Source organism: Mustelus asterias, chromosome 3 (genome assembly GCF_964213995.1).
Source record: "Mustelus asterias chromosome 3, sMusAst1.hap1.1, whole genome shotgun sequence".
NCBI classification, from domain to species: domain Eukaryota; kingdom Metazoa; phylum Chordata; class Chondrichthyes; order Carcharhiniformes; family Triakidae; genus Mustelus; species Mustelus asterias.
In genome coordinates, this window is record NC_135803.1 from 53,130,581 (window position 1) to 53,274,759 (window position 144,179).

The 144,179-nt window shown below is 42.5% G+C and overlaps 2 protein-coding genes across 7 annotated transcripts; both read right to left on the reverse strand.

Annotated features, from left to right (window-relative positions):
* Nucleotides 1–206: 206 nt before the first annotated feature.
* On the reverse strand, nucleotides 207–37,416 carry LOC144491205 (AP-1 complex subunit sigma-3-like). 3 transcript variants are annotated; one of them, XM_078208892.1, is made up of 6 exons: nucleotides 37,312–37,402; nucleotides 20,452–20,565; nucleotides 16,940–17,118; nucleotides 7,562–7,670; nucleotides 4,118–4,255; nucleotides 213–1,750 (listed from the first exon to the last, which is right to left on the reverse strand). In XM_078208892.1, exons 2-6 carry the CDS (start codon nucleotides 20,452–20,454, stop codon nucleotides 1,715–1,717), a joined length of 465 nt encoding a protein of 154 aa, XP_078065018.1. In that variant the 5' UTR covers nucleotides 20,455–20,565; nucleotides 37,312–37,402; the 3' UTR covers nucleotides 213–1,714. The 3 variants fall into 3 exon arrangements, with proteins under 3 accessions (XP_078065012.1, XP_078065018.1, XP_078065025.1); XM_078208886.1 differs by lacking the exon at nucleotides 20,452–20,565 and having other exon boundaries at nucleotides 207–1,750; nucleotides 37,312–37,416; XM_078208899.1 differs by lacking the exons at nucleotides 20,452–20,565; nucleotides 37,312–37,402 and adding an exon at nucleotides 37,129–37,151.
* Nucleotides 37,417–49,690: 12,274 nt separating this feature from the next.
* Nucleotides 49,691–111,375, reverse strand: wdfy1 (WD repeat and FYVE domain containing 1). 4 transcript variants are annotated; one of them, XR_013497412.1, is made up of 13 exons: nucleotides 111,202–111,358; nucleotides 104,371–104,438; nucleotides 97,193–97,266; nucleotides 93,843–93,897; nucleotides 85,085–85,235; nucleotides 82,915–83,027; nucleotides 78,398–78,524; nucleotides 71,013–71,118; nucleotides 66,741–66,842; nucleotides 62,368–62,498; nucleotides 58,022–58,130; nucleotides 52,128–52,280; nucleotides 49,752–50,122 (listed from the first exon to the last, which is right to left on the reverse strand). XR_013497412.1 is itself a non-coding variant. In XM_078208919.1 (12 exons), exons 1-12 carry the CDS (start codon nucleotides 111,336–111,338, stop codon nucleotides 52,221–52,223), a joined length of 1,233 nt encoding a protein of 410 aa, XP_078065045.1. In that variant the 5' UTR covers nucleotides 111,339–111,375; the 3' UTR covers nucleotides 49,691–52,220. The 4 variants fall into 4 exon arrangements, 2 of the variants coding, with proteins under 2 accessions (XP_078065045.1, XP_078065037.1); XR_013497411.1 differs by having other exon boundaries at nucleotides 51,570–52,280; XM_078208919.1 differs by having other exon boundaries at nucleotides 49,691–52,280; nucleotides 111,202–111,375.
* Nucleotides 111,376–144,179: the final 32,804 nt, after the last annotated feature.

Genomic DNA, 144,179 nt, shown 5'->3' on the forward strand with positions numbered 1-144,179 from the left:
CATCTAGAGTGCTGCTTTGTTCCTAACTGCAATGTTTGTAAATGTTCTGTCTTTGATTGACAGTTTGGATCATGTACAAGGTGCCATGTCCTCTTTTCCAATCACGATGTTTACAAAGCACTTGAGATGCATTTAACCAGTTTAGCTCAGTTAGCTGGACAGCTTGTTTGGACTTGGTTAAAATAACTCACTGCATTAGCTGTGCAACTTTAATTAAAACACTTTAATTTTACATCCATGTTTAAACAATACAAGTAAATTATATACAACTATTATTGCAAAATTCTTCTTAGCCTCCTTGTAAAAATTTGACCTTCAATACATTTTGCAGGATGATTATGGAACCCACATATTTCTAAATTAAAGCAAACTTTTGAGAATAGGATCATTGTGAAAGAATTTAGAAAAATACATATATAATTGGTTGTTTCTTTCAGTGGGTTAAAGTAAAATAAAAATGGAGATTTTGATATTGAAAAGGGAAAAACCTTTAAAAATTTAAATAATCAATAATAAATCTTAGTTGGATATCAACAAAGATGGCTTATTGAAATCACAATGCTGATGAAAAAAGCATATTGCAACATGCTAATCCAGACTATTAAAAATAAATAAGATAAACTTATCATTTGCATTGGGCTCCTACTGTAGTTTCCACATAGACTAATGACCTCATTCTGTATTTCCAACAGATGATGGTAAAAATGGGTTTCACATTCAAATTCCATTGGCTCGAAAGGTGATTTTCCTAGTCCTCAATTGCCTATAGCTTGGTTCTTCTATTGAGCAGTGGTCACAGTTAGCCGTCAAGAGCATTGCACTGGTTCGTGTTTCAAACCAGAATTTAAATGGGTCTCAAGGACTCAGAAGGAGCCAGCATCTCAATTAGACACCAGATCAAACTGCTTTAGAAAGAAATAACAATTTCAGTTTTGTTTTGATGTAAAATAATCAGTTAATCTGTTTTGGTAATGTTGGCTGAAGATAATTTCCTAGCTCTTCTTCAAATAGTGTTATGAATCATTTATATCAATCTGAACTAACAGATGGAACCCATGTTGAAAGTCAGCACCTCTGAAAATTCAGTTCTCCCCCCATATGGTAGCGCCAGCCTCGACTATGTGCTCAATGTTTTTAAGTTTTTTATAGCTTCAACCTATTCCAAACATTTTAAAGTAATATTCTTTTGTCTTGAAAGATTATCAAAGAGAGAGAAGCCTAATGAAGGTGATAATTTTCAGAATAAATTAACTTATTGACAACAGTCCCCTACGTGAATTTGCTACATCACAAATTTCAGGACTAATGTTGTAATTAATAATATAATAATTTATTTAATTATAAATGATTAGAAACATGTTTTGCAGATTTTAGTTTAAAAAAGAATAATTTGAATGACAATAGAAGAACTACAATGTTATCTAGTTAGAGATTTGTAAGGCATGCATTTTTTTAAAGTATCGAAACATCATACCTCCTGCTTAACAGCAAACAAAAGCTTAGAATGAACAGTATATAAACAGTTATCCATATTAAAACATTATAAACAAGCTATGGTTGAACATTACACAATGCTAATTTCATTTTGGGTGATATCCTTCCACTTTCTTCTAGATTCAGCAGCAAAACGTATAGAGCTAACTTTATAAGTCACTGTAGGTTTATGTGCATAGTTTAGACATTCAGCTATTATCCAGTTCCTTAAAAGCCCAAGTTAGAATGTTGGCTTAGCCATGTATTCTTCCATGGTCTGGAACAAACAGATTACAGTATTAGTTAAATCAACTCAACGTTAAAGCTGTTTCATAATAGAATTGCTGATAAAATTACGCAAAGCATGTATTATGACACTGGTTTATTTATTTAGAATGATCCAAAAAAAATTTACAAGAAACTCTGAAAATCTGCAAATTCCTCACAGAAACTGACTTCAAAGCAAAGCAATTGTCCAAATGAAATGAGTGAATGTGACCAAGGGATCAACACAAGAGTTCAGAGACATTTAAATGGTGAAACCATTCAAAACAACCAGAAGTAATGTCTTCAGTACGAGGGCTTAGGCCTTTCAGAAATAATATATAGGTCTGGAAATTCAAATGTATTTGTACTTAGAGGCATGTGCTTCCTATGATGGTCAACCAGAGAATTCTCTGTGAATCTCCCAAAATAATAAACAAGTTTTGGATAATTTAAATAAATTCTTTGAAAATCCCAAAATGACATTATAATCTGAATGGAGCATGTTTAAAATAAATTGCTGTAAAGTTTTAATTGAACAGTAAAGAGATGGAGTTCAATCCTGATAAATGCGAAGTGATGCATTTTGGTAGAAATAATGTAGGGAGGAGCTATATGATAAATGGCAGAACCATAAAGGGTGTAGATACGCAGAGGGACCTGGGTGTGCAAGTCTACAGATCCTTGAAAGTGACGTCACAGGTGGAGAAGGTGGTGAAGAAGGCATATGGCATGCTTGCCTTTATAGGACGGGGCATAGAGTATAAAAGTTGGGGTCTGATGTTGCAGATGTATAGAACGTTGGTTCGGCCGCATCTGGAATACTGCGTCCAGTTCTGGTCGCCACACTACCAGAAGGACGTGGAGGCTTTGGAGAGAGTACAGAGGAGGTTTACCAGGATGTTACCTGGTATGGAGGGGCTTAGTTATGAGGAGAGATTGCGTAAACTGGGGTTGTTCTCCCTGGAAAGACAGAGGATGAGGGGAGACTTAATAGAGGTGTATAAAATTATGAAAGGCATAGATAGGGTGAACGGTGGGAAGCTTTTCCCCAGGTCGGTGGTGACGTTCACGAGGGGTCATAGGTTCAAGGTGAAGGGGGGGGAGGTTTAACACAGATATCAGACGGACATATTTTACACAGAGGGTGGTGGGGGCCTGGAATGCGCTGCCAGGCAAGGTGGTGGAGGCGGACACACTGGGAACGTTTAAGACTTATCTAGACAGCCATATGAACGGAGTGGGAATGGAGGGATACAAAAGAATGGTCTAGTTTGGACCAGGGAGCGGCGCGGGCTTGGAGGGCCGAAGGGCCTGTTCCTGTGCTGTATTGTTCTTTGTTCTTTGTATTTATTTGGTATATATTGAGTATTGGGATTTACCAATGAAAACAAGATTTCAAAACTGAATCTACTCCAATATAAGAACAAAGAACATTACGGCACAGGAACAGGCCCTTCGGCCCTCCAAGCCTGCACCGACCATGCTGCCCGACTGAACTAAAACCCCCTACCCTTCCGGAGACCATATCCCTCCATTCCCATCCTATTCATGTATTTGTCAAGACACCCCTTAAAAGTCACTATTGTATCCGGTTCCACTACCTCCCTCAGCAGTGAGTTCCAAGCACCCATCATCCTCTGTGTAAAAAACCGGCCTCGTACATCTCCTTTAAATCTTGCCCCTGCACCTTAAACCTACGCCCCCTTGTAATTGATTCTTCCAATATATAATAATGTTAAGGAAAAGAAAACTCATGTAACAACGAGGTAGTATTTTTAACCCAAGGCCAGAATGTACAAAGTAAATGTTTCAGTTTTCTGGCACTAAAAATATCCCACAAAGGCTCAAATGTACCTGAAAATTATGTTGCAAAGGAAAATACAATCTTTACTTTCATTTCCCCAACCCCAATTTGCATCCTTGCCAGAGCACAGTTTTACAGTACCAGTCAACCCCATTCTTCATGTGTGAACATGAGCAGTGAGTGCTGGCAGACTGCTTGACTGCAGAGAGACACCAGAGCTGAGCAGAATCTGTTGTCAGTCAACATCCATGCATATTTTACAAAAGGTACAACCAACCAGCCTGTTGGTTTGATTAAAAAGAAACCAATTGTGAACATTCCAATAGGGGTTGCTGGATAGTTAGAACTGTGGCTGTTTATCTAGCACCCTACACAAAGATTGGGAAATGAAACTTAGAACAACCCAATCTGCCCTGACCAACTGAATGATTAGGAGAGTTAAAGAAAAATACTTTGCACAAGGTACGTGATCTAATTATTTAAAAGAACTACATAGGCCATTTTTAACATGTTATGCAAACATTTGTTCAACGTGAGGCCTTTGCTTCAGATATCAGCAAGTTTATGCCTTACCTCTTGCAGCATATCTGCTTCTTCTATCGCTTTTGGTATACTTTGCTTTGAGGTGTCCTGCAATTCCCCTCCAATTAGAAATTCATCCAGTATGAAATAGGCCTTTTCAAAATTAAAGATGATGTCTAGTTCACAGACCTAAGAAAAAGCACCAAAATTACCAGTTTACTGAACCCATAGTGAAGGGTTGAAGTAATTTGTTAATATAAATAATTAAATAAATAGTTCTGTAGCTGTGCCTTCCTCAAAATATTCTAATTACATATTTGGTGCAGCTAAATGCTAAGTATTCTGGTTGCTATTGAATTATACAATATTTATCCCGAGTGATTTTTCTTTGTTAGCATTATATCTTCAGTTCTTTGAAGCACAACAGTACCAGGAATGATGTTTCATTTGCAAGCTTTTCATTTTACACTATTATTTTAGAATGAGCCAGAGGGTTAATTGGCAAAGCAGTTAGTATCTTTCCATTCTAGGATGGAAGTTTAAATCCAACCCAAACTAATTTGATAAAGTCTATCCACGCTCTCTCATTCCCAAGTGAAATTAATTCAGTCTCATCATGCATCTGGTGGTACAGACTAGCCAGTATTTATTCTTGATTGGGTATGGTCCAGTGCAGTTTGAGATGTGCTTTGAAATTATTGCTGAGGGACATTGATGGGATGTTTACTTTATCTTCATTTCTAATCCATAGCCTGCATATTCATGCAAAAATGAAACAAATGGACATCATCTTGATAACCACGAAATTCAGTTAAAAGAAATACAAATTCAGAATTAGAATTTGCATCCTTTAGAGGAAACTAAAAATTCAATGTCAAGAATATTCTCATAGCTTTGCACTTATAGATGCTGATTGGTCTGCTCAGTATTTTCATACAAATCTAGAATATGTGTGTGATGTACACTCTACACAAAGGCACCCCGAACTCTGTTCTTGGCTGATTTATGTTCTGGTGGTAGTTTACCATTGTCTGCCACTTATTATGGGGCATGGTGGCACAGTGGTTAGCACTGCTGCCTCGCAGCGCTATGGACCCGGGTTCGATTCCCGGCTTGGGTCACTGTCTGTGTGGAGTTTGCAGGTTCTCCCAGTGTCTGTGTGGGTTCCCTCCGGGTGCTCCAGTTTCCTCCCACAGTCCAAAGATGTGCGGGTTAGGTTGGTCGGCCATGCTAAATTGCTCCTTAATGTTAGGGGGACCAGCTAGAGTAAATGCATGGTGTAATAGGGATTGGGCCTGGCTAGGCTTGTGGTCAGTGCAGACTCGATGGGCCGAATGGCCTCCTTCTGCACTATGGGATTCTATGGCGAGGAGAAAGACCCCAGGCTGCCTCAGCCAGAACAAGAATCGTACCTCCGCTGTTGGCATAATCCTGAACCACAAGCTAGCCATCTATTCAGCTGAGCTATATGGCTCCCAAATCTAAAGTAACTTTGTAGAAAATAGTTTTTTGGATTGAACAGATAACAGTCTGCATAAAAAGAGCAGTGGTTTTTGAAGTCTCTTTCTCACAGTTCTAGTCACCTTATTAAAGAAAGGATAATATTAAACTAGAAAGAGTGCAGAGAAGATTTACTAGGATGCTACCAGGACTTGATGGTTTGAGTTATAAGGAGAGGCTGGATGGACTGGGACTATTTTTCCTGGAGCGTAAGGGGCTTGGGAATGATCTTATAAAGGTCTATAAAATAATGAGGGGCATAGATCAGCTAAATAGTCAACATCGTTTCCCAAATGTAGGGGAGCCTAAAACCAATGGACATGGGTTTAAGATGACAGGGGAGAGATACAGAAGGATCCAGAGGGGCAATTTTCTTCACACAGAGGGTGGTGAGTGTCTGGAACAAGCTGCCAGAGGTAGTAGTAGAGGCGAGTACAATTTTGTGTTTACAAAAGCATTTAGACAGTTACATGGGTAAGATGAGTATAGAGGGATATGGGCCAAACACGGACAATTGGGGCTAGCTTAGGGGTTTTTTAAAAAAGGGGCAGCATGGACAAGTTGGGCCGAAGGGCCTGTTTCCATGCTGTAAATCTCTATGACTCTATAAGTAAGAATACTATTAACTAATATGGCTATGCAGTTTTAGGTATATTAAATACCAACTCTCATAAACCGGATTGTTTCACAGAAGTAAAAAAACTAGTACTATAATTACATTAAAACAAGTCAATATTTATCAAACACACATGAACATCCTAAAGACAAATAACATTTTAAACAAGTGGTATTCGATAGAAGTTACTATTCCACAATGGAACAGCAAACTTGTAAAAGAATCTTGTGAAACATTTTCACAAATCTCTTACAGCACCCTATGTTTGCTATTCAACCCATTTAGAGGAGGAAAAGGCCATTTTTCACAAACCTGGCCAGCATCATGCTCTCTAAACAGGCTGTGATTCCCACACATTTCTGACCAGTATTCTGCCCAACACCCACGCATCCTTATCTCTCCTGAGAGTCTCCCATCAACTCTGCTGCCTCCCCAGATTTGTTATCACTGAGATCCAAGTTTCCCCGAAGGAAATGTGACCCATCAATGGGGTTTTACCACTTCAGTGAAACTCACCAGTTCCCTAACCCAGTGTACTAAAAAAAATTATATTTAATTTACTTATTATTCATAATTGCAACTGAGAAATCCATTAAAAAAAGGCCCCGATCCAAAATTTTCAATTGAAAGTAAAGTGGTGCAGGAATTGTGGAAAGAGATTTAAATTCTAAAGCTATTTATTTGGATCATGGTAAAATTTTTGAGCTTCACAATCAAATAATTTCCAAAGAAAGAAGGATTGATTTTCACCTTTGACAATTGAGATGATAGTACTACAACTGCATGCCACAAAATTGATTAGAAGAAATTCTAACCTAAATAGGTATAATTATCAGAAAGCTATATTGAATTGTGCTGTCTAATGTGGTGAAAACAATTGAAATAGCAACAATATTTAAAGATAACTTTTATGGCATATCATACCTGAAGACCGAATGGTTCAATTTGTTGTATGCTGTGCTTTCATTTTTAGACCTCGTGTTAAAAGCTTTTATGCTTATGTTATGTCTTTTTATGTTGACTGCAAAATGAGTTTGGGCAGTCCTAATCCAGTTCCTCCAACAGAACATTTCCCCCTAAGGCTACTACAAAAAAAAATTACCTGCTTCAGTTGGAGTGTCCTCAGAAGATTAGGGCTGGAATAAATTGTGGAGGCTGAGCTAAATGAGCTTTACACATTTTAGTAGCTAACCATGCTCTACCAGTAACTTGACCAAAAGGTTTTTATTCAATTTCAAAGCATTAATAAGCCTCACTTTGAGTCAATTTGTTTTTTACAAAAAGCAGAATTGAATCAAATAAACAATTTCACCAGCACAATGGGACTGTTCAATGATAAAATTAAGCATATTTAAATGCATTTACCGCAGAAAACATACATTTCCAAAATACCTATCCAGCAGTTCCACATAGCGATGGATGATTTCTAGAGTCAGAAGCTCATTGTCTTGTTCCTCTATTGCACAACAGAAATATAAACTAGCAAACCTAAGAGATGGACAAAAACAAAATCCCAGAAACATGATGTTATACGCAGCATCTGAGTTATTGACAGTGAAGTTCTGTTAGCTTTATAATACTGTTCCATTGATGTAATAATGTTTGGGATATTCCAAGGCACTGCTGATTTTTCTATTTGTGAACATTTCATAATCAGTTGTGAACTAGAGGCCTTTAATAAAATACAAGTCGTATACTCCTTTGAAATAACCTTACAATAACTGCGAAAAATCAAATAACAATTTTACTAATTGGGCATTGAATTGTAAATTTTAAAAAAACACAGAAATTTACTTTGATATTATTTACAACAAAATCTTAAGTTTGTATAGTTGTGATTGAAAAGAACTGTAGGAACCATTATTACAGTTGGAAACATGCCTCAAGATTATTACAGACTTGGATAGCCTATTCAAGTTAAAGCAAGCTGTATATTGTGAATGGAAAAGAAAACTCAACATGGGGCGGCACGGTGGCACAGTGGTTAGCACTGTTGCCTCACAGCGCCAGGGACCTGGGTTCAATTCTGGCCTTGGGTCACTGTCTGTGTGGAGTTTGCACACTCTCCCTGTGTCTGCATGGGTTTCCTCCAGGTGCTCCGGTTTCCTCCCACAGCCCAAAGATGTGCGAGTTTGGTCGATTGGTCATGATAAATTGCTCCTTAGTGTCAGGGGGATAAGCAGGGTAAATATGTGAGGATACGGGAATAAAGCCTGGGTAGGATTGTGGTCGGTACAGACTCGATGGGCCGAATGGCCTCCATCTGCAGTGTAGGGATGCTATGATTACAAGTAACTGCATGTTATGAATTACATTTTGGCACAGGACAATAATGTTGGGTTTCTTTTGAGTGGCTTGCATTTGAACACTGCAAGCTTTCAACACCACCTTGAAAAATTTCTCCTGTGCACCATTTCAGTGAAACTATAAACTTACTTACAATTTTTCTACAAAAGAAATTGGTAGGCAGAACATACATCCCATGAATAAACACTTTGCCTCACCTTTGTAGAGAGAGGGGAAAAAAAAACAGGAATCAATTTTAAAAAAGGCTCATCATTATCTTTCCTAAGGGCAAAAAATATCATTCTTCAAATCTCAGTTCTCCCTTTATAGGGCCCAAATCCTTTCCCAGATTCTGATTATGGCGATGCATTCTGCCCGACCTCTGACAGTTTTCCCTCAGGCTGAAGCTTCAGTTCGTTATCTTTGTCAAGCCATTCGAAAAGTAATTTTGCCATCACAGAATACTTCAATTTAATGGTTCTCCGACCAAATATAAAGCACTTAAGTGAAATGACACTCTAAACAGAGACTGTACACAAAATAAGTAAAATCTTGAACTGAGTGAGATATTGCCAGAATCTAAGTGCAATGTTCAAAATTGCTGCATGATATAATATCCACGTTTTCAGTAAGAACCCCTTAAATATAGCTGTTCTAGCATATAAATAGAAAATCAACACATGGAACATCTAGTAAAAATCAACAATGTAGAGAGAACTATTTTTCATTGAGATTCTAAATTTGAATCATTCATGAAAAAAGTGATCAGATTCACAGATAATACCAAATTGAGAGGCGAGAATGGCGATAGCTGAATCTAAAGAGGCACACAGATACATTACATAAATGGAAATAACAGTGGAAAATTAAATTTAATGTGAAAAAATGTGAGGGGAAATGGTGAGCGAGTAGGCAGCACAGTGGCACTGTGTTAGCACTGCCGCCTCACAGCACCAGGAACCCGGATTCGATTCCCGGCTTGGGTCACTGTCCATGTGGAGTTTGCACATTCTCTCCGTGTCTGCGTGGGTTTCCTCCAGGTGTTCCGATTTCCTCCCACAGTCTGAAAGACGTGCTGGTTAGGTGCATTGACCCGAACAGGCGCCAGAGTGTGGCGACTAGGGGAATTTCCCAGTAACTTCATTGCAGCGTTAATGTAAGCTTTACCTGTGACACTAATAAATAAACTTTAAACTACTTAAAGTATGTGAATGCTGTCAAAAATGGCAAAGATTAGGTCTGAAAGAGATCTAGGGGTGATAAGTGATGGACCAGGTCCTCAATGTGCCCAATGACCACATGGCGATGATAAAGAAAGCAAACAGAATAGTGAATATTTCAGCTAAAGCAGCTGAGTGCAAGTCTGAGAAATGTATGCTTAAATTGTTCAGGACTCTGAATGGCCATGTTACTGAAAGTGTGGTCAGTTCAAAGCACTGAGACCCAACAGGTTTAATGTTACACATTAAACTGTATGGTAAAGGCAAATCTCAACACCATAGTCAGAGAAAGAGGACATCAGGGCTCATTTTCAATGTATGCAATGGTTTAAAATGGGCAATAGCCAATCAGTAACTTGTTTTACATCTCAGTCACTTTTGATTTCAGTTGAACCCAAGCATTGGATGCTAATCATTGCCTAACAACTGAAAAATGGATGACATCACTCCAATTTAACTAATTAAATCTTTTGGACCAGTAAGTGGATGAGTCATTGCTAAAAACCAAATGACAGAAAAATGGGAGCGGCTCAGTGGAGCTGAGGCAGGCTCATTTCCTACCACTGAAATGATATGAGGAATAGGCAGAGGGATGAGAAAAGATCCAGCCACAAAGTCTGCAAATATAAATATCTCACTGGCATGGACTGGTTGGGCTGAATGGCCTGTTTCTCGACTGGATGTTCACATAATGCAGCAGAACATGAGAACATTTTCGAACAGGTTATCTGCTAGAGTTCAGTGGGTGGCACATAAGAACATAAGAAATAGGAGCAGGAGTAGGCCATCTAGCCCCTCGAGCCTGCCTCGCCATTCAATAAGATCATGGCTGATCTGAAGTGGATCAGTTCCACTTACCCACCTGATCCCTATAACCCCTAATTCCCTTACCGATCAGGAATCCATCTATCCGTGATTTAAACATATTCAACGAGGTAGCCACCACCACTTCAGTGGGCAGAGAATTCCAGAGATTCACCACCCTCTGAGAGAAGAAGTTCTGATCAGGGCCAGTGTGATCTCCTGGACTCGTTTCGATCGCCTCAGGGGGTCGGAGAGGAATTTCCCAGATTTTTTTTCCCCCATATTGGCCCTGGGGTTTTCACTCTGGGTTTTCACCTCTCCCTGGAGATCACATGGTCTGGAATGGGGGGGTGGGGGTGAGTTAATAGGTTGTGATGAACAAAGCATCGTAGCTGTGAGGGACAGCTCGGTGGATAGGATATTAGGATGTAGATAGGCTGGAAAATTGGGCGGGGATCCTGGATTCAGGATTCAATCCTGGACCGGGGAGCGGCGCGGGCTTGGAGGGCCGAAGGGCCTGTTCCTGTGCTGTATTGTTCTTTGTTCTTTGTTCTTTGTTTGTTCCTCCTCAACTCTGTCCTAAACCGTCCCCCCTTTAATTTGAGGCTGTGCCCTCTAGTTCTAGTTTCCTTTCTAAGTGGAAAGAATCTCTCCATCTCTACCCTATACAGCCCCTTCATTATCTTATAGGTCTCTATAAGATCCCCCCTCAGCCTTCTAAATTCCAACGAATACAAACCCAATCTGCTCAGTCTCTCCTCATAATCAACACCCCTCATCTCTGGTATCAACCTGGTGAACCTTCTCTGCACTCCCTCCAAGGCCAATATATCCTTCCGCAAATAAGGGGACCAATACTGCACACAGTATTCCAGCTGCGGCCTCACCAATGCCCTGTACAGATGCAGCAAGACATCTCTGCTTTTATATTCTATCCCCCTTGCGATATAGACCAACATCCCATTTGCCTTCTTGATCACCTGTTGCACCTGCAGACTGGGTTTTGCGTCTCATGCACAAGGACCCCCAGGTCCCTCTGCACAGCAGCATGTTGTAATTTCTTTCCATTTAGATAATAATCCAATTTGCTATTATTTCTTCCAAAGTGAATAACCTCGCACTTGTTAACGTTATACTCCATCTGCCAGATCCTCGCCCACTCACTCAGCCTGTCCAAATCTCTCTGCAGACCTTCTATGCCCTCCACACGATTCACTTTTCCACTTATCTTTGTGTCGTCTGCAAACTTTGTTACCCTACACTCAGTCCCCTCCTCCAGATCGTCTATATAACTGGTAAATAGTTGAGGCCCCAGTACCGATCCCTTCGGCACGCCACTAGTTACCATCCGCCAACCAGAAAAGCACCCATTTATTCTGACTCTCTGCTTCCTGTCGGATAGCCAATCCCCAATCCACGCTAACACCCAGCCCCAACTCCGTGTGACCCAATCTTCTTCAGCAACCTTTTGTGAGGCACCTTATGAAACGCCTTTTGGAAATCCAAAAACACCGCATCCACTGGTTCCCCTCCGTCAACCGCACTAGTCACATCTTCATAAAAATCCAACAAGTTCGTCAAGCACGACTTTCCCCTCATGAATCCATGCTGCGTCTGCTTAATCGAACCATTCTTATCCAGATGGCCTGCTATTTCTTCTTTAATGATGGATTCCAGCATTTTCCCAACTACAGGCGTTAAGCTAACCGGCCTGTAGTTACCAGCCTTTTGTCTATTTCCTTTTTTAAACAGCGGCGTATCTACAGCCCGAGTGATACGATTCGCTAGGGTCCAGATAAAAGCTGGAATAAAGACACTTTGCCTGGATGCATGAAGCATTCGGAACAAAGTTATGGGGAGAATGTGCAAACTCCACACAGACAGTGACCCAAGGCCGGAATTGAACCCAGGTCGCTGGCATTGTGAGGCAGCAATGCAAACCACAGTGTTACCGTGCCATCCGTGGGACAAGACGTTTGACACCACCCAGGACAAAGCAGCCAGCAGCCCACTTGACCTGCACTCTATTCGCAAACATTCACTCTCTCCACCACTGACTCATGATGGTAGCCATGTGTACCTTCGACAAGATGCACTGTAGGAACACACCAAGGCTCCTCATACAGGAACTACCAAACCCACAACCACTACCATCTAGAAAGACAAGGGCAGCAAACACATGGGAACACCACCACTTGGAAGTTCCTTTTTAAGCAACTCATCCTGACTTGGAAATGTATCACTGTTCCTTCACTGGCATTGGGTCAAAATCCCAGAACTCCTCCCCAACCATTACAATTACCTCAATTTGGGATTAGCTAGGAGCCCCTCTGCTTCAAAACCCATTACAGCCCTGGTCCAAACATGGACAAAAGAATAAAATTCCAGAGGTGAGGTCAATGACTGCCCTTGACATCAGCTGACATTTAACTGAGTTTGCTGTCAGGGATACCTGGTTAAGCTGAAAGATGGGTGTATATCTACACCTCAGCGACTATAGCAGTTCAAGAAGACAGCTCACCAAGGGCAACTACGATGGGTAAGAAATGCTGGCCAATTAGCACATCCACAGCTCGTATATGAATAAAAAGTTGGGTGATGATATGGAGATAGAAACTTCTTCTAGGACATTCTGAGCCGTACTTTCCCAGAAACATGGAATGCAGCATCCCTCAGAGAGTTCTGTCAAAGTGGAGTAGAGTGTGGGGGTGGGGGGATGCCAGGACATGCCCCTTTTTCTTTTAATGGCACGTTTAGGGGTCTGGTTTGAATATTGATGGATGGATAAGTGAATTGGTAAGGGCAGGTGATAGTCAGGTTGGGAGAGCTGTTATGTCATTAAGGGGTAGTCCAGGGGTTCAGTGCGAGTGATTATGTGGGGGTGGGGGTGGGTCTTTTCTGTAGTTGTCCATGAGTTAGACAAGGTTTTAATTTAACATTTCCTGGATAATCAAGTGAATTCGAACTGTCCAAAATTCTCCTACTCCAACTCAAGAGTCAAGACATTTGCAGAGGGTCCCAGGAAGCAGGGAAATTGCCCATCAGAAGTTGAAACTTCCAGGGCAATTCCCATGTAGTTGAGCATGTCAGAACTTTCATAGTGTCCTGACGTGCATCTGCTAATGGGCCAGAGACCGGACGATTTGGGCCAAGGTTTTGAGTTCAAGCCTGAAGATCAAAATGAAAGCTCCAGTGACGTATTGAGGGAGTGCTGCACTGACAGAGGTGAAGTCTTTTGGACGAGATGTTAAATTGAGGCCCTATCTGCCGACTCAGGTGGATGTAAAACAACCCATGGCATAATTTTGAAGAAGAGCAGGAAAGTTGTCCTCTGTCACGAAGCAAGTGTGGAATACAAGGAAAGTAGAAAGAAACTTAAGCAAGGAGTAAGGAGGGCTAAAAGGGGTCATGAAAAGTCATTGGCCAGCAGGGTTAAGAAAAATCCCAAGGCTTTTTATACATATATATAAAGAGCAAGAGGGTAGCCAGGGAGAGGGTTGACCCACTCAAGGACAGGGGAGGGAATCTGTGTGTGGAGCCAGAGGAAATGGGCAAGGTATTAAATGAGTACTTTGCGTCACTATTCACCAAAGAGAAGGACTTGGTGGATGATGAGTCTGGGAAAGGGTGTGTAGATAGCTTGAGTCATGTTGAGATCAAAAAGGAGGAGTTATTGGGGTTCTTGAGAAACATTAAGATAGACAAGCCACCAGGGCCTGATGGGGTATACCCCAGAATACTGAAAGAAGCAAGGGAGGAAATTGCTGGGGCCTTGAGAGAAATCTTTGTATCCTCACTGGCTCCAGGGGAGGTCCCAGAGGATTGGAGAATAGCCAATGTTGTTCCTTTGTTTAAGAATGGTAGCAAGAATAAGCCAGGTAATTACAGGCCGGTGAGCCTGACGTCAGTGGTAGGGAAATTATTGGAGAGAATTCTTCAAGACAGGATTTACTCCCACTTGGAAATAAGTGGACATATTAGCGAGAGGCAACATGGTTTTGTGAAGGGGAGGTCGTGCCTCACTAACTTGATCGAGTTTTTCGAGGAAGTGACGAAGATGATTGATGAGGATAGGGCAGTGGATGTTGTCTGCATGGACTTCAGTAAGGCCTTTGACAAGGTCTCTCATGGCAGACTGGTGCAGAAGGTGAAATTGCTTGGGATTAGAGGTGAGCTAGCAAGGTGGATACAGAACTGGCTCGATCATAAAAGACAGAGGGTAGCAGTGGAAGGATGCATTTCTGAAGGGAGCGTTGTGACAAGTGGCGATCCTCAGGGATCAGTGCTGGGACCTTTGCTGTTTGTAATATATATATAAATGATTTGGAGAAAAATGTAAATGGTTTGATTAGTAAGCTTGTGGACGACACAAAGGGTGGATTTGCGGATAGCGATGAGGACCATCAGAGGATATAGCAGAACATAGATCAGTTGGAGACTCGGGCGGAGAGATGGCAGATGGAGTTTAATCCGGACAAATGTGAGGTAATGCATTTTGGAAGGTCTAGTACAGATAGAAAATATACAGTAAATGGCAGAACCCGTAAGAGTATTGATAGGCAGAGGGATCTGGGTGTACAGGTGTACGGGTCATTGAAAGTGGTAACGCAGGTGGGGAAGGTAGTTAAGAAGGCATACGGCATGCTTGCCTTCATTGGCCGGGGCAGTGAATTTTAAAATTGGCAAATCATGTTGCAGCTTTATAGAACCTTAGTTCGGCCGCACTTGTGATATAGTGTTCAATTCTGGTCGCCACACTGCCAGAAGGATGTGGAGGCTTTGGAGAGACAGTATAGAAAAGATTTACCAGGATGTTGCCTGGTATGGAGGGCATTAGCTACGAGGAGGGGTTGGAGAAATTTGGTTTGTTCCCACTGGAACGACGGAGGTGGAGAGGCGACCTGATAGAAGTCTACAAGATTATGAGGGGCATAGGCAGAGTGGATAGTCAGAAGCTTTTTCCCAGGGTGGAAGAGTCAATTATTAGGGGGCATAGATTTAAGGTGCGAGGGGCAAGGTTTAAAGATGTACAAGGCAAGTTTTATTTACACAGAGGGTGGTGGGTGCCTGGAACTCACTGCTGGGGGAGGCAGTGGAAGCAGATACGATATTGACATTTAAGGGGCGTCTTGACAAATACATGAATAGGATGGGAATGGAGGGATACGGTCCCCAGAAGGGTAGGGGGTTTTAGTTCAGTTGGGCAGCATGGTCGGCGCAGGCTTGGAGGGCCGAAGGGCCTGTTCCTGTGCTGTAATTTTCTTTGTTCATACTATTTATCCTTCTCTGAATATGACAAAACAGCTGATCTGGTCACTATCTCAATGCTCCATGCAAAGTGACTGTCACATTTTCCACATTACAACAGTGACTACACTTTAGAAGGCACTTCAATGGCTCTAAGCATTTTAGGGTGGCCCGAGGCTGTGAAAGGTGCTATCTAAATACAATGGGAGGTGGTCTTTGTTTATATTTTGTGATTGATGATTAGAGATTAAAGTCTGATTTTTGTATAGAGGGAGGGTGTTGTTGGTTTGAGCTGCTGAAAATCCTAATCATGATTTGTCCTGAAGTAGGCTTTAAAATCATTCCTTTTCTTTTCCAATTCATCGAAAGGAGTGCAAGCAAAACACAGCAAATGAAAACTCACCGTTCATCTGGAATACTGGCATCGCAGAACAACAGATGGAAAGGCATACAATAAAAATTCAGTAAGATGCCATGGAAAATTATTGAAGGGAAGCAGGGACCCATAAACTCTATTTTGGAATAGTCATTCTGAACTAAAATATAAGAAAATAAAAGCAAAATACTGCAGACGCTGGAAACCCAAATAAAAACAGAAAATGCTGGAAAGACTCCACAGGCCTGGCAGTATCAATGGAGAGAGAAGCACAGTTAACATTTTGAGTCTGTATGATTCTACTGCAGAGCTTGAGTCACATGGGCTGGAATTCTCCAACCTCACCCAGAACTGGGATTATCCAGTCCCGCTGCTCTGAACGGAGATTTGACTGAGCGCCAAATTCTCCATTCTCGCTGGCAGCGGAGGCAGGGGTGTGCCAGACCGGAGAATTCCGGCCATGGTCTTGAAACATTAACTCTATTTCTTTCTCCCCCTCTCTCTCCACGGATGCTGCCAGACCTGCAGAGTCTTTCCAGCATTTGCTGCTTTTATTCTAAACTAAGTGGCTGCTAATAAAATTCAACGAAAATAGAAAAGGATGCTTCTTATTCTTTAAAGAATCAACAGCTCCGTGACTGTTGTGTCAGAAACAGCTGGTGCCAGTTCTTGCGCAGTCACCTGCTTTCAAACTGGTTGTTGTTTTCTATAATGCATCAGAAGTCACAGTTATATCAAGTTCAGTAAATATTCAATAGCTGGTTATTAATTAGAGAAGTAGTGAAATGCTGCACAAATCTGCATTACTAAAAGATAATTCAAACCTTTTATAAATAAGTTTGAGATCCCGCCATTCCACAAAACTACACATTCTGGGTTGTCGAGTCAGCACAATTTGAATAAGTTCCCGCGTAATCTTTTTCTTCTCTTTATCAGGCATTGTGGTATACCACTTCTGGAGCCTCAATTTGCCTTGGCGGCTGAAAAGCAGCATAAAGCGCATCTGTGAAAACAAATATTTATCCTTGAGTACTCAATAAAGTGGGGAGAGCTCTCATGGTACAGCGGGTAGAATCTGGGCGGTATGGTGGCACAGTGGTTAGCACTGCTGCCTCACAGCGCCAGGAACCTGGGTTCAATTCCCAGTTTGGGTCACTGTCTATATGGAGTATGCACATTCTCCCAGTGTCTGGGTGGGTTTCCTCCAAGTGCCCTGTTTTCCTCCCATAGTCTGAAAGACGAGCTGGTTAGGCACATTGACCCAAACCGGCGCCGGAGTGTGGTGACTAGGGGACTTTATTGCAGTGTTAATGTAAGCCTTACTTGTGACTAATAAATAAACTTTAGTAGACTTTAGTAGAAACCCTGCCTCTGACCCAGCAGCTCTAGTTCGAATCCCACTCTCAGCACTTTATGGCTGAGGAAGGGATGTTCATAATGCAGCCAAACAGCTTAATCGTCAGCCTGAAATTCCTTCCAGAACACATCAATGGCAGGCAGGCTGTAAGAGCAGCAGTGATTTCTATGCCTTGCAAAGAAAGTCAGAATCTCTCCATTCATTATCCATAGCTCCACACTACAACATGCAAGTAGAAGTGCACGTTGCCACAGCAACTCAGACTCAGTGATCCGTAACACACCGCCATCACTCTATATAGCACCTTGGCTTGTTCCTAATCCCAGAGTGCCAGTGCTTCCACCAGAGCTGGAGGCAGGATGATCAAAATACGGTGCAAAGTGGTTCAGTGTGACAAAAGCCAGGAATAATAAGAAATAAACTGCACATGTAGGAAGCAATGAAAGCACACATCACGTCAGTTAGAATCTGTGGAGAGAACAGGTAAATTAACACAACATTGTTCTAATGGAGGGCGGTGATTCTATCACTTTGCTGCAATCTATAAAAAACAGAACATGTTGGAGATATTCAGCAGGGCTGCGAGCATTTGTGGAGACAGAAATGAGAATTGAAATAAAACATTTCAGATCAGAGACTTTTCCCATGTTCCAGATTATGTGTAGTCAGGCTCAAAGGACAGGATTCTGAGTCAGGGTGGAGGAGCATAAAATTGCATGGAGAGGATTCTTCCCGGTATCCCGCCTGTCCCGATCCAGATGCAATTTCACACTTGGGCAGGCAAGGCCACTTCACTTCACAGCCATGTGTGGGCCTTTTCCCACCCAGCCTCAATATTTCGGCTAGTGGGAGTGGGCTTGTGTAGGATGGGAAACAGAGAAATAAACTTCTCTGCATCTGGCACAGGAAGTGGAGGAGGAGGGCTCAATCTGAATCCCCCCTCAGATTTGAGGCAGCCATCTCTCTGGGACCTTGGAGCTCTGTCCCTCTCTCCCCATGATGCCCGATTACCCCTCCACCCCTAGGACTTACCTTCAGAACAGTCCTGGGACCTTTGCTGTCCACTGCAACACTGTGCCTGGACAGGTTGGAAAGACAGCTCTCACAGACGGGGGTTCCATTCAAGGGCGAATGGAAGTTGCACTCACTGCCAATCAATGTTCAAGTGGGTGTTAAGTGACAATGGGCTTCCGAGAGTTGGAGGTTACATGTTACGTGCTGACCCTCAGGTTGGTGAGTGCCAACTGCTCACCATCCTTAAGATTCTACCCCAGCTTTCTCAGTGTTATTTTGGGCTGGCCACGTTGGTCGCCAGGGTGGTGAGGGTGTTAACGCAAGCACAGGGAGCCCCTACTAGAGGTCTGCAGAATAGCCGCACTGTGAAGTCAATCAGCATGCAAAAGATACCTGCACTGCCACATTGCAGCTCAATACTCCAGCCGATGTCCTCACACAGCTAAACATCCTTTCAACAGCAGGATCATATCGCCTGCACTTTCTAAAAGGGAGCATCCGCTACTTTCACATTAATTGCTAATTGATTTCTACCGACCTGGCTGAGTTTGTGGAACTGTTTGGTGGCTTCCAGAGGCTGACATCTAAAAAAGAACAGGTGTGGTACATGCTGCAGGAGTTTCTCCTGACACAGGATTCTGCAAAACCCACTTGTTCCCAGGCATGAGTGCAGAAGTATGTAGCCCCCTTGGACTGCTCCAAAATAAAGCAGGATAAGTTGCTGGAAGAGGGAGGAGGTGATTGCAGGAGACAAAGGCTCTTAGAAAGAGCCCATGTGTTCAGACAGCAACAGTCCTTCCTAAACCTCAGTGAGTAATAACCTATCCAATGTCTCCACTTCATTAACAAGGTGCTCACTGAACACTGCAGGCACATTTGAACCTCAAAGCAGGGTTCAAACAGCATTGCCGATGACTGTGAACATTACTATAATGTGGAGATGCTGGCGTTGGACTGGAGTAAGCACAATAAGAAGTCTCACAACACCAGGTTAAAGCCCAACAGGTTTATTTGGCAGCACAAGCTTTCGGAGTCTCAGGCTCCTTAAGTCTCACCTGAAGAAGGAGCCTGAGACTCTGAAAGCTTCTGCTGCCAAATAAACCTGTTGTCTTTAACCTGGTGTTGTGAGACTTCTTACTGAACATTACTATAGCCATGAATTTTATTCTAGTAGGCTCCATCTGAGCTACAGAAAGCAATATTTGCAAAGTCTCCCAGTTTGCAATCCATTGTTGCAAAAGCAAGGTCACGGAGCCTTTGTATTGCAAGACAACTCAATATATACTTCATTCTCTCTTGCCAGAGAGAAGCAGTTGGAGTAAGCATGCAGCTTTAAGATTATTATCTTTGTCATGATGCAGGGTGACATTGCATGACATGTTAATGTTAAGGTGTACGTAACTAAAAAGGGATTTCACTCCCTTGATTACTCACTATAAACATATGTACATAACTCACTGCATAAACAAGTATACTAAGATATGCATTTGATCCATTGTTACATTATAAACTTATTTAAAACACAGCAAATCAGCTCAGACCATATAAATATAGATTTACATTAGAATATACTTGAGTAAATATGATTCATACTACTTAATAGCAATTTAACTCTGGAAATTAACTCAAGTGCATATTTTAAGGCATGTTTTCTCATATTTAAGAAAATAACAAAGTATTATACAATAACATTGCTGAACCTGTTCAGCCTGTTTCCAGGTATTGCACTATCCTGTAGGGATTCTTTTCAAGCGTTTTGTAATATGAAAATACAAGCTACTTAACAAATATATCAAGTAGATACATCAATATCCATAATAGAAAGAGACGCACAGACTCCAATTCAAAGAACTAATAAAGTCACCTTTCCAGATATGTAAGGTGTTCACCTACTCACACAACCAGCCAGAATGCTATTGATTTTGAATGAACTTTACTACTAGAATGAAATTTCAATGTACCTACCATTCTGATTGTAGGTTCGAAATCTGTTTATATCTTACGTTCAGGAAATTGTACTTGCTTTCCCAGAGTTCCTCAAGGTAAAAGCTCCTCCCTATTTCACAATGTCTTCAGAACCTACATGCAAATTCATTTAATTTATAATCTTTGACTTCACATGCAAAAATAGTAACATCCATATTTTCTTTAATATTCACTTTCCCTTATTTTTCTTTACCTGCAGTTTCCTTTCTCCGCACAGCTTTATTTATTTTTGGAAGTTGATGATTCTACTGTTTGAAATGTGATAATTAACTCCAGTGAGAATAACTGATTACACCTCATTTACCACAAATACAGGACATGTTCATGTACAAGGTGACCTTGATGATACAACTCAAAATATGTTTGCCTCTAATTCTTTCATTTATTCGTCAATTGGTTCATAAGAAAATTCAATCCTACAGCTCAACTCACTAGCAATTCATAGGATAACATACTACATAAGGAGATATGACACAAAAATAAGCCATTCTGCCCAACTAGTCCATGCCAGCATTTTGTTCTCCGCTTGAGCCATTTCCCATCTTTTCACAACCATTTCCTGATCTATTCCCTTCATCTGCTTCGCTTGTTTCCCCTCAATTGCATCAATACAATTCACTTTAACCATACTCTTTGTTAATGAGATCCACCTTCTCACCAGACATTTCAACTGAATTTCTTGTTGGATTTTTGATAGCTATCGTATAGTAAAGGCCTCTTATTATATTCTTTCCCACGAGAAGAAACATTCTTTCCATAACCACTCGATCACTACCTTGAATAATTTTAAAGACCTTTATTATGTCATCCCTTAACATTTTCCCAAGAGGAAAGAGAGACCCAGCCTGTCAATAATTTCCTGATATGTACACATATGTATATCTGGTATCATTCTTGTCAATTTTCTCTGCACCCTCTCTGCTGCTCTTTATCCTTTTCATAATAATGGCAAGCAGAACGGCACACTGTACTCCAAGTTTGCTCTAACCAAGGTTCAATGCAGGTTTTGTGTAACTTCCCTCCTTTTCTCTCTCTCTCCAATCCTAGTACTTGGTTTGTTTTTATTTAAAGCCTTGTTAACCTGTAGCCCAGCTTTTAGTGATTGGTTACTTGTACTTCTCAGATCCCTCTGTTCCTCAACCTCTGCTTGACTTGTACCATCCAAGTAATAAGCAACCTCCCTATTCTTCCTACCAAAAGGTCTCACCCCACATTGATGAACCAAAATTTATTTGCCAATTATTTGTCCATTCTGCTATGTCCTCCTGCAATTTATTCAAGTCCTCCGAAGCAGTGACTATTCACCCCATTTTGTGTCATCTGCAAATTTAGAAAGTGTGCTTTGGATTCCAAAGTACAAATTGTTAATGTAAATTGCGAACAGCACTGATTCTTGTGGAACACCACTATCTACTTTCTGTCATTCTGCATAATTACCCCACTCCCTGCTTTCTATTTTGAAGCTAAATAGAAATCCATTCTGTCATTTATCCCCAGCTTTGCATTTGCTGACCTTATTCAATTATTGAGCACCTTATTGAAGGTCTTTTGGAAATCCAGCTAAATTACATTGCGTACATTACCATTATCTGCATTACTATTATCTACTCTGTTGCCTCCTAAATGAAGGTTGGTCAAGGAAGATTTCCCCCATTGAAATCCATGCTGACTATTCCTTATTGTGGGTATAAATTGTGAAGATTAAATTCAATAATACCTTCAATAAATTGTGGACAATTCATAGAAATCATAGAAACCCTACAGTGCAGAAGGAGGCCATTCGGCCCATCGAGTCTGCACCGACCACAATCCCACCGAGGCCCTACCCCCACATATTTACCCGCTAATCCCTCTAACCTACGCATCTTAGGACTCTAAGGGGCAATTTTTTTTTTTAACCTGGCCAATCAACCTAACCCGCACATCTTTGGACTGTGGGAGGAAACCGGAGCACCCGGAGGAAACCCACGCAGACACGAGGAGAATGTGCAAACTCCACACAGACAGTGACCCGAGCCGGGAATCGAAACCAGGACCCTGGAGCTGTGAAGCAGCAGTGCTAACCACTGCGCTACCGTGCCGCCCTATTTTTGTAATTTTACATCCATTTTGCCCTTTTTCCCCCCTGGTATTCCAAGCTGCTACATTATAATGGTGACTATACTTCAAAAGTACTTCCTTTGCTGTAAAACACTTTTTTTATTCATTTAAGGGACATAGACATCGCTGACTGGCCAGCATGTGTTGCTCAACCCCTGTTGCCCTTGAACTGAGTGGCTTGCTAGGCGATTACAGGGGGCAGAAGAGAGTCAAAAACATTGCTGTGGCTCTGGAGTCACACTTAGGCCAGACCAGTTAAGGACGGCAGATTTCCTTCCCTAAACGACATGAGTGAACCTGATGGGTTTTTACAACAATTGACAATGGTTTCATGGTCATCAGTAGATTCTCAATTGCAGATATTTTTATTCAATTCGAATTCCACCATTTGCTATGGCGGGATTTGAAGCTGGATCCTCAGAACATTAGCTGAGTATCTGGATTAATAGTCCAGTGATAATACAACTAGGTCATCGTCTCCCCTTACTTTGGCAAGCACTAAATCTTAAATGCACTCAACAAATTCAAATTCTCTCTTTCGTTCAATATAACAAAAGAGGGCACACAGGCAACTGTCAAACTCTTCTCCAACCAGATGAGTTGGCTACAAGATGACTCTTCGGTTGGTTTCAATGTGCTTGTTGGTTCCTCCAAACAGTTACACTGCTGAGATCTGGAACTGATGAAATGGAAAATCAAAAACGTCACTGGAGAACATGATTCTTTCCTGTTAGTGCCTGTGTTTGCTTTGCTTTATTTTTCCTTGAAATGTTGGTATAAGCCATAATCATCATAGGGAAAGACAGTTATATTCTATAGAACCCGATATAGGCAGGAAGAACATGACACAATATGACTTTCTGCCATTTTGACTTCATACACAAGTGAGAAACCAAGCATAATAAGGTTCAATATTACCATTTTGAAGTGCACAATAGAAATTTCCCAGACGATTTACAAAATGTTTTCTGATATGAAAATACATGAACAATTTTGTAATGACAGAATTTTGTGAAAAATTCTTGCAATAATCTTTGTTGGGCGCATTGTCCTCTTTATGCTGAACGTACAATTAGTAGTTTCACTGACAAAACTATGACACCAAAATGGTTCCAAATTTAAAATTAATTACACTTTACATTACACCTAAAAATTTAAATACTCTGAATTATTCAGTGCATTCATCCATATAATTCTTTTAAAAATATCAATAATATTTTATGGATAAGTAATATTGCAATTTTGAGTTTTATTAACTGGACTATTCCTGTTCCTATATCAGCACCTTAAACCTTTGACACTCATTCATAACCCAATAACATATGCTCTTCAACACATTAATCTTCATTTTGTCCCACTCAATACTGAAGAACGAACATGTGATAATCCTCAGGATTTACATGGAGAATCCTTAATTGATCTCCCTGTGGGACTTGTGGAATACGAGTTCCCATGGTAATAGGCGGTTACCTAGCCAGGTGGAATTTGTCACCCGAGCCCTTGATAAAGCAGACCCCTGAGCGAGTCTGGTGAACTATCGTAACACCACAGGATTGTGGCTTACCTACTGATTTAAGAATAAAACATCGTTCCTTTCCAGTCGGCTTCCTGAGTTATTGCAAAACATATTATCAACATGTGATGCCCATCAACGTTCATGAAGTATCCACTACCCAAGAATTCTTGAGAGCCATCAGATAACCTTGATAAATAATACAACTCATTGCATTAACAATTATTGTTCAAGCAGAGGCAAAATTTTGTTTTAAATCTTGATGATTTTTTGTGGACCCATGTTTTCTTTAAGTTTAAAGCTATAATGAATGAGTATGAAAATTGACCACAAATAGTAGAAAGATCTACAGAATGCAAGTCATTTTTCAAAGGAGTATGATGAATTATCTTGGCAATGGAACAAGTCAGAATTGCGAATGTCTCAAGTTTGACTATCTTTACAGGTCAGTGTGACACTTACCAGTGGACATTGCCTCTCTCAGCCAGCAGACTTTTTAAGTTTCATACTTGATCAAAATCAATTAACATTATGTCCAATCCAATCAATCAATTTTATTCAACTCCCTGTTCTGTTGGATCATTTTAGGTTTTTTTTACTGTCATAGGCAAGGGCAAAAGCATTTTTAAAAATTATAAAGCAAATTTTGTTACATCAGATTTTTTTTCCTACTTGTCAGTAAATTCCAAAGTACCAGCATTTTATTTCACCCTATGTCTATGATTATAAATAAGGATCATGGAAAGGTCAAGTGTTCTAATGATTTAAAAATCTGGTTGGTTTTCGGTTACAATTTTTTGGGAATTAAAAACATGAAAGAAAACAAGAAAGAAAAAAAAGACTCAAAAAGACTAATTAAATATCACTAAAATACAATAAATGAAGGAAGGGATTTAAATAAAGGTGCAGTCATACTAAGACAACCCAAAATCATGGGCGTTTCTCTAGATCCTCATTTAATCCCGAGATATTTTGTTATTTTATTAGAAATGATAAATGAAAAGAATGAACCAATGTTATTGTTGTAGCTCCTGCCACTTTGATGATGAAATAATTATTCTTGGGAGATTATACACAGAGGAACAAACATGTGTGATCTTGCAATAAGTAAACAATATTTTGTGTGTGATCCAAGGCAGCCTTTGACTTGCTAGTTGGCTTGTTCAAAACTACCTTTCTAAACCATAAATTTAGCAGCTGAAATGATTACTTCAAATAAAAGAATGAATTTACTACTGATTATGGGAACCAATCAAGCAGATCACACACTTCTCAAAGATGAAGCAGAAAATCTTATGCGGCACATGCCACAAAACTAATGTTTATAACAAACAGTTCCGAAATTTTACCTTTCACATTTCCTCAAGCAGTAAACTTAGTAATCTTCAAGGGTTTATCAAGGGCCTGGTTTATAGCAATTAATAGGTTAATTTTGCTTTTCGGGGGAATCACATTCTGCAAATCTGTCATGAAAAATATAACAGATCCATAATTCAAAACCAATGGTTAAGTGAGTAGGCAAAGATCTGGCAAATGGAATATAATGTGTGAAAATGTGAAATTGTCCATTCTGGCAGGGAGAATAAAAAGCATTTTATGTAAATAGTGAGAGAACTCAGATGCAGAGGGATCAGGGTGTTCCAGTGCATAAATCACAAAAGTTAATATGCAGGTGCAACAATCTATTAGGAAAGCTAACAGAATGCTATTGTGAGGGCAATTGAATACAAGAGAAGAGAGGTTATGGTTCAGTTATACAGGGCATTGGTGGGACCACATCTGGAGTACTATGTACAGTATTGGTCTCCTTATTTAAGGATGGATGTGAATGTGTTGGAAGCATTTCAATAGCTCAGATAGGAGGGTTGTCTTATGAGGAAAGGTAGGGCTAGGTTTGTATCCACTAAAGTTTAGAACAGTAAGAGGTAACGTGATTGAAACCTACAAGTTCCTGAGGAGTCTTAACACTGCATGTAGAAAGTGTTATGTTTGGTCTAATTATGAACTATCTAAAGACCATGAGGCAAGTAGGTAAGATTCAAACAAGGAATGGTTTATTGAACGTCTTAACTCGTGCACAATCAGTCTAAGGCTGACTCCCCCAAGCCCCACCCAGGGTGGAGCTTGTTCTCCTGGGTTACCTGACCCTTTCTCTTAAAAGGGATGTAACACCCCAACTACGCACACAAGAGAATGGATGCATTCTCTTGTGGGAAAATATAAAACTAGGGTCACCTTTAAAAATAAGGGCAGAGGCTGGTGAACGCTCTTCCTGAAAAGACAGTGGAAGGGAAGCAGAGTATTTGAATATTTTAAAATCAGAGCTAGATAGATTATTGATAAGCAAAGTGGAGTAGGCAGGAATGTGGAGCTCAGGTTACAATCAGATTAGCCACCGTCTTATTGATTGGTGGAGCAGGCTCTAAGGGCCAAGTGGCCTATTCCTGCTCCTAACTTGTGTGTTTGTATGAATTAAGATTAACTCATAATTACAAGCCAATTTCCCAGAGGTCCAATGTATAATTTTATTCAGGATGTAATAGAGGGATATGGTCCACGGAAGGGGAGGGGGTTTTAGTTCAGTCGGGCAGCATGGTCGGTGCAGGCTTGGAGGGCCGAAGGGCCTGTTCCTGCGCTGTAATTTTCTTTGCTCTTTGTTCTTTCTACTTCCTTCACACATACATTTATAATTAATAAATGGATAAAGGAACTCCATTATTCATTTAAAACAGTGTATTACTGCTGGGAGGATGGTGCTCTAAGATTTCACATCCTCAACGCACAAAAACATAATTGGGTCAGTCACAATCTTACTGAATGGTGCAGAGCAGCGTCGAGGGGCTGAGTGGCCCACTCCTGCTCCTAATTCATATGCTTTTTATCATAGAATCCCTGTAGTGCAGAAGGAGGCCATTCAGCCCATCGAGCCTGCACTGACAACAATCTCACCCAAGCTCTATCCCCGTAATCCCATGTATTTACCCAGCTACTCTCCCTGACACTAAGGGACAATTTAGCATGGTCAATCAACCTAACCTGCACATCTTTGGAGTGTGGGAGGAGACAAGAGCACTCAGAGGAAATTCAGGCAGACACGGGGAGAGTATGCAAACTCCTCATAGACAGTGACCCGAGGCCGGAATGGAACCCGGTCCCTGGCACTGTGAGGCAGTAGTGCTAACCACTGTGCCACCATGCCGCCCCAACCACTGCACCACCCATTGATTCTTATTGAAAGTATTTATGAACTTCAGTTCAAATTCTGTGCTAATTTGACCAACAAATTGATTGTTTTCCCGTTTTAAAAGTGAGAGATTCTACTTAGATCTGTAAGCTTTGAAAAATGCTGGAAGATATGGAGCAATATTTTCTTAGTGCTCAATTGCTGATTAATGCATGACTACTAATATTGTAAATCTACAAAGTAAGATTATTGCCTATCAACTTAATTGGACAGTCAACACATCCTGATACCCAACAATGGAAAATATGCCCTCCAAATGAAATATCAGACCAGACTTAATTCCAGTAGTCCTGAATAACACTTTGGTAATCTTGCTCATGGGTTTTTGAGATAAACTGAAGATGGAGAAGAATGAGAAGCACAACTTTGACCTTGATAACATTTAGTGATGCAGTCATGATGTGTCATGTTCAAATAGTACAAAGGTTTGGCAAACACTCCATAATCCCTGAAATGAAAAAGCAGCATGCCTCCATTATCAATACAGTGCAGCACAGCAAGTGGCACAATAGCCTTATTGTCAGGCTTGTCACTTCAACTGAGCTGAAAGGAGCTGACAGCAGGTGGCGTGCAAGTTTAACAGTGCTAAGGGATCATTAAAAACTGAGCACAGGTCATAAAGTCTCGCACTAGGAGTGTTGCAACTTTACTCCGTTTTAAAGCATGGGATGCATTGGTTGTTCAATTATTTGTAAAATACTTTCAGTAGCACATGATATATAGGCGGCAATCAAGTGGCCACGTTAACCACAGCTGTAAATCCCGTAACAGTCCACAGTGGTTAGCATTATTGCCTCACAGCGCCAGGGGTCTAGGTTCGATTCCCAGCTTGGGTCACTGCCTGTGTGGAGTTTTCACGTTCTCCCCGTGTCTGTGTGGGTTTCCTCCAGGTGCTCCGGTTTTCTCCCACAGTCCGAGAGATGTGCTGGTTTGGTGCATTGTCCATGCTAAATTCTCCCTCAATGTACCCAAACAGGTGCCGGAGTGTGACGACTCGGGGATTTTCACAGAAACTTCATTGCAGTGTTAATGTAAGCCTACTTGTGACACTAATAAATAAACTTTTTTTTTAAATCTCGTGAGAGGCCCAAATCAGGATATGCTCTGGCGAGACCTCAGAAGAAAAAGTTCCCAGCCAGCCTTCTGCCCCCAATGACACAATCAGAAAGGAAGCTACCCTGATTAGCATAAGGTAACATAAAATTAAATCTAATTAAAGGTCTTACTGTTACTACTTCCACCTTCTCCCACCCAGCTGACGTGAATCACTACTGGTTTTGAAAATTGAAAAAAAACAGTCGTGATGACCACGCTGGGACTACACGAGTAAGTATAGCCCCCTGGTGGTAAGAGACATGGCCACCTTGGCACTGCCCCCAGCACTGCCAACACCAACACAGCATTGCCAGGGGAGGGCCCTCTGGGGAGAGCACCCATGGGGGGGGGGGGCAGGTTCCCTTATATGGAGTGGGGGGGGGCGCAGTGTGGAAGGAAGTCTTGATACCTGTGAGGTTGGAGTTGGGGAGAGGGGGAAACAGGGCAGGGGAAGAGTTGTTGCCGGTGAAGAAAATGCTCTGATGCTTTTGTTGTCTGGCTGAGATTATTTGCAGCACAGATCGGGGCACCCTTTAAAGATGGCGCCCCTATCTTTGTGGAGCCGACCTTGCCAGCTCTATCAGTTTCCGCCCCACCAGAGTTATAGCGCAAACCAGTGCACTGAATGCCAGAAAATCTGGAATGAAAACTCGGCTGTGCACCTGGAGAGATACACGTCGGTTTTCCGTCTGAACCTGACACTCTGACAGATTTTGGGAAAATGCTACCCACTCTGTTCTGCGGAATGGAAGAATTCATTCCCACTGAGTTCACTAGATGGTGCCAGAGTGTTCTATTTATTTTTCTATTTCACATGACGCTGGGCCCAAATACAGATCAGTCACGATGGTTTGAGATGCTGAAGAACTAAGATTTTCTACTATTTCTCTGCAATTTCTGAAAGGCATCCAGGAAAATGGCAGATACTAATGTCCTGCAAAGATTGAGCATATATTGCTGCAAATCTGCACTCAAGTTAGGGAATATCTGTTGGACTGAAGGTCTGTCAAGCTTTGCTGCTGATTTAAGTGAATGCTACATTTAAGGTTTAAAGCTCCTTTCCTGGGAAGGAAACAATGCAGAGAGCACAGATTTAAACAAAGTTCGTCCAAAACATCTTTGCAATACAGTAACCATCTATTAATTTTGGGTGACTTATACACCATTTGTAATTGCAATGTATTTGGCCCAGATTGTTCTGGGGTTGGGGTGGGGGGGTTGGGGTTGGGGTTGGGGTGGGGTGGGGTGGGATGCTGACAACCAACCTAGGCAACTTTCACCATCATTACCCCTCTAAAGCTTACTGCAACTTCAGGATGTCAGGCCTGCGTAGATTGGCGAGGAAATGCTGAAGTTGTGGTTGGCCATTCAGGGCTCCCATACTGGTGCCAAAGTGAATTTACACATAGTTTAAAATGGATATGGAATAACATACCTCAAATCCAGAATAACTAGGACCAATAAACCAGTCATTACTTTGTCTTGGGTGACTAAAAAAATATCTACACCCATTGTGGTGAGGGAAAATTGTTGTCAAGAGGGCACAGAATGAAGGGTTTGCAGAAGTTACGTTGATAGGCCTGTTTGTGAATCATTGTCTGAGAAGGAGTCAGACACAGCTGGAACTTTACCACCACGCCCGCCCTGGAATTGGGGCAGGCGAGGCTTGCAGAATGGAATTCTCCATTGGCCCGGGTAGGATTTTATGAGCCTCGCCTAGCGAGGTCGTAAAATCCCAGCTTGAGTGGGTTTCTCTGGCACTCGCCCCAAAACCGGAGAATACTGCCCGAGGTTAATGGATCTTGGCGTGGTCCGTCCGCCCTCCCACCCGCTACAATTCCAGTGGCGGGCAGGATGGGAGAATTCCCCCCATTGTCTGTCTGCCCACTAAGGCCAGAATTAACGGAGTAAAGGTACACAAAGGGAGTGAATTTTCAAATAGAGGCAATAGTCCTTGGCCAAATCCTGGAAGATAAACGTTTAGGAGTTCAGTTTATAAACAAATGATGGGCTGAATCATCCAAGGTGTGGCAATAAAGGCAATAACTGTTGTTCTGCTCCCATTTAACTTATCTTGCACCAGAACTGAGCATTTCTCCACCAGTCTTCCAAACCGCACCTGCTCAAAAATGCAGAGTGTATTCAAATCTGGGAGCCTTTCCTTTACGGGCAGGATCGCTGGGGGAAGCCAAGCCCCAGCGATTTATAGCATTAGCTGTATTCCAGGAAGTAGAGAGTTTAAAGTTCCCAAAGCCACTTTGAAAAACTGCAGAGAATAGCTAAGTATGTAAGGTATGTGGGTGAGGGGTTTGGCTGATCATGTGGGGTAGTCCAGTGGGGAGTCAATGGGGCAGTAACATATTAACTAGGAAGTTCAAACTGGTTTTAATCCTTCTAACTTTTTCTGGGTAACTATTATGTTAAGTGAGTCAGAACCATCCAAAGTCTCCAACTTAAACTTAAGGGTATTGGAGGGTCCCGTTGCAGAATTGCCCATCGGAAGTCCAAATATCCCAGGCAATTCCTGCATAGTCAGTGTCAGACCTTTGCAGGGTCCTCCATCACATCTTGGATGGGTATCTCCTCAGTATAACCATCGGTGATCAGAAACGCTGAAATAATATTAAAGAAAGGCAATGCCAAAAGCAAGTAAGTCAGACCATGAAAGGAACCAGACGTGTGCATTATCATTCATCTATCCCCAAAATTAGTTATGAAGCAATTTTGAAGGCCACAAGACATCCCAAAGTGTTTTAAAGCGAATGAAGTTGTCATTGTTGGAAAAGCATAGGTGGAAATTTTTGACTTAACTCTGGCCTCTTCTCAAGTGTTTCAACCCATCTTCAAAAAGATTGGAGAAATGCAATGGAGAGCACTTGTGAATGACATGCCATCCAGTTTGAATCAAGAAGCGGTTTCCCTGGGTTAATTTTGCTTACAATTAGACATTCGGTATGACTGGCACAACTTTTAAAGCAAGGCATTCAGAGTATGCACAGGAGTAACTAGTATCACAATATTCAAAGGAATATCTATGGCATGCTTTCAACATGTAACATTTATAAACAACAGCACTAGTGGAAAAGAATAGAGGCTTGGCTTGAATAAGAGATCTTTACAGGAACTACAGAAATACATAGTTTCAGGCTTGAAGTCCACATTAGATCTTCCTGTATGTGCAAAGGTATTATTCAGAACCTCTGAATAACTAGTTTTTGATTCATGATGAAGATTGACAGGAAAAGAGCAAAGATCCTTTCCATGGCTCCATGCATGTTTACAACAGAAACATTGTTTATGACCTTCATGAGGATGTTCGGACAAGTGGATTTGTGATTTGATTGGGTGCTACAATTTCTGGTGTCATAATAATGTCACAATGTGTCAATGAAACCCATCTGGTTCACTAATGTCCTTTTAGGAAGGAAGTATGCCGCCCATACTTGGTCTGGCCTCCATGAGACTCCAGAGCCTCAGCAATGTGGTTGCCTTCTAAAATGGCCTGACGAGCCACTCAGTTCAAGGGCAACTAGGGATGGGCAACAAATGCTGGCCAGCCAACGACGACCATATCCCACAGAATAATTTTAAAAACCCGGTTTGCATTTCGAGACTGAGCTCAATTTTACATTTAAAACAAGTAACTCATAAACAAAATATGTAAATAAGCTGCCATTTAAAAGCAGAGCGGCAGTTTGTCAAACATCAAAGCCTTATATGACTAACATGTTTTGAAATCATTATAGTTTTAGCTACTATTAAAATAATACACATTAATTAAGCCCATGTTTTACCCCATTTTAATTCTCCCTCCCCTTTCTGACCTAAATTGAGATTGCTAAATAAAGATCAAATAGTGTTTGGTTCTAGTCTATTGAAGATTAGATAATGTCTTTTCATCCATGGATGTAGAAGAGCAGCTTTTTATATTGGCAGGCAATTTTGCTTCATGTAATACACTTTATATTCTTGTACATTGAGTTGTATATCATCAAGAAAGTTTTCTTTTACAAATTTCATTATTTCTTTACTGAACAAAGAACAAAGAAAATTACAGCACAGGAACAGGCCCTTCGGCCCTCCAAGCCTGCACCGACCATGCTGCCCGACTGAACTAAAACCCCCTACCCTTCCAGGGACCGTATCCATTTATTCCCATCCTATTCATGTATTTGTCAAAATGCCCCTTAAAAGTCTCTATCGTATCTGCTTCCACCGCCTCCCCCGGCAGCGAGTTCCACACACCCACCACCCTCTGTGTAAAAAACCTGCCTCATACATCTCCTTTAAACCTTACAAACCTTTAAATCACACCTTAAACCTATGCCCCCGAATAATTGACTCTTCCACCCAGGGAAAAAGCTTCTGACTATCCACTCTGTCCATGCCCCTCATAATCTTGTAGATTTCTATCAGGTCGCCCCCTCAACCTCCGTCATTCTAGTGAGAACAAACCTGTGACAGGTAATGCAGGAGAGACCAACTCACTAATGAGGGAAGAAGAAAGATTTGCATTTATTGGCACTTTTCATGACTTCAACTCATCAGCACTTCAGAACCAATGAAATATTTTTGAAATGTAGGGGGCGATTCTCCGACCTTGTCACGCTTGGCACAGATCGCACCAATCCAGGAGAATAAAAGTTTAATCGTGTCACAAGTAGGCTTGCATTAACACTGCAATAAAGTTTGTGTGAAAATCCCTGAGTTGTCACACTCCAGCGCCTGTTCAGGTACACAGAGAGAATTTAGTATGGCCAATGAACCTAACCAGCATGTCTTTCGGATTGTGGGAGGAAACCAGAGCACCTGGAAGAAATGGGGAGAACACGCAAACTCTTTATAGACAGTCAACCAAGCAAGGTCCCTGGTGCTGTGAGGCAGCAGTGCTAACCACTGTGCCAAGCGTGCAAGCCTAAAAATCTGTTTCGCACTCGGCGCCAAACAGTTTGCGTGTCTCTGCACCCCTTCCTAATGACATGAACCAGATCGTGTCCAGAAAGGGTGCGAGTCCGATTCGCACATTTAAAGTGGTATTTCAATATCCATAGCCGTTCAATCCTAGCGCATGGAATTCACCGCTCTTTGGGACACGGTGCAATAAAAACGAGAATCACTTCCTCAATAGTCACGCTGGGGGGGGGGGGGGGGGGAGCGTTCAGAGGGCATTAAAGCCCCTGGAGGGTGTCAGAATGTGGCTGGGCAGTGCCCATTGGGCAATTCCCACCTGGCAGGGGCAAACACCTCGGCGATGCACCAGGCACCCCTACAGTCCCAGTTGGGCACTGCCAGGTTGCCAGGGCAGTGCCAAGAGGGTGGGGCCCGAGTGGGGACTGTGAAGGCAGTTTTGATGGGGTGGTCATGCAGGAGTGGATCATGGGGGAGGGGGTCATGTCACGGGTCAGGCAGTGGAACCCATCAGGAGAGCCCCAATGCTATCGACCCATATTGGGTCGGGGTGGGGGAACATGTCGCTGATGAGGAGGGGTCCCAATGTCCATCAGGGGAGGGAGAGGGTCTCCCAGTGCACTGTGAGATTAGGGTGCCCTTGCGAAACAGCGCCCAGTGCTCTGAAGCTGAGCTCACTGTTGTGTTTAGGCCCTGCCCCCTCAGTACTGGCATGAAACTCCCAAATCTCCAACACAATGACTGAGTGTGGGACGGAGCACACCTGAGAGATCGGCGAGGATCACTCTATTATTCACACCATTATGATGCTTAAAAATCTTTTGGAAGAATATCCATAATCTTTGTTGTAATGGAAATGAGGCAGATGATTTGTACACAGCAAATTCCCAGAAACAACAAAATGATAATGACCAGATGGTCTATTTGAGCAACATTAATGGAGGGAAAAATATTGGCCAGGACACTGGGAATATCGAGGGTGCCAACACTTCTGGAATGGCCAAGAGTATCCTGGAATCAAAGAGAACAAAAGGACAAAGAAAATTGCAGCGCAGGAACAGGCCCTTCGGCCCTCCAAGCCTGCACCGACCACCAACATCGATTTTCCAGTGGGCAAGGCAATGAAAATTCTAGGAGATTTTAATACACTGTTTTAACCAAATCAGTCCCACCATTCAGACTTTTTTTGTTTGTGTCACAAATAGGCTTACATTAACACTGCAATGAAGTTACTGTGAAAATTCCCTAGTCGCCACACTCCAGCATCTGTTCGGGTACAATGATGGATATTTAGCATGGCCAATGCACCCAACTAGCACATTTTTTGGACTTTGGAAGGAAACCGGAGCACCCAGTGGAAACCCACACAGACAAGGCGAGAATTTCCAGACTCCGCGCACACAGTGACCCAAGCCAGGAATCAAACCTGGGTCCTTGGCACTGTGAGGCAGCAATGCTAACTACTGCACCACCGTGCCGCGCTTTCTGAGCCAAAGCTGGATCTAACACAATGCCACCCAATTGAATTCAACTCTTAAACTTGAATAAAGCCAGGACCACGACTGGCTGGGGCCTTTGGCATGCTGCAGTGGGATTGGTGGGGGTTTGAATTTCACTGCAGGATAATGCTATGCTTTGAGACTCAGTCTGCTGGGTCACACTTGATGCCACCCTGTATTCACAGGTTAGAAATACCCTTAAATTGAAAAGGAAATAACAGCCCCTCAAGAGGGAAGAGTTTTCACCTTTTAATGGGCAGTAAAATGTTTTAGTCTGATTAACTTCAGCATCTTTTAACAGTGATCGACACATGCAGAGAGAAATCCGTGTAGTGTTCTTGAATTTCAAAGGAGCAATAAGGACTAAATGTAACCAGTGAGTGAACCTGGCTGAGTGTAGCAGCGAGGGAAAGGGACAGCGAGTCGAAGATAGTGTGTTTATGCACTCATACAGTGGAATGAGTAGAGAAGTTACTGACGGCAGAGCTGTAATCGCTCTTAAATCCACCAGACATATCAGGAGAATGACAGTCCGCAGCAGGGTAGACGGTTTTGAATGCTGAACCGGACTCCCAAAGGGGAGTGGAGCAGCTGGGAGAGGACCAGCGGCTCCATTGCCCCGGCCCTGTTCCCAGTGGCACCAATTGAACGTTGCCAAGGAGCAGGGAGAGAGCCAGATCTATGATACCAGATTTCAGCAAGTGAGTCATCCCTTCCTGGGCACTGGCCAAGTACAAGTCCTGCTCCATTTCCATGGGCAGGAGCTGCTGCCCCATCACTGCCATCAGCAGCTGATGATCTCGGGGAGGAGGGACAGACAGGAGTCTGTGTCCGAACATTCTGGCTCCAGTTCAGAGAGTGGCACCGAACCACCGGGTGATAAAATGATAATCTGCTAAATTCTTTTTGTTTTTTTACCTAAAATTCTCGCTCTAAAATAATCCCAGTTTCACTCAAATCTTTCAGTGATGTCACTTCCACTGATAGTTTCCGGAATATGCCCAGCTGGAGTTCATCACCCTAAGAATATCCCTCTGCTCTCCCTCAAAATAGCGTCCTGGGATTTTCTACATCCCCGCAAGAGGGCTTTAATTTAACATCTAATGCAACAGACAGCATCTGTTGTGTGGATTTGCACATTCTCCCTGTGTCTGTGTGGGTTTCCTCCGGGTGCTCCAGTTTCCTCCTACAGTCCAAAGATGTGCGGGTTAAGTGGATTGGCAATGATAAATTGCCCCTTGTCAGGGGCACTAGCTAAGGTAAATGCATGGGGTTATGGGGATAGTGCCTGGGCGGGATTGTCATCAGTGCAGACTCGATGGGCCAAATGGCCTCTTCTGTACTGTAGAATTCTATGATCTCTGACAGTGCATCACACCCTCTCCACAACCCTGGAGCACAACAGCTTGGATTTTTGTGCTCAGTTTCCTGATGTGGCACACAAGTGCACAACCTTCTGATTCAGAGGAAATGGTGCTACCAACTGTGGCACAGTTGACCTGCGTGCAATAGGAGAATGTAGCAAACACTCAGGATTGTGGAAGTGTTGCGAATCCAGATTGCAAGCCTGGCTGACCAGGCATCTAAAAAATCCATGCAAGTACCAGGACTGTTCCTCAAATGGGTCTTCAAAAACAAATCAATGGATGTTTTACAAGGTGATTTCAGATTGAATCAATTTTCCACTCCGCATCAAACCAGCAACTCAGAAATCAAATGAAGGTGTGCAATTTGGAAGATGGTAAAGGATTCAATTGATGGGTGTTTGAGTGTTTTTACCCATTCAATATGTTTTTAGGAGTTTTAAAATGCTTTGCATTTTATACAAAATTCATTTAATACCGATTGCTGGTTTCGAAAAGATTTTCTTCCCCTCTTGTTTTGACCCTGGCTTTACATTTGGAATACCTGCCTCAGGTGCCATCAGACCTGCTGCCTATTCTCTGTTTCAGATTTCCCAGCATTTCCTATGTTTATTTAAAAAGCTGTAATACCTGAATCGTGGATTATATGCAATTGGGACAAAGCACAAAATCAGCCATAAATTTTATCAAGTACATTTACACATTACATTTTTCAAAAATCAGTATTTTTTTAGTAATGATTTTGATTCAAATAAGTTCAAAGAGATCCTCAATTCAGCAAGTCATATACATGATTGGTAGCTATAAGGTACCCACAGCTGTAATGGGGTATTGCAAAATAATAAATTTTAACACTTTTAACATGTAGCTTTTCTAAAAGTACCCGTAGTACAGCTCCTAACCTGTTTTTTTAAAAACACACCAAGTACTCACAATCACAGCAACAATGTCTTGATCTAATACTCTTTCTTTCAATGGAGGCCACCAGGTGTGTAATTGTATTTTCACCTGCACCACCAGGTAAAGGAACTGAAAACTGCGCTTGACTATATAACTTTGTACTTAGATCTCTTGACATGCTGCCAAGGAGTGAAATATGCTTTTTTAAAAACTTACCATTCTGCCTTAAAACAAAGGTGGAGGGGTTTAACCTCTCTCAGAATCTGAGCACAAAACATTTCCTGCAAAGCTTGTATTCAGGAACCCATGGCAGTTATCCCAGAATTCTTTGAGTTTAAGGCTCCTCCCTGCCTGTGGATTAGGCATTAACCTGCAGCAAAACAGCAGGGGAGGGCAACCCTTCATGTTTCATTAGCCTCATCCGTGGGCTTTTATTACCCTCGTCCTTAACATTTCATGTCTTGTACAGGTAGAATAGACAAAAGCTTGTCAATCTTCCAAATAAATGTTAATTAAGATTTTATTTACTGCTATTTCTGTGGCTGTGAATTTGACAAGCTTCAGAACGATAAAACTTTTTGAACACTATTGTTCATTAATGGTTTTTGGTGACCCAATGCCAGATGAATGCAAATTCTCCATACTATTCATATTTATGTTATTATAAAATATAATATTCATAGATCTTTTATTTATCCTAGTTGAGCAATGCCCTCAGTTTTGACATTTCATCTTTATTTTCAAATCGCTCCATGAACTCACCCTCCCCATCTCTGTGATCGCTTCCAGCCTCAGCTCCCATTCATTAATGGGATGTGGACATTGTTGGCTGGACCAGCATTTATTGCCCTTCTTAATTCTTTTCATAGAATCTTACAGTGCAGAAGGAGGCCATTCAGCCCATCGAACCTGTACTACAACAATTCCATATTTATCCTGTGCATGGTCAATCAACCTAACCCGCACGTCTTTGGACTGTGGGAGGAAACCGCAGCACCCAGAGGAAATGCATGCAGACATGGGAATAATATGCAAACTCCACACAGTTACCCGAGACCGGAATTGAACCAGAGTCCTTGGCGCTGTGAAGCAGCAGTACTCATAACAGTACTTGAATGAGTGGCTTGCTAGGCCATTTCAGATGGGATTTAAGAGTCAACCACATTACTGTGGATCTGGAGTCACATGTATGCTAGACCATATAAGGGTGGCAGATTTCCATCCCTAAAGGATGTTAGTGAGCCGGATGGGTTTTGACCGTTTCAAGGTCATCATTAAATTTTTATTTTCAGATTTTTCTTTCTATTAAATTCAAATTTCACTATCTGCTGTGGTGGGATTCAAACACACGTTCCCAGAGCATCCCCTGGATCGCTGGATCACTAGTCCAGTGATAATACCACTACACCACCGCCTCATCAAATTCTGGCCTCATGAGCCCATTCTGATTTTAATTGGTTCACCATGAGTGCCTATGCCTCAGTTGCCAAGGCCACAAACTCAAGAAATTTCCTCCTAAAACCCTCCTCCTGTACATTTCTTCCTCCCTCATGACACTCCTTTAAAATTAGAGGGGGATGCGATTCTCCCAGCCTGCTGCACTCCTTTTGTAGTGCAGCGGGCCAGGAGAGTCGAGCGGAGGCCGAGTCGCGGGTTCCCCATTGGGCACCATGGCCTCTGCGATTCTCCGGGCGCCGGATTTCCGGCACCATCAGCTCTGAGCCAGAAATCGGCATGGAGCTGCATAATTTATGTTAATAATTATTTACATATACTTTAAATAACATTAGCTGGACCAGGACTGACGTCTCCAGGCCTTCTAGCCTCCCCTTGCCTGCCAGTGGGGGGGTGTTTAGCAGGGAGCTGGTGACTCAACCCCACTGAAGGGGAGGCTGTCGAGGCCCCCCAAAGGGCTGGGGTGTGGTGCCCCCTGGGCATTACCAGCCTGGCACTGCCCAAGGGGCAAAGTGCCAAAGCCCAGGAGGCATCTTGGCACTGCCCCCAGGCATCGGGCAGGGCCAAGGGGGCAGGGCCTAATGGGAGGGTGGGGCTTGATGGGGGCAGATTGGTGGGGGTTCCTGCTATCAGTCTGCAGTCAGCGGTGATAGAGGGAGGGAGGCCAGCGATCAGGGCTGCGTGATATGAGGGGGGGGAGTAGAGGGGGGAAATCAAGGCTGGCCCAGACATAATTGAGGGAGCCAACGATTGGGCCGTGGGGGTGGTCACACAGCCAGTGATGCAGGGTCGCATAGCTGGCCAGTGATTGAGCTAAGCCAGCGATCGGGAGGCCAGCAGTGTGGGGCTACTGCGCAGGCGCCGGTGTAGGCGCTGACAGATAGACGCATGCGCAGTGGCCCACTCAGCACTATGCTGCCAGCCTCTTCAGTGGGAATAGACCCTGCCCGCTGAATTTCAGTGTGATTCACGCTGAGGCATTCTGCAGTGCACAGAGTGTGGGAGATTCATTTTGAAACTCCTGCTGAAAATACCAGTGGGATGTATTCCAGTTTTCACGCAAAACCTACACTTAGGATTTTTTGGGGGGAGAATCGCCCTATCAAGCTTTCAGTGCAATGTGCTCTCACTTAAAGTCTGCAGATTCTTACAGTATCCAAATTACAAGAACTTATCCATTCAAGGAAGCCCATGTTAACAGGATGAAAAATACCACAGAGATCTTCCACTGACCTCTGCCCTCTTATCCACAAGATGGAGGAACCTCGTGCGGTCCTGGAGGGGGAATAGCACAGTGGAAGTTGGAGATAGTAAAATAGGAGGGCAACTACTGTGAGTACAAGACATTATTTGCATGTTGCAGTTCTGCTAGTTCCAACTAAGCTGGACATTGAAAGAGTAAAATCTCCTCTTTCTTCGCTTGGTGAAGGGAGCGTGCATGGCAACATGGTTATAACCTATGAATCCTCCGATCCTGTGGAATCCTACTACACTTGGAAAATGGGCCACAAAATACTTTTTCCAGAGGCTATATTCTACATAGTTTGCTCCGTGTTCCCAGTTAGATGTTGAGAATTAATTACTACCATTGACATGGACCCAAAAATGCTTAATAAACTTGTACTACATTCAGTTTAATTTTGACCGAAATCTTGGCAAAAATATAGAACCGGATTTGGTATTCCTGTAGCATTTTGATTAGGTCAAAAACCTGTATTTCACCAATCCTGTATGGCTCCCAATTGAAACATCAACCTGTTTTTTTTTAAACCTGTTTTCAGACGTCAATGTTCTGGCTGTGTATCTTGAGCAGTTCTTATTTCAAATTTCCAGTTTCTGCACTTTTTGTTGGTCAGATACCAGATTTCTCTTCTGCAAATGTGCAACAATTTATGACCAAATTAGACAAATGTCACATTATCCTTTGGTTTTAGTCTTCTTTTGAAAATGAGAAAGCCGAGAACTATTTGTCTAGCAATGAAAATAACCAATTAATGATGAAGAGTATAAGATATTAGAGTTTTGTTACATTTAACTGTCTATTGTTCGTGACTACCCTTCACTCTCAACATACTTTGTTTAACCCATTTGATCTCCAAAGGATAGATTAAGTGGACTTGGGGTTACTGGACTGTTTTGATTACCATTTAGGAACTGCACGTGATTGTCCGATCTCTTACGTGGTTTTTTTGCTAAAAAATGATTTTTTTAAATTCCCTTGCGGAAATCTTATCTGTATAGAAATATATTCTGGTTATTAGATTTTCCTGCTAGTTCTTTTGATTACTGTGGGGTTACTTATTGACTATCAAACCACTTTGTACATTCTGTTTTCTCCGGAAGGTATTTGTCAATATTACTCCCTTTTCCTGATTGATTTAAATGTTATTACAAAAAATTTGTCTGGCAAGCCTCTCCAATTCCTGCATATCCCATGAATATTCTTGCAAGTTATTAAAGTGAGTTAGTAATCGTATTACTATATTCTAGCATTTTAGATGTGGCAAATAAAATCTGGAGTCCTTGTCCCACTTTTGAAACCATTGGTGACACTTCCTGGGACTATTTATGTTCCCATTTCTGTGTTATGCACCCAATTTCATTTTCCTACCTAAACCCACCATTACATGGGTTATAGGGGCAGCTGGGATAATCTGCAATTAAAAAATGCACTGCATTTGTGAGTACATCTGTACTAATGTTTTACTTATGGGTTTCTTTTGGGTCATATAAAGCACCGATCTCAAAACATTTATAACCTAAAATTTTGTTTCTAAAATAAGATTTCAAAGTACATCAGATTGAAACTATTTCCACATCTCCCACCCCCTCCACCCCACCATCTGATCATATTTGGTCCCCTATCTTAATATCTCAATATCACTTTCAGTCTTGTTGATTTCCATGAAGGAGGTGAATCCCAGAAGTGACTTCAAATCGCAAGAGTAGAACAGAGACCACACTTTCAAACTGGTAAACACAAGACTTAGAATCAAAAAGAAATTCTTCTGTCCCAGGAAATCAAATTGGTGGTTGCTTTCTAAAACCACAGGCAACTGTGAGGAAGAACACAAGGAAAAGCAACTTGCATTTTTTAAACCAACCTTCCAGAATCCTGACCTCATTACATCTCAAAACATTTTACTCTTAAGTGTAATTACTGTTGCAATGTAGGCTAATAGTAATATATCACGTCAGCATTTCATTGTCCTGGGTCATTGATTACTGCCCAAATTGGACTGAAAATCCACTCAAAAGAAACAAAATCATTTATTTTGTAGTCTTCAATTAATCTTATCGGTTGTCACATTCATAATCGAACCAGTCATAAAGCCTATTAACGTATGTTAGATTCTTTTCTAAACCTGTTACCAGGGAGACAATAACAAGAAACTTTGTAACAGATAGTACAGGGCGATTGAAGGTGCTACACCAGTATATTGTACCTTTTCGAAAGGGACTAAAACCAGACATTGTCACACATTATATATATATATATGTCCATTATAATGGAGTTATAGTCAGACCTCTACCATGGCTCACCATGTGTGAAATCAGTCGTCTTTTTGCAGCATTGTAACATCATCAATGGAGTGGTTCCATTTGCTTTGATGTCGCAGGCATATTCTTTTAGGGTCTTCCATAGATGGGACTGTTTATGTAATCAATGGAACAAATAAGGTACCATCAATAAGAACTTGAACTACAACAACAATTGGATAAAGTGGCTTTCCTGTCTCAACCACTGTCTGCAAACTGCCGGCCAATGCCTTCCTCTTCCGGGTGGTCTGTGGCAATATTTTTTATTGTAAAATGACATTGAAGTTTCTGGCCATCTGTAATATTCCCTCCTTATCTATCTAGGCATCAGAGCAGTTGCCTCTGCTTCTCTACTGTTCTTTTGATTTGGACTTTGGCAGCTGAGTACAATATCTTGTAGCTTTAATGTGCTGGTCACTGTCAGAATAGCAAGAATCATAGGTTGGAATTGTTTCAAGAGGTAAGAGGTCCCACCTCCAGGACCAAAAGCAGGATCTGACCCATGTGTGCAGATAGAACCTAGATGGCATTTCACCAGTGGTAACCAATTCAGAGGCCACAACAAGATCTTAGTCCCATTGAAGATGGCAGCTCGCATTTCAACTTGGCAGCCTTGGCCTCCTTGCTGAGGTAAGTTTTTTGATTTACCATATTGGAGCTTCTCAGGTGGACCCTGGCATTCGAGAGGGGTGCCACTGTGAGGAAGGAAGCTATGGTCAAGTTACTCAGTTAATGGTAGGGCATTGGGGAGAGTTATAGAACAAAAAGAGATCTAGGGATACAGATTCATATCCCCTTGAAAGTGGAGTCACAGATGGACAGAGTGGTGAAGAAAACATTTGGCATGCTTGGTTTCATTGGTCAGAACATTGAATACAGGAGTTGGGACGTCTTGTTGAAGTTGTACAAGACATTGGTAAGGCCACACTCGGAATACTGTGTACACTTCTGGTCACCCTATTATAGAACATGGACAATTGGGACTAGCTTAGGGGCTTAAAAAAAAGGGGCGGCATGAACAAGTTGGGCTGAAGGGCCTGTTTCCATGCTGTAAACCTCAATGACTCTATGACCTCTATGACTCTAAGTTGAAGTGGAACATCCACTGCCACTTCAGGAAGACAAAGTATCTTTAAGGGAGCAGAAGAACTGCAAGAACCAGTGTGAACATTTTCCATTTAGGCCTTCACTGAAGTCTTCATATTGTGCGTGGTTAGAACCCGAGGAATAGGAGAGGTGACCACGCCTGCACCTTCTCATCCAATTATGAGATCACTGACTTTCCACCACTGCCTTTGGGGCTATGACAACACCTCTGCTGCCACTCCCCAAGTTAGTGATGTCAGTAGAGGAAATTAAGATTGAGGAAATCAGCAGGATTGCCACACACTCTTTGTCATGAACAGGTTGGGGAAGGAATGTCCTCTTCCAACCAACAGGGAAGATGGTGGAGGGGAAGGGTTTGGAAGGAAAATCAAGGGGAATGGCTAGTTAGTTTGTTTCACTGCGCATTTTTACTTTGCTACATTTCATGGTATAGAGGAGCAAAACCTAGCACAAGATTGTGACATCTTTAGTACTTTATGGCAGATAAGGGTGAGAGCAGCGAATACTACAATTGTACTTGCCCAGTGTCTTTATAGTGGTGCTTTGTACGGCAAGTTGTTGTCAGAGAGACATTCAAACAGAGAAGGATGGAATCTTGGTGCTTGCAAACAAAGAAAGATTAGAAACAATGATGGTGAAGGTTCCCTTTTGCTGTAGCTACCAGGTCAAGAAGATATCCTTACCTAGGTACGGTAAGAATGCTGACTGTTTGGAGATCTATGTACCGAATATGGGAAACTTGTCTCGCTTATAACATTTGACAGCCATAAAGTAACTAGTGTTCTAATAAAGGAATTTAAGGTATTCCCAAAAAGGCCAAACTGTTAACACAGACAGAGAGGATGAAGTAACCTTGTGGCCCCTGTGTAGTCAAGATAACACAAAGTTAACACAAGGGTATGAGTTTAACGACCGGGAAACAGGAAAAAGAGAGGTGTTCAACGTTTTCTGATAGTAAGCTATTTTGGATCTGGTATTGTGTAACGAGGTGTGTATTTTGGATCTGGTATTGTGTAACGAGGTGGGTAGAATTAAGGATCTTATTGTGAAGGACCCTCTTGGGTCTAGTGACCACAATATGGTCGAATTTCTGATTCAGATGGAAGAGGAGAAAGTTTGGTCCCAAACCAGTGTCCTCTGTTTGAACAGAGGGAAATATGATAGGATGAGGGATGAATTGGCTAAGGTAGACTGGGAGAGCAGGCTGGCAGGTAGGATAGCTGAGGAACAGTGGAGGATTTTTAAGGAGATCCTTTTCAGTTCTCAGCAAAAATATATTCCAGCAAAAAACAAGGATTGTAAGAAAAGGGAGAACCAGCCGTGGATAACGAAGGAAATAAAGGAGAGTATTAAAATAAAAACAGCTGCGTACAGAGTGGCCAAAAATAGTGGAGAAACAAGTGATTGGGAAAAATTTAAGAAACAACAAAGAGAGACTAAGAAAGCGATAAAGAAAGGAAGGATAGACTATGAAGCTAGGCTAGCAATTAATATAAAAAATGATAGTAAAAGTTTTTATAAATATATAAAAAGGAATAGAGTGGCTAGAGTGAATGTTGGACCCTTGGAGGACGAGAGGGGGGAGTTAATAGTGGGAAATGAGGATATGGCTGAGTCTTTAAATACGTTTTTTGTGTCGGTCTTCATGGTGGAGGACACAAATAGTTTGCCAAATATTAACGATAGAGGGTTGGCAGCAGGAGAAATACTTAATACATTTAATGTTACCAGAGAGGCAGTGCTGGGTAGACTAATGGGACTGAAGGTGGACAAGTCCCCGGGTCCGGATGGAATGCATCCCAGGGTATTGAAAGAAATGTCAGAGGTAATAGTGGATGCTTTAGTGATTATTTATCAAAACTCGTTGCATTCTGGGGTAGTGCCGATTGATTGGAAAACGGCTAATGTTACGCCGCTGTTTAAAAAAGGAAGGAGACAAAAGGCGGGTAACTATAGGCCGGTCAGCTTAACGTCTGTAGTAGGGAAAATGCTGGAATCCATTATTAAAGAGGAGATAGCAGGGCATCTGGATAGAAATGGTTCGATCAATCAGACGCAGCATGGATTCATGAGGGGAAAGTCGTGCTTGATGAACATGTTGGATTTTTATGAAGATGTGACTAGGGCGGTTGATGGAGGAGAACCGGTGGATGCGGTGTTTTTGGATTTCCAAAAGGCGTTTGATAAGGTGCCCCATAAAAGGCTGCTGAAGAAGATTAGGGCACACGGAGTTGGGGGTAGTGTGTTAAAGTGGATTGGGGACTGGCTATCCGACAGGAAGCAAAGAGTCGGAATAAATGGGTGTTTTTCCGGTTGGAGGAAGGTAACTAGTGGCGTGCCGCAGGGATCGGTACTCGGGCCGCAACTATTTACCATTTATATAGATGATCTGGAGGAGGGGACGGAGTGTAGGGTAACGAAGTTTGCAGACGACACAAAGATAAGTGGAAAAGTGAATCGTGTGGAGGACGGAGAAGATCTGCAGAGAGATTTGGACAGGCTGAGTGAGTGGGCGAGGATATGGCAAATGGAGTATAACGTTGAGAAATGCGAGGTTATACACTTTGGAGGAAATAATAACAAATGGGATTACTATCTCAATGGAAACAAATTAAAACATGCTACCGTGCAAAGGGACCTGGGGGTCCTTGTGCATGAGACGCAAAAGCCCGGTCTGCAGGTACAACAGGTGATCAAGAAGGCAAATGGGATGTTGGCCTATATTGCGAGGGGGATAGAATATAAAAGCAGGGATGTCTTGATGCACCTGTACAGGGCATTGGTGAGGCCGCAGCTGGAATACTGTGTGCAGTATTGGTCCCCTTATATGAGGAAGGATATATTGGCATTGGAGGGAGTGCAGAGAAGGTTCACCAGGTTGATACCGGAGATGAGGGGTTTGGATTATGAGGAGAGGCTGAGGAGATTGGGTTTGTACTCGTTGGAGTTTAGAAGGATGAGGGGGGATCTTATGGAGACTTATAAGATAATGCGGGGGCTGGATAGGGTGGAGGCGGAGAGATTCTTTCCACTTAGTAAGGAAGTTAAAACTAGAGGTCACAGCCTCAAAATAAAGGGGGGTCGGTTTAGGACAGAGTTGAGGAGGAACTTCTTCTCCCAGAGGGTGGTGAATCTCTGGAATTCTCTGCCCACTGAGGTGGTGGAGGCTACCTCGCTGAATACGTTTAAAGCGCGGATGGATGGATTCCTGATCGGTAAGGGAATTAAGGGTTATGGGGATCAGGCGGGTAAGTGGTACTGATCCACGTCAGATCAGCCATGATCTTATTGAATGGCGGGGCAGGCTCGAGGGGCTAGATGGCCTACTCCTGCTCCTATTTCTTATGTTCTTATGTTCTAAGATGCGTGGGTAAATATGTGGGAGTAGGGCCTGGGTGGGACTGTGGTCGGTGCAGACTCGATGGGCCGAATGGCCTCCTTCTGCACTGTAGGGTTTCTATGATTCTAAGCCCAAGTCTGGTCTCTCCGGAAAGTTAGTGAATTCTCAGAAGAGCCAGAGGTTCACCTCAAACTGCCTACAAAGCCAGAATTGATCAATCACTCCATTGTGAGAGAACCAGGTTGTATTATTTGTATGGTATTTAATGTACACCTGTTCTACAGTATTATAACAACAACTTTTTAGTCAATCTGCATATTCAGGCTTGCCATTTGAAACCAGTTCAGACAGAATCACACGAAATTTTGATGCAGGACTAATAACCTTTTGTTGTGACAGTAACTGCAGTAAAACATTCAACAGCTTTCACACACTATTTCCACAGTTAAAACTGCCTATTTAATTTCAAATCTTACTGAAGTTATAGGCGCAAGTCTCCACCTAGTGGAGGAAAGATGTCAGACTTCAGTTGGATCCTGCCATGGCTGTTGTTAACCTGGTGTTGTGAGACTTCTTACGTTGTAAAAATCAAGCATGGGGGCAATTTTCAGCACACATTCGCCGCCATCGAGAATAGCGATGCAGGATGAAAATCCAGAGAGAATCAGGAAATGCGATTCTCTCTGGAGTGGTCGCAGGCTATGATTTCTCCCATCCCTCACCAGTGATGTCGCGTGGTTCACGCCCACAAAGCATTTCAATGTATTTGCATGAATTTTACTTTAAAAATCAGCCCCCACCCCCGCCATATTTTCCCCCATTGGTAAGGTCTACAACAGGTTCATTCAGATGTGCGTCAAGTCCCAGGGGAGAGGAACAAGCTAAGGTTCCGAGTGACCTGCCCTTTAAAAATGGGTGGAGATGGGCTTTTCCGGCTTCTTTAGGACCCACCTCTCACATGCCGGGTTAGAGTCAGATCCTGACACTTTGGCATCTTTTGCTAAGATTTCACCCTGTGTGTACTACCAATGTAAAGTACTTCATAATCACTTGAACTAATAGTAGATAAAAGTATGGGATAAGAAGTTATACTTCCTCCACCTTCTCCTACCCATTAATGGAGTACACACATTTCCCTCAGTATAAGTAGTTAGTGACCTTTCATCAGTCATGTGATTTAAGACATAAGTAAATTCTCTATTATATTGATGGTTTATCCATAATCATATTTAGATGGAGGAAAGAGGGAAAAAACACATGTGACTATGCAACAACTCTTACTATAGTGGTATACAGTGGCACAGTGGTTAGCACGGCTGCCTCAGTGCCAGGAACCCGGGTTCGAGTCCCAGCGTGGGTTACTGTCTGTGTGGAGTTTTCACGTTCTCCCCATGTCTGCATGGGTTTCCTCTGGGTGCTCCAGTTTCCCCTCTCAGTCTGAAAGTTGTACTGGTTAGATGCATTGACCCGAACAGGCGCCGGTTTGTGGCGACTAGGGGAATTTCACAGTAACTTCATTGCAGTATTAATGTAAGCCTTGTGACTAATAATTTAAAAATGCAGCTATCAGGATGAAACAAGATGAAGCGAACTCATACCCATTTGGTCAAATGAACAGCAATAGCAACCGTCATGCGTCTAGCATCTTTAATGTAGCAGACCATCCCAAAATGCTTAACTGTACCCTCTGCCCAGAATTTCACATAGGAAATAGCCCACAGAACACTAACACAAGAAACAAGGAGAAAATAGGAAAAATGTTTTCATTTGTTTTTATTCTTTCATGTGATGTGAACATCGCTGGCAAGGCCAGCATTTGCTGCTGCCCAACCCTAATTGTCCCTCAGAAGGTGGTGGTGAACTGCCTTCTTGAACTTCCACAGTCCATGTGATGGACATATACCCACAGTGCTATTCGGAAGGGAGATCTAGAATTTTGACTCAGGTGACAGTGAAGACATGACTGTATATTTCCAAGTTAGGATGGTGCGACTTGGTGGAGAATTTGCAGATGGTGGTGTTCCCATGCACCTGCAGCCTTTGTCCTTCCAGGTGGTAAAGGTATGGATTTGGAAGGTACTGTTGGAGGATCCTTCTTGATACAATGAATCTTAAAATTCAGGCCATTGTAATGACGTGAAATGGTCAGATTTCACCTCTCCTCTGAAACTGACACCTGGATTCCAAACATGCATGGTTACAAGCGAAATCCCAAAGTTGCTGTCAGTGATTTTATGCTTTGCCGCTATGGATATGCTGAAGTGCCCCAGACCATAATCGATTACAAATGACTGAATTGATGAGAACTTCCCTTTTACCTCAATAATGCTGTCAAAAACACCTAAAGTGTTGCACCTCATTCATCAGGTGTAACTCGGTTTGTACACAGTGTATCAAATCACAACGACTGCTGAAGACATCTCTGGCACTAGGAAAATAAATCATGATTGTGTAACGTTGCTTCTATTCTGAAAAATTCCAAGTTTCGACAGTTTTTTAAAATTTTGATATTTCAGATTCTAATACACTGGTCTCAAATTTATTGTGCTTTCTGTAAAAATGGTAGGGTTTCACTTGGCTTGCTTGCTCTGAGAATACTTCAATGTGATTGGCAGCTTACCCTGCTTGATAACATCAATTTTGTTGGACACCTGGCGGTTCCCTTTGATTGTCAAACTAACATCGATCGCTAGATCTCTGTGGATTACTAGATCTCTGAATAGCTTTCATTAAGGTTAGAGATAAGGGCTACAATTCACCAGAGCTCAAAGTCTGGACCAAAAACACCAGCTAATGGATAGTTCATTGAAAATTTACTAAAATTTATCATTTTAAACTGAGGTTGTGCAAAAATGAACACTTACTTGTAACTGCATATAGATAAGCAGTCAGTTACTGGCAAACAATTATTCAATTATATATTTAAGAAAGAAGCAGGTGGCATTATGGAAAAATTTTACAACAATGAAAAGCTCTTGAATGTGATTGAACCTAGAAGGGTCGAGAAGAAGTTTTTAAAAAATCACTTTTCAAATTAAAAGTTCCATACACTAGGAAATTACATTGAAGGCGAATGGAAAGAACTCACAGGAATTGCATCGTTTCATTACTCTGCGCTTGGAACATTCAAATCAAGCATTCAGACTAAAATCACAATGATACATGTGACATTTATTCCACTCAGAACAGCAACATACTCAAGAAATTCATGTTTAGGAAGCTAGTTTATTTCATGGCAGCAAGTTGCTTACAATTTTGATATATAGCATATAAACAGAGTCTGAAATTCAGCAGCATCAGCATAAAGGAATTGATGATTTCGATATGAAATACCAAGCCCATTAAGCAGTGGTACTAATCTATACAATATCTATGAATAACTACAGGAAGATCTTTGCAGAAAATATTCAAATATATTGTTGAAAAACAGACTGGTAATAAACGTTCTTTCAACAGTAAAATGCCTGTCAATGCCATTTACACACAGCTTTCAACAATGCCGTTCCATATTTTTTTATTCTTTGCAAAAGGTACATTTTCCAAGCTTCAGACAGTAAGACATTTTCAACATGGTATCTGACGGGGCTGGAGGAAAAATTTCAAGAATTAGGTTATTCTGCAAAGTAGAACTTTTGAGTGTTGGGGGGGGAGAGGGAGGGAAAATCATCTGCACTCAATATTGACAAGTTCAAATACACCCATTAGTAAATACAAAAATGAACATCTGGAGGATGAGTGAACTTGCTTATTTTAATATTTAACGAAACAACATATTTTCAATTTTCCTTCCATCTCCCAACACACCATTTGAAACGAAACACTTAAAAAAAACATAGGGGATTTTTTTTTTAAAACCTCTAGGAATTGCGTCCAATTGAAAATAAAAGTCAAACCAATCAATCAAAACATTACCATTTGTATACTCCAGCTACCCAAAACGGGGGGGATTGTTAAACAATTGAAGGACAGCAGCAAATCTCACTTTGGACAAATATGCAAATTTAAGCAGACCCCTGTTATTATTTAGTTACTCGGGATGATTTATAGGTGCACTTTAGCATTTTTGAAGTGGTTTAACATCACTGATCCTATCCCCTGCCATAAAGGGAAGTGATTGAATGACTATTAGAAGCAGAGAACATAATGTAGTGCAAAGTTTGCAATGCATCATTCACATTTTTAAAAAAAATTATACATTGATTATTCTCAAGGGTGCACACTTTCCACCATTCTTCCATTACTGTGAATTGTTCACTGTAGAACTTGGATCACGTGAATCAGCTCTACTGAGCCTGGGAATTAACTAACACAATTGTAATAAACATCTGAAATCATAAAGCAGTAACTCACAGGTTATTGTAATCAAAATTCTAACTGTATTGTTTGAGGTAAAAGATGTATGTGCTTTTACTGGAACTATAACCTGCGTAAAATGAATGCTGACTGCTTCTGTGATCCTGACGTTAACTAAACATACCTGAACAGAGTTTGTAATTCAACCTGCAGTGAGTGATTTCTTAATTTCAAAATGTTTTCTGCCAAATTGCAACAAGTCCTCGAAAGGTTCATAGAATCATAGAAACCCTACAGTGCAGAAAGAGGCCATTTGGCCCATCGAGTCTGCACCGGCCACAATCCCACCCAGGCCCTACCCCCATATCCCGACATATTTACCCACTAATCCCTCTAACCTATGCATCTCAGGACACTAAGGGGCAATTTTAGCATGGCCAATCAACCTAACCCGCACATCTTTGGACTGTGGGAGGAAACCGGAGCACCCGGAGGAAACCCACGCAGACACGAGGAGAATGTGCAAACAGACAGTGACCCAAGCCGAGAATCGAACCCAGGTCCCTGGAGCTGTGAAGCAGCAGTGCTAACCACTGTGCTACCGTGCCGCCCCGTTCATGATAGTGCTGAAGAACATGACTATATGGCACATTCAAAAGAATGATGATTAAACCCAAATTCTTTCATCCTTCTGTGTCAGATGATGCGCTCCACCGCAAAAGGAAGTGTACTCACTTACCCAGGCATGAAAGGAAAGCTCTGCTTCTGGCTCATCACCATTGGAAAAAAGTAAAATAGGAATGAGTTTTTCTTTTGTAAACCTATTATCGGTGTCATTTTAAAAATGCAGCTCATGTTCCCCGTAAAGTGCCCCTGTTTATCCATACCTGGTCACAAACTGCATAGGACAGGAATTTGCAGTGTACAACTAAAGCAAACACTGAAAACCATCGTACTGTAAACAGACCAGGAATCACTATAATCTACAATATCTAAATTGTATTATAACCAGGAAACAAAAATCACACTTTTTGTATCTAAAAGTTATCTTGCAGTTTTTCTTCATTATAGACATTAAATCATGTTAGGCTATGCACAGAATAAATATAGAACAAATATAGAGTATATGTAATATTGGTGCTATTTTACAATTTTAGTCAGAAAAGGTAGATGTTTTTATATCTTTTGTAGAGTTTTTCTGTGCTTATAGATTCGGGCACCCATTGTATTTACTCAGTGAATATTTATTCAGTCCTTTGGGCAAAGTGGAAGCTTATCACCTGAATCTCTACTCAACTTTAATAGCACTGTCTCCATGGTAACATGTAGGCGGGACTGCTGCTGCTGAGCGGTGTAGGTGAAAGGTGCATTGCTCTCAGGAGGTTGGAGGTCAACGGGAAGAAAAACCTGTTGCCAGACTGCAGCCAACAACTGGCGTCATGTCCCAGACCTGCAGAGAAACCAAAACAAAAGGTAAAAAAAGTTACAGCAGAGAGGCATTTTTACATACCCCAAACACATATACTAAATTCCCAGTTATAGGTTACAGTATTATGGTTGCCAATGTTCACTTTTACAACCCTTGTTCATTCCTTTATATTGTATTCATTTCAGTAACTTCCCTGGCTCTTACAACAAGATCAGTTCTCCAATTTAAAATGGCAAACTAGTAGCAGGAATTCTTCCTGTGGCCCAGTGGTGGATACATTCCACTAAGCTAGGAGACAAGCAAGGAGCCTCAGAGAAGACAGTGTGCCAGGCACTGGACCCATTCAGGACAAGACAATATATAACATTGACTGTCCGGTCAGCAGATACCAGCTGCTCTGTTCAGCCCCGAACTGTGTGTCAGGGCCTGTTCATCCCCAGAGGCTCAGGAAATCCAATCCTCAGTAGCCTTTACATGCCGTGCTCTCTCTGCCATGCACAACCACATTCCAGACTAGACAAATAATCTTGTTGCACAGGATACGAAAACTCCAGCGGCCAGCCAATGTTTGCCATTTTGAAACGGAGAACACTGGGGCTCATGCAAGTTCTGGCACAGCAGAAACCACTGCATTCTTTAGAGTTGGCTAAAACCAGTTATGCTATTTTAGCAGGTACCACACAAATGGGGCAGTGGACAAGTAAAACAGCTACCCACTCAACTGTTTACAGTAGTGCAACTTTGTGTACTTTAGCATTTCCCCAGTAATTCCACCGATGAGATACTGGGCATAGTTGGAGTTTAAGTCATGTCAAGTTCACCAATTTGTATGCCATGGATTTTAATTTTTGAGGAAAATATTAAGTTGAATTAAGGCATCCAGATTCATAAGAACATAAGAAATAGGAGCAGGAGTAGGCCATCCAGCCCCTCGAGCCTGCCCCGCCATTCAATAAGATCATGGCTGATCTGAAGTGGATCAGTTCCACTTACCCGCCTGATCCCCATAACCCCCAATTCCCTTGCCGATCAGGAATCCATCTATCCGTGATTTAAACATATTCAACGAGGTAGCCTCCACCACTTCAGTGTCGGGACAACACATTAAAGAATCTAATGTAATAAATATTGTCAGCGGTTTATGCACAGATTGTATTGGGGCCAGAGAATCGCAGGGGAGGGGTAGTCGCGTTTAGTGCCAGGGAGAACGCACTTTGGGATTCTTCCCTCCCCCCACGCCCTGACATAATCCGGCTCCTGCCCAGCGAGGGTGGCAGTCAGGTTAGCAAATTTATATATGTATTCAAATATACTTTGTCTGTTTCAAGCCAGATTGTCTCTGCTCCCAGGATTCTCTGACACTTGAACACAGCAGGAACCACTACTGCTCTGTACAAGCAGAAACTAGGCATGAAGCCTTTGGGTGGTTGGGAACAGGGCTGGACAGTTCCCTGGCACTGCCAGGGACAGAGCAGAGATTTATGGCCAGCGATTTATGTTCGGGGGGGGCGGAGATATTCCAATGTCTGTGGGGGAACGGAGGTGGTCTTCAGTTTCCCTTTGAGATTGAGGTTCCATTTTAAAAAGTCTCTATGAAACAAGGCTTGCTGGTGTGTTCAGACCCCACCACCACTCTGAATCGGTGCAAAACTCGTCCCCCTCCCAAAAAATGACTTAGTGCGGGAAGATCATGATCCAATTTGTGTTGGACATGCCAGCATGAATCGCACCGGTTTTCTTGGCCGAAACAACACTCAAGGCTGTGATTCTCCTAAATTGGAACTAAGCCCACACCAGCGGGAAACGAGAATAATTCCCATTTGCACTGGCAGCATCTGTCAGGTTGATCAGATGGGATTCACCCACCTGAAAGATGCAAATGAGCTCATCTTGGGGAACTCACCAGGCAGCCCCATTGTTCAGAATCATGGCTCCATTTTTAAGTGTTTTAGAATGAATGGTTTAACTTCTTTTGCAGACCACTTATTCCCTTTGAAGAAACCACAGCTGTCAATCAGACTTAATAGTAAACAGAAAGGTCAGCAATAATGGCCACATTAAAGCATGAAGGGAAATGTAAAATTCTGAATTTACATTCACAGCCAACTAGAAATCCACTGAGCTGTCAATGGAAGCCTCATTCAAAGCACTGCACTTTGAAATTGACAGAGATCAAAGGATTCCAATGGAATAAAGAGGGTTTCAAAGGTTTCAACTTGCTAGGAAGGCTTGGAGACTTCAAAGCAAAGCTCTGTGAATACATTTGGGGCTGAGTGCACAGCTGTGGAGAATGGACACACACCCCACCCCCCTCGGTGAAATTCTCATCTCTCTGTCAGAAAATTTCAAAGGGGTCTGCTCACACCTGCAGCTTCTGACAGGGAGAACAGGGGAAATCTCTGCTGCAGAATGCAGTGCTGCAATGATAAATCCTGCTAGGTGACCAGGGAGTATGGAGGTTAAAGTGACCTGGCAACTTCAGAATTTTCCACAGTTGACAGGCAGGAATGAAGATATTGATCACATGGCTGCCTGAAATCACTATAAGAAGTCTCACAACACCAGGTTAAAGTCCAACAGGTTTATTTGATAGCACAAGCCACTAGCTTTCGGAGCACTGCCCCTTCATCAGGTGAGTGGGATCACCATTCCAGGGGTGATCTTCAGGTCTGCCAGGGCTAGAAGGGCAGAATGGCAAAGTCAACTCATTGCCCCCAGCCTATACCCACCCAACCCCCAGGTCCTGGAGGGGCCTTTCCTCTGAAGCCTGGTAGTTGCAGGGGGAAAATGGCCACTGGATTTACATCGTTGACCCCCCTCAGGGCCTAAGGTGCCAGGCCAGGGTATCAGTGCTGGGATACAAGGGGGGCAATGCAACATTGGCACTGTCAAGGCGCATGGCCTAAAGGGGGTCCTGAGTGAGAAAGGGGGTCAGATTGGGTCACCCTCATTGCATGGTGTGTGGTGGGGATGACCCCTTATTTGAATGCTGGGAATGATGGATGCCACGGGTTGGTGGTGCTCCCCTGGACCCTCATGGTCCAACACACCAGGCCAAAGCCCACCTGGTGCAGTTCTCGCCAGGGGGCCAGGTGGGAGGGTGGTGGGTAAGGGCAGTGAATGGGCCATCAAACTCGCTAATTGTATTACAATTAGTGGGTTTGTATTTTATTAAGTTGCTGCTCTGGGCAGGAATCCAATCAGGGCCAGTGGAGCAGGTCGAGTGAATCCTGATAGCCCTCACACCTGGCAGAAATCCTGATTTTTAGCCCGGCATCTGATTCATTGGGCAATCAAGATTCCCACCATTGGTGAACGGGACCGGTGAATCCTCCCCTTAGTCATTTTTTGGAGAAACTGAATTGAACTTATTCAGTTGCCGGGAAGCATTGATGTTAGCCATGGGCCTTTCGATTGGGTTGTTTTTCACACTTGTGTTGTTGTTGCATCTTCTTCTTTTCCATCTGTGTTTGTAACTCCAAAAGGAGATCCGAAAGCAGGCATTTTTTCTGAGTGCCAGGACCAAAGTCCTTCCAGCTGAATGGGTGTGAAATTGTCAATTTCTTTGGCAGGCTAGACTTTGAGGAAACAACCTGATTTGTCTTTTAAACTAATGGATGAATACATTGTGGGAAAATGGTCAAGAAATCCTGAAATAGGACTTCTCCATATAACTAACTATACGGCACTTTGAGATACATACAGTGACCAGTATTTCTGCATGACACTTAATCTAATTGGCTATTAATCATTTAGACAAGATAGTGATTGCATGCTTCCAGTGAGGAGTGATGGTTGCTGACAGCATGTTTCAGGAAACAACAGATTTTAAATGGGTACAGGATCTGTAATTTCCTGCGATAAACTCAGTGACAGCAACTTTTAACACTTTATTTCTTCTAGCAATTTGAAACTAAACAACCTAACAACATCTCCTCGTTCCTCAAAATCTTCCATTCAGTTTCTGAAAGGAGAAAAACTGGGCCAGACTTTTTTGTCAAACAGCTTGCGAGGCGAATGACGCTTGCTGTTATTTATGTGTAAATGCAATAGCAGCTTCAGGCGACGGCAGAGGCACAGTTAAATGTGAATATCCAAAGATTACTGTCTGAGTTGCACTGCTGCACCTTTAATTTGATGCACCAAAACGCTATTTCACTATCATTCTCACCATTGACATGCATTATATGTCGTTAATGGCAGATGGAGTTTAATTTAGATAAATGTGAGGTGATGCATTTTGGTAGATTGAACCAGGACAGGACTTACTCAGTTAATGGTGGGGCGTTGGGGAGAGTTACAGAACAAAGAGAGTTAGGGGTACAGGTTCATAGCTCCTTGAAAGTGGAGTCACAGGTGAACAGAGTGGTGAAGGCGGCATTCAGCATGCTTGGTTTCATTAGTCAGAACATTGATACAGGAATTGGGACGTCTTGTTGAAGTTGTATAAGACATTGGTAAGGCCACACTTGGAATATTGTGTACAGTTCTGGTCACCCTATTATAGAAAGGATATTATTAAACTAGAAAGAGTGCAGAAAAGATTCACTAGGATGCTACCAGGACTTGATGGTTTGAGTTTATAAGGGGGCTGGATAGACTGGGACCTTTTTCTCTGGAGCGTAGAAAGCTGAGGGTGATCTTCTAGAGGTCTATAAAATAATGAGGGGCATAGATCAGCTAGGTAGTCAATATCTTTTCCCACAGGTAGGGGAGTCTAAAACTACAGGGCATAGGTTTAAGGTGAGAGGGGAGAGATACAAAAGTGTCCAGAGGGGCAATTTTTTCACAGAGGGTGGAGAGTGGCTGGAACAAGCTGCCAGAGATAGTAGTAGAGGCGGGTACAATTTTGTCTTTTAAAAAGCATTTAGACAGTTACATGGGTAAGATGGGTATAGAAGGATATGGGCCAAATGCAGGCAATTGGGACCAGCTTTGGGGTTTAAAAAAAGGGGTGACATGGACAAGTTGGGCTGAAGGGCCTGCTTCCATGCTGTAAACCTCTATGACTAAGTTGCTGTATTTGCACAGTATGTAAATTAAATAGGAGTGCAAGTAAAGTTTTGAACAATTCCTGCATGGCAGTGCACAAACTGGCTTTAAGTTACTACACGTGTGGCCACCCCAAAAAATTAAAGGGAGCTGCCACTGTAGGAAATCACCCATGCATTCAAAAGAAAAATGAGAAGCTGTCCAAGTACAGCTGATATGATTCATGTTAATTACTGACAATGATAGGTTAACTAGTTCAAGAGTAGAATCCCACTCCTCAGGTTATGAATTATTTGTGTTTCCCTTCTATCTCAATTTTCTTACTTAATCCAACCTTTCTTCCTTTTTCTTTCTGTATCTGATTTGACATCGAATTCAAACCCTTAAATTCATCCTCCTCCTCAGTCTTTTCTCTTTTTATTTCCCAATCTGTAAAGCTGATTTATTACTGGTTAACTTGGGTCCAAGATGCTGCTTCTCTCAGTGCATCCGAATCAATGCGCACTTCTAGAATCTTACTGTGCAATTTTTTTTTGAGCGGATGGGTTTGGGGTACATCTAAATAATGGCAGATTAAATAAATACCCTGCTCCATGCACGTCTGGCCCATTATTTCTGCATGTTTTACATCTTCACGCAGGACACCGAATACAACTTTCTCATCAGTAACTTACTTTACACATAATGTATAAAGTAGGGCAAGTGTGTTAAACAAACTCCCACAAAGAAATCAAACTGAACAGGCATCTGAGATTTAGAAAGAAAAATACCTTCACAATGCGATCACTTCCACAGGTTACCATCAGTCCTCTTGTGTTATCCAGATTCATGTCTGCAATATTATGTTTGCCTTCATGAAACGTTGCCAAAGAAATCCGACTGTAATATTAAGTGTGTGATAAGCACCCTTCAGTGTCAGCAATGAAACCGTCCATTGACAAAATATTTTGCATTGTAACAAATTGCTACTAATATTATTTGCAGATAATAAATAGCACTTGGAATTATTTATCTTATTTGCCATTTTGAGAAGCATTTAAACAAATGTCACCCAAATTGCACTGGGCCCAATAGATTTTGCTCCAGGAATAGACATATATTGATACATACAGTGGAGGCATTATCACAATATATTTCTGTGGGCAGAAAAACTGAAACTGTTTCCACTGGTGGTGGAGTCCAGAAAAAAGGGAAATCATCCTAAAAGTAGAACTAAACTACTGGGATGAAGCGAGGGAGCACACCTTCATGCAAAGGGCCCTCGAACACTGTCTCCCAAAAATCTGCAGAATCTGGAATCAAGAATCCCTGCAGTGCAGAAGGAGGCTATTCAGCCCATGGAGTCTGCACAGACTACAATCCCACCCAGGCCCTATCCCTGTAACCCCACATATTTACCCTGCTAGTCCCCCTGACACGAGGGTCAATTTAGCATGGCCAATCAACCTAACCCGCACATCTTTGGACTGTGGGAGGAAACCGGATCACCCGGAGGAAACCCATGCAGACACGGGAAGAATGTGCAAACTCCACATAGACAGCGACCCAAGGCCGGAATTAAACTTAGGTTCCTGGCACTACGAGGCAGCAGTGCTAACCACTGTGACACCATTGACAGAATCTTTTTGATTAGTTTATTACGTGGTGGGGGGTTTTAGAACAAAGGGTCACAGTCTCAGGATAAGTGGTAGGCCATTTAAGACTGAGCCGAGTAGGAATGTCTTCATTCAGAGGGCAGTGAGCCAGTGGAATTCTCTACCACAGAAAGCTGTGGAGACCAAATCACTGAATATATTGAAGGAGGAAATAGATAGATTTCTAGACTCTGAAGTTGTTGAGGGGCATAGGAGAATGCAGGAGTATGGTGTTGAGATACAAGATTGGCCATGATCATAGTGAATGGTAAAGCAAGTTCAAGGGCCAAATGGCTTATTCCTGCTCCTATTTTCCAGGTGTCTATGTTTATTTTGCATGTTCTTTTTGCTTTTTGGCATGTATGTAGTCTTGTGTTGTAGCTTCACCAGGTTGACACCTCATTTGGGTATGCTTGTTGCTGCTCTTGGCATGCCTTCCTGCACTCTTCACTGAAACAAAGCTTGATGGTAATAGTAGAGTGGGGGAAATCTACTTTCCTACATATGGCTAACCGATCAAGCCTTTATACTGTGACCCCAGATAAGAAATTATTTTCTACAACAGCATTTCAAGCATTACCAGTGATAAAAATGATACCTTATCTGCATTCATTGAGTTTTACATTTAAGAATAAATTCCAGAGGTGTACAGCAATATACATAATTTTATTATTCTGGGTAATGATTTACAAGCTGTCCTCCAGCATCATTGCTCCTTGAATTTGATTCAAAAAATTATTTAGATTAGCCAGATGAGCACAGTAAACAATTCAGCCCATGGGACATCATGTCAGAATCATAACAACACAAGAGGTCTCTGTAGAGCAATCTAGCCAGTCCAATCTAGTCTATCACTGTAACCATATATGTCTATTGGACCACTGAAAAATGAACATTACATCAGTGAAAATGTCACATCTACACCCTACAGAGGATAAGGGATTATTTAAGCCCATAGAAATCAACATTTTTTTTGGATTATATTTTCCATGTTTTTTTCCTCCCTCTCCCACTTATTGTCGCTAAGCAATCTACAACCAATATCACACATACCCACTCGTTGAAAATTCTTAGGATCAACCCAGGATAATCCAGCCTGGAATCTTTCTTTCCTTCCTTTCCAAAATGATGGCACAGTTAAGAGCACCATCTCATCCACAGGAAAACATAGTTGCGAGCACAGACCTTGGAATTACTTTTGTACACTTTGGCACTAATCTACTACAATCTTCAGCAGAACAGTATTCCAATGCTCAAATTTCAGCCCTTATAAAATGGGACAAATGAAAAGTGAGGAATTTAGGGAAAATACTTTTAACAATGAAGAGGTTTCTGACTCAAAGCAAAAGCCACGTTTAACATGGAGATTGTGTTCCATTCAAATGAATTTTCCTTCTTCCCTAAAATCAACCTAATGCAGAGATGTGATGGAGTGACCCTCCCTGAATTTAGAAAGTATTGAATCAGATATAAAAACAAATGTATATTGTGTACACCATGGAAGTTATTCTTAAATGCAAAGCTCAAGGATTGTAGATACCATTTTTATCACTGGTAATGCTCGAAATGCTATTGTAAAAATTAAATTTCTTATCTGGGGTCATAGAATAAAGACTCAGTCAGTTAGCCATGCATAAGAATGTAGAATTCCCCCGCTCTACCATTACCATCAAGCTTTGTTTCAATGACGAATGCAGGAAGGCATGCCAGGAGCAGCACCAGGTATATCTAAAAATGAGGCATCAATCTGGTGAAGCTGCTACACAGAATTACAGACATTTCAAACAGCAAAAGCCCAGATTTTGGATTTTGCTGGTTTATGAAAAGAAAATAAGAACCTTAATTCAGTGAATAGATTGGGTTACGCGGATCGAGCTGAGCGAGGTTGGGTGGGGTCAACGATTACTTGGACCACTCAGAGTGTGGAAAATACAGGAGCATGAAGCCAGTAACTATCGGCACACTACTGTGTGAATGTATCACCTCGCCAAACAAGTCAGTAAGTTATTTTACTCATTTAAAAAAAGAATTGCTGAAAAAGGAGAGACATGTTGAAACTATCATGCAGTAGCAACACGAGTGGTATTCGTCACTAACAGGATGCTGCCATCAAGCCAAAAAGGTATTCTATCCATCACACAAAAGGAGTAATGTGGCATATGAATTTCAATGCCAGTGTGATGCGAGCCATTTGCTGACTTATCTCTCAGGGCAATGCCTTGGCCAATCAGGATCAAACTGCCAGGTTTAAATTTCAAACAAGCAATGCTTGACAATTAACTGTCAATCACCTAGGACATTCTCCATGGCATTGCCCCTGCCAGAGTCTACTTTCCAACTAATCAGTGCTTTCTTCTCATACAGTATAAATTGAGGTTTTCCCCGTGTATCTGTATTATTGTAAAGTGTGATGAGTGCAGGATAAAAAGTTTTGACATGTCCATATTTTTCAGCAATGCTCAAGTTCTGCATTAAATGATATTTTACATTTTATAAGAATTGAAATTCGTACATGGCAGCTTAAAAGTGCCTGGTTTTCAAACATAGCCAGTTTTTGGATAGCCTGGTTTGAGACCACTGTTTCTGTAATCCTTATTAAAACCAGCAACATTAATCCATTAAGATCCAGGAACAAGCCACATGCACTCTAACCATAATTGTGAGGAAGGGAATGATCCAAACAGAGCTGTGAATATCTTATAAAAATTTAATTTATTGCAGTGCTGCCTCTCTTCTGAATAAGATGCAATTACTTTTTATTTATTTCACCCAGGAGATGTAGTCTGAACAGCACAGAATCATAGAATCCTACCGTGCAGAAGGAGGCCATTTGGCCCATCGAGTCTGCACCAATCACAATCGCACCCAGACCCTGTCCCCATAACCCCATGCTAGCTATCCTAGCTTGTTCTCCTGACACTAAGGGGCAATTTATCATGGCCAATTCACCTAACCCCGCACATCTTTGGACTGTGGGAGGAAACCGGAGCACCTGGAGGAAACCCATGCAGACACTGGGGAGAATGTGAAAACTCCACACAGACTGTGACCCGAGGCCGGGAATTGAACCCGGGTCCCTGGCGCTACGAGGCAGCAGTGCTAACCACTGTGCCACCCAGAAGGAGACCATTCGGCCCATCGAGCCTGCACCAACTCTCTGAAAGAGCATCTTACCCAGGCCCACCCCTCCCAGCTCCTGGCATTCCTGTAACCCCGTGCATCTACCATGGCTAATCCACCTAACCTACACATCTTTGGACACTAAGGGGCAATTTAGCATGGCCAATCCACCTAAACCGCAGATCTTTGGAGTGTGGGAGGAAATTGGAGCACCTGGAGGAAACATACACAGACATGACGAGAATGTGCAAACTCTACACACACACAGTCACCCCATGCCAGAATTGAACCAGAGTCCCTGGCACTGTGATGCAGGAGTGCTAACCACTGTGCCACCGTGCTGCAGAATGGACAATACTCACTCTTCATCCTTGACTGTGTCGAAGCAGTCATTGCAGACTCGTACTGGAAACTCAAAGCCCATCACAGGGTATGTAGTGCGCTTAGTGCTGCATTTCCCACATATAGCTTTCCCACACTTTCTGCAGTGATGCTAAATAGAAAAGTGTAAAAGAAAGGTTTGAAGAAAATATTAAAATTTTATCTCCTATACAGCGTGAGAACATTTTTCAAACAGTCACAGAATTTCTAATGAACTTCGAATTAATCACCAGACTCTTTAGATTTAGTTCAATAAGTTTCTGTGGAATTACTGAACAAAAGGAATCAGAGTTATATAGCATGGAAACAGGCCCTTCGGTCTATCATGTCTATACTGACCATCAAATACCAATTTATACTAATCCCTTTTACCAGCAATTGGACTACAGCTTACTATGTCTTGGCGATTTAAGTGCCGATCCAGCTACTTCTCAAATGTTGCAAGAGTACCTGCCTCCACCACCCTCTCAGGCAGGATGTTCCATATTTCTACCACCCTCTGGGTGAAAAAAATATTTCCTCCGACCTGCCTCTTAACCACTTACTCCTCACTTTAAATCTATGCCCTCTGGTCTTTGACACCTCTGCCATGGGGAAAAGATTTTACGATTTACCCTATCTATGCCTCTCATAATTTTGTATACCTCTATCAGATGCCTCCTCTACTCCAGGGAAAATAAACCCAGCCTATCCAGTGTCTCCTCATAGCTGAAACTTTCCATCCCACACAATATCCTATTGAATCTCCTCGGCACCTCTCCAGTGCAATCATGTTGTTCCCTTCTGATAGTGTGGCAACCAGAACTGCGCACAATACTCCATCTGTGGCCTAACCAATGTTTATAAAGTTGGACCAAGATCTCTGTGCTCCTATATTCTATGCCGTGACCAATCAAAGCAAGTATTCCAAATGCCTTTATCACCATCTACCTGTGCTGCCACCTTCTGGAATCTATGGACTTGTACACCAAGGTCCCTTTGTTCCTCAATACTCCCTAAAGACCTACTGCTCATTGTGTATTTCCTATCCTTATTATGTGTCCTAAAATGCACCAGTAGCAAAAGCTGATATCCAGCTTCACTGAATTAACTTCGAGAAAGTTAAAAATTTGCAATTTACTGCTGCAAAATAGTTATTTTCCCAACACTATATGAATTTATTGCCAGCATAGTCTAGTGGTTTTATCCAAAGTGAAAGTCAGTTATATGGAACTGGAAGTGATTAGATTGGCCATTTGAGGAAACTTGGGAATAGATCCTTCATCTTAAGGATGCATTATTCGAGGTGTGTTCCTGTTGAAATGCCCAACAGTGCAATGGCTATGAGTAGGGGGGGCATTAGACATGGTGAGGTGGAAGGGTCGAGGGGAAGGGGATAGAAATCCTGGCATGTCACAAAGAGTGCCAGAAAGCCTTGCACGCCATCAAGGTGTTAAGTCTTGCCCTTTCAGCAATCAAGCTGGGCAACTATTCTGTAGGTTAGCCATTATTATCCAAGTCATTACCTGATGTGGTTGTGATTGTTGACTGAGTTAATGTAATGTTTGGATCCAATCAGTGCTACTGGCATTATACCACAGGTTACATATCATTGAGGATTTATAAGATTTTCAACTGAGTGACCATTAATCTGAATATTTGATTTGAGGAGGCCTCGTACCTTTCCATTCTTAAAGAATCAATGAACATGTTTTTTTTCAGCCATTTCCTACTTGCCCCATTATAACACCAAAGAATTTGCCTGTGGTGCCATTGGCCATTTCTTAAGCTTGAAGCCATGGGGTGCGTGTATTTTTTGCATTTCCCATCCCATGTCTTTTGAAATGCCAAGTTGATGTCTTTCTACCCGACCATGACATCTACAACTGCCACCTCTTGCTCTCCTGAAAATTATGTTAGATTTCCAGTGTTGGTCTGGTGTTTTGATTCTGGCTCTAGGTGAGAGATCCATCAGTACATGGACATTTATATCTTTAGTTTTGCCAAGATCTTCCAATGCTGCTTGATGGTGCATTTGTGACAGATAGGCACCCTCCTGATGAACTAAGTATCTATGGGGATTGTCTCTTTAAGCGCAACATGACAGAGCAAGAGTCACATGGCCTGTGTTGTTCTTAAGGGACAATCGCGATAGTATCTCACATCTTCCACATATTTTTAAATCATGTTTTCTCAGTCATATGCAACATTGCCTGGGTACGGTAAAGGTTACACCTTCGTACCGTTCCCTTTATGAACTGGGATTGTTTCATTCAGTGTCAGAGTTGGCTGATCTGTCATTGTGGTAATGCTCGATGCTGGAACCATGGCATTGGCGCTTTGCCCATCTCAAGAACTCCCATGGTCCTCATTCTGGATATCTATTTTCCAGGTTTAACACTCTCATTGGGCTGACTGGAGAATTCTGCTCACATATCAAGTTCCTCCTCCTATCTTCTTGTGGGTCATTACCTTTAAGTAGCTATTGACTTCCCCCCAAGGCTTCCAGGTTCCTAAATCTTTCAATATTAATTAATCTTTTCCCATGGTATTGGAATGATGCATCAGTGACAGAATCATTGGAAATCTCCGGGTATTTATATTTCTTGGTGATTGTTGTAATAACTCCATGGAGGCGAAAGTCCCATCACCAAGTTACTTTATTTACACCATACACCTGTATACACAGCCAGCTCTCCGGTTGCTCCCTGCTGAATGCAAGCTGGGAGACTGACACACCTGCTTTAAATAGGGAGCATGAGACTCCCTGATTTGACGATCAATTAAGACCCATCAGGCATTTCTTTCAACACCAACCAAATAAACCAACTTAAATTAACTTAGGGACAAATTAAAAGGGGCAGCTCCCCAAAAGGAGGGAGCCGACCCAAAATCAAATCACAAAGGAAACTTAAAACATTAAATCAAAATGTGATTTTCAGGATTTATAATACACCCCAGCCCCTGCGATGCCCAGTAGGTGCAGAAGGCAAGACTCATCAGGCAGTTCATACTCTAGCAAGCCAACCTCATTAGCCTGGCTGAAGTCATCACAATTGCAAAAGGGTCTTTGTTCCTTGGATGTCATAGTCCATTAACAATGTTATGAAATTGATCTTTTAATTAACCTAGATCAGAAGATAATAAATTCTCGGGATTGTGTGGATTTTTAAGGTCTCAAACCTTTGGGCATGTTTCAGCTTGATCTCGAGGACATTGACCCTTGAACTGAGCTGTGCTGACCATTCAACTTCTGTGACTCTAACCCATGGATCTATCTTGATGACCAGATTTCTTCCTCAGATTATCTGGGGGATGCAGCTCATGAGATTCCTGTTCATCAACCAGTTGTCCTTTTGCTTGTTAACTGGAAGCCTGCCATTTTCTTTGTCATTTGATTATGATTGAGTTTCTCGTGCATCCAGGTATAGAAGTTGTTCAGCATTGTGCACAAAAGCATGCAATGTGCAGTCAATGGACCTGTAATTTAGTTTCATCGGTACCCCATATTGTCAGTCCAAGCCTGAACGTTGCCCATATCTTGTTGCAGAAAGACACAGACTATGTCAACCTTGGAGAGGTTAAGTTTGGAACCATTACCAATCACCACCAAAAAGCCTCTCTTCTGGTTTTAAGTTGGAGAGAAGGCCACTGATGTAGCGGCTGAAGACAGCTGGGCCTTGGGTACTGCCCTTGGAAACTGCAACAGCAATATCCTGGTCTCCAACAACCGCAATTATCATCCTTTGTGCAATGTGTATGATTCCTGACTCCAGCCACTGAACAGCTCCTCCCCATCCCTTCTCAATTTATATGTCCCAAGGCTTGAATTGTATATTTTTTGAGTTGGGATGATGAGTTGCTTTCTCAGGCTTGTGACCATTCACCTACAATTTTTTCACTGTGGTCGCCTATTGGTTTCCTATTTCCAGTGATGGAGGCCTCTCTTCAGCTGTAAGTACTTAAGTCTTCCAAGATCACAGGATGAATGCCACCTCACCACAGTAGGGAATATTGCAAGAAAAATGTCAATGATCTTACCAACTCAGCCAAGGTTGGAGAACCCACTATAACTTTGCACTGGTGCAATGTGACAGGCAATCAAAACTACCTCCCCTTTGTACTGTGATCAATAATTTACTGTAAATGGTTATATGAGTGTGCAACATCCAAACAGCATCTTGATACTTTCTAACACGCACATACACATATTCCTTCAGCCTTATTGCACATCATCCTCACACTTACTAGCCCATTTTACACTTCTTTAGAAGATGACAATCCAAAACAACCACGAGTGATCAGGAAGTTACGATGTTACGCATCTGATTAAGCTGTCGAATATTTTCAATTGATGAAGAGCTACACTACACACCTGTCGCAAACCAAGGCTCTTTGTATCCCACATCTGTTTTAAGTTCCAGAAGAACGGCTGTTTACAGTTTTGACACGAATCACTCTCCTGCCATTGTGGAGCCTATGAAGCAACAATCAAATGTTAAAAAGAAAACTGCAGCAGACAAATGGATGCTGTCATTTTTCCATTTGTTTCATAACATTGCATCCTCAGTTTAATGAATTGGTTGTGGGTTTTATATTTATATTCACTGGATGAATTGGAGGTTGGGGGGGGGGGGGGGTGGGGAGGTTACAAAAGGCATGAGGGAGTACAGTAGAATCTTGTGACAGAAAACCAGCAGAGATGGCTCCTGCCCCATTTTCCTCTTTCAAAAAGTTGCTTCCTCCAATGATGCACTGAAATAACACTGAAAACAGAAAGAACGTTCCTCCACTATTCTCTCAGCTGTAGGGAGCATGCTCATTCAATTTCATCTCATCAACCATTTACCTTAAATTTGAATCATTCTCAATACTCAATCAATATATCCACTTTTTAAATTACATATACCAGCATTGGCTAATCCTTTTATTTAGACCAGTGATGGGCAACCTTGGCCAGTAAATGGGCCAGATGAGTGGCCCTCCTTCATCTCAGTGGGCCACAAGATTGAAATTAGATTTGTTCATTAAGTATGACCCCATGAATAAAATTAAGTACATTTAATACACACCAAATATTTCACTATTATAATAAAAGCTTGATTATTTATATATTAATTGAACTATCAACTTCAAATGATAAAAGCAAAATAACTATTTACACTTTGGATGCAGAGGGAGCACATGGCTCTCACAGTTAATGCTGTGTGCAGTCAGCATGCACCTCACTTCACTTGCCCTTGCTTTACGTGAGTATCGCTTCAGTTATACTGATAGGAAAAAAAACTACGCGGATGGAAATCAGCAGAATGTGGCTACACTGCGCATGAGCAAGTCAACAAGATGTCTCATGGGCCACACTCAGATGGGTTACATATGGTCCCTGGGCTGCAGCTTGCCCATCACGGATTTAGAAATTGCCAGTGGGTTTCCTCCGGGTGCTCTGGTTTCCTCCCACAGTCCGAAAGACGTGCTGATTAGGTGTATTGGCCATGCTAAATACTCCCTCAGTGTACCCGAACAGGCTGGAGTGTGGCAACATTGTAGTGTTAATGTAAGCCTACTTGTGACACTAATAAATAGACTTTAAACAGTGATGTGCATCATTATATAAAGAATATTTATTGTCCCATTAACCAAGTTTTGATAAACTGAACTACATGGAATGGGTTAAATATGCAGTGCCAAGTTAAGTTCTCAAGGTAGTTGAAGTTAATGTGACTGAAAATCAAGGACATCATCGATGTAGTGGACTCATGTAAGATTATAACAAGGGCATTGTTGATCAGAATTTTAAACATTTTCATTTTGATACATGGAGAACAAGCATATTTCCATAAAATATGTAATTAACTCATGAAAATAATGAACTGTTGAAACATAGCGAGCAAACAACCTTGAGAATGGTTAAAAACAAAGATCGGGAAGAATGACGTCAACAAGCAAATGGATTCTTGACGTTTGAAGAAGGTAGTGTCATTGGACAAGAGAAACCAGTAGCAAACCAGAAACATCAAAACAGATTACTGGTCAGCCCTAGAGTAAGCCATTGTTTGGGTGCAGGCTTACACTCTCCATGGGAAGGGTAATGTTAAACTTTTCTTAAAAATAATGCTGTTATGAACAGCAAATTGAAGAAACAGTCAATAAACTAAAAACAGGTTTAAACTAAGTATGTTTGTTTTCTGCATTCCTCTGCTCCAAAATTGAACAAACTTGGTAATGCAGAGATAGATACACAGGTAAAGCAGTAACCAGGACAGCAACAGCCAGAAGTCAAGTGGAGTTCTAATTAACCCAGTTAAAATGGGATATACCAGTGCGGAATTCTTTATTATTCCCAGGTCCCTTTCTTCATTTTACTGTGCTAATTTTTTTTCATTCTATGATAAAAAACTGACAGAGGGAGACATGATACAATAATTAAATAGTGGTAGGCTATAGGTATATTGCAGTAGATGGGTTATATAAATTGGATAAGAAGAGCACAAGACTGGACAACATTAACACAAAATGCATAAGTCTTGATAGAAAATAATTTTCTGCACCCACAAGATATTGCACATTTGGAATATGCTCCCAGAGAATCTGGGTGCTTGGGCTGGGCGGGTGATCAATTGATTTATTGCAGAAATGGGTCAAATTGCCAGCTGTTAAGAAGGGAGTTAAGAATTAAAGAAAAACTAATTCTAAGGAAGGTAGGAAAGGGTGTTTAATGTTCTGTATAATAGGAGGTGCTGGGGTCATGGAGAGTAAAGGAGCCATCACCAGAGTCACTGTTTGAGGATTCTGGATGAATAAATCAGAGATGTCACTGACCTTTAACAGAAATGGTTTCTCTCTCCACAGATGCTGCCTGCCTTGCATTTAAAAAAATTATTGAATGATCTTTTTTGCCTTGATTTTATACAAGTATCCTGAGACGTATCTTTAGTTTCTACTACCTTTTCTATCTTAATAGCGAAATTTATTTTTGGTATCTGGGTCATTTATGTGAATAACGAAAAGCAGAGATCCAAGCACAGATTCCCGTGGGATGCCCCTCAACGGCTCCTTGTAGTCAGATGTTACATCTCTCACTAGACTCTGATTCCTATAATTTAAATAATTTCACTTCATTTTCATGGCCACCAACTTAATTAGAATTTGATTATATGAAAGAGGTAGAATTCCTTCTGAATGTTCAAAAATCAAATTAAAGGGAATTCACTGCCCACTTCAGAGGGCACAGCACAGATTCACAACAATATTGCTCGGGATGAGAATATATAAACACTTGGCTTTGAAAAATAGGGCTTTTTTTTTAAGAAAAACAGACAAAAGTTACAGGGAGATTCGATAGAGATGTTTAAAATAATGAAGGGATGGGATTGTGTTATTTAATAGCAACAAATTATTTTCAGCAAGAAAGGTCTAAAACTGGATAATGTATATATAAGATTAAATGCAAGTGATTCAGGACTGAGGCCAGGAGAAATGCTTGTTAAGCAGAGGATGGAGGGGCTGTGGAATACACTACTGGAGTTAATGATGGAAGCAGGCACAAGGCTAATATTTATAAGTAGGTTAGAAAGGCGAATGAATGAAAAGGGAATAACGCAATATGGGAATTGTATGAGTGCACGGGTATAGGATGAGCTGGAACATGAACACTAAGATGACCTAGTTTAGCCTGGCCTGTTTGAATGCCAAAATTTCTTTGTCAGTCATCTCCTATGCCAACAAGGACGTTGAGGGCATTTGGGAAGTATGGTCATCACTTTTTAAATCAAAATCCATGGTCTCTTGTTTAATAGGCTAGAGAAATACATGTATAATTATCCAACAGCACGATTTCCATTATTTGGTCTAGTATTAGTTAGTGCAATAAGTTAATTGTTGCCCAGCTCAGATTTTCAAACGGCTGACACTTCTAAGTATCTATTTGCTTCCAACGTGACAATGTAGCAACACTAACAGTCATAAAGATTAGCAATTCTTCAGCTATTTATTCCCTCACCAACTTCAATGTTCCAAGATATATGAAATTAGGCATAAGGGATAGACTTTAAACTTGCCCAGTATATTTGTCACGGTTCCCCCAAGTAGAAGAACTGGATCTAACTGTTGTCAACATACATTTGTTTCATTAAGGATTATCAGCACAAGAGGAAATTTTGTTGTTTCCTCACTATGTCATACGCTGGCACGAAGAGATGAAACTGCTTGCACCCAAATTATCCCATTGTTAAAATTGCAAGTCTATTTTAACCCCAGACATGAATACTTTCATTAGTGAGCCATGGAGCTGTTGTGGACATTGTCCCATATTACCATAAAATTACAATGAATATATGAATGGATCATCACTTTTTCTGTAACTGTTACATGCTAGGCTAGTTACACCAATACAATACTGAGCACCATAGACAAACAATAAAATATCATAGAAGTCCCACATATCAATTACAATTTAAGGATATATTCTGGGGAATCATTTCGGAACATTTAGCTACCACTGTGACCCAAGTGGATGAATGAATGAACTGATCACATTTAGTCCACCTCTGGGTAAGTCATGGTCAACATCGGCTCATTTTAAATGAATATAATTTTGAAAAAGTGACAAGGTGCGATACTATATCCATGTTTGAAGAAAGTTCATTACCTCTTCTCTCTGGATATCCATGTTCCAAACTACAATACCTCCATCAGCAGCACAGGAAATCAGCTGCCGTGTTAGCTGCAAGTAGCACAGAGATTGTACCTTGTCGCTGTAAACAAATCAGAAATCTGTTAATCACGGAGACTCATTACTACAACATACATGTGTTGAATCCCATTAGAGTATTTACTGTTAAAGCAGTCTTTGGCAGTCACAATTAGACACTGGACTACAGTGAACTACAGTCAGCACTTATGATTACACATTTCCCTTTCTGCAATATGTGAAGGTCTCTTTAGTCACGATCATCAGTCAGACCAAAGAATTTCCACCAAAACACCTTATTTCTTCTAGTTAAGTGTTAATCCCTTTTACCTCTTATTTAGCAACAATTTCTGTAAACAGACTTTTACACCTATGATCCAAAGGCTGCACCATTTCAACAACAACCTCTGCTTAGAGGGATAGCAATCAACCTATTAGTTAATTAGATGAAACAGTCTGTTCAATAGGTTAAATATCATACATAAAATCAATTATTTTCCATGTTAAAACTTCAAAATTAATTTAGTCAATTAGAAAACCAGCTTCCCATCTACACTTCCCGCTGCCTCGGCAAAGGAGTCAGCATAATCAAGGGCCCCACGCACTCCAGACACTCTCTCTTCCACCTTCTTCCGTTGGGAAAAAAATACAAAAGTCTGAGGTCACGTACCAACCGACACAAGAACAGCTTCTTCCATCAGACTGATGGAATCATACTTTTGAATGGACCTACCCTACATTAAGTTGATCTTTCTCTACACCCTAGCTGCAACTGTAACACTACATTCTGCACTCTCTCATTTCCTTCTCTCTGAATGGTATGCTTTGTCTGTATAATGTGCAAGAAACAATGCTTTTCACTGATACTAATACATGTAACAATAAATCAAATCAAAATACAAAGATAATTCAGAAACTGTTGAGGATAACATCAAAATGAATACAAGCAAGATTTTCAGTAACTTGTCCTGAAGAAACAAAACCAGTTTTACAAAAACAAAAGTCCTCATATCAAGAAAAATTAATTATTTTATCTCACAGGATTGGAATTAAAATTTAAATAGGATATACATAGCATAATCTCAAGGTGCATAAGCCTCCACCTGAAAAGATACAAAATTCAAAGGGGCGAATTTTATTGCTTCCCCTGCTTTGAAGGCAGGGGACACACAAAATAAAGTAGCGGCCAGCCCAACATCTTCCAGCCCAGCCCCCCTCCATATTATGGATGTACGCAAGAGTCAGGTATCAGCCAGCCTGTCTGTCTGCCCCAAGTCTACTGATACCCTTAAACAACTAATTGATAGTCACTTACAGATCATATTCTATCTCCATCACAATAGTATGTACAGCTGAGGAAGGTGGAAGAAAGATGGTTAGCACAACAGGTTTCATTGCATGGGTAAAAGGGAGAAGGGGAGATAGTTCCTTTGATGGGATCCCTTGCATCCAAGAATGTTTACCTCTCCACTCTCTTTGTACCTCCCTTCACACCACGACCCCCCCCCCCCCCCCACCTCCCCAGGCTGGGGTGTCTGATCCCTCCCTGACTAAAATGCCTGGACTTACCTTCAAATACATTATCCTCCTACTGGGGGACTGCCTGTATTCGAAGCAGCAGCCATACTGGTTTCTGGTGACGCTGGGACAATGGACTGGCCGGACAATCTTGGGGCGGGATATCCTGTGCCTGAATTGCACATTGGGGGAGAAATTTGACTTACAGGCATACATGTCAAATTAATTGCCAGGAGTTGAACGTTGGGAGGGGACATCGGCTACCATGCTGAAGGTCTACCTCATGTCACGCTTCGGTGGGCCTGAAAATGAGCAAGCAGCCGGTCTGAAATAAGGCTGCGTTATGAGTATCTTACACCTGTTGTAGAACTCCAATGCAATAATCAGACCTTGTCCTTAAAAGGGACCATTGGAGGATACTCAAGAATTACCAATTAACATTTTCAAAAATATACTTGTAAGTAGCCAGCGGCAGAAGCTTTCAAGTTCGTAGGCTGGTCTGAACAAAGGTGGAGGTGATGTGAAGATTAACCTATAAAGTTCAAGAATACTCATCTGCCTCTTTATAAAGTATTCACCAATCTATACACTTTATAATAGTTCTCAGTGGTTTTAACCAGTGAGCCTGCACACACCAGTGGGAGAGAGACTGCAGCCGGAGTGAGTTTCAGCCAGAGTGAGGGCATCGGGAATTTTGAGCTGAGTGGGAATTCGGTGCTGAGGGGAAAAAAGTGCTCATCTTCGGGAGAAGTGGACCTGCGAGGGACACTTGAGGGCAAGTGAGAGATGAAAGGGAATTGAACCGTGGCCTCACAGCCAGCAGTTAAGTGATTGGTTGGTGATTGTTAAGTAGTTTTTTCTTTTCTTTTTACTCTTGGCATTGTAGTTGTACACTATAATAGTGTTTCCGTGCAAGTTCTGTAGTTTATAGTTTGTAAAGGTTATATTTAGTAGTAACGAAGAGCAGGAAAGAAGGGTCCGAGTGAATTGGATATAATCTGAAATAAAACATCTTTCAAAAGTTTAATTAAAAAGGGGTAAGACATGACAGGAGAGCTCCAAGCCATGGTTTGCTCCTCTTGCTCCATGTGGCAGGCTGGGGACAGTTCCAGTCCCCTGGGTCAGCATGTGTGCAGGAAGTGTCTCCAGCTGCAGCTCCTGGAAGCTCGAGTTTCAGAGCTGGAGTGATGGCTGGAGACACTGGAGCATCCGCGAGTCAGAGAGCATCGTGGATAGCATGTATAGAGATGTGGTCACTCCGCAGGCTCAGACTCCGCAGGCAGGAAGGGAATTGGTGACCACCAGACAGAGCAAGAGAGATAGGCAGGTAGTGCAGGAATCTCCTGTGGCCATTCCCCTGCAAAACAGATATACGGCTTGGGATACTGTTCGGGAGAATGACCTTTCAGGGAAAGCAACATCAGCCAAACGTGTTGCACCACGGTTGGTTCTGTTGCAGAGGGGAGGGGTACAAAGTGTGCCAGTGTAATAGTTATAGGGGACTTAATGGGCTGCACACCCAAACTTACCGGCACGTCCCCCTTTACCACCGCATTCACCCGTCCAGATTCGACACGAAACAGACATGGTCTGCAAAGGTCCAGCTTCTGAGCAGATAAGTTCTGAACTTCCGGCAACTCTCTGACACAGATCAGTGGGGGCAGGGGAGGTGGGTCCGATGGCTCTCTGGTGGGGGCAGGGGAGGATTTCTCTATCTTTTCTTTCTCTGCACACGCAGTTGGAGGCGCCAATCGGAGTTGCAGTGTTTCGGGTGTGAAGCCCCGCCCACAGGCTTATGCAGCACGGTTCGGAATCGCTGATATTTTTGCAGGCAGAGTGCGTATGGCGACGCCTCAGAACAGGTCAAATGTCGGATCTGAAACATTCCCAGTTTCAAGTCCGCCCAGCACTTGGATATAAAATGGTGAAATAGAGCCCCACAGCTACGATCAGCACCAACTGCACATACGCAGAAAAAAAAGAGAAACGCTCCCCTGCCACATCGCTCCTGGGCTGGATAATACCCATCCCCCCGGCCCCCACAGACATTGCCCCACCCCCGCAACATAACCTATCCCCTTATCCTCCCACCCTCTGCCACCCAGACCGATCGCGGGCCCCTCCCCCCTCACCAATCACATGCAGAGTGGCAGCGGAATCCCCTTCCCCCCCCCCCACTGATCACATGTAGAGTGGAAGCGGAACCCCTTACCAATCACACGCAGAGTGGCAGAGGACCCCCCCTTCCCCCCATCAAACTCATGCAGAGTGGCAGCGGATCCTTCCCTGCCTCCTATCCTCCCAATCTGAGTCAGAGAACCATCTGACCCACCTCCCCCCCCCGCAACCAGAGAGCCATCTGACCCACCTCCCTCCCCCCCGCCACCAGAGAGCCATCTGACCCACCTCCACCCCCCCGCCAGACAGCCATCTGACCCACCTCCACCCCCCACCAGATAGCCATCTGACCCACCTCCCTCCTCCCCCCCCCGGCACCCCCAGAGAGCCATCTAACCCACCTCCCTTCACCCCAAATCTGAGTCAGAGAGCCGCTGGAAACTCAGAACTTACCTCCTCAGAAGCTGGAGCGCTCGAATCAGACCTTTGCAGACCATGACTATTTCGCGCCGAATCTGGTCGGGCGAACACGGTGGTAAAGGGGGAAGTGCCGGTGAGTTTGCGCATGCAGCGCAAATGCATTTAAATTGATATTGCACCAGGTTCAGGCGCGGTCCCGACGGCGGCCATTTTCGGGCCTTGGTAAAGGGGGAACCAGTGTGGAGGCGGGCGCAGATTGCGGTACTTGCCTCATGCCCGACTTTACCAAGTTTTTGCACCCCATTAGTAAAACTGGGCCCAAGAGTTTCTATAGATACATGAAGAGAAAGAGGTTGGTGAAGACAAATGTAGGTTCCCTATAGACAGAACCAGGGGAATGTATAATAAGGGACAAAGACATGGCTGAACAACTGAATACATACTTTGGTTCTGTCTTCACAAAACAGGACACAAATTAGATGCCAGAAATATTGGAGAATGCAAGATTTAGTGAGAGGGAAGAACGGAGGGAGATCAATATTAGTACAGATATGGTGCTAGGAAAATTGATGGAATTGAAGGCAGATAAATCCCCAGGGTCCGATAATCTACATCCCAGAGTACTTAAGGAAATGGCTCTAGAAATAGTGGATGCATTGGTGGTCATCTTTCCAGGATTCTATAGATCTGGAACAGTCCCTGCAGATTGGAGGGTAGCTAATGTCACTCCAATATTCAAAAAGGGAGGTAGAGAGAAAACAGGAAATTATAGACCAGTAAGCCTAACATCAGTAGTGGGGAAAATTCTCAAATCCATTATCAAGGACTTTGTAGCAGAGCATTTAGAAAGCAGTGGCAGGATCAGACAGAGCCAGCATGGATTTACGAAGGGGAAATCATGCTTGACAAATCTGTTGGAATTCTTTGAAGGTGTAACTAGTAGAGTTGACATGGGGGAAGCAGTCGATGTGGTATATTTGGACTTTCAGAAAGCATTTGACAAAGTACCGCACAAGAGGTTATCGTGCAAGATTAAAGTGCATGGAACTGGGGGAAGTGTATGGAGATGGATAGAAAACTGGTTGGCAGAGAGGAAACAAGAGTAGGAATTAATGGGTGCTTTTCAAATTGGCAGGCAGTAGCTAGTGGAGTGCCACAGGGATCGGTGCTGAGACCCCAGCTATTCACAATATATATTAATGATTTGGATGAGGGAACAAAATGTAACATCTCAAAGTTTGCAAATGATACCAAGTTGGGTGGGAGGGTGAACTGTGACAAGGATGCAGAGATCCTTCAGAATGATCTGGATAGGTTGGGTGAGTGGGCTAATCAATGGCAGATGCAGTATAGTTTGGATAATTGTGAGGTTATTCACTTTGGAAGCAAAAACAAGGCGGCAGATTACTACCGGAATGGCTGTAAATCGGGAGGAGGGAGTGTGCAGCAGGATCTCGGTGTCCTTGTGCACCAGTCACTCAGGATAAGCATGCAGGTACAGCGGACGGTAAAGGCGGCAAACGGCATGTTGGCCTTCATTGCGAGAGGTTACGAATACAGGAGCAGGGATGTGTTGTTGCAATTATACAGGGCCTTGGTGAGGCCACATCTAGAATATTGTGCGCCGTTTTGGTCTCCTTTTCTGAGGAAGGATGTTCTTGCTCTTGAGGGAGTGCAGCGAAGGTTTACGAGGCTGATTCCAGGGATGGCGGGACTGATATACGAGGAGAGATTGACTAGGTTAAGATTGTTTTCGCTAGAGTTCAGACGAATGAGGAGGGATCTCAGAGACTTTGGATTTGTTCATCCACATTTTTCATTGATGGCGAAAAATACCATATCCTGCCAAGCAGGCCAGATACTGGAAGTTAGTACCACAGTAGAAAGTATCAGAGTTATTCAGCTAACAACTTTGCTGCCTTTAAATATAGAAAAACATGCCAAAGTGTTTTACAGATGTACAAAAATTAAAAGGACGTTGAGGCTGTGGAGAAAATATTCGGAGTAATCAAAAACTTGGTCAGGGTGGATTTTGGTAGAACGGAGGGTTGTGGGGGAGGGACCAGAGTGAGACGACAGATAAACTAATGTGAAATGGCTTTGTGCAATAATTTTATTTATTCCGGGTCTATTTAATTCAAGCTCGAGAGTAAAACGGGGGGGGGGGGGGGGGGGCGGGGGGGTGGCATCAGGAAATAAACTGAAAGCCTCATTATGGGCTAGATTTTAATTCTGTGCAAATGAATGGGTTTTTTTGTGTCAGTTAAATTCTCACCCCAAAGCTTTTTAAGCTTGCCTCTATAGAAATACTTCCAACCGAAGTCCCTTGATCACAATGAAAACGAACTCGTGATTTTTCCTCTGCTGTTAATTCGAAGCACACTAAAAGCCAAATGTAGCAACATCAACTGAGTGTGTGCATCGAGAGAACATTCAATATACTTCAGAATTCATTTGTGTAAAGTTCTTCTGCCATGAAAACATGTTACATAAACTGAACTACTATTGCCAACTTTACATGGACACAAGATGAAAACCATGCCCTATTTAGTTTGTGGAGCTCATTATCTCGCCACTTGCACACTTTGTCACTGAGCCAGCAGGATTCCTAGTTTTGTCACATTACAATCTAATATTTCATCTGCTTATGATTCTTGTATAATAAACAATTCCCCAGCCAAGAAAATAGGTGCCCTCTTCTCCAACCTCTCTCAGTGTTAATTCCCAGCTACTGGGGCTTTGAATGTTGAGAACTGATTTTGTCTTTCAAGCTTCTTCCCTACAGGCAGTGCTTTAAGCACTTTATTCCCACAATGATTATAAATTTTTCCATCTCAAGTGGGGGGGGGAAATGTAACCTACTTCTCTACAGTCTGTGGTATGGCATCACATACCATAATATCCTAATTCACAGGGATTGAAAGTACATTTCATTAAACATAGCCAGCTTTAACTGGAATCAGCTTTTTGTACAGGAAAGAAAAAATAATTTTGTAACATTATGTAGCACCATCTTCATGAAAGGTTTTGGCCAATTCAGACAAACATTACAATACATCAAACATAACACTATCACTTGCAATGCGATGTCATCTATAATGGCTAAAGCTTCTCCAAATATTTGCATGTGTAAAAGAAAAAGAATGGGCTTAAAATGAACTAAACTTCAAACCAAAGTTAATTTGGAATGTCAACTAATTAATATAGACAACAGCAGCTATCAGCATTTTAAGATTAGCGCTGACTTTTGAATTTTTAAAATCCATGAGAGATGACTGTTCACTTACTGATGACCCTGAAGCAGTAAAGTCCTGCCTTTCATTCCACCAATGTCCCACATGATAATGCTGTGGTCAGATGCTCCGGAAAACAGTAATCGATGGACAGGATCCCAGCAAAGGGCTCCTATACTGCCTGCTAGAAAAGAAGAGCAGAATGATGATGCACAACGCAAATACAGACTTCCTGTAATACAGTATGAAATGCCGCAACAAGAAACCCACAGTGTACCATCAGTACAACACATTATCCTTAATGGGGCATTTTATTCAGGCTGAGGTTATGTACTTGGGGAGCAGGACGCATTAGTATATGAAAATCAAACTCACTTCCACAATAAACATCAAAGCATCAGCATCAAGCATCTCCAGTTCTGAACAGCATATTCTGTTCATATTAAATGCAAACTAATACAACGGTTCAAATACAAGATTCAAAATTAAAATGCCAACCAGTTCAGATGGGATGCAACCTCAAAGATTGTGGAGACTTGAGCCAAAATGATCCAATTCTCATTAGGTATGGAGCTTTGCAACAACATCAACGTACATTTATATGGTTGCTGAATGTAGCTGAACATCTCAGGACACTTCACAAGAGTGTTACCAAACAACATTTGACACTAAGTCACGAGGGGGATATTAGGGCAGATGACCAAAAGCTTGGTTGAAGATATAGTTTTTAAAAACCTTCTTAAAAGAGAGGTGGAGAGGTTGAGAGAGGACCTCCAGAGCTCTGCAGCCGAGGTTACCAATGGCGCAGTGATTAAAGTCAGAAATGTTGAAGAGGTCAGACTTGGAGGAGCAAGATATCTTGCATGGTTGTAAGACTCTAGGAAGTTACAGACATGGGGATTGATTTGAAAATAAGGCTGACAATTTTAAAATTGAGACAATGCTTAACTGGGAGTCACTACGGGGGGTCAGCAAGCAGAGGGGTGATGTGTGAACAGAACTTGGTGCGAGTTCAGATGCAGGCAAAGTTTGGATGAGCTGTTAGCCTTCCATTTGCTGGCCAACTCGATAACTGGTCAGCCCGGGACTCCCATACTGCTGCCTCTCCAGCACCCCCCATGGCCCGATCGCTGCCCCCATGACCATTCCCGGGCCAGCCCCGACCTCTCTCCCGTTCCGGAGCACCCCACCTCAGTCTCCATCCCTCTCCCCCCCACCCTGACATACCACCACCCCCCCACAACCCCCCCCCCCCAACCCATCATTGGCCTCCTTTCAGCCCCATCCAGATCCCAATGCAGAGGGGCAGCAGGACCCCCCACCAATTGCCCCCTAGGCCCTGCCCCAGCTGCGCCCCCCTGCCCCCCTTGGCTCTGCCCAATGCCTGGTGAGCAGTGCCAGGGTGCCCCTTGGGCAATGCCATGGGGCACAGGCTGGCACTGCCAGGGTACCCATGCCCATGGGGCACCACCCCCCACTGCTTGATCCCCTGGGGGGGCCCCCAATTGCCCCCCTTTGCTCCAGCGGGGTCTCACGCTAGTTCCCCGAAGGTGGGGAGCTACTCTGAACCATGCCGGTGTGAATTTGTACCAGCAGGGTGAGAGATGCTATCGGGCCCAGAGAATTCAGTCCCGGGCCCGATAATCACATTGAAATCACATTAAAATGACTTACCTGGAATTCTCGCCGGTTTCTCCTACATGGTCCCAACTGCACCGGATATCCGACGGAGAGAGACACGCATGCGTCGGGAACGCATGCATGAATCAGCACACGTGCCCATCTCCTGACCCAACCCGCCAAAAAATTAACGGGTCGGAATAGGAGAGTTGCCCTCAATAAGTCTAGTGGTAACAAATACTTGGATGAGGATTTGAGCATTGGATGAGCTGAGACAGTGGGAAGAATGTTCCCAAAAAATGGCAAAGATCCTGACTAGTGTGTTACTATTAGTTTTTGGAAACCAGTTGCGATTCCTGCCAGTGTGACATCTCTCTGGCAGATGGGCGGGCGGGCGGGCGAGCGGGTGGGGTGGAGAGATCGGTTCAGACATGTGGCTGAAATCTCATTTTCGGGTCAACAATGACACTGAGGTTGCAAGCAGCCTGTTTTCAAATACTGCGTCCCTATCGAGAAAGTGGAATGGGATAAAGTAAAGTTTATTTATTAATCACAAGTAAGGCTTATATTAACACTGCAATGAAGTTACTGATCAATGGGAGAACTTTGAAAAGATTATTCAAGAAAAAATAATAATTGGCACTTGGAAGAATGTAAATTAATGTATGAAAGCCAGCACAGAGATCTGTTAAAGGCAAATTGTGGTGACCAACTTGGTCAAGTTCTTTGATGAAATAAGGTGCGTGGGTTGATGATGGTGGTGTTGTTGACGAGACCGATTTAGACAAAGTACCACTTCACACACTTTTAGCAAAATTATAGCATATGGGATTAGAGGGACAGTAGCAGTATGGATATGAAATTGGCTAAGGAACACAAAGCAGGAAACAGTTGCGAGTTGTATTTCTAGACTGCAAGAAGTGTGCAGCTGTGTCCCCCCAGGAATTGGTGTTGGACTGCTCTTTTTGAGAGATATTAGCAAGCTAGTTGGGGGTATACAATGCACCCTTTCAAAGTTTGACACAAAAATCAAAAATATAGTTAAACAGGAGAAGAGTAGCAGATTTCAGGAGCTGGTGAAATGGACAGACAGATGGCAGCTGAATTTTAATGCACAGAATTGTGGAGTGATGTATTTGGCAATATCAATGAAGAGAAGCAAATTTTAAAAGGGGTTTCAGGAACAGAGAGGGTGTACATACACATGTCTTTGAAGGAGGCTGGACAACTTTAGAAGTCCATTAAAAATATAAAAACCTGGAGTCCTTGGTTTTATAATTAGAGTAGGAGCAAAAGCAGGGAAGTTATGCTGATCAAAAAAAGAAAATGCTGGAAAATCTCAGCAGGTCCGCCAGCATCTTGGAGAGCGAGAATAGAGCTAATGTTTTGATTCTGGATGACCCTTTGTCAGACCTCAAGTTATGCTAATTTTTGTAAAGCACTGGTTAGGCCTCAGTTAATGTACTGTGTCCAATTCTTGGCACCAAATTTGAGACAGTTGGGCAGCACGTTGGCATAGTGGTTCTCACTGCTGCCTCACAGCGCCAGGGACCTGGGTTCAATTCTGGCCTCGGATCACTGTCTATGAGGAAGTTGCACATTCTCCCTGTGTCTGCGTGAGCTTCCTCCGGGTGTTCCAATTTCCTCCAAAAGTCCAAAGATGTGCAGGTTACGTGGATTGGCCTTGGTAAATTGTATCAGGGAGGTTAGCAGGGTAAATACATGGGATAAACATAGGGATAGAGCCTGGGTGGGATGTTGGTGCAGGCTCGATCGGTCAAATGGCCTCCTTTTGCAGTGTAGGGTTTCTATGATTCTATGAGTAAGTCAAGTTCAAAGAGAGTACACAAGTAGAACAGTACCAGGGATGAAGGACCTCAGTTCCATGGAGAGATCAGAAAAACTGGGGGTTATTCTCCCAAGAGCAGAAAAGGCAAAGGGGAGATTTGAAAGAAATGTCCAATATCCTGATGGGTTTCGATAGTCTCTCCCACTTTGTTTCTCCCTAGTTACTCTGTTTCCCATGGCACAGTGGATGGTAACCAGAGGGTGCAGGTTAGGCAAATAACAAAATAACCAGTTGGGACATGAGAGCAAAGAAATATAGTACAAGTGGGTGTTCCGTGGAGGATGGGGTTCTGTGGGCATCAATCAGAGTCCGCCCACCAGCGTGATGTTGTGGGACCCACCCCCTCACTTAAGTCCCAAACAATTAAGCAGAGCAAGCCTCCGAGTGTTGGCGACTCCCACGCATTTTTCCTGCAACACTGCAAATAAAATGAGAAAATTCCACCCAAAGTATGAGATAGAACCTTAAAAAAAAAGGTCAATCCTCTTACAAAGTAAACACGGTAATGATTTTTCACAACATTTGAATTGGGAAGCGTGGAAAGTAATTCTAACCCCATCTGCAGTTGGGAAAGGGTAAGCTATTACACATAGATGAAAGGAACAGAAGGAATGTGCCCTTATGAAACTTGGTCAGCAGAGACAGAGGAGGTTTTGTGGAGCAAAATCTTCAGCATGGGCTGATAGGGCTGAATGGTCAGTTTCAGTGCTGTCTATTCTATGCAAAGCTATTAACAAGGTATAGATTCAGTGAGGCCTAGGGAATTCACAAGACAGAAATAAATAGTTGGGTTGGTTGCATGAGATAGAATAAGTAGATGTATGTGCAGATGTGATTTCCCCCCCTCCCCCCATTCCGTTATGGGGGTGCATTCCATAGACAATGATCAAAATCCCATCAGAAATAACATTAGAGATATTTCTGCAACTCAATTGGGTCCTTAGATTATTTGAAAGCATGATGCTTTCTGAAATGTGATTGATTGAAGGGATAGTGGTATCTGGTAATGAGCTAATTGAGGGAAACAACTCTTGTTATCACTGACAGACATGAAGCAGAGTCAGGCAGCACTCAGCAGCTGCAGCATGTATGTACACATCACCTTCATGTCCTTTTAACGTTGAAATGATACTGCAAGAATTCTGTTCGAGCTTTAATAACGTGATCTGCCCAGAGTAATCACCCACAAATGCATGACTTGTTTCTACATCATATCTGAATAAATTGAGAGTTAAAAAGAATAAAAGTTGATGCCATCCTCAACACAAGCGACATGACAAAAGAGTGATTTTCAATTGCAACAGAAATTGGGCAGAATGCAAAATAACTGCCAGTTTTCTACCAACTTCACAGTAGTGCTCATGATGAATTTATATCAAAGTATCTTCTTACAAACCTGACACACTAATAAATTAGGGCTGATAGCACGTTTACAGCAATGACAAAGGTAGACCGTGTTCCTTTAATATTAGAAATCATAGAATCCTACAGTGCAGAAAGAGGCCATCTGGCCCATCGAGTCTGCACCAACCACAATCCCATCCAGGCCCTATCCCCACATATTTACCCACTAATCCCTCTAACCTACACATCCTGGAACACTAAGGGCAATTCAGAATGGCCAATCAACCTAGCCCGCACATCTTTGGACTGTGGGAGGAAACCGGAGCACCCGGAGGTAACCCACGCAGACACAGGGAGAATGTGCAAATGCCACACAGACAGTGATCCGAGCTGGGATTCGAACCCAGGTCTCTGGAACTGTGAAGCAGCAGTGCTAACCACTGTGCTACTGTGCCGCCCAGTAATTAGTTAATTACTGACAGTGCTACGTTTTAACTTGGCAGACAGATTCTCCAGACAAGAATGGGTTCAAAAAAAAAAAAATCCTTTGAGTAGAGCTTCCTCTTAAATTCTGAACTTTCACCTAGTTAAAAAGAGGAAAACGCAATTCTGAAATATTACATGGAGCAATATGTTTACAGCAGGATCCAGCTACGTGCTGTCATTCTACTTTAGTTTCCAGAACTATGCTCACTCAACAACCTAGAAGTCTACTGTTTCAAAGAAGATGCTAGCTCTCATGCTGCAAGAAAAGTTAGTTTTGTCCTGCATGTGTAATATGTTGGGCGGTATTTACAACTGCAGCGTGACCATTTTTGGGCATGAAACGGACATAAAGTGGGGCATAAATAGCGCGATTGACGTCTGTTTTCATGACCGCCGCCATTTTACGAGCGCAGGATTTCCGGCACGGTCAGCCTCCCTCTGGAAATGGACGAGAGGCTGATTCATTTATTTAAATTTATTAAAATTAATGTTTTGAATGTGTTTAGCGAGCCCAGCGCTCAATCGTCCGGGCCCTCCTGTCTTTATGGCCTCGCCAGCAAGAACCTCTGCCGGCGAGGAATAGACATGCTCCCCATGAACAGGGAGCAGTTGTCTTGGCCTCACCAGTGGAACTGGAGGGTATTGAGGCCCCCCAGGGAGGCCAAGGGCAAGGGGGGGGGGGGGAATGTCCCTTGGGCAATGCCAGACTGGCACCTGGGCAATGCCCACCAGGTAGTGCCAAGGGGTGGGGCCAATGGGGGAGGGGCTAAGGAGAGGAGGCCTGCTGCCACTCTGCAGCAATTGGTGGGAGGTGGAACCGATCGGTGGGGGAGGGCGGCGGGTCCGCGATCAGTCTGACAGCAGGGGGGTGGGGGGTTGGCAGGGGCTGCATCTCGGGCTGCGGGTCCCCGTGATTGTAGGGGGGGTGGGGGAGCTGCTTCAGGCTGCCTACAGTAGCAGGGACCTGACAGCTCTCTCTGTCTGTCAGACCCCTGCTACTGCTAATGCTCACGTACAGCATCAGAGGTCTGCACATGCGCACTACCTCCCTCTGTAGGCTTTTGGTGCATTAATCCCCACCAACAGGCTTCTGCAGCAAGCGACAGACTTGCTTAAAACTTTGCAGCCAGAGTGCATATGGGGGTGGAGGGGGGCTTGTAAACGTGCCCAAAAAACAGATCTGAAACTCTCCCAGTTCCACATCCCCCGGCACTTCAAAATAAAATGGCAAAATTCCGGCCAATGTCTAATTCAAACTAGCATGCAGATCAGCTGACAGAACAGTAGCAGGCAGTTCACAGACATTGGTTAAACGTTTCCTTAGGACATATTCACAAGCACTTCTTTTGGTTCAATTCAGCAACATGAGGAACTCTCACTGACCAACCTTGATACTGATTTACTTGCCAACATGTCTAAAAGTGGTCAAAGGTTAAGGATACTGTAAGCATGAAGCCCACGCGCCAAAGCAATGTCTTCCCCGCAGACATCCACTCCTGGTACACATCCAGCTCAGGTATTTGTCATGACCTGTGCTTATAACCCATTCAGTTACTGGAGAAAATATCACTGCTGAAATACGATTCTGATGTGCTGGAAAGGGAAAGAAAAAGACACCATTATGAAATATTAATTGTCGTAACGCAAACTTGTGGAAGCTATGTTTGTGAGCCATTACACAGTGTATTGCCGAGCTGAACTTCACATTCGGTTTAACTTACACTAATGATAAAGTGAGCAGGATTATAAAATGAACTTTCCACGTTAAATTCAGGAGTAGAAGAAAGATCTCCCCGATTGACCATTATAAAGAACAAAAGAAGACCTTTCACATTCTCAGATGTCCCAAAGCAGTTCATAGCGAATAGCATGTTCTCTAGTTGGTTCCTCAACATATTCTTCTAGAAAAGCACCTCGTTTATATTCCAGGGATTTGTCCGCCGCAGCATTACTGCCAGTTAGATTTACCCAGTCTACATGTAGATCGAAGTCCCCCATGATTATCCTTATTACATGCATCTCTAATTTCCTGATTTAGATATCTACTATTTGGTGGCCTATACTCGACCAATTTTGCTGCCCCTTGCTATTTCTTAGGTCCACACAAACTGATTCTACATCCTGATCTTCCAATCTAAGATCCTCTCTCTTTAACGTACTAATATCATCCTTTATTAACAGTGCTGCCCCACCTCATTTTCCTTTTTGCCTATCCTTCCTAACTGTTGAATACCCTTGAATATTCAGTTCCCAGCCTTGGTTACTCTGCAATCGCAATTCGGTCATATATGTTTACCCAATTTGCACTGCCAATTCACCTACCTTGTTGCAAATGCTGCGCGCATTCAGATACAGAACCTTTAGTTCTTTTTTTTCATTATTTTCACAACATCTAGCCTTATCTGCTGGTGCACTCTTGAGTTTGTACATCCTGTCCTTTCCTGCCACACTCTTGATAACCATTTTCATCATTGCTATCTTCTCTCTTGACGTTTCCTCTCTAATTTAACAAATTTTCCTTCACATAATCCCACACCCCGGCTATTTAGTTGAAAGCTCTCTCTACCACCCTAGTTATACAACTAATTTGAATGCTGGTCCAAGAATGGTGAAGAACATACCAGCGATACAGCTCCCACTTTTCCTAGCCCTACCCACATCAGTGGTACCTACGTGGATCATGACAACTGGATCCTCCTCTTCCCACTGCAAGTTCCTCTGCAGCCCCAAGCAAGTGTCCCAAACTCTGGCACCGGGCAGAAAACACAGCTTTCTGGACTTGCACTCACGGCTGCAGGACTGTGTCCATTTTCCTGACGATACTCTCCCTTACCACTATATTCCTATTAACTCCCTCTTGCTTGAATAGCTTCTTCACCACACTGCCGTTGTCAGTTCGCGCATCCACCCTGCAGCACTTGCTTTTGTCTGTACAAACTTCAAAAACCTTGAACCATTTGGACAATTGCAAAGGATGAGGCTCCTCCACTTCTAACTTCTTGATCTCCTTATCTGTCTCATTTGCAAGTTACGTCCTCCTGTCTGTCCCATGGACCAAATCAGTCGACTCCATCCTAATGGGTGTGGCCGCCTCCTGGAACAAAGCCTCCAGGTAATTTTCCCCCTTCCTGATGTGTTGAAGTGTCTACAGCTTGGCCCTCCAGCCCAATGACCTCAAGCTGAATTTTTTTTGCCACACTCATGTGTCCATGAGCATCCACCACATATCACCCTCCCAGCTATTTTTATAGTCTTTAATTCATGAAATGATTATCCTTACAGATGTGTTTAGTCCTGCCTATGTTTATACTCTATTATTTCAATCAATATTCTCCCTGCTCCGATTGAACTTCCCTAGCTAACATAAATAGGAAATACCAGCCAATCAAATAAGCTTTATTACTATTAAGAAACCTTCTAATAAAACCTTGCAATTGCTAAAATTATCCAAGTTTTAAAAGAGAAAAGAGAAAATACTCTAACCAATCGATTATCTGTTTTTCTGGGACGTCACGATTCACTCGGAATGGCGGCTTCCCCATGGAGTCACACACTGAGCTAGCTCTTTTATGAGATCTCCTGGCAGGCTGCTCTCATGCTTTTTTATGAAGTCTCTTCATGGGGTAGCTACTTAAGTGAACAGCACCTCCTCTCTCACTGCACTGAATTCGCTCACTCACTAAATTCCCAAGTTCACACTTTTGTGTATAGCTGCACTCAGTGACAAGCTGCTATCTTGCATGTGCTGACAGTTAACCAAACTTGCTGCTTCAGAAACCCATAAAATTGAATGGAATTCTTAACCTTTCCAATATTAATGTCCATTGAGGTCAATGTCAGTTTCACCGCTGACAGGTCGGGTTAAAGTTGACTTAAACCTCTCAATCCTAGCTCTCGTTAGATATCCTACAATAAAGCCACGTCTAAACTAATTTCGTTTTGTTTGAACTTCTGCTTCAATGAAGATGGTCTTTGCAAACTTTCCCTTTTTCCCTGGTCTGATCACTATCCTCACTTTACAGTGAAGTAGATGGTGTTATTCCTGCTGGCAAGGGAGATTTAATGCTTCACTTTTCTGATATATCCAGTATTACATCTTAGTTCAAGTGGCTGCTTCCTGTAAAAATTCTATTGCATCTGACACCTTGGTCAGTTTATATCAACTCAAGCCAATCCTCTATCTCTGCTTATAATATCAAGATATGCACAAGCTCAACTTTAAACTGTAAATTTATTGAAAACAAAACCTTGCTATCTTCCTGCTCCCACTATTCCATCGGTCTGGGTAGTGGCTTGACATCAGCTGTATGAATATTAGTTGCTGTTTCCCAGAATGGCCGGTGCAATTTTAGGAGCTTGCTTGATAGATTTTTCAAGTTTTCATGAATGGGAAAGTCAGTGTTGCTCATGGCCTTATCCATTTTATGGAGCACAATGCAAATAGCTGGAGGGGCCCCCTCTCGATACTAAGCTCATGGCTACATTGATATTTGTGCAGTGACTGCAAGACCATAAAGCAGTACAGTATTCTGTAGTGGCATAGATTAAGGCACAGTGGCAAGCTCTGCTGCGTCACAGCACCAAGGACCTAGTTTGGGTCACTATCTGCGTAGTCTACACGTTCTCCCCGTGCCTGCATGGGTTTCCTCTGGGTGCTCTGGTTTCCTCCCACAGTCCGAAAGACATGCTGATTAGGTGCATTGGCCATGCTAAATTCTGCCTCAGTGTGCCCGAATAGGCGCCGGAGTGTGTCAACTAGGGGATTTTCACAGTGGCTTCTTTGCAGTGCTAATGTAAGCCTACTTGTGACACTACCCCCCCTCCCCCTTCCCCCAGCTGTAAGTTCTGATGTTTCGTGTACATTTCTTTCTTCAATCACTTGGCAAACAGAATTCAGATTCTAATATGCCCTTCACCAACAGGCCCTGGAGCAGCCACTGTTCCAAAGATCACTGAATGCCCCATTTCAACCAAGATTATTTCTTCCACAGCATAAAGTTTATTTCTCAAAGGGCTGAAAGTACTTTCAAAGCATCAGCAATTTAATAATCTAAAAATCTGCTGATACATCCAGCACATCACCATCCATCATGAAGGGAAGATATTACTTTCACTGTCTGACAACATCTTTTGAAAGTCCCCATAAATACAATTGGTGGAAAGGCCACACTGAATTCACATTATCACTGACAACTCTGTATGCACCAACACAATTATGATAACTTTGAATGGCAGGTACAGGCATATTCTATTTTACAACATTACTGCATAACCTCCTAATGCATTCAGTAAAAATAATCCATTGTTGATCGAATCAAAACCAAGTTTTCTCCTCCAAATGTCAGAATTGACAAGTAAAATGAAAGGCAAGGGTTGTCTATGAGCCTTTAAATAAACTAGAAGCAGGAGTTGGCCATTGAGCCCCTCGAGCCTGTTCCGCCATTCATTTTGATCATGGAACTCAATATCCTGATCCTCTCTTCCCCCCATATCACTTGATCCCTTTAGCCCCTAGAGCTATATCTAATTTCTTCTTGAAATCAGACAACGTTTTGGCCTCAACTACATTCTGTGGTAGTGAATTCCACACATGCGTCACCCTCTGGGTGCAGAAATTTTTCCTCACCTCAGTTCTAAAAGGTTTACCCCCTATCCTCAAACTATGACCCCTAGCTTTGGACTCCCCTACCATTGGGAACATTCTTTCTGAATCTACCCTGTCTAACCCTGTTAGAATTTTCTATGAGATCCCCTCTCATTCTTCTAAACTCCAGTGAATATAAGCCTAACTGACTTAGTCTCTCCTCATATGACAGACCTGCCATCCCAGGAAACCACCTGGCAAACCTTCGCTGTACTCCCTCTATAGCAAGGACATCCTTCCTCAGATAAGGACAGCAAAACTGCACACAATACTCTAGGGGCCCGATTTTACCAAAACGTCGCACCCAAATTGCGGTAAAGTTGGGCGTCGGGCCTATACCGCGATCTGCACCCGATTCCGAGCAGATCGCGGCTTTACCGTGGGAAAATATTTCAAAATATGGATGGAGGGATATATATTTTGAAATATTTTCCCAAATTTTTGACTGTCAGGTTTTTAGTTCCTGCGATTATAATTTTGACATTATCTTCCAAAGGGAATTCCTCTAATTCTGTGCAACGTTCAGATGAAAACAAGATGAAAGAAAGGATCCAAGGCTGCTCCAGAGGCAGATCAGCTGCACCCAACGTTGCCCATGAAAATCACATTCATAGGTAGGGGCACATCTGCCATGGAATGTGAGAGAAGAGTTGCCAATACAAACTTCTTTTCACGATGGTTGATTTCCCAGATTTAGTAATCTCCTTGAATCTTATTTCCAACCAACTTCCACCACGGGGACAATTCTTCCAAGTTCACCACATGACTGAACATTTTACCACCTGGCTCATGGCTACAGGGACATCAACAATCCAGTTACAGATCACAAATGTATTATACAGGCCACTAATTGATCACTAGGACACTGTAGTTTAATTACCTTTCCCATAGATAATTAGGCAGCACAAAGAAGATGCTACATTATTTTCAGTTTGCAATATTCTCCCAAGTCCATCCTCCCCCCACTCTCTGCTGTTCTTTTCTTTCGCGCCCAGGCACGCTGCTTCAGATTTTTTTTCGTGTGCAGTTCAGAGCTCCGATCGTTCCGGCAGCGCTAAGCCCCGCCCACTGCGCTACACCCCGCCCACTGTGTGGCCTCACCAATGCCCTATACAATTGCAGCAAAACATCCCTTTCCCTACACTCAAATCCTCTCGCTATAAAGGCCAACATATCATTTGCCTTATTTACTGCCTGCTGTACCTGCACACTTATTTTCAGCGACTGATGCACGAGGACTCCAAAGTCTCATTGAATATCCTCTCTCAGATTACACCCATTCAAGTAATAATCTGAATTCCTATTATTGTTGCCAAAGTGGATAACCGCACATTTATCTACATTAGATTGTATCTGCCATGCACATGCCCATATATTCAGCCTGTCCAAATCACGCTGAAGCATCTCTGCATCCTCCTCGCAGTTCAAACTCCCACCCAACTTTGTATCATCTGCAAATTTGGAGATAATACATTCAGTTCCCTCTTCCAAATCATTAATATATAATGTGAACAGTTGGGGTCCTAGCACAGATCCCTGTGGAACCTCACTAATCACTGACTGCCAATCAGAAAAAGACCCATTTATGCTAACTCTTTGCTTCCTATCTGATAACCAGCTTTCTATCCACCTCAATATATTACCTGCAATCCCATGTGCTTTAACTTTACACAGTAGTCTGTTGGGAGACCTTGTTTAAGCCTTCTGAAAGTCTCAATAAACCACATCCACTGGTTCTCCTCAGTCAACTCTATGAGTTACATCCTCAAAGAATTCCAAAAAATTTGTCAAGCATGATTTCCTTTTTGTAAATCTATGCTGACTTTGTCTGATTATACCACTGCCTCCCCAATGCAGAGCTGTGAAATCCTTAATAATAGACGCTAGCAACTTCCCCATTACCGACATAAGGCTCACTGGTCTACAGTTCCCTGTTTTCTCTCGACCTCCCTTTTTGAATAGCGGGCTTATATTAGCTACCCTCCAATCTGTAGGAACTATTCCAGAGTTCAAAGAATTTTGGAAGATAACCACCAATGGATCCACTATTTCCAGGGCCACTTCCTCAAGTATTCTAGATTGAAAATTATCAGGACCTGAAGATTTATCTACATTATACTGCATCAGCCATGCACACGCCCATATACATTATATTGCATCCTTCAATTTCCCCAAAACCATTTCTCTACTAATGCTGATTTCCTTCAGCCTCTCACTAAAACTTGTTTCCCTCAGCACTTCTGGTACATTATTCAGGTCTTCCTTGTGAAGATTGAAGCAAAGGACGAATTTAATTCCTCAGCCATTTCTTTATTCCCCGTTATGAACTCTCCAGTTTCTGACTGCAAGGGGCCTACATTCGTTTTTGTCAATCTTTTTCGCTTTACATATCTATAGAAACTTTTACAGTCAATTTTTACGTTCCCTGCTAGCTTCCTTTCATACTCTATTTTTCCCTTCTTAAATCAATCCCTTGGTCCTCCTTTGCTCAAGCCTATTGCTTTTTCTTACAAATTTGTATGCTTCTTCCTTGAATCTGATACCATCTCTAATTTCCCCTGTAAGCCATGGTTTGGCCACAATTCCCTTCCCACTCTTGTGCAAAACAGGAATAAACAACTTCTGGAGTTCACCTATTTGTTCTTTAAATGCCTGCCTTTGCCTGTCCACTGGCTTTCCTTTCAGTAATGTTTCCCAGTCCATCATGGCCAATTCATGCCTCATACCATCATAGTTATCATTATTGAGATTCAGGACCTTGGTCTCTGAACACATGCATCTCTGATTTCTTGTCTAATGCTTTTTCCAACATTACCATGACAGTTTGGTGGTCTGTATACCACCCCACCAACGTTTTTAAACTTTTATAGCACCAATGCTTCAAACTAGATTCTCCTATCAGGGAAACATCCCCTCACTGCATCTAGTCTATCCAGCCCCATTAAAATTTTGTCTGTTTCAATCAGATCTCCTTTCATTCTTCTAAACTCGAGTGAATACAGGCCCAGTCAAACCAATCTCTCCTCATAGGACAGTCTCAACAACCCAGTTTCAGCCTCGTGGTCTCACTAAGGCCGTAAGACATCCCTACTTCTGAACCCAAATCCTCTTGCAATGAAGGCCAACATACCATTTGCCTTCCTAATTGCTTTCTCCACCTGCCTCTCCAATTTCATTGACTGGTTACAAGGACACCTTTGTACATCCACACTTCCCAATATTTCACCATTTAAATAAGACTCTTCCTTTCTGTTTTCACACCAAAGTGTATAACTTTGGCTCCAAGTCCTACATTTTCAAATACACAAAAAGGGCAATACTGCATAAACTCCTCTGGGCAAATCTTGTGTTTATTTACTTCTTCCATTGCCACCTATCTTTTGCCTTGTACCTTTCTTCAATTTTGACATTTAAGCATTCCTGCCCTCCAGCCAGTTGCATACTCTTTCTCTGCACCCCCTCCCACTTTCACCCCAACTTCGTGCTTGATGATAAACTGTTCAATAACTTTCAGCTCTGATGAAACGTCATCAACTTGAAAAACTGGCCTCAATTTTAGCCACAAAAACAGGTGGGTTGGTTTCAGGTCAGGATTTTAAAAATCTGAACCCTGACTCCAATTTACCCACCTCCAGGTTTCGAGGCCATAGACAATGGGGCAGGGAGCCAACTCACTCCAAGTATTTTAATAAGCCTGGCAGCAAATTATAATCAGCTTCGCAGGGTAGCTGGGTTTCCAATGCAGGATGGCAAGACTTGCAAAAATAAATTACAAATTTGGCACTTTCAGATCTGGCCTGATCATTGAGGTGTCAGAGCAGACAAGAATTTTCAGAAGACAATTAAAAAAAATAACAGCTCACATGACGTTATGTTGATGGGTGTGGGAAAGAAAATGTTAGACACATTGGGATGAGTTCAGACCTAATGACCTTTTCTCATAGAAACCCTACAGTACAGAAAGAGGCCATTCGGCCCATCGAGTCTGCATCGACCACAATCCCACCCAGGCCCTACCCCCATATCTCTACATATTTACCCACTAATCCCTCTAACGTACGCATCTCAGGACACTAAGGGCAATTTTTAGCATAGCCAATCAACCTAATCTACACATCTTTGGACTCCTCGATATGTAACATATGTGGCATGATCACCAACAATGAACACTTTGCAGATGTTTGCAAAGCAGCTTTGGAAGGTGTCTTGCAGGTAGTCACCTATTTAAGCCGCCATCGGAAGACTATGCATAATGTCAGTGAGATCCATGGTCGAGAAAGGAAATCTTCAATGTGAGCCATTTTTATTGATATACATTTCCAATTTAAAAGCCAGCTCAGATTCATAAATAGTGCTAAGAATTTTCTCCAGATTAGAATCCATCGCCCTAGTCAGCCAAACCTAGTAATATTCACAATACTCCAGCAATTACCAATCCAGCAACAGACTCACAAATCAGAATTTCAAAATATGAACTTTTTGGTACTTCTGACATTTATCTCAAATAATGAACACAAAAATAAAATTTGGTGACCACAGAAGTTAAGGTAACATACCTGGGTAAGTCTTTACATAAGTCATCTTATTGAAATCTTCAGCCATGAGGAACTCCTGAAAAGAAATATATATAGAAATGCTGTAATTAAAGCACCACAGCAGATCTTCATAAGCTAGACAAAATGCAGGGTTAAGAAGGTCAGAAGTCTCATAACGGAATATTTTTAATAGCTGCATACCCTTAGAGAATAGTATAAGGTAGTGGAATGGTGCACCAGCATCTTTCTAACCAGCATGTAGGGTGGTTAGTTCCCACACCCAGCAGACATGAGCATCCTGCTGGATGCCATCTTGGAATTCAGAGCCAAAGCCCTGGTCTCCACTCGCTGTGAAAGTCCAGAGCAGCATGCGAACCTTTCAGCTCCCAAGGCAGATGCTGGAATGTTACCGTGAAGCCAAACGTTCACTTGATGTTCTATAATCCACAATGTATTATTCTTCTGCCAAGTAGAGCTGTGTGCAATTGTCAAGTATATTTTTACAACAATAAGACCCTTCCTGACTATTTAAAAGGCTATTTGTCATTAAGCAAACCCTCGAGAGTTAGTTGGGGTCAGAATTGGTTTTTTTTTTAAGAAAGTGTAAATCATCAAGTCAGTTAGGATGCATCCTCCGCTGGTGGAAAAAGTTCTGTGTATTTTGGAAGTGCTCTATTTTTAAAGAAATACTTGAAATTTAAATTTGCCAATATGCTTGATTTGACCCAAATATCTTCTTGACCACAGCATGGATGCCCATCATACCCAACTGAACGGTGGTTCCAGCAGCCACAGAGGTGGAGCAGCCACCCACCTTGCTAAAATGTAATGTTTGTTGCTCTAGGTTTTCAAACACGTGCTCATACAGCTAGCTTGCAAATATGCCTTCCAGCAGCTGTTCATCCAAGACTTTTCCCGTCAGCAATATGATAATGATTTGCCTTTAGCATGGTAAAAGGAACTCCACAGAACGGGGTTGTAGTTGATGCCGGCTGATGCCCTGGATATCGAGGTCACAGCACAGTTACTCATCACCAAAATACAGATTCAAGAATGACTTTCTGTCCAGAGAATTCAGAGAGAGATTGATAAAGGCCAAAGACCTCCTGCAGTGTAGGTGTTTCCAATATTTCCTATTATAAAGGATAAATACTACTTTGGACTGGGATACTGAGAAATTTATGCAATCGGAGGGCTGTAAATCTTTGGAATTCTCTACCTCCGAGCAATATGCATGCTTCAGTGTTGAGTATATCCAAAGCAAAGGTAGATTTTTCTCTCAGAACACCAAGAGATATGGAGAAAGTAGATAATGGGAAAAGAGTACAGACAGAAAATCAATTGTGACTATACTGAATATTGTATGGGCTAGAGGGCCCATACAGTCTACTCTTGCTCTTATTTCCTATATTAAAGAACAAAGTACAACACAGGATCAGGCTCTTCAGCCCTCCAAACCTGTCAAATCATGATGCCCTAACTAAACTAAAAAAAACCTTCTGCACTTACTTGGTCCATATCCCTCTATTCCCTCCCTATTCATATACCCATCCAGAGGCCTCTTAAATGTTGTTAATGCGCCTGCTTCCACCACCTCTCTGGCAGCGTGTTCCAGGCACCCACCACTCTCTGCGTGAAAAACGTCCCTGCACATCTCCCTTAAACTTTTCCCATCTCACCTTGAACCTGTGCCCCCTTGTAATTGACACGTCCTCCCTGGGAAAAAGCCTCTATCCACCCTGTTTATGCCTCTCATAATTTTGTAGACCTCTATCAGGTCTCCCCTCAGCCTCCATCTTTCCAGTGAAAACAATCCTAGTTTATTCAACCTTTCCTCATAGCTAACACCTTCGAGACCAGACAACATCCTGGTGAATCTTCTTTGCACTCTTTCCAAAGCTTCCATGTCCTTCTGGTACTGTGGTGACCAGCACTGCATGCAATACTCCAAATGCAACCTAACCAAAGTTTTATATAGTTGCAACACCATTTCCCAACTATTGTACTCAATGCTCAGCTGATGAAGGCAAGTATGCCATATGCCTTCTTAACCACCTTGGCCCAGTGTTGCCACTTTTAGGGAACTGTGGACCTGCACACCCAGATCCCTCTGGATGTTAATGTTCCCAAGGGTATACAGTATAATTCACACCTAAATTTGATCCTCCAAAAGGCATCACCTCACATTTGTCCAGATTAAACTCCATCTGCCATTTCTGTGCCCAAGTCTCCAACCTATCTATGTCCATATCTTGTTGTAACCTCTGACAATGCCCGGCACTGTCAGCAACTCCACCAATCTTTGTGCCATCCACAAACTTACTAATCAAACTACCCACATTTTCCTCCAGATCATTTATAAATACTACAAACAACAGAGGTCCCAGCACTGACCCCTGAGGAATAACACTAGCTACAGATCTCAATTCTAAAAAACACCCTTCTACTGCTACTCTCTGTCATCTTTAACCAAGCCAGTTCTGTATCCCTTTAGCCAGTCCACCCCAAATCCCACGTGATTTAATTTTGTACCTGTCTGCCATGTGGGATCTTGTCAAATGCCTTACTAAAGTCCATAGAAACTATATCCACAGCTCTTCCCTCAATTATCTTTGTCATCTCTTCAAAAATTCTCATTAAACTCATGAGTTTCCCTTTCAATTTGTTAATGTGCATGTTGCAGTGTCATTGCCTTGAACTAATGAGTGCACCCCCCAGGTAGAGATTAAAGTAGACTTGTTGCATACCTTAAAACAGTATCAATATTAGTGTCCCGGGATGCGTAAATTAGAGGGGTTACAAGGATAGGACTGGGGTGGGATGGTTGTCGGTGCAGACTCGATGGGCCACAGTCTCCTTCTGCACTGTAAAGATTCTATGATTCTAATCTATGAACGTGTTTTACTGGGTGCATGGTATGGTTGTCTCAAAATCTCCATTCCAGAATCAGAGAACACCAGGATAAATCCATCATCACCAGAAGAATTCAGGATCTGAGCTAGATAATCTAGGGACTGAAGAAAATTACCCAAAGCCATTCCTGAAGGGAAACAGCTGGTTCAAGTGGAATAATGAAAGTCCTTTAAAATAGGTCACTGTGGAGTGGGAAAGGGTGGCAGGGGCAGGGGAAAAAAACATGCCACAAAGGAGGAGAAATATAAATAATTCAGTGGAACAAATGTAAACTGGTGCACTTAGGGCATTGCTGAAGTCTGAGTAAAGCAATGAGATGAACATTACGCCCAACATTGAACATAAAATCCACTCATTTCTTTTATATTATCCCTGATTTTCTTTCGGCAAGAAACAAGAATGGTAATCCTAATCCTTATAACTAGAACAGAGATAGGACAACATGCAGGCATACATACCACAATCGCTCCATTATCCTGCCCTATAAATATCCGTTTGCTGTCAGGATTGTAGGATATGGCAGAGCAGGGCGCTTTAAAAATAAAAGTGGATAATTAACATTAGCTGTTCACATCAGAAAACATCTACATTATTCTTTAAAAGAATAGTCCATGTAATACGTACAAAATTATTTGTAAGGATAAAACCTGATACCCAGTTCTGCTTACGACGATGTTTTTTTTAAAAAAAAGATTGATGGTTGTATCAACTTCCGAGATCCATTCAAACATTATGGCTGGAATTCTCCGGTCTTGTACGGCCCACTCCCAACAAGAACAGAGAGTTTGGCGCTCATTCACTGCAGCTGGACTGGAGAATCCAGCCACGAGCGAGCTCGGAGAATTCTGGCCTACATCTCTCCCACGCTGAATTTAAAAAAGGCAAGCATCAAAAGCTGATTTAAAGTTTATTTATTAGTCACAAGTCAGGTTACATTAACACTGCAATGAAGTCACAGTGAAAATCCCCTAGTCGCCACACTCCGGCACCTGTTCAGGTACACTGAGGGAGAATTTAGCATGGTCAATGCACTTGACCTGCACATCTTTCAGGCTGTGGGAGGAAACTGGAGCACCCGGAGGAAACCCACACAGACACAGGGAATGTGCAGACACCATACAGACAGTGACCCAGGCCAGGAATCGAACCCGGGTCCCTGGCACTGTAAGGCAGCAGTGCTAACCACTGTGCTGCCCTAATTTGGAGTAATAAAATTGGAGTACTGGACAAAGTCCCTCAACTACCAATTTCCAAACAGTCAGACATAGAATTCAAATTATATACTCAATATTGTGCTTCCCCACCACGCATTGCTTCATTCATTGTCCTCAAAAAAAATGTTTTATATTTCTATTTTGAGCCAAATGGCCTCCCTCTGCACTGCAAAGGTTCTGTTCTTGCTCTTCCTGATATATATTAATGACCTAAACTGCGGTGTTCAGGGCATGATTTCAAAATCATGAATGATCACGACGATACAAAGATTGGAAATGTTATCAACTGTGATGAGGATAGCCTTGAACTTCAAAAGGACATAGCAACATTGGTGGATTGGGCAGACGGCAGATGAAGTTCAATGCAGAGAAGTGAGAGGGGATTCATTTTGGGAGGAAGAATATGGAGAGATAAAGTTAAAGTGTATTTGTCACAAATGAGGCTTACATTGACACTGCAATGAAGTTACTGTGAAATTCCCCAAGTCGCCACACTCTGCTGCTTGTTCGGGTCAATACATCTAACCAGCACATCTTTCAGGCTGTGGGAGGAAACCCACGCAGACATGGGGAGAACATGCAAAATCCATACTGATGGTGACCAAGCATAAAAGCAAAGGGAGAAACCTTAAAGAAGGTGCAGAAACAGAGGTGTATATGTACACAAGCCATTGAAGATGGCAAAGTGTGTTAAGAGAGAAGTTAATAAAGCATATAGTTTCTCCGGCTTTATAAATACGGTATAGAATAGAGGAGTAAGGAGATCATGTTGAACGTGTACGAGACACTCATTAGGCCTCATCTGAAGTATTGCGTCCAATTCTAGCCATCATATTTGAGGAAGGATGCGAAGATAAGGGAGAGAGTATGGAGGAGATTCATAAGATTGATTCCAGGAATAAAGAACTGTAGCTATGAAGATAGATTAGAGAGGCTGGGACCGTTTTGTCTGGAGAAAAAGAAGCTGAGAGTAGACTTGATGGAGCTATGCACAGTCCTGAAAAGTATGGACAGCATAAGTTATGACAAACTGCTTCCACTCAAGAACTAGAGGGGGCACAGCTTCAAAATAACTGTCAAAAGAAGTAAAAGTGATGTGAGGAAAATGTTTTTACCCAGACAGATAGTGGTTGGAATCCGGAATCAACTTCTTGAGAGGGTGGTGTAGGCAGGTTTGAATGAGGTATTTGAAAAGAGAATTGGATTGCTAAGTAAGAATGTGCAAGGTTATGGAGATAAGGCAGGGGTGTGGGGCTCAGCAGAAAATTATTCTGGAGAGCCAATGCAGACTCAATGAGCTAAATGACTTCCTTCTGCACTGTGAAAATGTGATTTCCAATATTCCACAATATGTTTTTTGCAAAGTTAAGTACTAATCACTTTTGATGCCCTGCCACAGCTTGAATTTGAAAAAAAGTTTCTGTACAGGAAGCATTCGCTGCCAATATTGGAAATGACAGAATCTCTGGACTGACCCCACTCCAGAGTTAACCACTAGGTTCCTGCATAAAGATGTGCCTCAAGTTTCCAAGAGGGACACTATCTGCAGAATGTATAGAGTCAGTTTGCTAAGGTAAAGTTTCCTTGAAGGTAATCACTTTGTGACTGGAGCAAAGCCAACCCGGCCTCAAAATAACAAGCTGGGATCGTAGAAAGGCTTGGGGAAAAATTCTGTCAGAGTGAGGCTGGAGATCACAAGGTAAGCAAACTTTTCTGTGTCCAAATGACTGCTGGATGCTGCAGTCCTCAATTAACTAATTCATTTTTCTGTGCAGAGTTGAACACATTCATGCTTTCAATTAGCTGCTGATTGCAGGTCTAATGTACCAATTGACTGAATTTAAATTATTTCCTGCAGCAGGAGATAGAGATCTAAATCAGTGGCTTCAATTTACTGCTGGTCATTGCAGATACAGGTGAGTAACACTGGATTGTGATCACAGATGCCTATGTTTGCAATACGGTGGCACAGTGGTTAGCACTGCTGCCTCACAGCACCAGGGATCCGGGTTCAAATCCGACCTTCGGTGACTGTCTGTTTGGAGTTTGCACATTCTCCCCATGTCTGCATGGGTTTCCTCTGGTTTCCTTCCATAGTCCAAAGATGTGCAGGTTAGGTTGTTTGGCCATGCTAAATTGACCCTAGAGTCAGGGGGATTTTGCAGGGTAAATGCGTGGGGTTACAGGGATAGAGCTGGATTGTTGTCGGTGCAGGCTCGATGGGCCAAATGGCCTCCTTCTGCACTGTAGGGATTTTATGATTCTATGACCCAAGTGTCCGTGAATTTGGGCATAATATGGTGCACCACAACCTACACACTACCCTCTCTCAAATTGAACAAAAGTCAGCAAAAACGTGTCAGTACAGACTGGTGGCAACCTAAAGAAGGTACAGAAACAGATGTATCTGTACACAAGTCATTGAAGATGGCAAGGCTTTAAGAATTCATTCACAGGATGTTGCTGGCTAGGCCGGCAATGCATTTATTGCCAATCCTTAATTGCCCTTGAACTGAGGGCATTTTAAGAGTCAACCACATCGCTGTGGGTCTGGATTCACATGTAGGCCAGACCGGATAAGGTTGGCAGATTTTCTTACCTAAAGGCCATTCGTGAAGCAGATGTTTCTTTTATGACAATCGACAATGGTTTAATGGTCATTGCTAGACTCATAATTCCAGATTTTTAACAAATTCAAATTTCAACATCTGCTGTGGTGGGATTCGAACCAAAGTCCCCAGAGCATTACCTTGAGTCTCTGGATTACTAGTCCAATGATAATATCACTCTTTCACCACCTCCTTTGGCAGAATAAAAGATTACAGATACTTGAGCGGTTATGTCCACACACAAATCACTTCATAAAATTCCGCAAACTTTTGTGCTATTTATTTTGATAATATAACCCTTCCTGTACTGGCAACATATGCTATTACTGTAAAGAACCTCTTAATTTTCCAACTCTGAATGAAAGAGTCATTTCAGATGTGGCCAGATGATCTGAATTTGAACTAGATTAAGCAATTATTTGAGTAAAAGCGATGCTTAACTTCAGGTCATGGTACTGCACGTGGTTACACCACAAGAAGGTATCATGTTTGTGCAAGTTGTGCAACATAATTTCAAAATATTCATAACTTTTGTTTAAAACTGACATTTTGGAAGAAGCAGTGTTGTTTCAATAAACCATGATCATTTCAACTTTTCCTGTTGCTACACTACACCCAAAGACAAAACAGCTGAACTTGGAACATTTACAAAATGCTGCAATTTTCCCAGAATAAGCTTTCAAATACAAGCTTTCAGAAGACAGGATAAGAAGTGGCATGTGGGAAGATTGTAGCTGCAACAATGCTTATGAAAAACCTTTCAAAATGGCAATATCTAAACAGCCAGAAGGCACTGGCTATCTCATGTGATGGTCTCACAGGACAGTTACATCACAATGCCTGCAGGCCAAAGGAGTCATATGTTTGTTTATGTGACCAAAAACTTTAAAGAAAGCAAGAGCATTTCTACTTTGAAAAACAAAACAAAGTCAGGGCTGCCTCAGACATTCGCCGCACATCCCTGTGGTTGCAGGTTTCGGAGCCCCATATTAGTCCTAATTCAGATCATCTGGCCACATTGAAATGCCTCTTTCATTTTGAGTTGGAAGATCAAGAGGTTCTTCATAGTAATAACATAAATGTTGCCAGGGCAGGAAGGGTTATATCATCAAGCAATGACTTTGGAATGTGGTTTTCCGTGATATTTCTTAAAGTCAGAGCATAATGAAGAACGAAATAATCTTGTGCTTGTAAAAAAAAAATGAACAACTTTGTATCCTTCATATTCTCAGTATGTCCCAAAGCACACACATTTCTCTTGGAGACTTTACAGTGGAAAATATTGCAATTTCCAAACAGGGTCCAACATAAATTAATCTATTTTGATGCTGTCGCAGTGGGACCCAGTTTAGCTTGTTCTTCAGATAATTCTATGGAAACTCTTATATCCACCTGATCAGGTGGTACTTGTGATAATGCAGCACTTTTTCAGTATTCCTTGGAATGTCAGCATGAATTGTGCGCTCCAGGCCTAACGGAGGGCTTCAGGGGAGAAGAATGCCACATCTGAACAAAATGATCACAACAACACAAATTGTAGGCAATCCCTGCCAGGGAGCTTTTTATTCATTCACGAGATGTGGGTGTCATTTATTGCCCATCTCTAATTGCTCTTGAATGGGGTGCAAAATTCCTTCCCTAAAGGACACTAGTAAACCAGTTGGGTTTTTTTTTTAAATGACAATTAACAACGCTTTCCTGTTCATCATCAGACTTTTAATTCCCGATTTCAATTGAATTCAAATTCCACCATCTACCATGGCAGGATTTAAACCAGGCCCCCAAAGCTTTACCCTGAGTCTCTGGATTACTAATCCAGTGACAATACCACAAGACCAGCACCTCCCATGAAAGTTAAAGAAACAAAAAGGAAAGAACAAAATGAAACAATTGATAAAATACTCAGTTAGCTCTTAAGAGGAGGATGACAATAGTTTGGGGGGGGGGGGGGGGAGGTTGGATGGAATGAGGTGATGAAGAAGGAAGGCAAAAAGTGGAGGACCAGGGAGGAGAATCTCTCCATCATTTCCAGGGAACTATTTGAATGTTCCGTGGAGGAGGGGGGAGGAAGTTTGGGCCAGAGTAAAATCCCATACTCAGTGGGGAGGGATACCAAAGATGAAATACTGAACAGTGAGATGCAGGAAGGGACTGAAACGTTGGACTGGATAATGTTCAATGCAAACAAAGGAAAGCAACATCCCAAGAAAAAGGAGTACTTGGACAAGGTGATATGATTCTCATCGAGGTGGAAACTGTTATTTGGTTGGTCTGCAGCAGGAAACAGGGAAGAGTTGAATTCCTGCATTGTCTGGGGGCAGGTAAAGATAGAATTATTGATAAGTGGATGGACGGGGTGGCATAATTCAAGAAAAAGGTGTAGGAGTTACGTAACGATGGGCTGAGTGACAGACTAGGCAGATAGTTGAGGTAATGAATAAATGAAGAAGCAAGCACAAAGGATCATAACTTCCTCAGAGTGGCAATCAGTGTCGGATTGCCACTCTGCATCAACTTACTTGCACTGAAATCTTAAGCACCTGTCTCACCCGCCCATCCTGACACAAGCCAGGTGAGATTCAGACAGCTCAGCAGGTCCTTGGCTCCAGCAGTGGTGTGTAAAAAGGAGCAAGGCAAAAGGAGGATTGCCTCCTTTTTATGGCACTCGCTACAGCAAAGCAGGTGAGGTTAAATGTCTCATTGAAAATAACAGGCCAGGGAGAAAGTAAGTGAATTGAATGTAGGGAGTATGGGTTCACACATCGCAGTGGGGAGTGGAGAGGGTGAGTGAGTTGGACATCAGGCGATCGGGGGTGCGGGTGGTGCATGGTATGTCGAACATCGGAAGAGGTGCAGTCAGGGGTTGTTCGAGGGTGGCGGGGGGGGGGGGTGTCCAATGCAGGGCCCAGTCTGAGTGTTTAGTTACGCTGAAGTTAGAAGTGCTTTTAATTCTAACTTGCACAGAGTAACTAGGAGTGTAAAACTGGCAGAAACATCCTAAGTTAGCAATTAAATAATTTTGTCGGATGTTTTCCAGCCCAGCGCAATCGTCCAGAGGAAGTTAGCGATTCTGGACAATTGGTGGATAAACCCTTACCGGGGAACTTCCGAGAGGGATTATCCAGCATTTGTTTGGGGTACCCCCAAAATCTGACGCTGGCGGGGGGGAGGGGGAGTGTCAGGAAGTTATGGGGCCATTGATTCCTAATTGTGGAGTTAATGGGAAGAGGCAAAACACAGAACAAATTGTGAAGCAAACAGCTGGGGTGATACAAGGTGTCCCCTGAGATTGGTGTTAAAGTGAGCTAACGGGCTGGAATTCCAGTTTACACTGGTCATTACTCCCCAAGCTGATCAGACATCCTGTTACTATGAGATTTGCCAGCAGACCTCAATATCTATTGTACCAAATAAGGGATACTTTGTGATTTTGATCACTTCAAACCAACAGATACCATTTGTATGTTTCGAATGATGCTGCAGTAATAACCTCAGTGTCCATAGATCTTCACTAAGTTTCACAATTTGCACATTTAATGGTACAGATTTCTATGATTATTTTGATCACTTTGTGACTTCACAGCATCACAAAACAATGAGAAAGATTAAAAAATCTGCCCACTATTGCTACTTCCCTTATAAACTGATTAACCAAATGAAGGAAAATTCTTATGGTTTAATCACAAATATCACACATTCCTAGAACATTTTGCAAAAGCAACCTAAAATCAACCCAAAACTCAGAAAAGTGACCTATTAGTGAATACTACATTCAACCAACCCTAAATTTATTCATTTGGATCTTTTACTCACCTGATACGGTGTGAAAGATGCTTGGCCAATACTGACCACTGTCTCGCTTCAACCACACACGTATTGTTCTGTGGACAATAAGAGACAAGGACATTAATAAATGGTGGATTCACAAACTGGTAGATTCCCATAGGGTGGAACATGTAATCCTTTCTTAAAAAATAAATTTCAGTCACAATAAATTGAATCTATTGGCCTCAGTTAACTCGCACTTTGCCTTTATCTTTTAGGAGAAAAAGACTGGAGACTTTTTCCATCTTGAAACAATTTAAGGTTTTCCCTGTAGTTCAGAATACTATTAGCATTTTTAACCAGGACAAGGGTGTCAGTCAATCCATTCAGATGGAAATTTCATACTTGCTATCGGGCACACTTCTATGCAAGTTTAATTACACAAGGGATGTATTTCTTCTACATTAATCCTTGCATTTTAGTTTTAACAGCAATGTGTTTAACTTAATTACAGGAAAACAGCAAAAATTCAAACAGCCTCGTTATAGAGATATACAGCACGGAAAATGATCTTTTGGTCCACAGCATCTGTACTGCTCAAAACAAACCACCTAACTATTCAAATCTGCTAAGTTTCTTCCTGGCTGTCTATGCCCCTCATAATTTTATACATCTCAATCACATCCCCACTCAGTCTCCTTTACTCCAAGGACAGCAACCCCAAACCAAAACTCACCAGCCCAGGAAACATCTTGATAAATCTCCTCTGCACCCTTTCCAATGCTATCACATCCATCCTAAAATTTGGATTCCAGAACTGCACACAATACCCTTTTTATATAATTTAATACCCAATTTTATGTAATTCCAGCATAACCTCCCTGCTCTGAAACCCTATGCTTTGGCTAATAAAGGAAGTGTATTATCTGCCCTTTTTAACCTTTCATCCACCTGTCATGCTACCTGAAGGGACTGCTGTACATGCACACCAAGATCCCTCTGATCCTTGGTGCTTCCAAAGGTCCTGCCGTTCATCATGTATTCCCTTGCTTTGTTTGTCCTGCCCAAGTGCATCACCTCGCACATCTGGATTGAATTCCACTCGTCATTGATCAGCCCATATCCTCCTGTATCAAAGGCTGTCCTCCTCACTATTTACCAGCCCACCAATTTTTGTATCATCCATGAACATACTGACCAAGCCTCCTACATTCAAATTAAATCATTTATATCAACCACAAACAGCAAGGGCCACATAACCGATCCCTGCTGAATCCCATCTGACATAGTCTTCCAATCCAAAAAAACAGCTCTCGACCATCACCCTCTGCTTCCTGCCACTCAGCCAACTCTGGATCCAATTTGCCAAATTTCCTTGCATCCCATGGGCTCTTGCTTTCACTATCAGTCTCCCATTCAAAAGCCTTGTTGAAATCCAAGGAGATTATGTCAAACGCATTGCTCTCATCTACACATCTGGTCACCTCTTCAAAAAACTCAATCAAACTGGTCAGACATGACCTCCTCTTATCAAAGCGATGCTAACTGTTCTTGATTAATCCCTGCCTCTCCAAATGCAGATTAATTCTGTTTCTCACCGCTGAGGTTAAACTGACTGGCCTGTAATTTCCTGTTTACCCCTTCCTCCTTTCTTAAATAATGGTACCATGTTGACATAGTTTGTCATAGAGAGAATGCAAGTATATGAGATTGTTAAGTGCAACTCACCCAAGGGATAAGAACACAACAAGAACTGAAGGTTTAAACAAAATGTTCTGTGTTTTAAGCAGGCTAAGGACAAAATTACTGGAAAAAGCACCCTTTCCGCACTCAATACAAATATTTCAATGAGATCGAGAGCAGGATTTTTTGTCGACACATGCCCCAAGACCAGAAATTCCTGCCCAAGGTCAATGGACCTTTAAATGGTCTGCCAACTTTTCTGTTCCACTCACTATGATTCCTGTGGCAGGCTGGACCAGAAAGTTACTCCCACATTTATTTTAAATTGTCTAGCTTCACATTTTTCCTAAAATAATTTTAATAGTTAATTGTTGTCCAATTTGTCTGAACAAAAATTATTGCCTTCAATCTTATTGAACATTCTCAGTGTGACAATCATAGAAGGACATTAAAAAATTTTAAAAACAAGCAAACTTAATATATCTATAACCAAGTATTAGTATTTACTTTGAAAAGACATAAATTGAGTGAATCCTAGCATGGTCATTTTGGCTATTAAAATACTTTTAAACTTCAGTTCAATGTATGCTTTACATGACAATTTTTTTCTACAAAACTAAAAACTAGAGAAAAAAAAGAATTCTAGATTTAAAATTTGGTCACTTCAGTTACAATCAGACCTACTACATGACTCTTATGGAGCAGCGAATATTTATAAAACAAAATTTCCTCTGCTTGAAGCTGAAAGAGGAGTTTTATCGGTAAGTTTAGCATTGTCTAAACTATAGAGCAAAACCACAACACAGGTATCTCACCCTTTACAAGCCAAACTCATTGATTAGGTTGTGGGTTTAATAAGGGATAAAACAGAACCACCTCTAACAAAATAACCAAGATTTGGAATCTATTCTAACTTAAAATATTCCATAATAGCTGCTTCATGGTTAGGAAATCTTTTAGTTCAAAATTTAAAATCGTAGAATCAATACAGTCCATAAGAAGGCCATTCGGCCCATCAAGCCTGCACCAACAACAATCCCACCCCTATCTCCATAACCCCACATATTTACCTAGCTAGTCCCCCTAACACTAAAGGTTAATTTAGCATGGCCAATCAACCTAACCTGCACATCTTTGGACTGTGGAAGCAAACTGGAGAACTCGGTGGAAACCCACGCAGACACTGGGAGAATGTGCAAATTCTACCCAGACAGTCACTCAAGGCCCAAATTGAACCCTGGTCTCTGGCACTATCAAGGGTCTGTTTCCATGCTGTAAACCTCTATGACTCTAATTTAGCATGGCCAATCCACCTAACCCACACATTTTTGGAGTGTGGGAGGAAACCAGAGCACCTGGAGGAAACCCATGCAGAAACAGGGAGAACTTGCAAACTCCACACAGACAGTCACTTGAGGCCAGAATTGAAACCAGGTCCATGGTGCTGAGAGGCAGCAGTGCTAACCAGATATTTCAGATGGCTATGGGGTGGAGCTGAAGGACATCACAAACATAGGGAGGGGCGAGGTTGTGGGGCCGGTGGTGGGGGGAGGGGTGTTTTGAATACGAGGAGAATTTTTGTTTAACCACGAACCTGAGTAGGTCAGTGAGCACAGGAGTGATGGGTAAACAGGACACGGTGTGTGTTTGGATACAGCTAGCAGTTTTAGGTTGCCTCAATTATATGGAGAGAGGCTGATGAAGAGCACATTGGAGTAGTTAATTCAGAAGTAACAAAAAAGCATGAATTAGGCTTTCAGCAGCAGATGAACTGAGGCAGAGCAAAGTCAGGCAATATTACAGGAGTGAAAATAGGTGGTCTTAGCAATGGCCCAGATATATTGTTATGGCCTATTGCAGGATCAACTATAACACCAAGATTGCAAACATTCTGGTTCAGCCTCAGATAGTTGTCAGGGAGAAGGATGGAGTACTCTCCATCCAAGGATGGAGGCCATTCGGTCCACTGACCACAATCTTACCCAGGCCCTATCCCCATAATCCCATGCATTTACCCTAGATAGTCCCCCTAACACTAATGCACCGAAAAAAGCAGAGTTTGTCTTTGTATAGTCCCAGATGACCATAGGCTGGTGCTGATTTGACCTGAAGATCAACTCAGGCGAGGAGCAAGGTTAAGGCAGGACTACATTCTCCCCGCATCTGCGTGGGTTTCCTCCCACAGCCTAAAGATGTGCGGGTTAGGTTGATTGGCCATGCTAAGTTACCTCTTAGTGTTAGGGGGGACTAGCTGGGGTAAATACATGGGGTTATGGGGATAGGGCCTGGGTGGGATTGTGGTCTGTGCAGACTCTGTCGAGTGGCCTCCTTCTGCACTGCAGGATTTTCTGATTTCACAGTGTTGGAAATTATTTCATTGATTTGCGCCATAAAAGTGCAATTAATGTGCAGCAATAAGCAGTTGTCTTTATGTAAGATAACAGTATGTAATTTATGCAAACTGGTTGGGAGAAATTATGAACTATTCATTATTGTACTTGAGAGTAATTCAGCCCAATTAGATCCCTAAGTAAGTAATCCATTTGTATTACTTGCACCAGATAAAGCCCCTTGGGGAACTTTTCTGGAAATATTTGCAGTATGTTCACTAAGTAAAATTTAGACAGGAAATATGTAAATTGGTTTGTAGTAAGAATTATTTGCACACATCAAATTCATGGATTCGTGAAGGGCAAGTCTTGCCTCACAAATTTGATAGAATTTTTTGAGGAGGTAACTAAGTGTGTTGATGAAGGTAGTGCAGTTGATGTCATATACATGGATTTTAGTAAGGCGTTTGATAAAGTCCCCCATGGTCGGCTTATGAAGAAAGTAAAGATGCGTGGGATAGAGGGAAGTTTGGCTGATTGGATAGTTAACTGGCTATCTAACAGAAGACAGAGGGTGGTGGTGGATGGAAAATTTTCAGACTGGAAACCGGTTACCAGCGGAGTGCCACAGGGATCAGTGCTTGGTCCTCTGCTATTTGTAATTTTTATAAATGACTTGGAGGAGGGGGCTGAAGGGTGGATCAGTAGATTTGCTGATGACACCAAAATTGGAGGAGTAGTGGATGAGGTGGAGGGCTGTTGTAGGCTGCAAAGAGATATAGATAGGATGCAGAGCTGGGCTGAAAAATGGCAAATGGAGTTTAACCCTGATAAATGCGAGGTGATTCATTTTGGTAGGACAAGTTTGAATGTGGATTACAGGGTCAAAGGTAGGGTTCTGAAGAATGTGGAGGAACAGAGAGATCTTGGGGTTCATATCCACAGGTCTCTGAAGGTTGCATTCAAGTGGATAGAGCCGTGAAGAAGGCCTATAATGTGTTGGCGTTCATTAACAGGGGGTTTGAGTTTAAGAGCTGTGGGGTTATGCTGCAACTATAAGAAGGATGTGGAGACACTGGAAAGAGTGCAAAGGAGATTTACCAGGATGCTGCCTGGTTTGGATAGTAGGTCTTATGAGGAAAGGTTGAGGGAACTTGGGCTTTTCTCTTTGGAGCGGAGGAGGTTGAGAGGAGACTTGATAGAGGTTTATAAGATGATGAGGGGGATAGATAGAGTGAATGTTCAAAGACTATTTCCTCGAGTGAATGGAGCAGTAACTAGGGGGCATAACTATAGGGTTCATGGTGGGAGATATAGGAAGGATGTCCGAGGTAGGTTTTTTTACTCAGAGAGTGGTTGGGGTGTGGAATGGACTGCCTGCAGGGATAGTGGAGTCAGAAACTTTAGGAACATTTAAGAAGCTATTGGATAGGCACATGGAGCACTTTGGGATGATAGGGAGGAAATAGCTTGATCTGGGTTTCAGACAAAGCTCGGCACAACATCGTGGGCCGAAGGGCCTGTTCTGTGCTGTACTGTTCTATGTTCTATGAATTGAACCCACGCTGTAGGCGTCGCTCTACATCACTAACCAGTGTCTAGCCAACTGAGCTAAATCAACCCACTTTGTGGCAGGGACTGAAAACAATAGCTTTGTCATCAGGATAGTTAATTGGAAGAATGTCTATTCATCCAGTACCGGGATATGTGGTTTTGAGACAGTCGAGGAGTCTGGAGAAGAGTTGGTGAGGTAGAACTGTGCATCATCAGCGTGGAAATTGAAGTTTTAACTTTTGAAATTAATAATTTATACACTCAGATAAGCAAAATGTTATTATGTAATAGGGATAAACATATACTGTATCTGAAATGGTGTTAACATCAGTGTCATTTAAACAGTTCATACCCTACTGAAAGATTTACAAACTGTCAAAACATTTCAACAGTTCTGGATACATTTGCTACTTCTGCCTGGCTTCTCAAACATTTCAAAAAATGATTTAAGGGTTTTGGAAAAAAAGTATGCAAAACAAAACTTTTTTTTATGTGGCGCAGTAAAACTTCCGAAAAAGTTAGACCATTTCAAGAGTTAAGTTTGATTATAAATCTTTGTAAAATCCCATCACGCTGGTTAAAGCGTTTCCAGTAAAGATGTAATCGTTTAAAAAGGGGGTAGTATTTTCCTAAAAAGAATGTAAACAAGAAAAGCTCCTGACACAATGTCATCTCGGTGGCAACACTGATACAATAACTCTTTCTCCTCAAAAGCACTTCCCCTCCCCCTGGAAACAGCCGCTTTGCGAAATGTGATGACGCTCTTTACAACATTATGGCTCAGACTTCGATAAGGCATTTGCTTCCGTCCGATAAACCTCTCTCGCGCGTCAAACTTTAGAACATCCAGCCTAGAAGAAACATGTCTTTCAGGCCCATGAAAAAAAAAGTTCATATGGTTGATAGGAACATGAAAAACGAAAATGGGAAAGGTTAGCACAATTGTTTTCGCCTTACAAAGCGGTTTCCTACAGAAAAAAAGTGCCCCATCCACATTTGCTCACAGCCTGATGAGCTGAAAGCCTTCAAGTTGTGGTTTCAGAGAAGGTGAACCCAACATGTAAACAAAGCTGAAAGCTGCTTCAGGAAAGCCAAGTCCCTGCAGGGACCTTGTCAATTACACAGAGACATGCCGCCGCCACTGAAACTCACACCCACCCACCCACATTCACATCCAATTCTGTTACAGGAGTTGCAGCTTCCAGCATTTGCTATCATGTTGTTGTGAAAGAAACACTGTATTCCAGTGGCATACGTGAAGGGTGATCTACTGATCCCCCGGCTCAGGAGTAACCCAGGGGCTCCTTTGTACCTGTCCTCGCTCACTGTGATCACCCCGTCCTCCTTGGGGATGAGCACGGCCGCGTTCACTGTGTCCTGATGCCCTTCGATTTTGTTCAGCAGGACCGGGCGGCTCGTTTGCATCCGGGAGTGGATTTCTGCCGCCATCTTTCTCCTTTTTTTGGAAAGCAATCAGCTGACAGGCTCCGTTTTACTTTGTGTTTACCGTATTGACTGAAATAGATGCGGCCGGCGGCGTGGAGGTGACACAATTGCGAGAGTTGTGCTTACAACATGATTGACAGCTGGCTGCCAGCAATAGATCTGCTGCTTCCGAGATAAACATTTGGGATAGAATCATAGAATCCCTACAGTGCAGAAGGAGGCCATTCGGCCCATTGAGTCTGCACCGACCACAATCCTACCCAGGCCCTATCCCCATAACTCCATGCATTTACCCCAGGTAGTCCTCCTAACACCAATGCACAGAAAAAAGTTCGTAATGAGTTTAGCATGGTCACATTCCCAGCTGTTGTGGCCACATTTTCCAAAATATCTTTCAATAGGTTCCATTTATTCATTTTCACCCCACCAGTGCTCAATGGGGGTTATAGAGTCATAGAGGTTTACAGCATGGAAACAGGCCCTTTGGCCCAACTTGTCCATGCTGCCTCTTTTTTTAACCCCAAAGCTAGTCCCAATTGCCCGCATTTGGTCCATATCCCCCTATAGCCATCTTACCCATGTAACTGTCCAAATGCTTTTTAAAAGACAAAATTGTACCCACCTCTACTACTACCACTGGCAGCTTGTTCCAGACACTCACCCCCTCTGTGTGAAAAAAATTCCCCACTGGACCCTTTTGAATCTCTCCCCTTTCACTTTAAACCTATGCCCTCCATTTTTAGACTCCCCTACATTTGGGAAAAGATATTGACTATCCAGCTGATCTATGCCCCTCATTATTTTATAGACCTCTATAAGATCACCCCTAAGCCTCCTACGCGCCAGAGAAAAAAGTTCCAGTCTATCCAGCCACTCCTTACAACTCAAATCATCAAGCCCCGGTACCGTCCTAGTAAATCTTCTCTGCACTCTTTCTAGTTTAATAATATCCTTTCTATAATAGGGTGACCAGAACTGTACACAGTATTCAAAGTGTGGCCTCACCAATGTCTTGTACAACTTCAACAAGACATCCCAACTCCTGTATTTAATGTTCTGACCAATGAAACCAAGCATGCTGAATGCCTTTTTCAACACTCTGGCCATCTGTGACTCCACTTTCAAGAGGCTATGAACCTGTACCTCTAGATCTCTTTGTTCTATAACTCTCCCCAATGCCCTACCGTTAACTGAGTAAGTCCTGACATGGTTTGATCGATCAAAATGCATCACCTCACATTTATCTAAATTAAACTCCATCTGCCATTCGTCAGTCCACTGACCCAATTGATCAAGATCCCGTTGCAATCCTAGATAACCTTCTTCACTGTCCACTATGCCACCAATCTTGGTGTCATCTGCAAACTTACTAACCATGCCTACTAAATTCTCATCCAAATCATTAATATAAATGACAAATAACAGTGGACCCACTGATCCCTGAGGCACACCACTGGTCACAGGCCTTCAGTTTGAAAAACAACCCTCTACTACCACCCTCTGGCTTCTGTCATCAACCCAATTTTGTATCCATTTGGCTACCTCACCCTGGATCCCATGAGATTTAACCTTATGCAACAACTTACCATGTGGTACCTTGTCAAAGGCCTTGCTAAAGTCCATGTAGACAACATCAACTGCACTGCCCTCATCTACCTTCTTGGTTACCCCTTCAAGAAACTCAGTCAAATTTGTGAGACATGATTTTTCACTCACAAAGCCATGCTGATTGACACTAATCAGTCCTTGCATCTCTAAATGCCTGTAGATCCTGTCTCTCAAAATACCTTCTAACAACTTACCCACTACAGATGTGAGGCTCACCGGTCTGTAGTTCCAGGTTTTTCTCTGCAACCCTTCTAAAATAAAGGCACAACATTTGCCACCCTCCAATCTTCAGCCACCTCACCTGTGACTATCAATGATTCAAATATTTCTGCTTAGGGACCCGCAATTTCCTCCCTAGCCTCCCACAATGTCCTGGGATACACTTCATCAGGTTCCGGGGATTTATTTACCTTGATGCGCTTTAAGACTTCCAGCACCTCCTTCTCTGTTATATGTACACTCAAGACATCACTATTTATTTCCCAAGTTCCCTAACACCCATGCTTTTCTCAACAGTGAATACTGATGAGAAATATTCATTTAGGATCTCACCTATCTCTTGTGGATCCGCACATAGATGACCTTGAAATTACATATTCGAGGGTAAATCCACATCTGGCATGTGGGAGTCTTTTAAGGAGCAGTTGATAGGACTACAGGACAGGCATGTGCCTGTAAAGAGGAAGGATAGGAAAGGTAGGATTCGGGAGCCTTGGATAACCAGTGAAATTGTGAGTTTAATCAAAAAGAAAAAAGAGGTATACATGAGGTCCAGGCAGCTAAAAACAGATGGATCTTTTGGTCCAATAATAGCTGAAGCATGGGGGCAAGTCAACAAGTCATATGATGAAACTTCCAGGAATACATTTAATCACAGTTGGCAACCCTAACAACAGGGCATACTCTAAAGTGCAAACCATTTCTTATTTAAATGCTTATTTTGAATTGGCTCACCAGGGAAGTGTGATTCTTTCATTGCATTATATGGACATTGACAAAAAAAAAAGTTTGTAACAACTACTTTATTGTGACATTCTATTAAGTCGTGCTTCCAGTTTGCAACAGATAAATTTTGGGATAATAAAGCAAAATACTGTAGATGCTGGAAATCTGAAAATTGAATCAGAAAATGCTGGAAAAACTCAGCAGATCTGGCAGCAGCTGTGCAGAGAGAAAGAGGGTGAACATTTCAAGTTCAATATGACTGTTCTGAAGTCAGAGAAACTTTGGCATTTGATATCAGTGGCAAGAATTTATAACCAAAACAGGAAATGCTGGAAAATCTCCGGTCATTCAGCATCTTTGGAGAGAACAGATGAATGGAACTTTCAGAAGTAGACTGTTCACCAGAAAAGAAAGAAACCACAGATCAGCGTTTAACAAAGAAAAGGAAGTGAGAGGCAAAAAATACCCACACACTCATAAAACAGAAGTAGAATGATTTGTGATGTGCTTAAATAGAAAACAGGAGCTGGCTCAAAAAAGTGAAAGTGCTAACACAATAACTTCCTTTCCCTCAATAAGCAATACGACATTTTTCCAATGGAGATTGTCTATAGAAATGCAAGTTAAATTCTTTTATATCAAAATATTCTATTATTGATATTGGTTTTAATGTTGTTGATGCTGTACAAAAGCCAAAATCAAGTTTTAATTGTTCTTCATTACAATTACTTTAATAGAATCATAGAAACCCTACAGTACAGAAAGAGGCCATTCGGCCCATCGCATCTGCACCAACCACAATCCCACCCAGGCCCTATCCCTTACACCCCTACACATTTACCCACAAATCCCTCTAACCTACACATCTCAGGAGACTAAGGGCAATTTTTAGCATAGCCAATCAACCTCGCCCGCACATCTTTGGACTGTGGGAGGAAACCGGAGAACCTGGAGGAAACCCACGCAGACACGAGGAGAATATGCAAATTCCACACAGTGACCCAAGCCGGGAATCGAACCCAGGTCCCTGGAGCTGTGAAGCAGCAGTGCTAACCACTGTGCTACCGTGCCTCCCTATTCATTTAATATATTAATAAAACAAAGATAAATTATTATTAGCCTTAAGTTCCGAATCACAAGATGCCAAAAATATACTAAAAAGTATCAAGAGAAGCTAAATTTTCTTGGAAGAGATGGACTTCAACCCGGATAAGTGTGTGGTGATCCATTTTGGCAGATCCAATGGGATGAAGCAGCAGTATAATATGAAGGGTACCATTCTTAGCAGTGTAGAGGATCAGAAGGACCTTGGGGTCTGGGTCCATAGGACTCTTAAATCGGCCTCGCAGGTGGAGGATGCGGTCAAGAAGGCGTACGGCGTACTGGCCTTCATTAATCGAGGGATTGAGTTTAGGAGTCGGGAGATAATGCTGCAGCTTTATAGGACCCTGGTTAGACCCCACTTGGAGTACTGCGCGCAGTTCTGGTCACCTCATTACAGGAAAGATGTTGAAGCCATTGAAAGGGTGCAGAGGAGATTTACAAGGATGTTGCCTGGATTGGGGGGCATGCCTTATGAGGATAGGTTGAGGGAGCTTGGTCTCTTCTCCCTGGAGAGACGAAGGATGAGAGGTGACCTGATAGAGGTTTACAAGATGTTGAGAGGTCTGGATAGGGTAGACTCTCAGAGGCTATTTCCAAGGGCTGAAATGGTTGCTACGAGAGGACACAGGTTTAAGGTGCTGGGGGGTAGGTACAGAGGAGATGTCAGGGGTAAGTTTTTCACTCAGAGGGTGGTGGGTGAGTGGAATCGGCTGACGTCGGTGGTGGTGGAGGCAAACCCGTTGGGGTCTTTTAAGAGACTTCTGGATGAGTACATGGGATTTAATGGGATTGAGGGCTATAGATAGGCCTAGAGGTGGGGATGTGATCGGCGCAACTTGTGGGCCGAAGGGCCTGTTTGTGCTGTGGCTTTCTATGTTCTATGTTCTATGTTCCCCAGACTCACATAGAAAATAAAATGCATTATCAGAAATAAAAATCTATCCACCTCAGCAAAATATGTACTTGTGTATAACTCTGTGTATTCCCCCTATATAATGCAACTAATGCAGAGCTTCATGTTTAGTCATGGCAATTTTATATCGGCATTCACATTGTAATTGTTTCTTTGTATATCATACATGAGGTTGACACAATGTGATTCAGAGCCAGTTGCAGCCCACAATATAACTTGAGTGCAGTTATCTATGCTTTGCACTCTGCAGTTACTGGTCTCAGAATTGCAATGAAATTTAACTAAATTAAAAGACAAATAAAATATCCTGGAGACTGTAATGAAACTTATAGGGCACTGGCACTAGAATCTTGCAAAGAAGGATCTATTCCTTTTGGATGGCCCCCACTTAAACCAGCTTGGGATCAGTGTCCCAAAGAATCGAATAAGTAGGGCTGTCGATAATCGAAAGAGAGTGGGAGTGCTGAGGGTTCCGGTGAGGGGAGTTTATGAATCTAAAGAGAAAGGCTAAGGACCATATAAGAGTATAGCAACTTGGGTAAAGGTAAGCAGAGTGTGACAGGAAGGGACTGTGGGGGAGAATTTGTTCTTGGAGCACCACATCTAGTGGTGCAACACAGACTTAAATAAACTCCCAGGCTGAAGGGGGAGCGAGGAGGAGGTGGTGGTGGCAAGCCAGTGCTGTAGCTGCTATGTATACTGCACATGTGGCTTTCTTCAATAATATCAACGAAAAAAGCCAGACAGGTCCTGGAGATAGCAGCCTGCCCAGGAAATTGGCATAGGTCTGCATAACTGCCATGCAAATACATTTCTTCCACTAGAAAGTTTAGCAGTATCGGTGCTTCAGTGAACAAGGACAATCAGGGGAAAATGGTAAAAAAAAATTAAAGGCACTTTATCTGAATGTATGAAACATTTGTAACAAGGTGAATGACTTAATGGCACAAATTGAGTTAAAGGATTTGATCTAATGATATTGTTGTTTGATAATAAAGGTTGGGAAATAAATATTCCAGGGTACCTGACATTTCAAAAGGACAGACCAAAGTGAAAAGAAGAGGAGAATGGAGTAGCCCTGTTAATAAAGGATGGCAGAAGGACAGTAGTGGGAAAGAAGAAGTAGAAGCAGTATGGATGGAGGTAAGAAATAACAAGGGGAAGAAAATACTGAAGGGAGTAGTTTATAGACTGCCTAACTCTTGAACAGCATGTTAATCATGAAATAAAAGAAGATTTTAGCAAAGATAAAGCAATAATCATGGTGGATATATATTTTCATATGGACTGAACAAGCCAAATTAGCCGAAGTAGTTTGGAAGCTGAGTTCTTGAGAATACATTCGAGACAGTTCTCTAGAACACTTCATCATGTAACCAACAAGGGAACAAGTTATTTTAGATCTTGTCACGTTAATTAGACAGGGTTAAGTGGTAATCTCATACTATGAGATCCACTGGGTAAGATCATAATATGATAGAACTTGACATTGTGTATAAGATTGATATAATTAAACCTGAAATTAAAGTCTTAAACTTAAATAAAGTCAATAACATAGATATGAGAGGTATAGGCAAGTTGGCTAATATAGGTCGCTAAACTAAATTAATAGGTATGATGGTGGATTGCAAAGTTGAGTGTTTAAAGAAATATTTTATAATCCTCAACCATTGTACACTCATTTATGAGAAATGTGATCTAACCTTGGCTAACTTAAGGATATTTTAGATGAAAAGAAGAGGCTGTGAAGAAAAGTTGTAATCCTGAGGATTGGGGGGAATTTTAGAAAGCAACAAAGGATAATCAGAAGAAAGTGATGAAGAAGAATACTAGAGTAAACTAGCAAGTAATATAAAGACAGATTGTAAGAGCTTCTGCAAGTACATAAAAAGAAAAAGCATTGCAAAAGTAAATATGGGGCCCTTAAAGGCTGAAATAGGAGAAATTATGATGTGGAATAAGAAAATAGAATTGTTAAACAAATATTTTGTATACGTTGTTATAGTAGAAGACACTAAAAACATATAAAAAGGATGGTGAAACAAAGATTGGTTTAATGAGAGTGAGGAATTAAAAGTTAATACTGTTAAAGAAAAAGTACGAGCAGTTAATGGAACTAAAGCCTGCAAGAACATGACTTGGATCAATTACTGAGTCTATGCATTCTCCCCGTGTCTGCATGGGCTTCCTCTGGGTGCTCCGGTTTCCTCCCACAATCCAAAAGACATGCTGGTTAGGCCTCTTTTAGGGCAAACCAAATAAACCAACTCAAATTAACTCAGGGATAAAGTAAAAGGGGCAGCTCCCCAAAAGGAGGGGGAGCAGCCCAAACAGAAGTACAAAGGAAACTTAAAACATCAAATCATAATGTGATTATCGGGGTCAAGAATGCACCCCAGCCCCTGCGCTGCCCAACGGGCGCAGAAGGCATCAACTACGCCCGTGGACATCGCATGCTCCCTCTCCAGGGACACCTGGCTGTGAACGTAGCCGTGGTAGAGGGGCTCATGCTGGTTAGGTGCATTGGCCATGCGAAATTCTCCCTCAGTGTGCCCAAACAAGTGCTGGAGTGTGGTGACTAGGGAATTTTCACAGTAACTTCATTGCAGTGTTAATGTAAGCCTACTTGTGACACCAATAAAATAAACTTTAATAAACTTTAAACTGTTTTATACCCTGCCCAATTTTACAGTCCTTTGAAGTCAACTCTAGATTGAAGTGGATGTCTAAGACAGAATAGTGATCAACCACAATCAGTTGTCTGATGTTTTTGTCCATTGTTAATTTATTTCTGGAGGCCATTCTACATATTGTTCAGCAACTGTTTGCATTAGTGTGGACAAATGCACAATGTGCAAACACCTCTTTACCACTTTAGCTGAGATGTCGCAAACAAGTGTTAAGTAATTTTTGTTCATTGGCAAATCAAAGTTCAACTGTTTATCCTAACTGGGTCGTTCCATAATCCAATCTCTTTAAGCTTAATTATCTCCCAATAAACAAAGCCATTTGCTGATTCCATCATTTACATAACTACAACATTCCACAATCTCTGATTGTAATTGCTTTTAGATTTTTTAATGTTTGAGGAGATTGTTATTTCAGAGTAATCATACATTATACATCTGGTATGACTTATTTTACAGCTAAATATGAAGAATGTTGAAGTAATTCCAAACATCAGCATGGGTCAATGAATGCTGCCTACTTAACACTGTAATGGATGTCAATGGAAATAAAAATCAGGAGCGATATAAGAGGGGCTGCTGATTCATTGTTGTCCCCTTACACTATCATACAAAGTCAAAGTTACCCCAGATATGTTTTTGTCCCATGATAAGGTGAGGTTCTTTTGAGTTCTCATAACACTAATTCAGCTGTACTGTGAGATGTATCCTTTTTAATGTTGTATAAGACTAGTCTACTTACTGGCAATTTTCCCTCACATGAAATAGAAGGAAGGTTTATTGATGCTAGCTATGATGTCAAATGATAAACAGCACACTTGACTTTATAATGATTATCACTCCTACATATGTTGTAAGGTTTTATTATAGCTGTAATTCATAGTGCATAGGAGAATTTGATTGTGTTTACTCAAGATATTTCTGAATTTTTCTCTCTAACCTGTACATGTAATTAAAGTACCATTCTTAGCTAAGGTGGGCCTGAATCAATAAACATAGACGTTATAGAACATTTAAAAAGAATTGAATCTCTCATGAAAGAGTGCATATTTATGATTCAAGAAGTCAAAGTGAATTGATTTTTTTACCAGAGTAGGATTTTGAGAGGAATGTTTAAGTGCATCTCCTTGTTGAATTATTCAGTCAACGTTTGTAATCACCTCATTTTCCTAACATTTTATCTATATAAATGTATAGAAATATATTTACATGTAAAGAAAACATAGAAAATATATTTAAACTAACAGAATGTATATCTTAAATACCACAGGTGTTACATTGTTTTCCTCTTACGACACTTTCCAGGGCTAGTGACAGAGATCTTAAGTAATGGACGCATTTAATGCTAGCATTGTATTGTTCAACCATGGAGGTAGCACCCATGACGTATAATTTTTACTAAACTATTTCAGAATATGCAGTGCATTTAAATTCTGTTGGTTGTTTCTTTTTAGCAGTGATCATGTGTCAAAGAATTCCACACAAAGAAACAAATGCTCCTGTAGCATCCACACAATGAATCGGAGATAATCAATTTCTATATCTCTGTAGTCATAGCATTGAGAAACAGAAGCAGAACACATGTTTTAGATGACTTGTTGCTTTGACAAAACGTTACACCTCTGATAGATGCATCACTTCAATTTGCAGTAAGCCACAGACTTTGCTTCATGGAATAACTTTTCACTCAATTCCTTCTGAGCCCATGAGGGTAGGTTTTATAAATTTGCACTCAACATGGAGCTGCACTGGCTGTAAGTGCACATGGAACATTGGATGAGAAGATGAGTTGTTCTGTTGATGAAAAGAAATGGACAAGAAATCCTATGGGCCTTTCAGCCTTCACACTCAAATGCCCCACATTTACTTATGGCATGGGGTGCTCCTTGTTGGGACTGATTTTTTAAAAATACCTGATTGTTGTAAAAATCCAACTGGTTCATTGATACACTTTAGGGAAGGAAACATTGTCTTGCTGATATGTGACCTCAAAGCCAAATGTAGCAATGTGATTGACTGTTAAAGGCCTGGAAAGCCAAGTAAGATAAGAATAAAACCAAATGTTATCACTCAGTCCAAAGATGTGTGGGTTAGGTTGATTGGCCAGGTTAAAAATTGCCCCTTAGAGTCCTGAGATGCGTAGGTTGGAGGGATTGGCGGGTAAGTGTGTGGGGGTAGGGCCTGGGTGGGATTGTGGTCGGTGCAGACTCGATGGGCCGAATGGCCTCCTTCTGCACTGTAGGGTTTCTATGATTCTATGATTTCTCAGCTTCAACCTTGGCATTGAATTCAGATCATGTGGCACTGAATTCAGATCATTCAGATCTTTATCGTCTGCACAGGAAGATGATTGCAGTTTTTGGAGTTCAACCATCTCAGTCCCATGATATTGCTTCAGAAACCCTCGGGGCAGTTTCTTTGATGCAACAATTTTCAGTTACTGCTTCAATAACCTTCCTGCTTTCATAAGGTCAAAAGTAGAGATGTTTGCTGATGATTGTAGAGTTCAATTCCATTCACAATTTCTCAGAAAATGTAGCAGTCCATATGCACAGGCAGTAAGACCTGGACAACATTCAGTAGTGGCATCTGACATTTGGGCCAAACAATTACCATCTGCAACAGAGGGTCTAATGACCACCCATTGATATGCTAAAGCATTATCATCATCAAATACCCCACCATCAACATCCTGGGGAGTTACCATTAACCAGCAATTTAACTGAGCCAGTCACATACATACTATGACTACAAGATTGGGTCAGAGGGAATTTTGCAGCGGGTGGCTCATCTTCTTCATCTTCCTTTGCACTATGTATGACTCTAGCCATTGAAATGTTTTCCACCATGATCTCTTTCATGTCCAAATCTGCTGCCTATGTTGTTGGCATGTGGTCTGTCTGGTTTAATTCTTATTGCACTTTTTGTCACCCACAAAACTTTCCCGGCACCTAAATCAGAATTATGATGCAATATTCTGCACTTGCGAGCAAGGGTGCAACTCCAAAACCACCAAAGAATCTCTACACCATTCATGTCAAAGCTGGTCACTTGATCAGGGTCACTACCTAATTCATACATTCCCTCCACCACCGACATAATGTGGCTGCATTGGGCCCGATTTTACCATTTTGATTCTAAATGCGGAATCTGGGAATGATTCAGATCCAACTTGTAAACCCTGTTCTCAGGCACCTCCGTATGCACTCAGCCTGAAAAAAAAGTCGCAAGTCTGAATTGCGCTATGGGCGGGGCTTATTGCGCCCGAAACGCTGCTGCTCCGATCAGAGCCTTCAACTGCACATGCTGCAGTAAAAAACGATTTTTAAAAAACGCTCCCCTGCCACATCGCCTGTGGGCCACAAAAAGCGGATAAAGCGGCCCAGGAGCGATGGCCCCCACAGACATTGCCCCCACCCCACCCCCCCCCCCCCCCACAACATAACTGTCCCCCTTATCCACCCACCCCCCGCTACCCAGACTGATCATGACCCCCTGCCCCACAACCCCCACCGATTACCAGCAGAATGGCAGCGGACCCCCCTCCCCCCCCACCGATCGCCCGCAGAGTGGCAGTGGACCCCTGCTTCCCCCCACCGATCACCCGCAGAGTGGCAGCGGGTCCCCACCTTCCCCCCCCCCCCCCCCCCCACCCCGACTAGAGCATCATCTGGCCTCCCTCCTCCTCCCCCCGCATCAGAGAACAATCTGGCCCTGCTACTCCCCCCCCACCAGAGATCCATCTGGCCCGCCTCCCTCCTCCTCCCCCCCACCAGAGAGCGATCTGACCCACCTCCCTTTCCCCCCCACCCCACCCCCCCCCACCACTGATCTGAGTTAGAGAGCCATTGGATGCTCTCAACCTACCTCTTCAGAAGCTGAAGCACCCGAAACAGACCTTTGCCGAGCATGTCTGTTTCGTGCCGAATCTGGACAGGTGAACGCGATGGTAAAGGGGGAAATGTAAGTAAGTTTGGGCGTCCAGCTCATTAAGTCAATTTAAATACATGCCCGTTTCGGGCGCGGTGCCAATTGTGGCCATTTTCAGGTCTTCGTAAAGGAAGAATCAGCGCAGACGCAGGCGCAGATTGCGCTATTCGTCTCATGCCTGACTTTACCAAATTTTCACCCCCTGAAAACGGGCACAACAAAATGGTAAAATCGGGCCCAGTGTGTACCATTTAAAAGATACACTACAGCAACTCACTGAGACTTCTTCATCAGCACCTTCCAAATCCACTATCTCTACCATTTAGGAGAACATTTTACAACAGAACATTTTCTCATATAACCATGTGCATATCAGCAGTGAACTACAATGATTTCCCTTTTCCTTGTATATACTGCAACCTTTGTGACATCAGCAGACGTAGACTTGTTTAGATCGCAGCTTTTATTATTGAAATGCTCTTGGCCAAAGTCCTCTGGGTTTTGATGTCTTTTCACTCCGCCCACACAAAGGAAGACTCAATCATTAGGTCAAAAGGCTGCATTTTGGCTACTGATTGATAAAAGCATCACTGTAGCTCAGGGATCAAGGGTGAGAAATGGAAGCACTTTGTCTAGATTCCCTACTTCCACAGTCCTTTTCCCATCATTCTGTTGACAAACTGCATTTTGCTGCTACTATTCTACTGGAGAACACTTTGGTGCAGATTAGTGAGGTACTGTAAGGCCAAAGTTAAACGATCTGTCACACTGTTTAAGGTGTCAGACATATTGGAATTTGAGCGTACACGGCTGTGAACAAGGCTTGCATGGACTCATTTGATTGCTGTGATTAATGTTCAGCAGTGTTAGCCACTTCATTCATGCAGGAAGGCATCATCACAATGCCCTGCAATATCAACCCCATTACCTTCAAGGCGGACCTTTCTATTCCCCTTGTAATTATGAAAGCATGCTTGGGAAGAATTGGCTCTATGTTGCACATTTTGTGGTTTTCATCAATGATTATCCTTTTCATTGATAATCCCTGAGCAGAACTTGGAAACGTTTAATGTAGACTGCCTGCCACGACTGTTTTCTCATTTTTATTTGTGATATGTGAACCACTCGGTAAAAACCCATCTATTGGTCTAACTGGTCAGCATCTGAACTGCTGCATGTCATGCTAATGCACGATGGAGCTAATAGAAAGATATAAAGTAATACTAGCAAGGTAAGAATGGTGCCACTTCTTGTGAAAATGATTATATTGCACTCGCATGCTGCAATCAAGTCAACATGACTGATTGTTACATAACATGTATTCACATATACTTTATTCTGTCAACAGTCAATTCTGAGTCCTCTCTTCCAATGTCCAGAGACGCCACTGACCTCCAGCCTTTCTTCCTTGGCAGTTGTTAACAGTGAGACCTATGGAGGACCTCCTCTGGTTCTCACCCATCCACTTGTTTTTTGTTCTCTTCTGCAATGGAAAAGGCATGTCTATGAGTGTCGGTAATAACATGTATTCACCCAATGAATGGAAAGCATTTGGTGAGGTTGACAATGAGAAAGAGGCATCAATTTGCTTAAGGATGAGGGTGAGTGATGGATTGATAGATGGGCATGTGAGGGAGGTGCTTAAAAAAAGAGAATAAAAGCAAAACACTGTAGGGGCTGGAAATTTGAAATAAAAACAGAAAATGCTGAACAAACTCAGCAGGTCTGGCTGCATTTGTGGAGACAGAAACAGAGTTAACGTTTTGAGTCTGTATGACTTCTTCAGAGTTGAAGAGAGGGAGAAATGTAATGGATTATATAGTTGGGAGAGGGAGTTGAACAAGGTGGAACAGAATAGAAAATCAGGGATAGGTTACAGCCTGAGAGAGATTGACAATGATGTCATGGACACAAGATAAAGGGAATATTAATGGTGGCATTAAGCACTAAAGAAGGTGCTGATAGTGGCATAAAGGTAAAAGGGCAGGAGGATGATAGATGTGCTTGCAAGGAAAGTGGATGTGAGGTGTGATGTGATGGGGCAGGTGTAACAAGGCAGCGCTATCATATCCTCTATTCTCTCTTCTCAAATCTTATCCAGCCTCCTCTTAAATGTATCTAAACTATTTGCCTCAACCACTCACACAAAAATTCCACAGTCTTGCTATTGTCTGGGTGACAACATTTCATCTGAATTCCCTTTTTAAATTGATTATCTTATTTGATGGCCTCCAGCTCTTCTCCAGAAGCAGAAACATTATCCCTCTGCCTACTTTTATCAGAACCTTTCATAATCATAAAGGTCTCTTTTAGGTTACTCCTCCGCCTTGTCTTTTCAAGAGTAAAGGACTAAACCTGATCTTCCTGTAAACGCTCATGGGAACTCAATTTTGGTCTTATTGCAATATATTACATACACACAACTCATGTGAATAATTTTGTAATTCATTGCCAAAAGGACAATCCCATAATCCTTCATTGATTACATAGCAAAGAATTTTAATTCACTTCTCCGAACACTCAGCTAAGGGCTTAACTGAAGTTGAGACACTGATTTTGTTACAGACACCATTGGACTGATGCCAATCACAGAATCCCTACAGTGCAAACGGAGGCCATTTGGCCCAGTGAGTCTACATCAACTCTCCAACTGAGAATCTTACCCAGTCCACCCCAGCCCTATCCCCGTAACCTCATATATTTACCCCACTCAACCCCCTAACCTACACATCTTAGGACACTAAGGGGCCATTTAGCCTGGCCACTCCACATAATCTGCACATCTTTGGACTGTGGGGAGAAACCAGAGGAAACCCACGCAGACATGCGTTGTATCTGTAAAATCTCAGATACTTTTGACCAGTTTACTGATTCAAAGGTTTTACCCTGGTGCTCTTCTTTGCGAGATTAACAAAGGACAAACTTTAAAGTTTATTTATTTATTGGTGTCACAAGTAGACTTACATTAACACTGCAATAAAGTTACTGTGAAAAATCCCCTAGTCGCCACACTCCGGCGCCTGTTCAGGTAAACTGAGGGAGAATTTAGCATGGCCAATGTACCTAACCAGCACATCTTTGGTGTGTGGGAGGAAACCGGAGCACCCGGGAGAAACCCACGCAGACACGCAGAGAACATGCAAACTCCGCACAGACAGTGATCCAAGACGGGAATTGAACCCAGGTCCCTGGCACTGCGAGGTCGCAGTGCTAACCATTGTACCACTATGCCAAACACAAGTAAAAGTTCAATAATTTTATTGATAATTATTAATAATACTATTAACCCTTAAATTACCCACATAAAACAAGAAGATACCCCAGATTCAAGCGTACTACCCGTAAAGATGGTTTGGTTAAACTGTAGGCCTGATTCTCTGAGTCCCTCTGGTCCATCGTCACAAAGGTGAGTCTCGATGGCAGTTTCTTTCTTCCTTCCTTCTCTGGTCAGTCTTCCGGATGGATAAGGTCGCCTCCTCATCAAATCTTCGCTGCTGGTGTGTCTGAGATGTGTAGTTTTATCCTCCTCCCTCCCCGACTTTCCAGAAAATTCCCTGGCTTCCGGCCAATGTAGTCTCGGGAGTGTAAGAGGAGTTTTCTGAAAGTGTTCCCCTGGGGTGTTCTGTACTTGTTGAACCTCACTCAACCAATACATAGACTGCAAAAGACAGTATATAGTTAAAGAACGAAAAGGAATTTATTTGCAATGCATGCATCAGGAGAGAGACACAGTCAATGAGGGATGACTGTTCTCTGAGCTAATGTTGCGAGGTAAAATTATTATATTATTCTGAACATTTCAATATCCCACCCAGTCTTGTCAATCAGACTGGAGGACCCAATCATAATATTCAACATTATTACCTTAGCCAATAATGTTCCACCTGCCAACAGGAATAGGAGATTATTAGCTTATTGCCCATGTAGGTTCCTTCCCCTTTACCTAGGAAACCTAACCCATGTCATTACCAGTGTCCAAGGCCGTAGCCAACATCTGTGGTTTTAATTGGTGAGAGGAGTCACTCTTTCACTGGTACCTAAGTCTCCTTTATCAGCTTGAGAGACTGCCCCAGCCTCACTACCCATGAACGAATTTACTCCCTTAAATAGCAGGCCTATGATTAAAACTAATTTTCGTGTATTCAAAAACAGATAAGAGAAGCTGCCTTTCTGTGCTCCATTGTGTTAAAAGAATTTGGTCTGTCTACCACTGTGTTTCCCATCATGCTGCATTCAGAACAAAGTTGGCCAAGGTGCACAATACATATATATTGAAAATACAATTTAAGCTTATAATATAATACTTGGTTAATTTGTGGTTGTACAGTTTATAATAAATACCTTTGCAGTTTATAATACTTTTGCATATTTTGTTCCAGGCATATTGTGAATTCTCACTATATATATAAGGCACTTTATAATTACCTAACCTAGTCTATTTATTATGGTAAAACTAAAATGAAGGACCTCATATTAAGAATTCTATACTACCCCCTTCAGTCCCTGCTTTTGACCCTTGATTATAGCCCAAGATAAGGCCATGGAATAGAAGTGTCCCAATAGTTGTTCCTTGTCCTGAAGGACGACTGGTCCCTTCGTATCCTTGCTTGCTCAACTCAACTGCCATCACTGGTACCATCCTTTTTGTGGACTTGGAAACCTTGCACAGGCAGACTTAATTACATTGACAAGCACCATCAATGCCAAGATCACCAGGAAAAATATTGCAATCCCTTGTAGGATTGTGCCTTGCCAGCCTGAGAGCCAACCACCTAAGGTAAATGGTTCAGGGTCTTTGAGTTTTCCACCTCTTTCCTGATATGATTAACCAGATTAGTTATGTTTTCTGAACTATCTGGTCTGTACATGCAACACTCTGATCCGATCGCTGCAAAGGTCCCACCTCTTGCCGCCAAGACATAATTCCAATGCCAATTTGTGTTAAAGTCCCACAGAGCACATGGTTACCATCTCATCATTAACCTTAGCAAGGGCAGTTGCTGTATCATTGCCAACTTGTTCAATGAAGCGTAGAACCAGAATTTCATACATCATTTTAGCTACTTCATATTGGGGAAACAATATGCCAAAGAACCCTTCTGTTTTTGTAATAACTTGTTGATGTCTTGGTAGGGGAGGGAGTTTAGGAGTGTGATATATGTATGGGATTACATATCCAAGGTAACACAACCCCTTCCATCCGACAGTTAAACAAGGATATGCCCTATCCCCACAAATCCAATATGTCCCATTAAGAGTTGGATAAGTGTTGCCTCCTCTAAAGCAATAAGAAATATTGCAAGATTGGTCATTACTGGGTGGTGTCAGGCATAGCCAGGTGGTTCGATCTACCATGTGGTCACATTCACTCATGCCTAAGTTTTCCCCTTGGCCTTCCATGTTTCTAGCACAATATATCCCTTCTGGTTTTGGTGTTGGCTGTTTTAAAACTAAACTAGGAGCTGGTTTCCCTAAGTTATAGATAGGTGTATAGGTGTTTATATGACCTAACTTCCCTGCAAAAGACTCACTGTTATGAAATTCTTTCCTTACCTCTCTACTGATGAATCCTGGTATTTGGAATCCAGGATACTTAGAATTCTGGGCAGTTTGATCCACCATTACTAACTCTGACCATGCTAAGGGCATTGGCTGTAATGAAATTCCCCCTCCTGCATGTATGGGGATGTGTGAACATACCCAACACTTCACCTGACTGGTCAATCGAGCATATATGTGTGTCATATATAAGTAAGTATTAACATGTAAATCCTGAGGGGAACGCTCAAGGACCTCAGTTGTTGATCCCACCTGAGTCTAAATCTGTACATTCAATACTAAAAAGATATAATCACATGCATTCATTATAACAGTCTCTACAACTTCTGTCTTACAATTGTTGATCAATGTCAGGTAGTAATACAGCTTGTTTACAAAACTTGCACAATCACCATGCCACACTTTCCACGTGCTCGTGACTTGACTTGCTTCTGCGTTGGGGGATGTCCGGTCAGTCTTGATTGGAGCTGTGCCTTGATTGTAGCTGTGGCAGGTCGGAGATCTTCTGTGCACATAATCTGTAATGGAATCCAGATGGCCTTGCAACCTTAAATTTAGCGATCAGAATAAATTCGATCTGATCAGATTCTCTCCACTTCTACTATTATAAAAAATAGTCAGTCGCTGGGTCAGGTTTGCCATCTTGGATCTTACCACTGGGATACGGCTTTAACTGAGTCCATGTCTCTCGTGTGGGCCGCACTTCTCATCAATTAGGGCACATGTCTGCCCTGTAACCACCACATCAAAAGACCCTTCCCAGCGAGTTCCTAGCCCCTTTTTGTCTGTCATGAGTTTCACCATTACCTTATTTCTCAGTAAAGGCAACTTAGGAGTACTCTCTCCTGACAATTTAATCCAATCTCGGTGCTGCTGTTGCGAGATCACCTGCTTTTTGAGAAAATGTAGATGGTCTATTAGATCCCTCCATATTCAAATCATCCTCTCCACCATCCCTCAACTCTGAGGGTGATATGGTATGTGGAACCTCTGCTTTATTCCCAATATACGACAGACCTCTTTCAAAATTCTCCCTGTGAAATGAGTTCCCTGATCAGAATCCAGCTGAGGAGGCATTCCCCACCTGGGAATGATCTCATTTGGTAATATCACCGCGATTGTTGTAGCTGTGGCATCTTTACATGGGAATGGTTCAACCCTTCGAGTAAACTGGTCTACAATTACGAAACAGTACGCTTTCCCTGTACCCATGGTAATGGCCCTGTAAAATCCATTTGTAAATTCTCCTAGGGTCCTTTGGGTCTGGGTGAATTCCCATTTTAATCTTGCAGCGATGTCCTGGCACCACTAGGGTGCACTGCAGCCACCTCTGAAAATACTAATATTTCTGCAATGAATCAAGCATTCTGTCCCTGCTCGTGTGTGCTATCCCGTGATAAATCTTCAGCAGCAAATGCTGTTACTTCAGGAACTATTATTTTCCCTTCTCTCCTCCATATTCCATCATGACCTTACCATCCTCCATCTTTTTTCCATTGCTCCTTTTCCTCTTCATCTGCTTGTCCCTCCACTTGTTTTACATCAATATCTGGACTGTCCTGAACTGCTATAGCTGCCAACCCTACAGGCTGTGTCCACTCCCAATCCTGTTTAACTAAGGCCTTTGCTGCCTGGTTGACAAAATAATTTCCCTGCTGTACTTTATCCTCAATTTTCCTGTGAGCTTGAACTTTTATTACTGCTGCTTCTAAAGGAGCACTGGCTGCCTGGAGTAAATTCCTGAGTATGCAGGCTTTGGAAGATCATTTTTTCCGCCAAGGTGAGGGGTTCCGAAACATTGACCGCCCACGAGGCACAAGCTAATGTCCTTGCACACCGATGCATCCCTCTGGCAACTGAGTAACTGAGTGGAGTAATACAAAGAACAAAGAACAGTACAGCACAGGAAACAGGCCCTTCGGCCCTCCAAGCCTGTGCCGCTCCTTGGTCCAACTAGACCAATCGTTTGTATCCCTCCATTCCCAGGCTGCTCATGTGACTATCCAGGTAAGTCTTAAGCGATGTCAGCGTGCCTGCCTCCACCACCCTACTTGGCAGCGCATTCCAGGCCCCCACCACCCTCTGTGTAAAAAACGTCCCTCTGATGTCTGAGTTATACTTCGCCCCTCTCAGCTTGAGCCCGTGACCCCTCGTGATACCCTATGGATACCCTATCCATCTCAATCTGTCCCCATGCTGCTGAGCAACTACAGCTGCCTGTATTCCATCATCTTCATCACAGAAAATGTGGAATGGTTTGGTGACCAAAGCTGGGGCTGTCACCAAAGCCTACTTCAAAAATCTGAAAAAGGCTGTACTTCTGCATCTCCCCACTCTATCTTTTCCTAACTAGCCCTTCCTCCCTTTATCAAGTCCTGTAAGGGCTTTACTACTAGTGCATAATCTACCACATAATTCCTACAATAGTTAAAAAGTCTTCAATACTTGTCTTACCCCTTTTCCAGTTAAAAGTCTTTGTACACAAATAACCTTCCCCTGGTCCTCTGGAATCTTTTTTTCTCCAGATTCTATAACCTAATAACATCTTTGAAATAAAGATCAAATCTTTCAATTTGATCCCAGACCGTACCTTATTTTAATTGTTTGTTCTTATCTTAAATAACATCATTTTATTAAGGTAATTTGCTTACAGCACATTTTCTTATGTCAGAATCATCCGAAACTCAGAAAACAATGTTTTAGGCTTTCAACTGTATATTAGTGTGTATCTTATCTCTTCTTTCCTTTAAGAAAACTTTGTTCCTTCATCCAGTGCTATCACCTAAGCTTCGTTCTACTTCCTAGAATCCCTTCAAATGCTTTCTTGTATCCAATGAATCCCACTTTTGATTCTGTCCTCCTCTGTTTACTATCAGCTCCTCTATATTGTATCTTTTATAACCCTGTTCATTTTCCGTTTTCATTTATTCCACTGCATTATTTCCCTCATCTCTAATTATATTAATCTGTCATTTTGGTGTTATAGGTGGTCTCTCCCTTTTAGCCCATCTGGCACCTAATACCGTTTTCATCCTTCCCATATTCAAAATTTACAACAAGGTATGCTTTATGTTCAAAACTACTCCTCCAGATTTGTGGTTGATTCACTACTTTGTATATCCATGTCACACATTTGAACTAGAATGCATTATGACAGTGTAATCATTCCCATCATTAAACACGCATGCCCATTCTACCGTATGCAACTCCCCTTTCTATTGGACTTTTGATTCCATGTCTTAAAACAATTGCAATTCTTTTAACACAAAGATCCATCCTTTCTGGGACAGAATGGGTTAATTCTCTGCTTGCTTCAGCAGGGGTGGAGTAAATTCACTCAGATTGACATCATCACTTCAAACACTCTGGAATAATTCTTTCCATTTATCTTTTCATTGTCAGTTCTATCAAGAATACATTTTCAAAAGTAACAACAAGATTAATCCAAAATTAAATTTATTTTTATCACTTTTAAATATCCCTACTAATTAAAACTTTTACACTTACTTACAATCTCTCCAGTTTAGCTCAAAATTAATTATTTCTAAAACTTTGCCTCCGTAACCAACACAGGCAAATACAAAATCAAATCAACTGTGTGCTGAAATGGTTAACTCTCCTTACAACTTTTCAGACGTAACGTAACACCATCTTGAAATTGACTTTCCTTTCCCAACATGGCAGAGCTCAAATCTCTGTCGGATTCTTATTCTTGAAAATGATCATGGATCGCACGATTACATCCTTTCTCGCTCTCTGTGCCATACACTGAGAGTCCGTGCCTGCTTTTAACCCTTTACTCCCCTCTTTGGTCTATGATGCTTTAGAGCAACCAATTTAACCTGTCTCTCTCTCTCTCACAAGTCTCTCACAGGAGACCTGTACTCCTGGGACCTCTTCCTGCCGGTTCTCTCATACGGCCTTGTCCCTTCTCTACCTCTGGAACCCCTCCCTGTGAGTGCCTTGTGCCCAAGCTAGCCGCCGTCTGTACGCACGGTCTAGCCACTTGATGCTTCTCTAGCTACGTGGCTCTTCACTCCGCTGCATAGGAGTGTCCGAGAGTCCGTCCCTGGCCCCGCTATATTCAAACGTAGCTTCTCTGCAAACTCCCCTTCTACCCATGTGGCTTTTCGCACCGCTCTGTAGGAGATCCCAGAGTCTGTCCCCGGCCTCTCTACGTTAAGCGTGGCTCTTTACATACTCACTGCTTTTGCACCTCTTCCCCAGTCTGAGATACTCAACTTATGACTTCTGGCTGCCCGACAATATTGCCCCCTATCTACTGAGTGGTAATTAAAGCATGTACTCATCCACCTTTTGGGAACACATCTCGCCGCCGGTCACCGGTGAGTATCCTGCTGTCGCAGTGCCAAATTGTAAGAGGAATTTTCTCAGGTGTCCCCTGGGGTGCTCTGTACTTATTGAACCTCACTCAACCAATACATGGACTGCGAAAGACAGTATATAGTTAAAGAATGAAAAGGAATTTATTTGCAATGCATGCATCAGGAGAGAGACACAGTCAATGAGGGATGACTGTGTTCTCTGAGCTAATATTGCGAGGTAAAATTATTATATTATTCTGAACATTTCAATATCCGACCCAGTCTTGTCTATCAGACTGGAGGACCCAATCATAATATTCAACATTATTACCTTAGCCAATAATGTTCCACCTGCCAACAGGAATAGGAGATTATTAGCTTATTGCCCATATAGGTTCCTTCCCCTTTACCTAGAAAACCTAACCCATGTCATTACCAGTGTCCAAGGTCGTAGCCAACATCTGTGATTTTAATTGGTGAAAGGAATCACTCTTTCACTGGAACCTGGGCCTCTTTTATCAGCTTGAGAGACTGCCCCAGCCTCACTACCCATGAACAAATTTACTCCCTTAAATAGCAGGCCTATGATTAAACTTGTTTTCGTGTATCCAAAAACAGATAAGAAAAGCTGCCTTTCTGTGCTCCATTGTGTTAAAAGAATTTGGTCTGTCTACCACTGTGTTTCCCATCATGCTGTATTTAGAACGAAGTTGGCCAAGGTGCACAATACATATATATTGAAAATACAATTTAAGCTTATAATATAATACTTGGTTAATTTGTGGTTGTACAGTTTATAATAAATACCTTTGCAGTTTATAATACTTTGCATATTTTGTTCCAGGCACATTATGAATTCTCACTATATTTATAAAGCACTTTATAATTACCTTAACCTAGTCTACTTATTTTGGTAAAACTAAAATGAAGGGCCTCAAAGTCCAAAGATGTGCGGGTTAGGTTGATTGCCTATGCTAAAAATTGCCCTTCGTGTCCTGAGATGCGTAGGTTAGAGGGATTCGTGGGTAAATATGTAGGGATATGGGGGTACGGCCTGGGTGGGATTGCGGTCAGTGCAGACTCGATGGGCCGAATGGCCTCTTTCTGTACTGTAGGGTTTCTATGATTTCTATGATACTAAGAATTCTATACTACTCCCCACATAGGAGGGGGTCCCAGTACCCAGTGGGTTTCCTGATGTCTGCCTGACAGGACACCAGGGCTCGCCCCTAGGTGTCCATCTCCATGGTGTTGCTTACATGTAACCTGTTGCCATATAAGGTAACTGCAGGAACTTTAGGTGACAGAAAGTCTGGCCCAATCTGGGCTTCTAACAATAGGCCAGTGCATTTCAATGGGGTGCAGTGATCTCCTGCTGGGTCTCAGTGCCATGATCTTTGATGGGTGATTGATGGGACAGGCCCAGTTTCTGTGTCTTTGTACATTTGACCTTAGACAAATCTGGCCTGACCAAGGTTTGACTGTGTTTGATTTTAATATGCCCAATTCTTTAATTTAGGATATCCAATTTAATCAGCCTTAAAATTAAGCCCTGATTATATTACCACACACGGGGAGAACGTGCAAACTCCACACAGTCACCCAAGGCCGGAATCGAACCCGGGTCCCTGACACTGAGGCAGCAGTGCTAACCACTGTGCCACCCAAAATGTATGTTTTGAATTTGGCATAATGAAATCATTAAAGTAAAGTAAAGTAGTTTATTTATTAATCACAAGTAAGGTTTACATTAACACCACAATGAAGTTACTGTGAAATTCCCCTAGTCGCCACACTCCAGCGCTTGTTCGGGTCAATGCACCTAACCAGCACATCTTTCAGACTGTGGGAGGAAACCGGAGCACCCAGAAGAAACCCACGCAGACACGGGGAGAATGTGCAAACTTCACACAGACAGGGAATCGAACCTGGGTCCCTGGCGCTGTGAGGCAGCAGTGTTAATCACTGTGCCATCGTGCCGCCCACCCCCACCGCCCCCCCCCCCCCAACCCCCACTCCACTGTGCCATAAAGGTTTGTGGACATTTGAAAAACAATCAGAATGCACCTATTTAAACAAAGGCCTACATAAAAAGATATGTTAGTTACAAAGGGACTGTGAAGGCATTGCAGTCAATATGGCTTGAGAGTTGCTGGGACAGGAAGCTGCTGACAAAGGCAATCCCCTTGTCAAAATATACAGTTACACAACATATTGAATAACTGTCTTAAGATCTGGAGTAAAACTGTCATATGATTGCTACCAGTGCACTATTGCACAGATGACAAAAATAACCTAGTAACTCTAAAGTGCTTGAAGCATCCTGAAGATATAAAGCATTACATATGAATGAAAGATTTTCAACTTGTTCAGGTTTTCCATAGCACATATTAATTTGAGCGCTGGCTTGAATAAGCTTAAAATTATTGGGAGGATGGGGTGGAGTTCTGATATTATTGAATTGGCACCTGGGCATGTTAAATATGGCATCATCAATTCAATTTAAATTTGTTTTATTGCTTTGCAGCATTTACTTTCATAGTTCCTCAGAAGCTTGCCATGTGTCTGCTAGAAACAAACCGACATGAAAACATTAAATTTTAGAAATATATTAGATGCGATGCTATCATTTCCTTATTACCATCATCATCATCTTTTATCTATTCGGTCAATGGGGTGTGGGCATCGCTGGCTGGGCCAGCATTCATTGCCCATCCCTAATTGCTCTTAAACTGAATGGTTTACTAGCCCATTTCACAGGACATTGAAGAGTTGCAATACTGTAAATCTGACATCACATGTAGGCCAGACCAGGTAAGGTGGCAGATTTCCTTCACTAAAGGACATTGGTTTCATGGTCTTCATTGGACTTTGAATTCAATTAAAATCTGGAATTAAAATTTCACCAGCTGCCATGGTGGGATTCAAACCCAGATCCCCAGAGCCCTGGGTCTGTACATTACTAGTTCAGTGACAATGAATACAACACCTCTGCCTCCCCAATTATGCTATCATTCCTCCTCCTTCAGGTACCCTGCCCGAAAAAGTTGTTGGTGACCATGGATTTCCACTCGATTGGCCCAGATTGCATTTGACTAAGTACTGCAGTGCTGTTGAGGAGGGTTTAAGGTAGAGTGACAGGGGGATGGGAATCTGAGCAGGGAGACACAAGGGCGGGAAACAAAGATAGAAAATAAAGACAGAAAATAGAAAGCAAAAGTGGAAGGCAGAGGAATCACAGGATAGCCGCAAACAGAGCGCATAGAACAAAAACTGTTTTTAACAATGTTAACAAGACAATCCTGGAGGCATTGTATTGGAATGCATGGAAAATTCACAACAAAGTAGATGAACTAAACGCAAATTGATATACACATGATTGTAATACAGAGACACGGCTTCAGGGTGACTAAGGCTGGGAACTGAATATCCAAGGGTGCTTGATATTTAGGAAGGACAGGCAGAAAGGGAAAGGAAGTGAGGTGTTGTTAGTTAAGAATCAAATCAGTGCAAAAAGATACTACAGTAATCATGGATGACTTGGGCAAATTAGCAATAGTAATGTGGCAGATTAATTCCGAGAGTGTGTACGAAATGTTTTTTTTTGGACCAGCATGTTGAGGAACTAACTGAGGAACATGCTATTCTACCCTTGATTATGTAATAAAGAGAGCTAATTAACAATTTTGTTGTGCAGTGTCCTTTGGGAAACAGTGACCAGAACATGATAGAATTCTTCATTAGGATAGATAGTGAAGAAGCCCAATCTGAAACCAGGGTCCTAAATCTAAACAAAGCAAACTGAAGTTATGAGGCGGGAGATGATTTGATTTGATTGATTGTCACATATTACTATACAGTGAAAAGTATTGTTTCTTGCACGCTATACAGACAAAGCATACCATTCTTAGAGAAGGAAACGAGAGAGTGCAGAATGTAGTGTTACAATCATATTTAGGGTGTAGAAAAAGATCAACTTGGTGCAAAGTAAGTCCATTCAAAAGTCTGACAGCAGCAGGGAAGAAGCTGCTGTTCTTGAGTCGGTTGGTACGTGACCTCAGACTTTTGTATCTTTTTCCCGAAGGAAGAAGGTGGAAGAGAGAATGTCCGGGGTGCGTGGGGTTCTTAATTATGCTGGCTGCTTTTCCGAGGCAGTGGGAAGTGGAGACAGAGTCAATGGATGGGAGGCTGGTTTGCGTGATGGATTGGGCTACATTCATGACTTTTTGTAGTTCCTTGTGGTCTTGGGCAGAGCGGGAGCCATACCAAGCTGTGATACAACTAGAAAGAATGCTTTCTATGCTGCATCTGTAAAAATTGGAGAGTGTCGTAGCTAACATGCCACATTTTCTTAGTCTTCTGAGAAAGTAGAGGTGTTGGTGGACTTTCTTAACTATAGTGTCAGCATGAGGTGACCAGGATAGGTTGTTGGTGATTAGAACACCTAAAAACGTGAAGCTCTTGACCCTTTCTACTTTGTCCGCTTTGAACAAAGAACAAAGAACAATACCGCACAGGAACAGGCCCTTTGGCCCTCCAAGCCCGCGCCGCTCCCTGGTCCAAACTAGACCATTCTTTTGTATCCCTCCATTCCCACTCCGTTCATATGGCTGTCTAGATAAGTCTTAAACTTTCCCAGTGTGTCCGCCTCCACCACCTTGCCTGGCAGCGCATTCCAGGCCCCCACCACCCTCTGTGTAAAATATGTCCGTCTGATATCTGTGTTAAACCTCCCTCCCTTCACCTTGAACCTATGACCCCTCGTGAACGTCACCACCGACCTGGGGAAAAGCTTCCCACCGTTCACCCTATCTATGCCTTTCATAATTTTATACACCTGAATTAAGTCTCCCCTCATCCTCCGTCTTTCCAGGGAGAACAACCCCAGTTTACCCAATCTCTCCTCATAACTAAGCCCCTCCATACCAGGTAACGTCCTGGTAAACCTCCTCTGAACTCTCTCCAAAGCCTCCACGTCCTTCTGGTAGTGTGGCGACCAGAACTGGACGCAGTATTCCAGATGCGGCCGAACCAACGTTCTATATATCTGCAACATCAGACCCCAACTTTTATACTCTATGCCCCGTCCTATAAAGGCAAGCATGCCATATGCCTTCTTCACCACCTTCTCCACCTGTGACGTCAGTTTCAAGGATCTGTGGACCTGCACACCCAGGTCCCTCTGCGTATCTACACCCTTTATGGTTCTGCCATTTATCATATAGCTCCTCCCTACATTATTTCTACCAAAATGCATCACTTCGCATTTATCAGGATTGAACTCCATCTGCCATTTCTTTGCCCAAATTTCCAGCCTATCTATATCCTTCTGTAGCTTCTGACAATGCTCCTCACTATCTGCAAGTCGTGCCAATTTTGTGTCGTTCGCAAACTTACTGATCACTCCAGTTACACCTTCTTCCAGATCTTTTATATAAATTACAAACAGCAGAGGTCCCAATACAGAGCCCTACGGAACACCACGAGTGTGGAGATGCCGGCGTTGGACTGGGGTAAACACAGTAAGAAGTTTAACAACACCAGGTTAAAGTCCAACAGGTTTATTTGGTAGCAAAAGCCACACAAGCTTTCGGAGCTGCAAGCCCCTTCTTCAGGTGAGTGGGAATTCTGTTCACAAACAGAGCATATAAAGACACAAACTCAATTTACATGAATAATGGTTGGAATGCGAATACTTACAACTAATCAAGTCTTTAAGAAACAAAACAATGTGAGTGGAGAGAGCATCAAGACAGGCTAAAAAGATGTGTATTGTCTCCAGACAAGACAGCCAGTGAAACTCTGTGGGAGTTGCAAATAGTGTGACATGAACCCAATATCCCGGTTGAGGCCGTCCTCGTGTGTGCGGAACTTGGCTATCAGTTTCTGCTCAGCGACTCTGCGCCGTCGTGTGTCGCAAAGGCCGCCTTGGAGAACGCTTACCCGAATATCAGAGGCCGAATGCCCTTGACCGCTGAAGTGCTCCCCAACAGGAAGAGAACAGTCTTGCCTGGTGATTGTCGAGCGGTGTTCATTCATCCGTTGTCGCAGCGTCTGCATAGTTTCCCCAATGTACCATGCCTCGGGACATCCTTTCTTGCAGCGTATCAGGTAGACAACGTTGGCCGAGTTGCAAGAGTATGTACCGTGTACCTGGTGGATGGTGTTCTCACGTGAGATGATGGCATCTGTGTCGATGATCCGGCACGTCTTGCAGAGGTTGCTGTGGCAGGGTTGTGTGGTGTCATGGTCACTGTTCTCCTGAAGGCTGGGTAGTTTGCTGCGGACAATGGTCTGTTTGAGGTTGTGCGGTTGTTTGAAGGCAAGAAGTGGGGGTGTGGGGATGGCCTTGGCGAGATGTTCATCTTCATCAATGACATGTTGAAGGCAACGGAGGAGATGCCGTAGCTTCTCCACTCCGGGGAAGTACTGGACAACGAAGGGTACTCTGTCCACTGTGTCCCGTGTTTGTCTTCTGAGGAGGTCGGTGCGGTTTTTCGCTGTGGCGCGTCGGAACTGTTGATCAATGAGTCGAGCGCCATATCCTGTTCTTATGAGGGCATCTTTCAGCGTCTGGAGGTGTCTGTTGCGATCCTCCTCATCCGAGCAGATCCTGTGTAGACGGAGGGCTTGTCCGTAGGGGATGGCTTCTTTAACGTGTTTAGGGTGGAAGCTGGAGAAGTGGAGCATCGTGAGGTTATACGTGGGCTTGCGGTACAGTGAGGTGCTGAGGTGACCGTCCTTAATGGAGATGCGTGTGTCCAAGAATGCAACCGACTCCGGAGAGTAGTCCATGGTGAGTCTGATAGTGGGATGGAACTTGTTGATGTCATCATAGAGTTGTTTCAGTGATTGTTCACCATGAGTCCAAAGGAAGAAAATGTCATCGATGTATCTAGTGTCATCGATGTATCTAGCTCGACAATCACCAGGCAAGACTGTTCTCTTCCTGTTGGGGAGCACTTCAGCGGTCACGGGCATTCGGCCTCTGATATTCGGGTAAGCGTTCTCCAAGGCGGCCTTCACGACACACGACGGCGCAGAGTCGCTGAGCAGAAACTGATAGCCAAGTTCCGCACACACGAGGACGGCCTCAACCGGGATATTGGGTTCATGTCACACTATTTGCAACTCCCACAGAGTTTCACTGGCTGTCTTGTCTGGAGACAATACACATCTTTTTAGCCTGTCTTGATGCTCTCTCCACTCACATTGTTTTGTTTCTTAAAGACTTGATTAGTTGTAAGTATTCGCATTCCAACCATTATTCATGTAAATTGAGTTTGTGTCTTTATATGCTCTGTTTGTGAACAGAATTCCCACTCACCTGAAGAAGGGGCTTGCAGCTCCGAAAGCTTGTGTGGCTTTTGCTACCAAATAAACCTGTTGGACTTTAACCTGGTGTTGTTAAACTTCTTACTGTGAACACCACTAGTCACAGGCCTCCAGCCGGAAAAAGACCCTTCCACTACCACCCTCTGTCTTCTGTGACCAAGCCAGTTTTCCACCCATCTAGCCACCTCCCCCTTTATCCCATGAGATCCAACCTTTTTCACCAGCCGACCATGAGGGACTTTGTCAAATGCTTTACTAAAGTCCATATAGACGACATCCACGGCCCTTCCCTCGTCAACCATTTTGGTCACTTCTTCAAAAAACTCCACCAGGTTAGTGAGGCATGACCTCCCTCTCACAAAACCATGCTGACTATCGTTAATGAGTTTATTCCTTTCTAAATGCGCATACATCCTATCTCTAAGAATGTTCTCCAACAACTTCCCCACCACAGACGTCAAGCTCACCGGCCTATAATTACCCGGGTTATCCTTCCTACCCTTCTTAAATAACGGGACCACATTAGCTATCCTCCAATCCTCTGGGACCTCACCTACGTCCAGCGAAGAGACAAAAATTTGCGTCAGAGGCCCAGCGATTTCATCTCTCGTCTCCCTGAGCAGCCTTGGATAGATTCCATCAGGCCCTGGGGATTTGTCAGTCTTTATATTCTCTAACAAACCTAACACTTCCTCCTTTGTAATGGAGATTTTCTCCAATGGTTCAACACTCCCCTCCGAGACACTCCCAGTCAACACATCCCTCTCCTTTGTGAATACCGACGCAAAGTATTCATTTAGGATCTCCCCTACTTCTTTGGGCTCTAAGCATAATTCCCCACTTTTGTCCCTGAGAGGTCCGATTTTTTCCCTGACAACCCTTTTGTTCCTAACGTATGAATAAAATGCCTTGGGATTCTCCTTAATCCTGTCAGCCAAGAACATTTCGTGACCCCTTTTTGCTCTTCTAATTCCCCGTTTGAGTTCTTTCCTACTTTCTTTGTACTCCTCCAGAGCTCCCTCCGTTTTTAGCTGCCTGGACCTACCATATGCCTCTCTTTTCTTTTTGACCAGTCCCTCAATTTCCCTGGTTATCCACGGTTCTTGAATCCTACCCTTCCTATCCTTCTTTTTAACAGGCACATGCCTGTCCTGTAGCCCTAACAACTGTTCCTTAAAAGACTCCCACATGCCAGATGTGGATTTACCCTCAAACAGCCTCTCCCAATCAAGAGCTGCCAATTTCTGCCTAATCCCACTAAAGTTAGCCTTCCCCCAATCCAACACCTTACCCTTGGGACACCACTCATCCTTTTCCATCACTATCCTAAAGCTAACAGAATTGTGGTCACTATTTGCCACATGTTCCCCTACCGAAACTTTGAAGACCTGACCGGGCTCATTCCCCAGTACGAGGTCCAGTATAGCCCCCTCTCTAGTCGGGCTATCTACATATTGTTCCAAAGAACCCTCCTGTATGCATTTTACAAATTCCTCCCCATTCAGAGTCCCTGCTCTCAGCGATTTCCAGTCTATACCAGGGAAATTGAAGTCTCCCACTACAACAACCCTGCTTTTCCTGCACCTATCCAGTATCTCCTGACATATCCGTTCTTCCACTTCCCTTGGACTGTTGGGGGGCCTGTAGTACACCCCCAACATAGTGACTGCGCCCTTCCTGTTTCTAAGCTCCACCCAGAGTGACTCGTTACACGACCCCTCTGAATTGTCCTCCCTCTGCACCGCTGATGTAGACCGGGGCATTTCTCCTTTACACTTCCTGAAGTTGATGACAATCTCCGTCGTTTTGTTGACATTGAGAGAGAGATTATTGTCGCCGCACCAGTTGACCAGATTCTCTCTCTCATTCCTGTACTCTGTCACGTCGTTTGAGATCCGACCCACTATGGTGTCGTCAGCAAACTGGAAAATTGAATTGATGGGGAACTTGGCCACACAGTCATAGGTGTATAAGCAGTATAGTAGGGGGCTGAGAACACAGCCCTGTGGGACACCAGTGTTGAGGATGATCGTGGAGGAGGTGTTGTTGTTGCCTATCCTTACTGATTGTGGTTAAGATGGCTAAGATAGATCAGGGAACTTCAAAATGCATGACAGTGGATATGTAATGGCTAATATTTAAAGGAATAAATGTCTGGATTGCAAGAGTTATACATTCTTTTCTGATGCAAAAACACAAGAAAAGCAGTCTAACCATGGCTAACAAAATAAATTAAGGATAGTGAAGTTGCTAGGAAATGTAGCAAGGCTGAGGATTGGGAGCACTTCAGAATTCAGCAAAGGAGGTCCAAGAGATTAAGAGGGCGTAAAATGGAGTACAAGAGTAAGCTTGCAAGTAATGCATGACCAAAAGCTTTTACAAGTATGTAAAAAGAAAAAGATTAGTGAAAACAAATGCAAGTCCCTTACAGTCTGAATCAAGAGTATTTATGATAGAGAACAAAATAGCAGGGCAATTAAACTACTTTATAGTTTTGCATTCAGAGGATTCCTACGATGGCAGGATTGTTGTACGAAGAGAGATTGGGTTGACTGGGCCTATATTCACTGGAATTTAGAAGAATGAGAGTGGATCTAATTGAAGTATATAAAATTCTGTCAGGGCTGGTGGATAGATTGGATGCAAGAATATTCTGTGGTGGAGTGGGGCTCTGGAACAAGGGGTCACAGTCTCTGCTTACAGGATAAACTATTTAGGACTGAGATGAGGATAAACGTTTTCACTCTGGTAAATCTGTGAAATTCTCTATCACACGACTGGAAAGCTGTCACTGACTATATTTCAGGAAGAAATAAATGTATTTCTAGACTAAGGTGTTACAAGGTATGGGGATGGTGTTGAGTTGGAGGATCAGCCATTATCATATAGAATAGTGGTGCAGGCATAGAGGATTGAATGGCCAAATCCTATTTTCTATGAAATTACAAACCACCACAGATCAGTATTGACAGCACCAACCTCATGGATAGGTGGGTATGTCTATATTTAGAATCTTAAACAATACTGCTGGCGACTAGGACATAGACAGGCAGATGTCAAAGGCCAACAAACTTATGTCACCTCTTGAAGTGTGACCACCAAAATTCAAGTATACAGGCAGTTATCACTACCCTCATGGGTTGGAGTAATGGATTCCATACAGCAAACAAATGCAACTGAAGTGCTTCACAACAATGCATTCTTTGATCAAAGATCAGCTGGCAATGAAGTCCTCATCAACCCAGCATCAAACATTCTCTTGCAAAAGCAATTTTGCAGGGCAGGACATGTTACATATGGAGGATTCTAGTGGTTTTACAATGACCTATGCTTTGGTGAGATGGAGGTTCACTCGAAATGCTTCAAAGACCAGCTGAAAAGACAGCACTCTGGCAAACAAGGGGGAAGGTATTGCAGAGTGTTATTGTCACTGGGCTAGTAATCCAGTCACCCTAGTCTGGGGAACGAATCGCATAGCAGATGGCAAAAATTGGAATGCAATAAAATAACTGAAATTAAGTCTGATGGTGACAATGAAACCATTGGCAATTGCTATAAAAACCCAATAGGCTGCCTGGAGTGCACTGGGTTCAGGTTAATCTAAGATCCCTCAGTTTAGGGGCTATTGACTTAACTCTTAATTTAGATTAAGCCCAAATAAACCAAAAGGATGGAAATGAAAGAAATCAACTAGTACTTCACTATTTCAGAACTAGTCTCAACAGAAAAAAAAATACTATCTTGTGGTGCAAAGTTGCATGAGGAAGAACATACAATTTCTGACTGAAGACAGATTAAAGCTGTTTTAGCCTAGAGTACTATGACAGTCAAAAACAGTGACAGGTTTTCTGCAAATTTTAAAAAGGATAAATGTTTATTACAGCACCCAGAATGCATACGCAACTGCACCCATTCCGTCAGACAAGAGGAAGCATGCATCTGGGTCTTGAGGCTAAAGATTCACTATCACAGTGTAGATAAAAGCTTGGTCTGGTGAAGAAAGTTAGGCTCTTTAAGATAGATTCACAGCAGCTTAAGTGATTGCAACAATTGGTTTCTCTGGCTTCACCTCCTTCAGGGGGCAGCTAAATTTCTGCAGTAAAAACCTGCTTTGGTTCTATAAATGGGTAATATGCCTATGCAAATTCTCTTGCCTTTTCAGTCAGTGTCCAATTTCTTCTGAATCTCCCTGCCTAAAAGTGCATCTTAAGTGTTGCATTTCAAAAACCTGGTTTGGGTTGAAGGTTTCTCATTATCCTCACAAATGGTCTGAACCTGGCTACTGCCATTTCATCCTTTTTCTATATCTCTTGCCTCCACCCTCCGCACCCACCCCCCCCAACTTTTCATTCTTGGGAATTTTACTCCAATGCCAAGACATCAGCACATCCACTGAACAAGTTTGTGTCATTATTTGGATTATAACAGACATTAAAAA

Coding starts and splice junctions, on each gene's coding strand:
- LOC144491205 (XM_078208886.1), bottom strand. Junction 4,256..7,561: donor TGGATAGGTATTTTGGAAAT/GTATGTTTTCTG, acceptor GCTTTTTCTTAG/GTCTGTGAACTAGACATCAT. Junction 1,751..4,117: donor AAGCAGATATGCTGCAAGAG/GTAAGGCATAAA, acceptor TGTTTGTTCCAG/ACCATGGAAGAATACATGGC.
- wdfy1 (XM_078208911.1), bottom strand. CDS start 111,338: ATGGCGGCAGAAATCCACTCCCGGATGCAAACGAGCCGCCCGGTCCTG. Junction 85,236..93,842: donor TTATGTAAAGACTTACCCAG/GTATGTTACCTT, acceptor TTCCCTTTCCAG/CACATCAGAATCGTATTTCA. Junction 83,028..85,084: donor GCGTGGGCTTCATGCTTACA/GTATCCTTAACC, acceptor CAATTTATTCAG/ATATGATGTAGAAACAAGTC.